Raw genomic sequence first — 143672 nt, 5'->3', positions numbered from 1 at the left:
CTATTTGACGCTGTTGCCAAATTCATATATAGGCTATTTATTGTACTTTGAGAATCAAGTGTTTCTGATTCATTTATCAAACTACATTAAATTATGATCTTTATAGAGTAAATCAACCCAGATAATTTAACATTTAATATACTTGGTGGTATTTGACTAGAACTGTGGGCTATCAACAGGGTTAATAGATTGAGCAAGCATCAAGCTTATGTCTAGCAACTTGCAAACCAAAAATACCACAACTGATTCTAGGCAGGCAAATAAGCTCAAGTTGCCAAATATAAATTCTACTTAAGCTAATAACCTCAGGTTGTATGAGAAATTCAATCTGGTTCCAGATTCTCAAAGATCAAATCACATCTTGAGTGCTCAAATAGCTATGTAATTTCCTGACTAATAGCTTGCATAAATTTCAGGTTGCAGCTCCACACACTCACACTTTTCCCAAAATGGCATAGGAGAGACAGCAGCAATTAACAAATGCAACAGGGTCAGAAAAGCACATCCATCACTAATACCGGCCTAGGGAGCCAACGGTAGCAAAAACATCCTTTTAGTCAGACAGCAAGAAGGAAATCTGTCCTGCTCTGAGATCTGTCTGTCTGTCTGGAAACAGATGGTGAGGCAGTTGGTGGGAATTTCAGCAATGCTCCCACACACGTTTGGGGGTAAAGATTTACAGTTCTTGTCCTCAATCTCATTTGTGGAATGTCATCATGGAGTGAAAATAGAGGAGAGGATGAGGATATCCTGAGAGAACGAGTCTATGAAAGCCGAATGAAGGAAAACAAAGAAATGAGGTGGGTCCCTCAACCAGGGGTACAGTCTTCAGAAGGCTTTCAACTGATGTAAGTGAAAGTAATTCTAGAAGTTTCAAAGCTTTCATCATGTGCACACATAGAGAATGAATAAGAAGTTGCAGGATAATGTTGGGTTCAACCCATAGTCACCGCATCTTTTTGCAGAGCCTAATTCAAATTACACTACCTGCTGTAACATTTCTCATATCAACCTGCTTTATTTGGACTGGAGGTTCCCATGTCTTGCAGCAGGAAACTTAGGTTTTGGTGTACAAGCTACTTTTGGACTGGAATTTTGTCTGCCAAAATTCACTGGCCACTTTCACGATTTCACCAGCTAACAAGATTTTTAGAATAGAAAAACACCTGCAACAGAATTGAATAGCACCTCCAATTTTGCAAGTAACTGCAAAATAGTCTCGTAGAGGGGATACACTTTCCATCTTCATGTAAAGGTTTAGGCTTTAGCATTAGGCTGTAGTCTGGTGTTAATTTCCCACCCTGTCTTATACTATATTAGGATTAAGTCCTAGCTTTTGCTACGAGAGCAGTTACACTTTGGTCTCATAATATCTAGGCTGTTCTCTCTCTCAGGGCTCTCCATCTGTACAGTATGTTCCTTCTGTTTACTTCTGCATGGATTAGCCAGCCTAGTCATTGTTTTGTGATGTTTTTATAGATTTCTCGCTCGTCTGTCACAACTGAAATCTGTGCTTTTTTTATAATCTACACTGCTTTCATGTGCCATAATCCCCTCTTCCAGCCCTAATTAAGCCGGTACTTCACCAGAAAGAGAAAGCGAGAGAAAAATCGAGAGACAGAGAGAAAGGAATTCTATACGAGAAAAACATAGCTTTTAAGTCCTTCACCTCAGGTGGAATGGTTGACTGATGTGATAAAATGAAGTGCTTCTCTCTCCTTCTCTTTGCATCTCTGACTGATATGAAAGGCCCTGACATACTGGTAGAGTCAACAGGGCTTCCGTTTCACCCTGCTCAAAAACTGGATCAAAAGAGATGTGCCACTTCGCATATCAGAAACGACACTGCAAGGGCTGTTTGGCAACTGAAAACAATATGCTTGCTTGTACTCCCAGTGTGCCAGAGCATATAGACTAACTCAGTGGCTCTCAAGTCTTTGAGTGATGCTGCTTCCCTATTTATGAATGAAATAATTTGGAAAAAAACTGAGTTTCTTCCTGTTTGGATTTCATGACCTAGTAAAATGAATAGAGATGTGCTCAGGAGTCTATATTTCCTAAGCTTTAGGACTGAAAATTCTATAGCAGCAACAAATTAAAATGAGTGACAGACAGATCCTCCAATAAGCGAAGAGAGATGTGTTAATTATGCCCCTCAGTGCACCACATCGGTCTATCCCTTGAGATGATCTTTGATCAGCTTTTAGGATATTATTGGTGATTCAAGGAAAAAAAACAATAAACTTATAACCTAATGGTGTGTCTTTGTTTTCCCTTGACCATGATGCGAAAAATAACCAATTTCAAAAGACCAGAATAAAAGCTGCGACTGCATTAACAGACAGGCTGCTCCTCTAGGGTCGTAAACTCTTTCGTCTATACTGTAATTTAGCTAAAAAGAACCCAAACAACCTGCCGTGAACCAACAACACATTGCGTGTGTATTGTCATTTCCTCTCTTTGGGTCAGACTTTATCTAAGTTGTTTTCACACCAGAAATGATCCTCACCATGGTTTGAATGGAAGAGGACTGGCGATTTTTTGGGGAACCTTTTGCAAATTTTTGGTCCACACCTGAGTCCACATGGCATGTTCACGCCTGTCAAAATCATCTGAACTTAGAAAATAGTTTGTAAAATCCACACCAAATGATGAAGGCGTGAAAACCACCTTAGTGTAAGTGTAAAATACTGGTGCAATGATATCGGTCGGGGTTTAATAAAGGTTTATTAAACCATTCTGCCCTGCAGGGTGATCTATTCTCTGTTAAGAGTATTTCTTACTCTGTTAGTTCTCAAGAGACAGCCCACCCCGAGACCTTAAGCATCTGCTAGAGGGACCTCGCATTCCAATGTCCAGCATGCAGGGAGACAGAGAGAAGGGGAAAGAGAGAAAAGGGAGGAGAGAGGTGGAGAGACGGGGGGGGGGGGGATGTGGAGAGAAAGACAGATAAGGTGAGGGAGATGGACAGAAATGATGAGAAAGTCAGAGTCTTGGCTCGCCTTCCACCACAGGAAGGAAGCAAGACGAGAGGAAAAGGCACTGTCAGTGATGGTAGGAGGGAGGAGGGAATTGTGGGAGTTGGAGGGTAAAGAAGAAGTGACAGAAGTGAGACAGAAGGGAAGAAGAGGCAGAGATGCAAGGAAGTAGCGGGGGGGAAAGGGGGGACAGATAGTGAGGCTAGTGTGGGAGGGTGTAAGCCTACGATAGATACCCCATTTCCAGCTCCTGTCAGTGCCGCTATGCACTGCATGCAAACTAGACAGGGAAGGTGCAAGCTGGCGAGCCATGAGATTGAAATGTCCTCTTTTTCCTGACTTTGTGTTTGCCAGTTTTCTCTCTGTGAGTGCTGCCAAAACTCTTGCCTGTCCCAGTTAGGTCTATGCTACATGTTGGAGGCGTTATGGAAGAGTGACCACAGCCCGGTCACAGTGCTACAAAAAGTGCTACAGTTATACAAAATTAAACCTAAAGATTTGGCTTGGAAGCAATAACTAAGGCATGTCACTGAGATATTCTTAATTTGAAACACCCAATAAAAGCTCATAATGTGCTTATGATGGGAGAGGGTTGAAGCCCTTTTCCAAGACAAGTTTTAAACTCCAAACTCCAGCTGCTTAATCTAGGAACACCTAGAGAGATGTTTCAGCTGCTCTACATCCCAAAAGCCCCTTGATAATCTTTCAACTGCCAGTCACCAACCCTGATATTTTTCTTCTCTCTTTTCTTCTCTCCCATCTCCCGCTTATACTTCAGCAGCTACATGTGTTACAGAACATGTGCGCATCCACCTACACACTCTCTTTCAATAGCCTACTTAATATTGTAAATGCGACACAGCCTCCAGACCTGCTCAGCCTTGGCATTCAGAGGCACCGACGAGGGAGGGCTGATGGCATGAGATGTTCAACTGCTAATACGTGAGCGTTTGGGGGTTTTGACGCAGCGGACACAGCAGCCAAAGTAGCCAAAGCAAAGCGGACAAAGCAGTCAAAATGATGTCTGGGTGAGAATGAGTCTCTCTGCTGCTGCGGTGTTTAAAGTTGAGAATTTGACCCACCCTGACTGCCCGATGAATAGAGATGAGATCTCTTTGACGAGTCCATTTAGGACTTGTCGGAGAGGGAAGCAGTGTGTGTGTGTGTGTGTGTGTGTGTGTGTGTGTGTGAGCCCCCCTGGAGGGCTGTAGCCGGTAGCCTCAAGACAGACTCCACAGGTGGAGATGCCAGCAATAACACAGAGGACAGAGCAGCTACAGGGGGGCCACTTACAATGAAAATCCTTCTCAGGGTATAATAGCACCCAACCTAGAGGTCCACATATACACAGGCAAGCATGCACACACACACACACATGCAAACTTTAGTGAGTGTGAGAGCACTTAATGATTAAGTTTAAGGGTACCATGGGAGAAGTACTTCCTGATAAAGGTATTTTTGCCTACTCTATGCCTACGTTCTATGACAAGGGATACAGTGGAGGGTAAACCTACTTAAACTCAATTAACCCAACTTTTATTGGGGAATAGAGTTCACCCACCTTTTGGTTTTAGATCGATTCTTGTTTATAACGGTGGTTGGAATGCCTTAAGATGATCACCGCCTTGAGGTCTTAGTTTTCCACCTTTTTATTTACCACTTCATTGTTAGCGATGACTAATTAGATGTAGCAATGTATCACCATTCAAATCTGACTAGGCTACACAAGCCTTATGTAGCAGCCATTTTGATTAATGAGGTTGATTTTGACTAAGCTTTGGGTGGAACAGATGCTATGATTCGGTGTTTGATCGCCTGCGAATAGCTTGGGGTGCAGTGCTCTCTGTAATAACAGATGCAACCACATACAAAAACATTCACCAGATTAATAACATTTGAATAACCTGGAATCTTGGTTGTAATAGAAACAAGTTAAAGAACTTTCCCTCCTAAAACCAACACAGAATCACAACCTTTGGAAGCTCAATGTGTGAATCCACACCCCACAGAGCCATGATGAACCACTCCAAATGCCCATACAACCCACACTAACGATAACAATGCATGACAGCAAACTGCACAGCAACAACAGTCAGACTTTGCACAACGAGGTGCTGGCTGAAAGAGCCGTTTCCATAGAAATATGATTAGATTTATCTACTAAGATCTCATTTGATTATGGTTATTGCATTGCTCACAAGTGAAAGGTGGGCAGCGAGGCTAAGAAAGGGAGGAAACCAAAAGAGTGGCTGCAGCTCCCCATTCCAATTATACAGCCGTTATGCAGGGACTAAACCAAACAACAATTAGCTACCTTTATCTGATCGTCATTTAGCAAGGTTTCCTGTTTCTGTAAGAGCAACGGGGGGTCGTTGTCTAAATCTTAAACTGGCACATAAGTTGGTCTGTAGCGTTACGTTACGTTGTGCGGTCAACAGCTCTAGTGAACTGTGTAGAGGAGCACAGAAAACAAAAGGTTAATAAGAGATAAATACACAAAAAAGAGCATGTTTAACAATAGAAACTAAGGTGAAACCGCGCATGGAAATATAGTGTAACGTTAGATGCTATGAATGAGCCGGTGCAGGAACCGTAACGTTACTAACTTACTGCTAGCCAAACTTTTCATTCAAGTTTGCTCCTCGAAGCGTTACCTGAAACCTGGAACATTTAGCTAATGCTACCCACCTTATGAAATACACTGCTATTAAATGAACCGTCAAAAACCTGGACTCTTCTTGTCGTCAACCAAAAACTAACGGTGTCAATGTTATCCAGTCTTCTAGCTACATCGCCTGTGTCAGCGTAGAGAGCAGTGGAGGAGAGAAAACAGCGCACTCACCTTTATTAATTCCACCTTCTCGGCGTTTTCAGCAAGAAAAACAACGCACTCACTGGTCAGTCACCGGCACACACACACACACTGTCACGGCTGGGCAAGACAAAACGAGTCGGCTGTACAAATTTCACTGCAAAAACCTTCGGGGCTCTTCACCTATGTGTCTGTTGTTGTCCGTGTACTCCAACGGCCGCCTCTCGGTTTGTTCAATTCAGAAGTTCATCCAAAGTTGCAGCGGTTCGCTCCGCCTCGCGAGGATGAGGTCACCGCTACTCAACTCCTCGCGGAGCTACTCTCGCGATACGGATGAGAGCGGTCGCATTTGCAGATGAACAGATTGCACAGTCTCGCGATATAAACGAGAGTGGAAGTGGTTGGACAGATTGCTGGTGAAAGGATGGGAGAGAGGGAGAGCGTTGCTCTGGCAACAGCCTTGGAGAGGCTTTTCAGCGACGGATCCTCGAGCAACTGGTGTTTGTGTGGCAGGTTTGGGTGTTGATGAACAGCACAAGTGATGAAACCCCGGTAGCTTGCATTGCATCATCTGTTGGCTTGCAGAGTTTTACACCTAGCTGTAGCAACATGCCTGGATTACCAACAGCGCATGTAGCAGGGGTGCTGCTACGAATTCTGGACCCCCTGACAAGACATGACACTGGGCCCCCCACTTCAACCTGGTGTTCACACTGCGATCGACTTGGTTGATGGGTTGCTCTGACTGATTGTGGGCAGTGCAAGAGTCTCTGATTGCATCTATGTAGTGGTCTTGTGTAGCTACAAAGTTCTGATCAGTCAGATTTTCCGCTGCTTTGGTGTTGCTGTTGGTGTTGCGACATGACATCATTTTGATGAGTTAACATTGATAGCTAGCTATTTAAGTTGAATTAATTGAAAATAAACAGAAAAAAACAATAATACTACTTCAGAGCTTACCATCGATCCCAATGACGGATACAACCATTCTTCTAGCATTGTTTTTGAGATGTTTATTCCTTTAGTCTTTCAAATAGAAGTTGTAGAGAAGTGGGAGGCTTTGAATGGCTGTTATCAACTTCTCATCCATTTTGCACTTGTCAGGCAGAGCTATTGTTCATGAAACGAAATCTCATCAGTAGGGAAACAAGAAAGTGTGGAAATCTGATACCCGCCATGGCCAACTTCAGGGTCAAATGGTGTTTCCTGTACTGTGCTTTCATCACTGTTCTCTACTTTGTTAAAGTGGTAATATGCGCAATCCTTGTTTTGTTGTTTTTTTTAATTTAATGACATCTGCAGTTTGAGTTTCTGTAGGTGGCGCTCTTTTCTTTGTCTGTTCAGCCATGGTTGCTGTCGCTGCTCATGCTAACTACACAGCTCTTCTTCTATTTATTCCAAACAAACATAAAACGCATCACTTCCCATATGCCCAACAGCAGGTGGTTAGAACAGCAAATGTACAAGCTTTTATGAACTGGCAATAGGTTGAAACACTATTATATCACTCTGCAATAGAGAGTAGCAAAACACACATTTATTTGTATGAGAATCTCACAGATCATTACTTTTATGCTGTAAGCTCAGTTTTGCAAATTCCACCTGATTGCTTTCTTCACATAAATTAGTTATTTCAGCATTAAAGTTTAATTTGATGAGAGTAAGAACACTGCCCTAATTAAGGCTGCGGGGTAGAGTAGTATGAGGCTCACAAAAATTCATCTCTCACCTGTGAATAGTTACAACCTTCTATGTATTTTGTGTCCCTCTCTGAGTCTGTCTGCTGTCTATCTGCAGAAGGTGACAAAATGAATCACATTTATTATCTACAGTGTTATTCTTTATTGCGTATTGTTGCCCATTTCTCTTAATGTGTGACAACAATCAACAAACCTTCCAGCTAAAATTTGCACCAGGACTTCTCTTTCTCTTCCCTTCTCTCTCTCTCCCTCTCTATCATTATCAACGCCAGTTCCATGGAAAGAAGTCCCCCCATATATTCTCTCCCTTGCCTTTATCTCCACTCTCCTTCTATGCAGCAATTATTCTAAAATGTCACCCAGGATTACATAACAATCTAATAAAGACAAAGGGAAAGCGATTACTCTCATTAAAGCCACTCTATTCCAGCAGCTCTATGGGTCTTACCGCCACCCACCCCATTCTGTCATGTGGCGGATATTTGTGTGGGTGGTTTGTATTGTTCTCCGGTGAAAAAAACTGCCTTCCCTAGGATTAGCTGAAGTAGCCTAATTGGTTTAGCCACCGAATGAAAATCAGTATGGATTAAAGCGCAGAAAAGACACATCTCCAACGAGCGGTGAGAGTGACACCCTCCTGTTTTGTTATGCCAGGAAAACACTGCTTCTCCTGGGCTGCAGAGAATATTGACAACTTGAGGATATTACGTTCATCCTCCTGTGGGATACTAAGCTCATTCCTACACACCCCACAACTATCATGCCTTCGTTATCAACTTAATGGTACATTTTACCCATCTAAAGGTAAATCCATTCGGCTGAAAAGTCCTTATATATAGCAGAGCCGGAGGCAGAGAGGTGCTGCAGCTGCTCATGACACTTACTGATACTGATGTACTCATGATGCTCGGCTGTGTGTGTGTGTGTGTGTGTGTGTGTGTGCGTGGAGGGAGGGGGGGGGGGGGGGGGGGGGGGCGCTGTAATAGTAAATAGTGCACTCACCCTGCACGAAGTAACCACAGAACGAATGTTATCCTGTTTAATGTTAAAGGAGCAATAAGTAAGATTTTTACTATTCCATTGCAGAAAATGGCCACAATATATGTGTGGGGGGTTGATAGGGTTGTTGATCAGTACTAATAACTCAATGATTACTTCACCAGCTTGAGATTTCTTGCTTTCAAAACTCAATTTCCAGCCTGTACTCTTGGCATCGCAAGACATTTCAGCTACGAAGGTTAAAAAGCCTCATTCACAAGCCAAAGATAAGTTCTATTGATTATGTTGCAATTCCTACTAGTCGCCAATAGAGCTCATAGATTATTGAATGCCCCTTTCATTTATAAATGTTGCCTGAGTAATAGGAAGGGGCCCATAAAAACACTTGCACTTTGTGGCCTATACCTACTCCCAGTGGCCTCAGCACATCAAAGGTGATGTCATCATATCCACTTACATCATGATACTGCAGCGGCCCAGTCAGTGTCTATCACATTCTGTCTGAGCCACATGAAGACGTCAAGTAGTGCAGTCAGACATGGGTCGACCACCATAGGATACATGACCACAGTAACCCAGACAGAGAGAGAGAGAGAGAGAGAGAGTGGTGGAATTCCAGGCTCGGTCGCCCGTGGAAGCAGTGGAATGAAAAGAATGGGCCCCATTCACAAAGTTCCACTCAAGCGGCGCTCCTACACTAATAGAGATTGACATGAAGAAAGGCGACAAGTTGTTTTCACATACACTGGGCCTTTGTCCGCCGCGCTAAGGGGCGTAATGCAGACAGTGCGCCCTGAAAATAGACTGAATTTGATGCGCTTGTTTTTCATAAGTGCCGAACACGGTGCCTGGAATGGAGTGTGTGTGCGCAATTAGTGTTTGGTTGTGTGTCGTTATTGTGAGGATTCGCTGGCAGGGCCGTTCGCTAGGCTGAGTGATTGGCAGACGTTTAAGGATAGACGTGGAGAGAAAGGCAATTGTCATGTTGCGACTCCGACATTAATTACGAGTGCTCATACATAGTTTACAGGGAGTTCATTCTATTCACAGCCCTAAATTCAATCCTGTCAAAGACTATGGGAAGCATTGAGCAAAGTGGATGTTTTACAGTTATGTCCCATGCATCATGAATACGGTCATCAAAGGCTGTCAATACACTGCGCATGAAATATGCACACCATTTCCTCTGTAGTCATTCAGCATGGTAGACAGAAAAATGCTGCCACTACTTGCTAAAGAAAATGTGAAATAAAAACAAAACAGTAGAAATTTGCTTAATCCCACCCGCCTACAATACCCAAGTAAGAATAGAAGCAATGAATAGAATTAGCATTTTAAATATGATAAATAAGAAAAAATAATAAGAGCTTCACTTTTGAAACTTGGGCCCAATCAAGAGACAAACACTGAACCAAAACCAAAATTTCCAACCAACCAAAACTTCGGAGCTGCATGTGCTCTATTCAATCATGATGTATTCCTAATCATGTTGCACATTATAGTAACTTTACCAGTGCGTGTGTTTGAGTCAACAGCCTGAGGCGTTCGGCTGGCTCAGGCTCACTTGGCTTGCAGCAGTTAGAGCTAGACAAATAAAGCACTTTTCGCGGAGCAGCCCTCCACAATGGGCTTTATTTGAACACGCCTTAAACTCTTGTCCGCCAATTTGAGCGCCGCTTGCTCAAACAAACACTGAAGAGACAAGGCCGAAAGGAGGGTAAATCATCAATTATTCACCGTGTGTATATTTTAGGGGTGTAGCTCTGCCAGTGCGCCCGGCCGGATTTTCAATCTATTGAATAGAAGTTATAAATCAGAGGAAAATGAAGAGGCAGGCAATTGAAACTTCGTGCCTCCCTTCTTGTACCTTCATAAACCATCCTCTCTCTATTTTGTCTTCTCTTTCAATCTGGTTTTGGGCAAAAAAAATAACAAAAAATCAGCTACACTTGCAGAACAAGTCAAGAATCTTTAACCATAACTGGGTTTTATTTGTTTTCTTGTTGTCTTCTTGTTTCACTGCTAAACTCTTCACTGTTGCTCTCCTTTTTTCAGTCACAAGGGCATAGAGGGAAACCACAGGGAGAGATCTTTTAAATTGTACTATCATCTGCAGTTTATTATTGCAGCAGTGTGTGTGCTCCATCCAAACCCCATTAACAATAACTGGATACCTGGAGCTAACAGGCAGCAACTGATAATTAGACATGGAGAGACTTTATCATCTATTCAGAAGACACTGCACTTCTAGAGATGGGTATACAGTATATAGTGTTCTCTCTCTCTCCCGCTCTTTATGTATCTCTATGTCTCTTTAACATGGGGTTAGGTATATGTGGTAAAGAGGCTCTTATATGAGCAAGCGGGGGAATCCACACTATGATCCTCTCAATCCCTGCATGTCTTTGTAGAGTACAGGAACTTATAGAAGAAGTCTTTCAAGATGTGTTTGGAGAGGCAGAGGAATAGAGAGAATTCAAGCTCCGACTGCCTCCTGCGACGTTCCTGCTTAGCATCGTACGCACGCACACAGGGCAGGCGCACGTTCCTGTGCACGCATACACACACACACACACACATGCGCGCGCACACACACACCTCCCCGCGAAAAGAGCCGGAGCAGTGTGTGACTCACGCTGGTGTGAAAACGCAGCGGAGAGGTGGGAGGATGACATCACAGCACCCTGCAGAAGAACAAGTGCCTCGGAGTTGGACACTGTTCAAACACACACACACACACACACACACACACACAAACACACCCCTCCTCCACCCCTCCATCACACACACCGACCGCCCCCGCCACATGTGCACAGGCTCACCAAAGTCTTCCTCACCAGAAATAACGCTGGTTGTCCTGAGGAGACATCGGAGTTGTTTTTGTTTTTGATTTCAAGCTCGCATGGGGAGGGAAGGGGGGAAGAGGTTGGTCCAATGGTTGGCTGGGATGCTGCCACGCTCTGACGGGATTTGGGGGTTGGAGGTTGGAAGAATAGATATTAGGAGGGAGGGTACGGTCCAACTGAAACGTGTGTGTGTTTACCCCCTCCCGCTTGGGCCGAGCTCCAGGCCCTGGGATGATAGCAGAGGTTAAAAGCAAGTGTGATTAATTGTCAACCTCGGCACCCACACGTACACACACGCACGTACAAAGACGAGAACACATGCACGCACACGCACGTTCACACGCTTAGTGTCTCTTAACGCGATTGGAGGGAGAAGGCTGGATTAACGCTCGATCTCTAAAACGAGTTGCTGATGCAGTGATTCACTCACGAAAAAAAACAAAAAACACATTTGGTGATGCTTCCGAGAAGCGCTGCGTCTTCTCCTGCAGTGATTATAAATAGTCATCCAGGCTTATGAATCCGTCTTCAAGTCCAGCTATCATGGTGGCTGTCTTTTAAAGGATGAAGCCCACACACTCAAAACTCCATACAAACACGTGTTATCTGTTAGGTGATGTCAAAGTGATCAGGTGTGGTTTTGTATGTATATGGAGGTGGGAGGACTCTCCAGAAGGTCCACATTGGAGTCAAGTGTTGTCTATAGTGTTGGCTTTCCGCTGCCCTTCAGGTGCTCACCGTAAGCTCCGGCTTCCAAATTTCAAAGTCATAAATACAACTTGTGCTTTTTGTCAGAATTAATAACTAAATGGACTCCGGGACAGAATGAGCTTTTTGGTGGCTGTTGTTTTAATTAACCAATCAGCCAAAAGTTGCTTTATGTGCATGACAACTAACAGACAAACAAAGAGCGAAAATAGAAACATGCAGCAGCACTAATTATTCACAAGGAATGTCAAACAATAACTCATAATAATAAAGTACATCACTTTTCCCGTCAGTTTGTGGCAGGCTTCCACGCTCGCCACCATTTTTGCCTCGAGGCACGTTTTAACACCACAAGAAAATTCTGACTTCCCCAGTCATATTTATCACTTTGTCGGGTCGATCGTGTGCGCTCAAGTCATAATTACAACATTTCTGACAGCGCTGGAAGGCAGTGTTACTCTTTTCTCTTTCCCACTGCGGCTTCCCCAGCCTGGCACCTCACCATGGTGTGTGTTTATCAGTCTAACCACACATCCCCTTGAAGGCAAAATCCGTAATTGCATGGCACCTCCTGTTGGAACACTGTCGCTCCATTATTGGCTTTTTTTTTTTTTACAAAGTGATTTGCTGGATAGAGTTTTTTTTCCCCCACTCAATTTGTTGTCTGAGCTTTTGATACCAGAACTGGCAACATATGAAAGCTAAACAGTTGAGTGGTGCTATTTAAGTTATTTTCGATCAAGTCAAACTCATCAGAAAATACCACAGAACATGAATGGATAGAACAGTCCTTCCATGCGTGCTTGAATTCAACTTTTTTCAATCTTTTATACTTTTTAAACTATTCTACTTTTTTCCACTTTTTTTTATAATGGGAGTCAATGGACGGAATGTTCAAATCTGCACTTTTTGAACTTTGCCATGGTAATTTGGCTAGTACACCACAAAATGACAATTATGAAATTTTAATGGTTAGTTGCTATGGTGACAATGCAAGTCTGGGCATTAAGGCTGTAAAGTCTGTCACACTTGCTTGAGAACTGTGCAGATGAGTCTGTTGCACGAGTGTTTAGCAAACTGTCAAAACTCAACTGAAAGCTGTCGTTAGCGATGAGGCTAACGTAGCTTTATCAAAGACTGCTTCTTTTGCTAACTCTTCTAGTCAACATTAGCATATTAGCAAACCATGGCAGCAAGGAGACAGAGAAGCTCTGTTGGTTCTTGCTGCAAAACCATGTGCAAAACCTGTCGCCTCAGTGACTTGCTGGAAGTTGGTTTATACAGAAGCTAGCCCAACGGTTCACATAAAAATGGCCGCCGGAACGTTCTTCCATCCTTGAACGTTGATTTGAATGGGAATGACCACGCAAGTTCTGTGGAAAATACCCACAATAACTTGTAGTGTTCTCTATTCCTCTTATACTGATTGCTATCTACTCTATTATTGCTGTGTTGCAAAGACCTAATATCTCCAATTTTGCCTTTATCACTGTTATTGACTGCTGTACATTATACCCCACATGTAACAAATCAAATCACTGAATATTAAAGGAATAGTTCATAAAACGGTTTAGTAGTAGTTTAGTCCATAAAACGGTCCCAGCGGAGCACAACTTCGTAGCAGCCTTCTCCAAAACAACTTAAGGCCCTGACACACCAAACCGACTTCAAAGAACCAGCGGCGACCACGTCGCCTGCGTCTGGTCCAAAAAGTTGCACTTGAACACACCGCAAAGACTACACCCGACGGCCAACTAGCACGTACGTTCTGCGCCTGCGTGAGGGGAAATAACTCTCCATACCTTATGTCTGATAAGAAGTTGCAAATGGCACTGGCGTTGTCAGCCCTTGGTCTTTTGGTTGTGGAAGAAGAAAGGAAGAGGCGGAGGCGAAAAATAAAAAGAGAAACCGCACTAAATGGGTGAAATCATGAATAACGTTACTCCAGCGACAGGCTCAAGGGGCTTTCCCGAACCTGTGTCGAGAGCTGGAGATAAATGAAACCTCCGATTTTAAAAATTTCGCTCGGCTCTTTCCTGTTCAGTTCCACATGTTGAAGGAATTTATCAGCCCAATCATCCAGAGGCAAAACACGAACTACCAATCAGAGTGATCTCTCTCACTGACGGGCTCCGACACCGATTCAACATGCTCAATCGGCCGAAAAGACGCCGACAGGGTCCGACTAGTGCCGACGGTGCGGGACACACCGCAAAAACTAGGGACACCGACGCTTACCGACGGCCCGACATTGCCCGACCGTCGGCCTGGTGTGTCAGGGCCTTTAAGTCAATGGCTACCGATCTTTAGAGTTCTGAAAAGAGCAGAAAATATCCATAAAATTACTCCATACAGCTCTTGCAGCATAATCCAAGTCTCCTGAAGCCAACGTTGGCACAGTGAGTGGAAAAGACTAACACTGACACCATTATTTAGAGAAAAATGGTGAAAAAAAATGATCCGAGTGAGAGGTCTTCCCGCATGGTAAAACAGAGAGAAGAAGCCTGTGAGCCTCCATGACCGGGCGCAACATGATCTCACACAAATACGTGAAATGAACACAAACTCTAAAACGGCGATTAACGTGCTGTGGACACGTATTATGGGAAAATAACGTTTTTCCACCATGAACTGAATTACGTTCCCCCGCAACAAATTTAAATATGTTCCTCCACCATGAATTTAAAAATGTTCCTCCGCCACAAATTTAAATACGTTCCTCCACCACGAATTGAATTACGTCCCAAAGGTTGGTTAATGGTTAAGTTTAGGCAAGTAAAACAACTTTGATTAATTTAGGCAAGTAAAAAAAAACTTTGGGTTAAGGTTATGGTTAGGCAACTGAAACAACTTGGTTAAGGTTAGGGAAATGGTTTGGTCATGGTTAAATAAGAAAAGCATTCGTTAAAAATTAAAATGTGATTTATGGTTGAAATGTCCTTTGAAAACACTGGAAAATGAACCCCGGTCGCCGACATGGAAGGCAAACGTATACACCCATCCACCACCCCCGACCACAACGCCACCTTACTGGCCACCGTGCTACTTCAATGTCACACTACCTCCTGTTTATAGTCGTGTCTCCTTCACGTAACCGTTTCGTGCTGGGAAAGCGTAAATTTAACACTTTATGTTAACATGCCGTGTTCACTTCGAGTTTTTCTGTGAGAAAAGCGGAATTACTGCTTCTGAAGCCGACTGCTGTGTACGATGCGTGTGTTTACAATGGAGGGACAGTCCTGCGCTTTCAGCAGAATTTTTCAGTTTGTGTGACTAGGAGTGTAAACACGGATTTGTAGGAGATTCACGACTGCGACAACTGTTTTTGGCCTTTTTGCTCTAAATAATGGCATCAATATCGGTCTTTTCCACTCACTGTGCGAACGTTGGCTTCAGGAGACTTGGAATATGCTACAAGAGCTGTATGGAGTCATTTTCTGGATATTTTCTGCTCTTTTCGGAACTCTAATGATCGGTACCCATTTACTTCAGTTGTTTTGGAGAAGGCTGCTACGAAGTTGTGCTCTGAAGCTCCGGGACTGTTTTATGGACTAAAAAACGAAAGAGTTTCAACTGACATGGGGGTGAGTAGATAATGACAGAATTTTCATTTTTGGGTGAATTCCTTTAACTACAAAACGTCACTAACACATGGACAGTAATAGATAAGTCAGTCATCTATTCTCAGTTGCTGAAAAGTTGCTTTATCGTGGGAGATGCAAGGTCCCTGCAGCACGTTTTACAAAAAGACTCCCCCTTCCCTCTAACAGCTTGCGTTTTAGATATTGTTAAAGCGGGATAGGCGGAGGTGGTTCTCGAGAACACAGGTAGCTTTAAAAAGCGTAGCACATCCACAGGTGGCGTGAGAAGACCGAGGACAAAATGATTCGATGTAAGATCTGGCTGCACAGGAAACCTTCCTCCTACACTGGTTGCATCTGAATGTGTGATTTGGCATCTATTTTCTCCTCTGATTCTCTGGCTTGCTGTGACCATAAACCTAGAGCTCTATTTGGAAGGGAGGCATAGGCGAGGATGCTGGGAAGTGGAGAGGATGGGATGAGGTGGGGGCCGGGGTGTCTGCTAATGGCCTGGCGGGGTGTTAAAGCAGTTAATTAAAGCTGCCGGGCAGGTATTTCAGGATAGGAGTGGGTGTATAGAGAGGGCCTCTGGCGGCCATAGTGAAGGTCTTGGATAACAGTGACTGTGAACAGCTGGTTGTTTTTCTAAATGTACAACCTGGCCGTCTCTGCAGAATTCACTGGCTGTGGTTAATTTCAGCATTTCTTTTTGACTGGGAACTGATCATTACATCACTGATATACTGATTGATTTTGTGTTTAAATAATGTCAGCTTATTAAGTAGCAAATCATAGTAACGGTTCAGCTAAGCATAGGCTTGTTGTAGCCTCGCTAACAAATCTGATATATCCAATATGTTGAATATTTTGCAGTAGGCTGTGACAGTGCACTACAACATAGTTGGTGTTATTTATTTTTATATATTATTTTTTATATATTATTTATTTTATTTATCTCTTACTTTTATTTATTTTTCATTTATTCCAGTTTTTCAGTTCAATTATATTTAAAGTTCAAAGAAATCCAGTGTTAAAAAGGCAAGTTTTTTTTTAAAGTTCAATAAATGCATGATGCTCCCAAAGTCAATGAGTAATCATGTTAAATAATCGTGATCTAAATATCAATCAAAATAATCGTGATTATGATTTTTGCCATAATGAAGCAGCCGTAGTAGAAGCTAGTGTTGGCAGTGGCTAATTGTCGCATGTTAAAGACCCAATGAAGTGGCATGGAGAGCATGATTTGCTTCCGTGTATTGACGTATTTCTGAATGAAACTGGGGCGGGAAGCGTCAGCAGGAGTGACTTATTTGAATATCGAGGAAGTGGGCGCATCAACGTCAAACACTTTCAGATCAAACATGGACAGTCTGCACTCGGCTGTGGAGGAATGTTCTCTGCTTCTGTCTGGGAAAAGAGTTTTAGGTGAAGCCAAAAACACTCCTTCGTGCTAGCGGAACTGAAAGATCTGAAAAAGGAACTGAAAAAAATAGCAGTGGGTGGGGGGAATAATTCCAATGGTTATCAAAATTTCACTGGATGAAATTTTTGTATCCACCCCCGAGTGCAGGATGAGTCATCAACAGAAATGGGATGTTTACTGGAAAGAGACGGTCTATTAATTTTGATATAGAATTTCTAGAAATCATCTTTTTTTTTTTTTTTTTTTTTTTACATTTTTTAGGTCTGTATTGGTGAATAGGTGTACATAAGCCCAGAAACATCGGCAAAAAGGTAAAAATCTCATGGGTTCTTTAACATTAAAGGATAACGCTGGTGTTTTTAAATGCATTTCTTACTGTCAACAAATCCTCAAATCCTCAAAATCAACAATGCATTTGCTCTACTCCCATTACTTTCCGACTTTCCACGTTCCCTTTTTAGCCGTCAACCCGGAAGTCATTGGCTCCAATTGTAAGCTAAAAACCTTTAAATACAGCTCACAAAGACATAGTTTCAATTTTAAAAATCGCTAACTGTTACCACGAAAAGTCAAACTGTTGTAGTTATTACCAAATCAAATTCAAATGGGAACAAATTCTTCATTACGCCGGGGACTATTTTCGGTGCTACGGAACTACTTTCCTGAGATGGAAAACGTGTTTACGGTCGGCTTATTAAGTTGTTTGAGGAAAAAGTCGGCCGGCCCGGTGCATTGTGATGATGAAATATGCTGCTAGAGCAACGGCATGGCTCTTTGACGTGTTTTTAATCGTTTTTTTAATACAATGGAGTTCTATGGCTATATGGCTTTATTGGGCATCGGCTACAAGGACGAGACTTGTTGGCAAAACAAAATCATTGCTGATTTTGTTATTTTCATAGGATTTGTTGACGGTAAGAAATGCATTAAAAAACACCGGCCTTATCCTTTAACATTGGTTGCTTTTGCTAAATTAGCTTTGCTTATTAGCTAGCTAAGTTTGTTCAAGCTAACTGAGCTGACTCCTCAAGCTACAACTCAGAGTGTTTTGGAGACTAGGGCTAAAGACGACACTTTACTGTGTCACAGTAACCTAAATTGGAAAACAAACCTTATCAGATTATTCACTTTTACTCATAACATTACTGAACTGACCTACATCCACACCAAAACAATCTTTCTCTGATATCTCTCTTTTTCTAACCCGGTTGTTATATGTTTAGCCATTATTTGCGCCCAGCCAGTTCTCCAGTGGTCTTCCATGATGGCGCAAAACGTGATTATTACAGTACGAGATTTGTGAAGCCTGTGTAGTGTGAGGGTCAAGGGAATTCACCTCACTCGTGTATACCTGTGTACATGAATAGATAAGACATTCCTCTGTGTATTTGTGTCCTTGTCTGAGTGTTTGCCTGTCTTTCTCCCTCTCTTCTACTTTCCCACGCATGGATACAGTTATCCCTCCCATTCACACCCATATGCACATGTACACTGACACACATGCACATACACACACCATATGACAGGCTGTCAGAGAGCTGTAAGACCTGGAGTAATGCGGTAGAGGTGTGTGTTGTGGAGAGTGGTGATGATAATGATGGCCTCTGCACACAGCAGCAACAACATACTCTCCATAGACGGTCTCCATACACCATACTCTGTGTGTACACATGCATAGAGTGTGTGTGTATATGTGTGTGTGCACGTGTGTGGGTGATATGTGAGAGTGCAAGTTGACTTGTTGTTCTGTATGTGTTCGTGTGTCACTCAGCCCAGTGATAGATACTGAGCTGTCATATCTGTCAACCAGACATCATGACAACAGCTCCACATGCATATTCATCATATGCTAATGAACAAAAGCTTTGCTGTTGGTTTTGCTTGTAATTTGTACAAAAAATGTTGAAAATCCTATCATTTGATTTATAATGACAGTTTAAGAAATAATGATTTTCCTGTGTAAACGAATTCGTAGGGCCAGTAGAGTACCACTGCCTACGTTCTCCCAGCTTTCCAGTACTTGCAAAGCTTTTTGAACAATATTCTAAGCATATGCCAAGCAATATGTGTTAAATCTATGATGATTTCATTTGTTTCATCATCATCAAACCAGCAGAAATGCATTTATTATAGTACCTCCATCTGGCCGATGGCAGCCATGTTTTTTACTACTTTATTTTTTAAAGTAGTACTGTTGAGGACTTACACCAAGACCCAGTTAACAACATTTCAGATTCCTGGGACAAACGATTAAGGAATTATAGACAATTTTTTGTTCCAGCACCCCTTATCGATCAAAATGTACCAATTGTTTGGAGGCTCCTCACACATGGCTCTAGTTCCAGTTAGTTTAATATGTGTACGTCTTACGGTCTCTGAAGTCCAAACACTTTTAGTGGTAGTAAATAAAATCTTAACAACAGGGGTCCAAGCAGGAAGTGCTGGAACCCTATTGTTATAAGAATTCTTTTTTTTTTTTTTCGCTGAAAGTTTGCCTAAGCATTGTAGCTCCCCCAAAGAGCTGATTTCTTTTGTGCACTTTTACAGGGTCCTGATTTTGTTATTTTGTCACTTTTACAGGGTCCTGATTTTGTTATTTTCATAGGATTTGTTGACGGTAAGAAATGCATTAAAAAACACCAGCGTTATCCTTTAAGATGATCGGCCATTTTTAAGCCTGTCAAATGGATGCTCAAATTTGATTGGCCATGGAGAGACTGACATTTTCATTAAAATTCAAGGAAGAATCAACAGTGTGAATCAACACTGACTTAATGAAAGGTTAACAATGTGTGGAAATTTTCCAATGCTTTTGGCCACAAATTTCTTTTGATAATTTTTCATCAGGGCATTCAGGAGATTCATTTGAAACCACTTTGGTATAAATTGAGAGGCAATTATATGGCAATGTTATATATGATACCATAGCAACATCAACTACATATTGGTATTGGTGTTTGTTGGTGTAAATATCTGTAAATCTGTAAATATCTATAACAATGTATATGATAGGGAAAGAAAACACAGACATACTCCACCAATAACTTCCTCACAGATTTGTATCAGCCTGACACTCAGTGGAGCGGTGGAGTAAAGCATGTTAATGGAGCCAATCTGTCATCTAGTGGTCAGATTGACTATTGACAAAAAATTATCTCCAGTGTGTCTTTCAAGCTTTGATTAAGGGTTTATATTTTTGCAAAAACAGACTATTTGATTGTACACTTAGGTGTAAGTCCAGACACTTCCTCAACTAATCCTGGCAATCTGGAGAGAAAACCAAGGGTCAAAGATTAAGATCACTGATCTGTCAGAAAACAGACAGAATGTTTGATGGATAGATTTCTGTCCATTGGGTTGTTTTGGAATATGAACATAGTGGGCGTTAAAAGTAATACAGTATAAATTCAATTAAAAAGTGACCTGGCAAACAGTGTTTGCCGCCACTTTTCCCAAAACAAACCTAGGAACGCCTCCTCTAATTCTAATTGGGTAAATGGAAAGTGATGAATAGCCTGGTAAGACCATCCTGATCACGTGACCTCACATTCTGTTTCGCTCCATGGATCAGTCTGGACTTCTAGCCGCCCACATCGATTTCCTGAAATTACAATGTACTACTTTAAAAGCGGCGGCCTGTATTTCACATCATCAACTACGACGCAGTCCCTGATTGGCCCGGTTACGTCATCAACTACGACGCAGTCCCTGATTGGCCCGGTTACATTGTAATTTCAGGAAATCAATGTAGGCGGCTAGAAGTCCAGACTGATCCATGGAGCGAAATAGAATGTGAGGTCACGTGATCAGGATGGTCCTGAACCTGGAATTAGTCCCCACCCTACCTGATAAATCATATGGATTAACATTTATGAGGGACAGCAAGTTTTTGCAAGGATTTCATACTCACCAAGGTCGGTCCAAGAGGTGAAAGTGGGTAGAGACTTCACCGGCTTCGCTGATTGACTCAACATGTTGTTGTTGAGTTAAAATAGGTAAATTGAATGTAAAGCTTGTATTTCTCTCAGTTTGTCACAAGGTTTTCTGCTTTGCTGTGGCTGGAATGTGGCAACCTGAACTGACTGACTGTCTTGGATTCTGTGCTCAACTGTGTCAACATAGAGCTGACAGAATGTCCATTAACTGTTCCTTATCAATCCATAAAATAAAAAGTTTCAAAATAAACAATACAATAACATACATATTTCAAAATTAATGTTTGGTGCAATTTGATTAACAACCCAGAGATTTCAGTTGTCATTTCATATTTGTTAGTTTCACCAACTTGTCAAAACCTTTGTTTACAAGGCCTGTCAGTTGCCAAACCGCCACAACATGCAATGGCTGATCATGTAAATGGCCTATTATAACACACTATACTACTATTATTACACTATTATTTGTGGGGGGTTTTGCTGGCACTTGTGTATTTTTATCTTTTTTATTTTATATATGTTGATATTTTTATCGCTGTGCATCATGGGATCATTGCTACCATGGTGTTATCCACTGTCTAATTTAGAAGAAATTTTAGGCGAGGATACAAATTTAAATTTCTCCTTTGGTTTATCTGAGTTTACTCTGGCATAGTAACAGGCACAAGCTTGCTGACACTGGGAGTAAATTCTCTAGGTTCTTATCTATCCATAGAGGTCAAGGTGATGCATATAGATCTGATAGTTGTGGAGCTATTCTTTGATTTATTTTGGGTATGTCTGTCCAGCCCCCCACCCCCCCACCCGTCCCCATCAGAATACCTAGTTCCACCAAGCAGGTTGGATGTCATTTATTTCAAGCTGTCAGTAATGCTGTCTATTCCTTTAGTCTCAAAGATTTGTTATAATGATTATTCTGCTCATCTTGAATATGTGGTAAACTTTATCATTTTGATTGCTAAATAACTTTATCCACAAACACTAAATATCCTCCTATTCTCTTGCATTTTGTAGTAGAGCTGAAATCTCTACTAAAATCTAAAATCACTCTGTTCCATAGAGGATAACAAAAGCAAAAAGCTATTAAAATATTATGATTTAATCTGGTGTTGATTATCAGATCATATTCATATATGTAAAGAAATGCGTGCAAAAATATGTACAGACTCATATACACAGAATGTACAGAAACAGTTTGTACATATCAGAAACTGGTCAAGCTGATCTATAGGTTAGTCCCGAGTGGAGCAATGCAAAAAAAGTAGTCCAGGATAGTTCATCAGTACATAGAGTGCAGCCGTCCTGCTTCAGGTTGGCTGAGACTGGGACAGGTGTGGCAGGAAGCATTGTCCAGTCTGATGGCTGTCAGCATAAAAGACCGTCTAAAGCGCTCCATGTTAGACCTTGAGGGGTAAGACTGCCTGAAGCTGCTCCATAGCTGCGTCAGCTCACCATGGAGGGGGTGATGCAGTCTAAGGATGCGTTCACACCAAGAACGTTTGGAGCGGCTTATTTGAACTCTGGAGCGTTTACCCTTTTAGTTTGGTTGGGTTTGGCAGGTGAGAACATGCAGTACCATTCAAACTTGGGTGGCACCAAATGACCGCACCAAGATTGCAGGTTAAAAGTGCAGGTCTTTGAATCTCCATTTTGTACATCAGTTATTCAGTAATAACAACTTCAAATCATTTGAACAATTAAGAGCAGATTTTAATTTATCAAGAACAGAATTTTTTAGATATCTACAGGTAAGAAGCTTTATATTCAAACACCCAAACTGGAACAGATTGATAGAACCGTCCCTCTTGGAACAGTTATTGAAAATTCAGGATGGAAAACATGGGAATAAGCCAATAACTAACTTATATAGAATCCTAGCTTCAATGACAAAGGACAATACCTATCATGTGAAAGAAAAGTGGGATAGAGAGCTACAACAGGAAATAAGGGAGGAAGTTTGATTAAAGATCTGTGCTCAGGCCCATACAGTCACTAACGCCAATTCGTGGAGAGAATTTCAATGGAAGATAATTAACAGATTTTTCAGAACACCACAAATTGTGGCAAAGATGAATCCAAACCAGTCAAGTAGATGTTGGAGGGGATGTGGAGAGACCATGGCTACCCATTTGCATATATTCTGGCAATGCCCATTGTATTAGATGTTGAATTGGTAAGAGACCCTCTGATAGCAATTCTTGGAATGAAACCGAATGTAATTCACAGTAGGAAAAGGATGTATCTCTTACAAATATTATTAACAGCAGCAAAGAAAGCAATTACAATAAGATGGCTTAAAAAGGACCCCCCCACCTATGATGAGTGGTTAAGAATTCTAAGAAGCATTTATACAATGGAAAAAATTACATATATGCTAAGACTAGAGAGGGAAATTTTTATAGAAAGATGGACACCACTAATGGAGGCAATGGGGGAACATTGGGATTGATAACTGAACGAACATATACTTAGTAAGGAACTGGACTACAGGTGATGCTCTGAGGTAGTCTACTGTGTCAGGAAAAAAACATATTTTTTATTTTTTGATTAATATGGATATTTTCCTATGTATATTGGACTGAATATGTATGTCTATGTAAGGTGAACTTGTATATAACCCATGTTTAGTTTTGTTTTGATATGTTTGTGTTATTTACATTGGTTATTTTCAGTATTGTTGTTATTATTATTTCAACTTGTTTTGATTTATTTTTATACATATTTTTATGTTGAATTGTTCGGATATATAAAACTACAAAAATTGTAACCCCTTGTAAAGGAAACTGTCAACCTACGGTATGTTGAAATATTTTTGATGTAAAAGGGGATGTGAGAAATAACCAAATAAAAAAATAAGTTTAAAAAAAAAAAAAAAAGTGCAGGTCTTAGTCCTCCTCCAGGAGAACTGCGGTGCGGTTTGTCACTTAAGAAGTAACACAAAAGTCTCTGAAGTCTCTTGAAGGTCCTGTTCTGTCAATGCCATGACTTCAGTCTAGAGTACTGCGGACAATTTTGGCATGGGCAAAATACAATCAGACAGTAGATATAGTTAATATATATAAAGGAAGTAAACCATCAAGACTCATCAAGACAAGTGTTGTCTCAGTGAGTCAAAGTGTGTAACCTTCCCTCCCCCTGCAAGTACAAGTACTCACCCAGTCTGTTGATGTAAAATGGGCATCAATTGGGTATGGAAAGTGTGGCATTTGCCATCCCTCAGCTTATGTGAAGGATTTGTAGTTTTCATCACTATAAGAGCAAAAGATCAAGCAAGAACTGCCAGATATTTATCTGGAAGCTATACCTAAAGAAACCAGATCAGGGGAGAATTCAGGACCAATGTTCCCTCTGAGCTGATAGATTTGGTGATCTACATCTAATAACTTATCACACTGACTAAATAATAATGTCTTGTCAGTCATCAGTCAATGCTCCACTTGCTCCCCAGAAACTTAGTTGATGTAAATCACAATGTAAATGAGAGTGTGCTTTTAGTCAGCCTGCCTGGTTTGATAAATGTATTAAAAATCCTACTGTAGATGTACATACAATAAGTGACTCACAGCTTTGGAGAAAATACCTGTTTATGTAGCCTCAACATGCAAAAATACTGTAAACCATCTGTCCAGTAGTTAGTTCCCTACTAGCAGGTCTGGCCTGTGACCACATCACAGCTGTGCTGATAAATACATTATAGGCATCATAAGGCCCAATGTGCTATTGGTACTCACTACACTTTCCTCAACAGCTGTAACCATCCTGTATACTATGCAGCATGAACACACTTGGCTATAGAATATTGGATGTTTAATGTATAAATGTGGAAGGATATGTACAGTACTGTCCATATCTTTTCTGTTGTGTCTTTGCACTGCAGTTGAGGTCCTGTTCTCCTTGTACCATATGACATTAAGTACTTATAAATTCTGTAAGTTGTCAATAAAACAGTGTCACAAAGACACATTCCTGTAGATTTATTGTACTGGGCAAATAGTGATTTTCCTTCTGGTATTTTCCTCTGTCTCATGTGATACTGTTAAGAGTTTCCTGTTTCTATACAAACAAGAAGACTCATTGGCACAGTCATTTATCTGCAAGTATTTACTCATAAACATTTGACATCTCTTTTCCAAGAATAACATGTTGCATTTTACATGTCGCACATAATATATTTCCACAAATACAATTCAAGTAGTCTAAAAGAAAGAAAAAAAAATTGTTCATTAAACAACACAGATACATTGTGTATCTAGAGCATAGTCCAGAATATCATTCAGTACAACATACTGCCATTTCACTTGCACACATAAACATCGTTTTGAGTAGCATTTAGTAATACTAAGTTGCAAAAAAAATGTAGCCAAAGTTAGTCCTATGATGTTCAGTCTGTAATAAGTCTCCAACAGGCAACTCTGGTCAAATGCTATACTTGTATTACGGTCAGTTGATTATTAACTTCATTGAAGTTGCAATAAAAGACAGGAAAGAAGATTGGGATCGCATGCAAATCTCTCACTTGTCCCTTGCTAAGTCTGGGAAAAAAAAAACATATTTAAATGGAATCTCCACAGTACTCTGTAAAAAACAGCGAGAAAGAACAGAATGACCAAGAGACGTTAGTATAGTCACAGAGGGAATATTTTAGACCATCTATATCACTGTGGACACTTTTTTATACAGCCCTCTAACGGTAATACATTAAATTCATGTCCTATGCTCATGAGTCTATCAACCTATGATGCCTTGAAAAAACTTGTATGTACAATGCAATGGGCAGTTATCAGTCAAAGTACCAACTGTAAGTACCATAGGATATTTTCTGCTCTAAACAAAAAGTATTCTGAGTATAAAATGAAAAATAAATATCTTCAGTTCTGCTACAGGGCAGTGGAATAATTTTGCTCTTGGTGTTTCTCTCCAACAACTAAGAATATACTCGAATATGCTAATTATTCAAATGTACATGTGGTCCTGTATGGATGAGTAAGAGATTACAAGCTGCATAAATGCTTGTGTTGCCAAACCTTGCATGAAAAATGTGGAAAATAAAATGGCTGCATATGTTTAGGATCCTGTCATCTCATCAAAGATGGCCATTGCAACTGCAGTCAACTGTAACCAAAAACAAACAAACAAACAAAAACAAAAAAAAAACAGTGTACTGGCATCATTGAACAGCTCTCCGGTATGTCTGCTGTTTTCGCAATGCAGGTAGCACCCTCTTGTGGCACATTTTAAGACCACACCTAATGCATACAATGGTATAGATGAGCATTAATACCTACAAAAAGGTAATTAAAAAGGGTGGATGAAGACCAAATGAAATCAGTCACATTACTGATTTGCAAGGCACCCAGCCTTATGATCAAAATATTAAAGAATATCAGAGACAGCGCTTGGAAAATCAACATTGAAATACAACATTGAGAAAAGTTTGCAAGTCAGTGGTGAACAATTCCAAATCATAGCCTATCCTTTACTTCAAGACTATTGTACAAATTTAAGAAAGCAATATAATGTCTTTCATCTTTATCTATAGCTCTCCTATAACTAAGCTATAGCCTTGTATTCCAGTCTTTTCAGATGTAAGTGAACTGCTGACTGGTAGTGGATAGCGATTGGATTTGTTCACACCAAAGACAATTTGAATTGAGCAGGAGTTAGTGCTTTAGCCATTTAACATTTTGTCCCACAAGGGGAAACCTTGACAGTTTGACCTTCAGCTGGTTTATTTTCTTCACCAGTCACTTGGCACTTTGTTGGAAAAAGTTTCCTCTGTCCTTGAATTGCTCTAAAACAGCTTATTAGCATTTTTGGCATTGCTCATTGAAACTATGGGGAATGGCTAACTGCAAGGTTGCAGCTAGGTGTACCTCTTTATTTTAATTGAAGACAAATGGAGAAACCTTTTTCTCAGAATGTACAAAGTGTCTGGTGAGGAAAAATATTCAACTACAATTCATAATGTTAAGGTATTCCTTTAACACCAGCAGCCCTTGTTTTGGTCGGCCGCCGCACTGTCACAGAGTCCCTCCTCTTCTTCCAGGGCGGCAAGGTTAAGCTCGTCATTGATGGACATCCGGAGAAGATCCAGGTCCTTTTTATTGGCTGCAAGCACCTGCTCAGCCAATCGTGTGAAAGTCTGAGAGGGAAACATGGCAGGCACAGTGGTATGGGAGGAAGACAAGGACAAGGAGAGAGACAAGATGCACACGGTCAGACTATAAAGTCATTTCCTGCCGTTATATCATTATGACTGCATGCATCGCTTTGATCTTGTTACTACACATGGTCATTAGATGTCATAAGATCCCTCTGAGCGATGACTCTCCATTGGTTATGCAGCAGTCCGGTCAGCCCTCACCTCTGTTATATTATGGTTGGTGAAGGCACTTGTCTCAAAGAAGTCCATTCCGTAAGCCTTGGCCAGCTGGAAAACATAACGATGACAACACCAACAATTCGATTAAAGACTTAGAGCTTATTTAAGGCCTGAAAATTTAAGCTTGACCCAACATGGACCCAAAGTTTCTACCAGAACCCAAACAAAACCAAACGGGTAAGGGCTTCTGGTGAACCTGAAGCCAAAGTTTCTAACAGAACCCAAACCAAACCCAAGGGGTAAGAGCTTTTGGTGAACCTGGACCCAAAGGTTCTACCAAAACCCAAATGGAGCCTGAGGGTAAAGATCTTTTGGTGAGCTTGAGCATGACAAACCCCTGCATGGTAATAATGGTATTTTACAACCCAACCCAGACCCAAACTGGATCATCTGACCCAACCCAACCCATCAGGTCTACTCAGGTCCTGTTAAGTTTGCCATTTAATGTCAAGCCAGTGTGAAATAGTGACAACAGACAGCCAGTCACTGACCCACCTTGTTACCCTGCTCTGTGGCCACCTGCCTCTTGTCCACATCATCTGACTTGTTCCCCACTAGGATCTTCTGGACCTTGTCAGGAGCATACTGCAGCAGTTTGTAATGGGAGTATGAGAGAAAGGAGGGTAATTTACAGAGGAGGAAGAAGAATGAAAGCGACAAAGTGATAGAGACGGAGAGAGAGAGAGAGGAGATTTCAAATGTCAAGAGAATGCCGAGGGGAGAGAAAACGGGAGAGGCAGTGTTCAGGAAATGAGACCGAGATTAAAAGTAAGTGGGAAGCATGCCAAGATAGATACAGTATATTCAGACAGACCCATCTAGGAAATTATGCCTATAATGACTAAATTAATAGAAGAGAATCATCTGGGAAATGACTGGGGGAAGCAGGGCAGGCAGAAGAGTGCTTTATGAAGACTCAAGGCCAGTAGAAAAAAAAGCACTGCCAGAGGAAAATGTGTTCTTTTAAATACTTATGGTAAGATTTTTTCTTTTAATAAGATGACATGTATTTTGAAAACGAAGATGGAACAGTCATTCTTTCATAAGCACAGCAAGAGCAATAACCATCAGGTTTGACATAATTTGGTTTATATAATACCACATCAGGCATCTGTTCTTCGTCAACCTTGGGCCTTAGCACAATAAGTCGTTTTGACAGCTGTACCCTTTCTAAATGAAAAAAAAAAAAACACCTCTTGGTGATTTTCCACTGTGCATAATCTATGACATCCAGCTCTTAAAGCCCTGATCACTGAACTCACCTCGTCCACATCACTGGCCCACTTCATGATGTGCTGGAAGGACCGCTCACTGGTAATGTCATAAACCAGGAAGATTCCCTAAGGAGTGAAAAATCAGTCACTGTGTAACCAATAACTGACTTTTTTTTAGCACTATGAACAATCTAGTTTAAAAACTTTCTTCTGTTTCTTTAAACTCTTAAAAGTGCTACATGTAGCATTTTAATATCAGTAAGTCTTCACATTCATTTTGAAACATTATTATAATTACAGTAAACAAACGAGACCATTGCCGAGAAGATTGGCAGAATCTGCCGCCCCCCTACACGGCACTTGTGCCACCGGGTCGGATTTCACAGGAAATCTGAGGGACTTTACGGCCCAAAACGGGAAACAAGCAGAGCTAAAGCTTTCGGAGTTTCTCATAGTGGCAGATGGTGGAAGGAGTGAAAGGTGATGGAAAAATCACTTCCAACATGTTTATCTTCTTCAGTAAAGCCAAAGAGAAAACCAACCCAAATGGAATGACAGCAACGAGGAGGAGGGGGAACAAGTAGCAACTATGTGACTAGAAGCAACGGGGTTTATGGGGAATGTGGTCTTAATTTTGAGAAACACTAGCACTAACAATACTACTGGTGTGAGATAGAGGCTACCAATCGTGTCGGCCATGGTCTCATTTGTTTACGGTTATTATGCCAAGGTATCACAATTCATTTTATAATGACATATTGATTTTAAAAAATGCTACATGTAGCACCTTTAATATGTGTGCTTTGTGTGCTTCCTCAAGCACCTGTATGACTGGTCAAAGTAACCAAAGTGGTGTGAAGCAGCACATTGAGAAAACAAATGGGCAATTCTGGCAGAATAATAGCAAAAGGAACAACTTATTCTTTTCAGTTGTAACTGGAACATTATTACTAAAATTGAATTTGTTGCACTGCTTAATAGTAATAACATTACATTAATGTGTGACAAACCACAGTTTAGCTCAACAACCTGTGCTCGTCTGTAGTACTGCTTAGTGATGGTCTGATATCTTTCCTGGCCTGCAGTATCCCTAGAGAGAACACACACACACACACACACACAGAGTTAATTAATGAGATTACAATATGTCACAGCCATGAGATATGACAGTTATCTTTGGGAATAGATAAAGAACAACCCTCCCCTGTCAGAACTAGTGTTGTGTAATATTTAAAAAGTCAGCGGTGTAATCATAACATTATAGGCTATAGTGTTTCTTATTAATCTGATTCTGATGCAATAAGCCTCCCAACATGGTGTTTTGTGTCGCCATCTTACCATATTTGTATCCGTACTTTGATACCATCTATTACTAGCGTCTTCATTTTGAAATCGACTCCTGTAAGAGAGAAAAGATAGAAGCTTGAGAAATACTATATTACATGCACAGAAGAGCTCCAGTTTTAGTTGATATTTCTCCAAACCTACGAGAACTGTGGTCAAGCTATATGTTTTATGGAATTATTCCCAGCTTTGTGCGCACTTGCCATCCAATTAGTGACAGAAATCAATTAACCCGCCATCGTCTTTACTGACAACCAGAGCTTCACCAGTATCTGCTGCGGCTTTGTAACATCAAAGAGGGCATTAACACCACGAGAGCCACATCATCCCTGTGTTATCAGCCTTTTAGAAGACTGGGCTAATGGGCTTGCTCCAGCGAGCCGAGTCTTCACTGAGTTCAGTTCTCAGTATCGATCACATGGGAGGTGGAATAAGGGAGGAGGGCAGAGCCGTAGCTGAGCGCTGTGTAACACCACGGAGGAATAGACAAGAGAAAAAGAGGATGAGCTGGGATGGGAGAGGGAGATGAAGTGGGGGGAGGGGGGGGGGGGGGAGGCAAGCAGTTGGTCACGCTTCAATGATCTCTGATCTATTTTAGCAGTTTTGAAGACTGGGTGTGATATCGTTCATAGACAGAACCTCGAGGACGGGCCAATTCTATATTTCTATTAAGGTTCGATCTATGCTGGCTTTTGAAGGCCAATACAGGTCGTGATATTTCTGGAGTGAATGTGCTGGTATTCAATATCTTTAAAATTTGATAATATATCTTATATCTTTAAAATTTCATAACAAAAAAATCAAAGTATTGATTGTTTCCCACAGAGTATAACTGTCAGGCTGGAAAAGCCTCTGAAACAGCATTTAGACCACGAGATGCTAAAACTCTCCAATGAAACCCAGGATACTAATATTACTACTAGTACTACAACTAGTACTACTACTACTACTACTACTACTACTAATAATAATAATAAATACATGCATGTTTGTGTGGAATCCAATCAAAATGTCACATCAAGTCAATCAATTCAGTTTAAGGGTGTCCCATAGACAGTAAATTACAATAAATATGCAATCAAACAAACTGCATCATATCCATCATATTGGAGGTGGACAGCAATGACTTTTTTTGATTTTTAATAAAGGGTCTTTCTTGGCCCGATACATCAACAAACCCATATATCAGTCTAACTCTAATTTCTGTCTCTATCAGATCCCTTTTCCTCTGTCAATTTTTCTTTCTCTTTTGCATAATGGTCTCCTCAGAGTAATGCAGTGAAGTGGATAAAAAGCACACACACCGGGCGCTGTACACCACACTAATCCCGGGGAAATCAATAAACAGTTCATCCCAATTAACCCGACCCTCAACATCCAGGAGACACAGCCAGCGAAAGGGTTACCCGAGTCCAATCGATTCCCAGACCTGGAAGAACTGCTGTGAGTGTTTTTTTAGCTGTGTTTCTGCTGGGTCGGTATTCCAACAGATTCCAACGCGAGGAAACAGCTGACAGATGTGCTATAGCTAGGCCGGCTGATTTTAGACTGCGTTTGCGAAGAACAAGTAGGAGTTCGACTAAGACAGCGCCAGGAAGTCAGCGGAAGCGGTGGAGTTCACTGACTCGACAGCGTGAGGCCTCATTTACGCAGTGGAGCGGCCACTGCCTTTGACTAGGGAGCATTCAGACCAACACTAACTGAAAGGTCAGCATAACAATCAGCGGCTTCCCTTGCCTGGGGCTTGGGGAGAGAGAGGAGGATGATGAAAAAGAAACCGTCTTTCTCCTTCACTGTCCAGCAGTGGTAGTGGGCCTGCTTTGTAAAGCTCCAGTGAGAAGTCATCCATGCAAACAGCTGTGATTTAAATGCGAAGTACAGCTACAAGGTAATGGATTTTCCAGCTCCAGAATGGATGTCTATAGATAAAGTACAGGGACAAAATAACGGAAACACCACATGAAAATGAAAGACTAACTTTGAAGTAGTTAAATCACAACTACAAAGACAGCTACACAGGCAAGTCTATTAGGTTGAATGCAAATTAGCAGTATGCAGCTTTTCAACACTTTTATATAGGAGTTTTAAAAGCAACATGAGGAGACTAACAGAGTTCCAAAGAGGCCAAATTGTGAATTGCAGGAGCATTAATCACAAAAACTGCAAAATGAGTCTGACGGTGGTTGTATAATGGCGAAGGAATATGAAGCCATTTTACAGGGCCAGATGCACCCTGTTGTGCAAACACTGTTCCTTCGTAATGTTCCCATATTCCAGGATGATAATGCCCTCTTACTGCTGAACAAATTCAAAAGGGGTTTCATGAACTGAGTAAAACTCCTCCATGGCCCCAGTCAGCAGATGTAAACATCATTGAACCTTTAGGGGAAGCAGATTTCCTCCTCCTTCATCCCTCATAGAACTGGAGGCTTTTCCTTCTTGAAGAAAGGTCCAATATCCCACTACACACAGTTCAGGATGCAATATGACAGCAAAGAGGATGAAGCTGTTCTGCAAGCAAGGAGTACTGCAAACCAAACTTTACACCGTACACTGATTGAAAGCTCAGGCATTTGCAAGTTTCAAGAAGAACAATTCACCTGTTACAGCTTACAAATAAAGATGACAGTTCAAATGGTGAAGGCTAACTGAGAAAAGAAATCGCCCACCAGCTTCCATCCTTCCCTTCACAGGGAGCCGTGACAGCGGAGACATGCACAATGTCCCAGAGAGATAGCAGTTAATTTGACATGGCAGCGTTTCACGATCAACACCGACTGAAAGCCATGTAAAGACTAATGGGTACACACCCAAAACTGACATGACTAATTACTGTGATGACTATGTGTTCGACTGTGCGAGACGGATCGGGGACCGACGCGTGTCAGAGTGTGCTGTAGGTGATGGTGACAGGCTCTAATGGATGGATGGATGGATGGATGCTCCGGCGCTGGCACAAAGTCACAGGGGAATGAGCCTGTCATCCATGACTATCATTACTAACAGAGTACAGCCCACACCGTCAACAGCTGTTGCCTTTAGGGCATATCAGGACAAAGAACAAGCTGTTTCCATTAGAAACTTGTCATCACAGTCTGTGTCCTGAACAATTAACCTATATTAGCCTATGAAATGAAGAAACAACACAATAGTACCTCCCAGTGCTTCTTGCTTTGACATAGCTTACTTAAAATCAGACCGGTGTGATACGGCTTTCATATTTAGGCCAATATTGGTGTGAGAGCTGTAGGAGAACATATTAGTCTGAGTCAAGGCCAGGTCTAAAGTGGGTCAAGACCGAGACCAGAGCAAATCGAGTCTTATTCAAGACCAAAACCAACATAGGCAAAGTTAAGCATGAACAGAGAGATACATGTATCTGCAGGAGCTCTGTACTATCAGCATCCAATTAATCAATGAATAGGAATTGACTAATCAATGCATAGGAGTTTGAGGACCATGACATACACAGGTTTCTGTAGGTGAGATCCCATAAATTGTTTGTAGTGCTGGGGAGAAAATAAAGCAAACATCAATAAAATGGCCCATTTTTCATATTTTTTGATTGACAAGAAAAAGTTGTCAACGTCCAATAGTGGCCGAGACCAAGACAAGTCCAAGACATCAGAAAAGAGCCCACTGTACCTATTGGTGAATACTGAATACCTCAACAGGGTCGGCATCATTGATTTCCTGGATAACTGCTTTATGAAAGGCTCATAGTATCTGTGGCTGTGATCCATGGCAGAGCCCGGGAGGGGGGGAAGGGGGGTGCTGGTACCTCCTTTAGGCTAATGAGCTCCTCAAGCTGCGGCGGGGCCGAGTCCATGACCGGACCGTGGCCGTAACACATTGAGATCAGCACCGCGAGGACAGCTGCTTATTGAGCTATGATCTAGGGCAGGGCCTGCACCATGCTTCATAGGGCACTATGACAGCCAGGAGCTCCTGAGGACTCCAGAGAAAGAGACTGCCTAGGTGAGGGGAAGAAGATTAAACTCAGCAGTGTGACTGAATACCATTACTAAATCATCTCTACAGCTGCTCCCTGCCTGAGAAATGGACACTCTTGGGCCCAGATGAAGGTCTTATTATGAGGAACAGAGTGACCTGCTGAAATATAGCGGGATGTCTGCATGAGCGAAGGTGTATTAGTGCTTCATTGCTTAAAAAAAAGTAAAAATAGAATTCATGCTTCTGTTCCTATGATTTTGGACAAGATAGAGTTTGATTTCCCAAAGGTAGAATCTAGAGAACCAAGGCTCAAATATCTGACACTTTCTAGAACTCTATTGATAATGAATGGGGGAGGCTGACATTGTGGCCTCAAGCCACATCCCTGGTTGATCCACCTACATAGCGTCACAGTGTTCACAATGCCAGTCAGACAATGCCTATTCATTGTCAGAAAAAGTATTGCTGGATCACCTCACAGAGAAAAAAATCTTGGAATCTGAATCCAGTTCCAGCTCTGTGGTGCTCACTCTCTTTTCCTTGTGTGGGAAGTGATTTGTTCCTGCGCATGAACTCAGACTGAACTCTCTTTGTGAGGATCGTGGGAATAACTTATAAAAACCACAGGAAAATGCTTTTGGGCTAAAACACATATCATTTCATGTAGCCAGTAGAGACTAAGGAGGGGTGTGAGCAGCTATTGATCCATTCATAGGTTTGACATTGACCCAACAATCATTTAACAGACAGAGACATGGAGGAGGCCAAGTTCAACATCAACCTAAATGAGCACAACATTTTCTCAATAAGATATTATGGCAAGGTACAAATTGCTATTAAAACTGTTTTGAAGTGATACCAGAAAGATATTTAGGTCCTGATTCCACAAACCATGCAGGTAGCAGCTATGGACGACTAAGGACGTTCTCTCAACTTTTTGTTGTTTTTGTTTGTTTGCTGGGAACCATTAGCATTTGAATTCCTCGGGTTATCCTTATACGTTACAGCAAGAGACAACAGCAGTCCCCGTCTGCTGAATAATACATTCATCGGTGTTTTATCCTCTAATGTTTATGGGAAAACTTGAGGAGTTTTGCTGAAAAAAAACAAAAAAACCTACTGATGCGAGATCCCAGCAGTTTCTGAGATAATTGAGACCCACATTTGAGCTAGTGGACTTTAATGGGACCTGATGAATAATGGAGCCAGCCATGAGGGGGACATGGGAGAGAATGTATATCCCTCTGTCCCGCTGAAGGTTGGGAAATTATTTATTGATTCTCTGCGGGGGAGCAGTGATGTTGGTCACTCTTGATCTTTCTTTCTCTCTGGGCCTTCTTGGGCTTGTTTGGTCTGAGGAGAGCAGGCTGAATTATCGCTGGCTCATGAAAGGACACCCACCACGGCTTATGGACACATGCTGTCGCCCGCCACCATTCAGTCCAATATAAATATCTCGGCTGAGGCTGCCTGCCCCTAAACAAGAGCCCGATTTCTAATGCGTCCAGCTGTGGTCAGGAACATTCAGTCCACCGCAAAGAGAACACAAAAATCCGACGGAACATTCATCCAAGATCACTGTTTTTTTCAAAGAGCACTGAAGGACTTTTCACTGCGACTGGAATATAGATGCAATGTGTTTTCTTGTGGAAGAAGCACACTTACAAATGACTTGCAATGTATATGAGGATGCCTCTACGGGAAGTAAGCCTCCTGTAGGGCGCCATAGGTGTGTGACTTAAAATAGCACTGCTGTCTCTGTAAGCACGTGAGGGTGAATTATTACTGACTGGGAAAAAGAAAAAAAACAAAGCGTTTAACATAAAAAGGTTTGGTGTCACGATAAACAGGAGACTCATAATGTCCTGTTATGGCAGGATGGTCTCAAATTTGAGTTCCCACTGTATAGCTGTTGGGTGTTTGTGGGTGTTCAGTAAACTCTATGGATGGGACGATATATCGAAATTCAATATATTGTAATACAGAAATGTGACAATACGTATCGTGATGCAGAAAAATGAATCGTGATATTAGCTCCATTTTATTCTGCTGTAGTAATCATAAATGAGACGGCTTGTCCATCACAGATTAACAAACTCTCCATCCAAATTAGATTATCTGCACTTTGTAATGACATTTTGAAATTGTTGTTTACATTCTATCAAGCCAATGCCATCGCTAGAAAGATTTGTGGCTCAGAAATAAGCATAATTCTGAACTTTTATTTATTACATCGTATCGTGGTTGTATTCAGTCGTGAAGCCCAAATCGTGTATCGAATCGTATCATGAGATAAGCATATCGTCCCATCCTTAGTAAACATTCATCTAAGACTTTGGTTTCTCCATAATGCTTGTATGCAACAACAATAGAAACAAACCACTGGTCTAAAATAGGTGAACATGCAATGTTATGGTGGATAAAAAATATTAAAATAAGCAATTCACTCCGCAATGCTATTCTCACTCCCATGACTGTTAGACCTTTTCGAGGATCATCTGTCTCCAAACGACAGGCTGACCACCAGAGTTTCCTGATTCACTGTCTTGTCTTCATGCAGTTCGTCATTATCTATTCTGTATCTTATCCATAACAAGACGGATGCTTATACTTATTACAACCAATAGGAACATTTCCTGACTTCCAATTCACCCCGGGGGCCACAGATGCCTGTATTTTGTCTTGGCCCTTAATACGGCCAATTACTGCGAATAATGCTGCATAATAGCTGCTTCCTCAATAATAGGAGCTTCCTGGGCGCAGTGAGGGCTGAAATGTCTCTTTGTTGACTTAAACGAGCAGAGGCACAGCGAAGACATGCCAGCCGCCACAGAGGAGATAAGAGACGCCGCAGCGTGGGGAAAACACTCCTTAACGTCCTTATTTCCCTTGGCCTCGATGTGAAGGCACAGTGAGGAACGCTTTGAATCCTAACTATGGAGACACAGATGTACGGTCCATATTAACTATGAGAGACGAGGCTATAGGGTTTAGCTCTGCTGAGTTAATACCCTCTTCGGGGACGGGGCTAATCTGTGACCAAGGGTGGGGAGCAGGTAGAATTACTTTCAATTAGTTCTGCACTCACTGAAGTCAATGAGTGATGGTGGGGACCACATTTAGGTTCAAGGAAGAAGAGGCTGTGGCATTAATACAGCCGGATCAACATTAACGCCACTTGCTGCCAAATAAAGAATGATACACCTTTAGTTAATTTAGACAGGGTCAGGGGTTCCCAAACTTTTTTTTCTCATCAAGGATCCCAAAATAGATACACATTACAGTACAGATTTTGTCCTTTGTTGTTAGATATGACTTTATATGCAGTTACATAACTGTATACTGTAGGTGGGGTGATAGCCACAGTGGGTACAGTGAACCCACTGATCAGAACAGTCATCCTTATACTCACTGTACTAACTTCCAATAATAATGAATAATGAAATAATGAGATTAAACTATTCTCCCCCTATTTAAATTTCCAGGACCCCGCTGGAAGCCCCTCAAGGACCCCTGGAGGTCCCCGGACCCCAGTTTGGGAACCTCTGTACTAGATAACAGGCCTGATGCAAACTGTAGCCTATGCCTATATATTATCTAAACAATGCCTTGGCTATTGTGCTGTATTGCATTGTGTTACACAGCCAGTCAGTGATCAGTCAGTGTCAAGGACCTGAAGTGATAGCAGTTGTTAAACTCATCTGTATGGTTGCCAAGTGTTGGATCTTTCGCCTCAAGGGTTTCACAACCATTTTACATTCAACTCTCTCTTTATTCCACATGAATACACTGCGCTAATCCAATCAGAAAGTAGCCTGCTTAAATTCCAGATTTCACGGCCCTAATGAAATGTAGTTTGTGGAATTCAGAGTGAAAATTCAGTGAGTATAATGAGCGAGTGATGCGCATATGACATCAATAGGAGCTGAGGAAAACGCTGAAAGACCATTCAGACGGATGGGGAGCGCTAATTAACACCAGTGATCAATAATTAAAAGAAAATATTCCTAGTGGCATTGCAGAGTCGGGCGGTCTTACCGATGGTGGAGATGTGAGACGGGTGAAATTCGTTGTCCGTGAATCTGCATAACAAACATGTTTTCCCAACCCCAGAATCTCCGAGAAGCAGGAGTCGGAAGAGCACATCGTACTGCTTAGCCATAGTGTTGGATTAAAAAAAAAAAGCCCCAGCCAGCTAACTCAGCGATGAATTACCAATCCCTCCCCGCACGCATCCCATGTCTGCTCAGGTGATAACTATAAGGCTTTGTCTATGCTTCTTTTTGGTCACTGGTGCTGTGTCGGTGGATAACAAAGCGGGGATGCTCCAGCTTCCCAGTCAGCCCCTCAGTTTCCAGTGGGTGCGGTGGACCAGTGTCAAGCGAGACAGAATGAGAAATAATACTTCCGGTCGTCGTTTTCAAAATAAAAGTATTTCTGCCAGAGACGGGGTATGTTGCAATGTTTGGGTAATACAAAGCACCAAAGTGAATGTAAATATGTGTCAGGAAGGAATCGGTAGCAAATGAATATACAATTGGGCGTAGGGAGTTTTTGATAGCGTAAACGGCTAGTAGCCTAATGCACATAGGTATTCAAAACTGCACATATGTTATCTAGCCTACATCTATAAATTTAACACATTTGATAAGGTTCATAGCTTTTTTTCACATATTTGTTTTCTTCTTATTCCCGTATTCTTTCTCATTTGTATGAATTCTTCCATAGCCTACATTACATATTGTATAATTTCTCACGTAGCCTATTTAATAGGCCTAATGCATATACAATAGTATATGCCCGTAAAAGCCTATTAGTGGTGGCACAAGTGTCCGTAAAAAGCTGTAGGCTATATGCAAACTCCAATGCTCCCCACCCTCCACCCTCCACCCTCCACCCGCCACACACACGCACAATTTATTTTGAAGGAAACTTCGCCTTACTTCCTTTCATATTCTGCTTTTGTGTCGTGGGCTTGACGCAGCTATGTGGTGTAGCGAGGATGCGCGAGGTAGCATCTGCTTCTCCCGACATCAGTGACAAAACACCAATGGGTGGAGAGAATGAAATAGGAGATAGATTACAGTGAGTGATAAAACAATAATCAATATTGGCCACACACACTCACACCCACACACACTCGTAAACACATACTTAATTGAAAAACGCATGTTAAACAGGGTTTACGGTATACCTAAGTTCATCTGTGTCATCAAATAAACGTTTCAAAGGTCCACTTTTCCCCAGTGTGCAGTGCCTTTTTAACGGTCGATTCTTCTATTGTGTTAAAGGCATTCTTTGATTAAGCCTTGCCTATCACTGGCCAAGGATCACTTAGAACTGTGTGTGTGTGTGTGTGTGTGTGTGTGTGTGTGTGTGTGTGTGTGTGTGAATGCGTGCGTGTGCGTGTGTGTGTATACTGTATAGGAAAGAAGTGTATGTCTGTTCCTTCCAAGTCGCCGTAGCTTGTACGTGCAGTCTCCGCCCACTCTACCATCAGCAGGAAGTGAGCAGAGTCAAGTGAAAGTGAGCGAACTACCAAAATAAACTAATAGCACAATTTCAGTCACAGCATCACAACAACGAACGGGACTTGTCGGCATCATGGAAACTGTACCGGCGCCTCTCCGGTGTTTTAGGGAATGCCACTCTGCAGAACTGTTCGCAGACGACGGGGTGGAAACGGTGACTTCGGCGGAACAGGTGAGCGGAGGCACAGATTAGCCTCGTTAGCTAATGTGGCTAATGCTAATGCTGCTGGGATTGATTGGCAGCTCTCTGACGCGGATGAGGAGCGTCTGGAAATGTGTGAAACAAAGCAACTGTCACAAATGATATGATTTACCAAAGAAAGTGTGAGCCAACCTGTATATTAGTAAGAAGACCAGGGAATAGGCAAAATGTGGTTAGCATTAGCTCGCAGTGCGTTAGCCAGCATAGCAAGGTTGAGCTTTGGCTATGTACCTTAATGAGATTAAGTTTGAATTAGCTAAGTACATAGTTGAGCCTCCTTACGACGAGGTCCATCATCAGTGATAACGTTAAATTAAAGATCCGGTCATAAATACAGTTAAATATAGCCTTCAGGTCTTAAATACTGTCCCAGAGCTCTTCAAATGGTATGTTTTCACACAGTGCTACTCGTTTAGTGAGATATGAAGGGTTTCACTCCAAAACAATATAAGTTATATCCTTTTTGAAAAATGTTGCCACTTGAAACTTCTTCAGTTAATATTTCAAAAACGCAGATGATTGTATCCTCTAAAACAGAGCTGTTTTGCAAGCAAAGGTCTTAAAATGACTAATACTGTAATAGTAAGCCATAACATGCTTTACATTTATGTCAAGTAGCATTTTGTAAGAGTAGGTGTGACTTTTTCAAATGGAAGATATCTCAGTTTGGAACAGAAATCTTCAGATCGACCCAGTGACGCTGAATCGTAGGTTGATACATCGACTCTTTCTTCACTGTTCATGTTCAATTTTGTGGCAAAAATGTTCTTGAATTTACTCTAACCAACGATAAAAAGGTTTTAAAAAGCGTTACATTTAGTTTGCTGAAACCTGCAGACAGTGTTGGCATCAAACCTGTCACATGTCCACGATCTAAGCATAATAAAAAGCAACAGGGTCAGATTCCATAAAGTGTGCACTCTGTCATAAATTAGCCTGACATTCTACTAATAATGACTAGCTGATAAAAGGCTGCTGTTTATAATGTTTCCTGACATTTTTTTTAGCCCACCTCTGTCCTGTCTTTGTCTGATACGCCCTTTCTGTTTACGCTCTTCTCTTTCCTGTCGTTCTTTTCAACTAGAAAAAAGTTGAACACAACATTGAAGAAGTCATCAGTGTTTACAAGCAAATACACAGCCTACCACAGTAAGTACCCAATGTTCAGAATGCTCTAGTTATGTTTTTTAGGCCATAAGTCCCAGAAAGTCCCAGCAAGTGATAAGATAACACAGACAGGTTAACATCGCCTCAAGTCCACTGTGGTCAACTTTGGCTCTGGTTCCCCTATGCTAGGTTTTAAATGATACAATGACAGCTTCCACAGAGCGAGATAATCCATCACAGTAAACATGAAGCCATCATTTGGTTTGGTCAAACCTTCTGTTTTATCTGCATTCATTGTGAGTGTTTCCATATCAGTGAGCGCATTTGGTTACGCTTTGCTCACGCTGTCACCTGACACCCACAGGAAGGAATGGAAGTCTCTGCCAGGAAATAATTCCTCAAAAACATGCTGCCTTACAAACTTTATTGTCTCATCCATGTCTTCTTATTTAGGGCGTATTTGTTAGCTGGAACAGCAGTTCATTTCAATCTAGGTTTGATACTGTAAAGTTGTATTTTAAAAACAAGTAAATGTTAAAAAATCGATTTACACACGGCATGCATTGTAAAATGATTGGGGCAAAGTAAACTAAATATAGACATAAGTAAATGGGCTATAACTCTAAATGACACTGGCATTCTCCTTTTTAAAGTGATGGCAAAGAGATGGCCAGTTCTGTATTCAAAACAAGAAGCATTTACAGCTTCATCAAATGTTGCATTGCTATAAATCCAGCCTAAGGATATAACTAGCACATGACCTGGCGGGCTGCTAGTTTTTAAGTTAAGAGTACAGTATTTCTTTCAGTGAAAAATAGATTTGGAGACTATTTTGCACCGGGGCCTTGGATAAATATGATAAATTTTTCTCCGCTAGAAAGGTGGAACGTCTTTGTCTGTGTAACGGAGAAAGAAAATCAACTTGCTTATCACCGCATACCAAATTTGAGTCCAGAAAATATAATGCATTTGCAAAGCCAAGGCGACAGATTGGTCGGATATTCTGTTATTGTGCTATCTTAATAATGACCGTCTCTTCGTAGTACTCTCACGATGCTACACACATTTCCCACCATTATGGCCCATTTCCATGAACCCCGCTCATTGGCTGCGGCTGTTATTTCATCACAAACACCCGCTGTTTGCCCGTGGAGATGGCTGCGCGGCGATGTATGATGGGCTGTTAAACTGCGCGTGTTGATCGGCCCACACACTTTGCTCCTGCTATCAGTTGTCATCAGTCTTCCGTTAATGGGTTGACTCATCCGTTTCCATGACAACGGCTCGGACCTGAATGTCAGCGGCGTCGCAGTCAAAGGGGAGACGCTTCTTTTCAGTCTATGGAACTGTAAGACACTTAACGTTATCGGTCGTCAGAGGTCACGCTATCAGTAGTGATCGTCTGTTTTCAGATGGTCGGCTCGGTCTCAGGGTCAGAAAACATGTTCAGCACACTGGAGGCAAGGTCAGCCTTCGACTTGTAGATAAAAGGCGAGATGAGAGGGAGGCTGACAAGGTTTCTGCATGACACTGAAGCTGTTTCTGAGGTTAATTGCCCTCATCTCACACACAAGGCCTTGGTTCTTCTCTAGCCTGCTCGCTATAATATGCTGCTGTAGCGTTTTAATACCAATAGAAACACGAAGATGTCAATTCTGCCTATTATATAAAGCATAGGAGAGTATTTTAGCGTGGACACTGTTTTCTTCTTCAGATGTGCTCTTTACTTGACTGAGATTATAGGTTTTGTTTACTTGCACACTAGTCTGTAGTCTGCCCTCACCAAGTTGAATCCCTGCCTCATAAGCACAACAGAGGTGGGTGGACCGACTTGGCTGCTCAGTGCCAGTCCTGTCCTGCCCTCTGGTTGTTAATGCGCTGCAGACCTGCCGCTGTGAAACCTCGGGCAGCGATGCAACCAGCTGATCTGTGACTAACCCTGTGTAGGTAGAGTCTAATTACAGTACTCCTCGTTCTGCCGCGTGAAAAGGGCAGGCACCGAATGGGAATGGGTGGGCGGGGATGGAGGGTGGGAGGGAGTGTCAGCCCTTTGTGACTCACAGACTCACTTGTGTGCGAGGACTTGCAGATGCAGGCGAAAGTAGCGTTTCCATGGTGCATAGCAGAGAGATTACCAGGGACAGCTGATCATTTGAAATATAAAACAGTTTCATTTTGTACTATCTGGACCCTTACAACTTGGTGTTACAGGTTATTTACACTAGCAAGGACAAGCGTCACAGTGTCCCGCACTATCGATCAAGCTACTACAAAAGTGTTCTCCCAAGGGAGTTAATTTAACCTCCTCTATCGCCTCTGTTTCACGCGCCTGTTCAAATTCTTATGTTTCCTTAAGACATTTTCTATTATATTCTAGCTGCTACCTATTTTCACTGATCCCCCTGTCCTGTGTTTTGTCTCCCCAGGCCAACTTTGTTGCGGGAACACCACTACCAGTATCTCAAGAAGGGCTTACGTCATCTATCAGATGCTTATGAGGTACAGTGCTACACTTCCAGTAAACAATAAGCGCTTACTGAAACATCTGTGGTGGGCGGTGGCCATGTGACAACCCTAATGACACACACACAACTCGGTCCTTACCTCCAGACCAGGTTTCTATCTAAATTGAGATTACACACAGTTGCATCAGATCCTTTGTAAAAAACAGTTAGTAGGCTACTTTAAATGGAAACACCACTGAATTTAGTGGGGATATGCTGTATTGCAGTGTTGCAAAGAGTTTGCAATGGAAATTGGAAGCCGCATCATGATGTTATGTAACAAAAACTGCAGAAAAGTCATCACAACACTATTATTTGTATTGTAAAAACCAAAACACCATCATATATCAACCGACCATCCAAAATAAGAGAAATAGTGTGATGTGATAATTTGGCCATATGCCTCAGCTCTATCATTTTGGCCTCTCCTCTGTCTGTCCAGCAGACTGTCTGTTTTCCCCTCTCTGTCTCTCTCTGACTGACCAGTCGCAACCTTCACATTCATTTCTATAATTGGTCATCTGATGCCCATCTGATCATGTGACACACTTGTATGAGCATGCGGTGTGTGTGTCTGTCTGTCTGTCTGTGCATGTAGTGTCTGGATGCCAGCAGACCGTGGCTTTGCTACTGGATTCTTCACAGTCTGGAGTTGCTAGAGGAGCCCATTCCTGCTGCTGTCGCCTCAGAGTGAGTCACACACACACTCACACACACACACACACACTACCGCTAGTCTGCTAATAGAGGGCTACCACAGAACAAGCGTGCTGATGATATGCTGGCCACATAAAGCCTGTGCACTGCCATCCTGCCAGCAACTTGATATAATTACTAGTGCATAGTACATATAATTACTAGCACAGTGCAAATGCTGCTGCACTGCTAAAATGTTGATAGATAATGAATTGCAGCAGCTACACTTATACTGGCTTATTTCCACAACACCTAGAATGCTATTTATTAGTCCAATGCAACTGCAACAAAATGCCACGTAGGACTGTACAATATAATGATATGTCGCAATTTTTTGAATGTTTTGCCATATTTTTGCAGCCCTAATTTCAAACAGTGCTACGTTATTGCCATCAAAATGTTGCTCATTTGATTAAATTATTGTCACTCGAGAGTAATACTCTTCAAGCCCCATAGCAACTAGCCATGCCAGACTGCCAACCCACTGGCAACAGCTTCTGCCTTCTCAGTCATTATTACTGCGAGGCATGCCAACACACCGGCTGGCACTGCCCAGCGCCAGCGTGAGGCCCTTGCATACACACACATATACACACACACACACACACACACACACACACACTCAGGCCCTGTTCAAGCATTTACAAAAATGCAGCCATCAATAGATTGCTTTCTCTGTCCCTTGGAATGTGCACTGTTCTCCGATCAGTATCGGCGTGGGTTGGTCAAATTTAGGTTCCCCTTCCAACTCAACTGGCTAATCGCATCCTCACAGATCTGTGATTTCTCTCTGTGGCAGGGGTTAAGGGTACATTTGCGAAGGCTTCAAACTAGGGCAGCAGACTGGAGTATGGAGGGGAAGGCTGGATAGACAGGAAACTGTGGTTCAGATGGTCTGCGCTCTGTGCCACGTCAGCTAGAGGGAACTAGCCCACTGGTGCTCGCCTCACGGTCTGCTGGGTTCTGCAGGGCTCTGCACCGAAATGCAAAATACAGCTCTGACGCTCTGGTGCATCTGAGGTAGTGTTGTTTGTTTATGTGTGCGTGTGTGTGATGTCTAAAAAAAGCAAGTACATAAGTGTGTCCAAGAAAGAGAGAGCGGTATTCAGAGAAAAAAATGTGTGGATCAGGGAAGGTTTGCTGTGAACGCACGCTCTTTTTCAGCGGCATCTTGCTTCACGCTGCAGTTACACACATTAACGCCTGGGAGCTGCTCAGTGTAACCTCTGGGTGCTGCTGATGGAAACTGAGCTCCACCGGTAGTTGTTGAGGGAGGGGGGAGGGTTGCTTAAGTGATAAGCCACAAGAAGCCGTGGGCGAAATGTTCTTTAGTCCTCTATTCAGTCTATTCACATAATGAAGGACTTGATGTTGTTTTTGCAGTTGTTTGTGTATATCTACGTAGGCAAGATCTTGGCTGCCTTTTTGATGCCATTTAGCGAGCTTAATATCTTGTCTTTGTTCAGGCATTAAATTCTCTTACTCTCTTAACCATAAGCTAATGAGGCTGGCATTAGCTAACTTGCTACTGCAGCATTTGTTGACTGCTCCTATGTCATTATCGCTAGTTTAGTCACATATTACATACAGCTCACCCCTTTTACTTTTACTTCTACCCAATAAGGTGTCTGTCTATCTGTCTAAAGTCCAACTTGGTCTCTCCTCCTCAGTGTGTGTCAGTTCCTGGCACACTGCCAGAGCTCGACAGGGGGTTTCGCCGGGGGACCAGGTCAGCACGCCCACCTAGCACCCACCTACGCCGCCGTCAACGCCCTCTGTATCATCGGCACAGAGGAGGCCTATAACGTCATAGACAGGTACAGTCACGGTCACACTGCCACAATTTTACCCTGCAATTCTATACTAGACCAAATATTATCATACCTAGTGGTATGACAACACCACATCAAAGAATACAGAGATGTCCCTTGTAGAGTTACCGCTTGTACCACTACTTAAAAGGGATGCTAGTGTGGCTGACTGGCACTGGAAAAACTTCAAAAAAAGATGTCGGTGTGCTGAAGAAGGGAGTCATGAGCCAGAGGTGTAGTGCAAAAGAGGTTGTGGTTTTATTAACCAAAAAATGATAAGCAAAAATCAGGAAACATAAAGATGCAGCCCCGGGATGCTGCAAATATCAACTTAAATCATAAACACTTCCACAGCCTCACAGCAAGCTGTTACTCTCTCTCTACCAAGGTCAGAATGACCAGCTTATATACCTTCCTCAGCCCTGCCTTGATTGGACTGAACTATTATCACAGGTAAACACAGGGTAGGCTATACAAGAGGAGGTATCATAAATGTTCTTAAGATGTAAATGAAAAATACGTTTTCAAACATTACATAGGTTGACTATCTAAATAAAGCAATAAACAGTCACCATTCTATGTGGGCAATTTAACTTCCACATTACACTTTAGCCAGGGTAACTCCCTCCCCCATAGTGTAATTTAACTTCCACATTACACTTTAGCCAGGGTAACTCCCTCCCCCATTGACTTGGTATGGCCCAGGCCACACCTGAAATACAGGGATGCAGCCACGCGCTCTCCCTTTTACTCTAACCAGCCCAAGGAACAGATAAGACTCTGCACAGGTAAGGTGACATATTAGATTAGAATGCAGTAATTTTGGGGAAATAGGGTCAGGTGAAAAGGTAGGGGAGAAGCCTCTTCACATCCCTATTGAAGCAGGCTACAGGCAGGCTAACCACTTCTTTTGCTAGTTTGTGTTGTGATTATAGCTTTTAAAATTTAGATAATGGGATGCATCTTTTTATGTGTTAAAGCTGCACTACGCAAGATTTTAATGAAAAAATACACCCATCTTATCACTCTAAATGACAACCTGGGGCAGCAACAGAGAAGAGTGTCCCATCCAACCTAATCGAGACTCCGAAACATTCACCCTATTTGCCCAAATTAATTCCAGATGAACGGCTATATCTTGCTGCCACTTGGTGCCTCCAAAGTGCAAAGTTATCTAATGCAGCTTTAATGCTATCAACACTAGCTATTATCCTGTGTAGACTACAAATGTTCTTATTTACAATACTGTGGGTAGTACGATACTCGAGAATTTTTGGTTTTGAATCATAAGGGTCACAACCAAAATCATTTCAAATGCCAAGATCAACCAATGTACAGGAATTTGTCATAACTTAGTTACAAGATGTACTATATGCAGTAGAATACACACAAAACTATATACAGTATGTTTCAAAAGTAGGTATACAATTTTTAATAATGAAAATAATGAAAACAAAGCAGTATAATTTTAGTCACTTTTAACTTATTTAGTCATTTTAACAAGATAATTCAACATTCAATAGTCCGTCAATAATCGGTGTACCTGGAAACAAGGAAAAATATTTAATAATACAGTGAGTAGTATAAATAATGTATATAAAAAGATATACCTATTTTTGAAACGCCTGCTTTGGTACTGAAGTATCGTGCAGGGGATAGAGCACTGTACTGTAAAGGAGGACTAAAAACAAGGAGCTTTTCCCTTCCCATTGATGTTGTATTGATTTGTTGACACCCAGTATCAGAATGTTCTTATTCACATTTACATTGATGTTCTAGTGTTTGCAATCTTGATCCCTGTTTCTTTTTGTGTAACCCAGGTTTTGGTGACAGCAGGTGTTGACTTTGCATTAGTGCTTTATTACATTTGCACTACTTACACTCTCCTCCTCTTCCCTTCCCTTCCATCCCTTCCCATCCCCCACTCCTTTTCTTCCCATCCTCTCTCCTTCCTCCTCTACCGCCACATCTTCCCTCTCTGCCTCCTTCCTTCCCTCTCAAACCATCTTGGCTTGTTCCTTGTCTCCCTCCCTCCTTCCCTCTCTCCCCTCCCTCTCTGCTTTCTCACCACATATGCTCTCCTTTACTACCCCCAACGTCATCCTCCCACTGTCTCCTCATCCTCCGCTGTCTTCTCGCTCTCCACTTCCCTCTCCTGCTCCTCCTCCTCCTGTCCCCAACCATCCTCCCCTCCCCTCCCTTCCTATGTTGGCCTTCCCCAGGGAGAAGCTGTTAGACTTCCTATGGTCAGTGAAGCAGCCAGATGGGTCTTTTGTGATGCATGTAGGAGGGGAGGTGGATGTCAGGTAAGAGCCCAGGAGAGAACGTTCCCCCCACCCTCTATTCTCTCTTCTCTCTTTTCTCAATGTCATTTCTCTTAATGTGTGACATCAATCAACAAATTTTGCTCAATGATTCTTCTTACTGTATAAATATGGACATTTTCTCTCTCTCTCAGTGACATATGTGGAAATATCCACATATGTCACTCTGGCATAAGATTGCATTCAGGTCATCTGAGTCACTGTGTGTGTTTTTGTGTGTGTGTGTGTGTGTGTGTGTGTGTGTGTGTCTGTGTGTGTGCTGGCTGTTCTCTCTTTGAATGTGGTGAGTTTATTAGGGTACTTTGAGGTATCTTCCTCTGTTCTGTTTCAACAAAGGACATTAAAAGTCAAAGTTTCTCTCTCATTCTCAAAGGAGACTGTTATCTATTCTCAGCCGTTTGATGTTCAGCCGTCACTATGTATTATTTAAACTCCAGGCTTCTGAGATTTTATGGGCAAACATGAACCAGTGTATCTCCGTACACATTGGCTATCTAGGTACTAGAAGTGCAACTGCTGGTAATGCTACCAGTCTGTCTTTATGCCTGGTAAGTTATTAATTCTTAAAGCTTTGCAGTGACAAGAGCAGAGACAGACAAATATGTAAAAACCGACATGTCTAACGGTATGACAGGCTAACAGAAATACAGAGTAGATGTTTCTATTTGGGTCAGTGGCAGTCCAAAAACACATGGCTTGGAAGGGTATTTGTATGTGTGGTATGAATGGATGCTCCGTTTCTCCTGCTCAGCCTCGTCTCTCCGTGTGGATCTACATCAGCCTGTGTTTCTTATTTCATAGGAGTGCATACTGCGCAGCATCTGTAGCATCGCTCACAAACATCCTCACACCCAAACTGTTCGAGGACACACCTAGCTGGATCCTCAGGTACAGCGCCAAAACTGCTCCTTTTCATTGTGTTATTTATGCTAGACCATCTGTTTCCCCTATTTCTCTTTTCTCAGCTCCTGCTCTTCTGAACGAGTGCAGAAGCCAGTAAATAGTTTTTATTATGTGTTCAAATGGCTTTTCCTCTGCCTCCAGGTGTCAGAACTGGGAGGGTGGTCTTGGGGGAGTGCCGGGTCTGGAGGCCCATGGCGGCTACACTTTCTGCGGCACGGCTGCCCTCGTCATCCTGGGCAAGGAGCACACGCTGGATCTCAAAGCCTTGCTGGTGAGCGGCCCCGTTACATGACATTTTCACAGTAAGCATGTCCTAATAGAGGCACATTTCTGGGTTATTCAACAAAATAATTATTCAGATTACATAAAACGCCCCATGCCCAGAATAACCGCTGGGCACTTCTTGGCTTGACTCCTAACAACTGAAGAGATGCTATCAGTATCAGCAGTCAGAACAGAAACCTTGTTCTAAAGCAATATCCCTTTTATAGGCTGCTCCCCACTGTGAGCGGCCAAGCAATAACCCACAGCTATGATATAATCATAATAAAATGTTAGAACCCAAAGCGAGCTTTCATCAAGTAAAAAGACTGGTAATGTCTGGTGAAGACCCATTTTGGGTTGAAATGTTACACAAGTCAAGCTTGGTGGGAGCGAGATTCAGTGTGTGGGACTCCTTCCGTTTTTTAGGTTCCTTGGATGTGTATACAAAAGTATTTTCTGTGTCTCATGACAGTACACCACTGACTAAGAGCTATTCAGGGATGGAGCTTGAAGGGATACCTTGACCATTTTTCATTTTAGTCGGTTATTTTCCCACCAGGCTCTTGGCATGTTTGAGGAGAACGCCTCCATTAATTTTCCTACAATGGCTTGAGACCATTGTGATACTATGTTATTCCCCGTAGGGAAATTCTCTTGTCGTTTGCCCCCTTCCAGGGAGGTCAGAGGTCAGTATCAGCTGCAGAGCAGCAGCCCTAGAGCTGCTAGGTATTCAGTGTCTTTGTTCAAGGACACTTCATCAAGGCGGATGCTTGCTGACACGGAGCTTGAACGTGGGTCATCCGGAAGAAGGACGGCCTCTAAGCACTAGGTCCAGCCTGCAGCATTGTTAGCATCTCTCACTGGAACCAAGCAGCACAGCTGGCATTCGGAGTTAGTTGCACGTCTTGGTTTCATTCAGGAATCCTAATAGTTATGGATGAGGAAAAATTGCCAATTAATACTGAAAATGTCAAGGGATTTTTGGAAGGGTTTGAGGCACTAGCCCAGCAAAAGCATTTAACTGCCCATCATACTGCCACCATTCTTTAGCACCTATTCAAATTCTGTGCGGTAATAAAGGTAATTTTGCATGAGCCTGGTCTGAAATCCTACTGTTAAAACCTTCATGTTAGCAGGCTGGCAAAGTGTCCCTCCCTCTTTATACTGCCTCACAGCTCTGTAGTAATACCCACTCAACACGCGGCCAATGTCACAGGTTAACAGAGCGTGCCCTCTAAGGTATCCCATGTCACCGTACACCCCCAGCGTATGGATTTCTGTCTCAGTGGGTTAACCATAGTGTCAGTGGAGCTGGAGGTGTCACCCGGGGTGAAGTCGGTCTCTGATAGTGCAGCAGGGATGTAAGGCGACACAGGCGGTTCACGTCAGAGGTCCAGAATATCACCAGCGGCAGATCTGCCTGCTCTGTCACCTCTGCACACCACTACACCACCAGTCCACAACAATGTGTCAAAGCAGCTGATTCTCAAAGTCCAGAATAGGGGACTATTGCAGGGATCATTCCCATTCATCTGATCTGTAGCCATCTCTCCAGACAAATGTATCAAATCAATGAAACGTGAAAAGAGTCTATGCCAGTCTGTGATTTTATTATGATTAAGGATCTGTCAAGAGTTTCTTAGCTCATGTACACACTTGCAATTTTTGAGAACCATTTTGGTTCCTTAAAATTATGTGGTATTAAAAATGTTTTGAAAATGTATACTTGATAACTGTAAGCATTGAGGAAAGATTCATATTAATGCCAACTCTCAGATTAAACTGACCTCTTTTTCTCTTCAACATTGCTATAGCTGCATTGTCAGTGACAACAATTAACATTCTAGTGATGGTTTTTGCTTCTTGGGAGCATGTACAGTCAGTAGAAGACTGTGAAAACCACTGAAATGCAACGTTTCCAAAATGAAACCTCTAAAAATGTCAGTGTGTGCACAAAGCCTAAGAATGACAGTATACATAACCTCTGTTTCTATGCCAGACGTTTTTTAGAATGTGAGAAATCTCACCGATGTGGAGGATATTTCACGTTACCTACCAATGCTTTTTAGGTGTAGAGAAGGGGCAGCAACACGGCGCCCAGAGTGCAGTCGGGACAAACTCTTCGTATCATTGGCTCTGAGGCATCCAGTCAAATCACCTGAAAGCTGCGCTACACTCGGCAACAGTATGCATTAAGCATTTAAGAAGTACATTACTGGTCAAAGATCAGTGTTCACATGCCCTTTTAAACTTCCTTATTGCTTTAAGAGGAAACAGCTCTTGCGAGGCCGGTTGCTTGCGCGCAGCACTGTGAAACACCAACAGACGTACAGAGTACGGGCCGGAAAGCCAGAACTCTCAGCACCTGGTGAAGTAATCATTGAGTCATTGGTATTGATCAACAACCCTATAAACCTCCTGCAGATAGATCACGGTCATTTTGTACTATGGGGCAGAAAAATTCTACGTACTGCACCTTTAATCCTTATCATTTTACACTCTGTTGTTGCAGAAAACTAAATATGAAGAAGTCAACGTGGCTAACAAAAAGCAAAAAGACAGAATATACATTTACATTTGACCTAAAATGACATGCTTTGAATTGGAATGTAGAGATTTCTGCATGCAGCTACACTGCAGAAACTGGTTCTTGTCTGTACGAGGGAGTTAATCCCACTCCGGCCCTCTGACTGGAGCTCTATGAGACCCCAGCTCCTTAATGAATCACTCAGCTGCAGTGGAGCCTCCAGCCTTCACTGACCTTCTCCTCCCCGTTAAACTCCTCATCCTCCTTCACTGGAACACTGACTTTCCCCACTGCCTCTCCAGCCTTCCTGGCTGAAATGAATCCACGGGCTCGAGTTAATAAGCCAGACACTGTCCGCCCTCCTATGAGACAGACCGGACCCCAGCTGGTATTAAACCCCAATTCCATAATTACTCAATCCGCGCCGCACAGACTAGAAAGGCACCAATTAGCGGTTTCCATGGCAACAATATTGCAAATTCTTCTCCGTTTTGCGAATATTAATACGCCCCTTCTCTACCTCTGGTCCCGTGTGACCCCCGTGGGATTTCAGCGAAGGAAATTCTGTCAGCGGCGGTCGTGAGGGTTGTGCGTGATCAAAGTCACAGCGATTAGGAGTTGAGCGTAAAGCTTCTTTAAAGGTTCCAAAGGATGCTCAAGTGTTAAAAATCCTAAATGAATTTTCTCACTCGAGTAAGCCTCCATGCCACATACATATTCTTGGGATTGGTTACCACAGAGGAGAGAGAGTGTTTTGATAATTATGCACAATGAAGGAACATCTTCGACAGGCAGCGATGTGTTCGTGTGCTACCATGATTACTGAGTGGGTTGGTGGTGTTAAACCTGTGTTCCCTCCCCTGTCCCCTCAGCGATGGGTGGTCAGCAGACAGATGCGCTTCGAGGGAGGCTTCCAGGGCCGCTGCAACAAACTGGTGGACGGCTGCTACTCCTTCTGGCAGGCCGGGCTCCTGCCGCTGCTGCACAGAGCCTTCTTCAAAGAAGGTACTTACCTGTGATTGTAGCGCTGCCCCCGAGTGTTTTCTTCTTCTTCTTTTGTCCACCGAAAATATTGAGAAGGCTTCAACAAATCATTGCAATTTTAACAAAATACGTGGTCTAATCAGAACACTTCATCAAGCAGATCAGCACTGCTTTGTCCTTTTTTTGAGAGTTTGATCAGTTCAATCAATTGCACTTTTTCCCACAAACAAGCAGAGGAAAAACACCACCATTTGGCCTGGGAGTTTTCCGTAAAGCCGCCACAAAATCAACCACAAAATGTGGTTTTGGTCGCAATTATCCAAGAAAACCTCTTTGTGGGTCCCATTTGTTGTAATGCACCACATTTTCAGAATACTATATACTAATACAGCGGCTGTTTCAGTGGTTAAGCACTTTCCCCTCGCAGCAAGAAGGACCTGGATTCGATCTTCAGTCCTTTCTGTGTGGGGTTTGCATGTTTTAAATCTAAAGAAAAAAGGGAAATGGACTTGGATCTTCAAGGGAGTTAATTTCCTGCACCACTAAAAGAAAGCACAGTGGTGTGTATGTTATTCTTGATTATCTCGTGTTCGCGTCGGTTTCCTCCCGCAATCCAAAGACATGCAAGTCAGGTGGATTGGAGACTCTACATTGGCAATAGGTGTATGCTGGGATAGGTTCCAGCCCTGCAACTCCGACTAGGATCAAGTGAATCTACTGAATAATGTTTTTATACACGTGTCTATGGTTAGTGTTGTGACTGAACTGTGGTTGTGCAGGGGAGTCGGAGCTGAGTCGGCAGAGGTGGATGTTTGAGCAGCAGGCCTTGCAGGAGTACATCCTCCTGTGCTGTCAGAACCCAGCAGGAGGCCTTCTGGATAAGCCTGGCAAGTCAGTACCGCGCCATCTGGCCACACACACCATGACACACAAAGGCTGGCACCAATGCATACGTTCTTCCACACGCTGAATTGTGATTTGTGCGGTTTTACTCATGATTGTATGTCGTTGGACTGTAAGCTTTACGTTTGTGATGAAGCTCCAAAGAGTTTTCATTCAATTAAATACAAAATAAAAGCCCATTCCTCATATAAAGGCTAGTAAACACAACACTGATGGTCCAACTGAACGTTCAATGTTTAGCCCAGTGTGTTTAACAGATTTAGTGTAGGTCCACTACTGAAGCGGTGTTGCCGGAGGTTGTGAAACGTCTTCTTTTTGTCTTCCTGCGCCCAGATCCAGAGATTTTTACCACACTTGTTACTGCCTGAGCGGACTCTCCATAGCACAGCATTTCGGGAACGTGGACCTCCATCACGAGCTGATCCTCGGCAAGGAGGAGAACAGACTGGTGAGGCTCCAGCAGGGCCGGGGAGGGAGGGAGGGCGGGAATGGATGAGTGAGGGCAGAGAAATGGATTAGTAGAAGAAGAGTAAAATTTGAGACCCAGGTGAAGGCTGAAGATGTCTCCAGTGTGATAACTTCTTTTTCTCTTACCTCTTTCATCAACAATTCAATCAACAATTTCCCATCAGGGTCTGATGTTTTGATGGTTAACAGAACACCATGCAAGGCTTCACTGGTGATGTGTACAGAGTATCTGCAGGTCCTTAAAAAGTCTGAATATTTCTACATTAAGTGATCTAAATTTAAGGCCTTAAAAAGTAATAAAATGTCTTTAATAGGGGTTTATTATTAGAGGTTTTAATTTTTTCAACATGTAATGGTTTCTGAAACCTGCAGATACCCTGTACCTCCACACTGTTAGAAATATACAGGTGACATTGTATTGTATTTTGTAGAACTGGTTAAAAAGCAGTATTTTTTTCATACAGTATAGATGTGTTGAGTGTTGTCTAACAGGCCAGTTTCATGCCTCAGAAATCAATGGAGAGTCTCCATGGACGGGGGAGGGGAGAATATAGTGTACTATTAAGATGAATCCATTGTAAGTGAAACTGAAACTATAATTGCACCCACACCAGATTAGATTAGATGGAACTGTGGGGAAGTTGGGTCATTGCAGCAGCAAATGTTAGTATATGACGAAGAAAAAAGTAGATTATAAATAAAAATAGAACAAATAAGCGGAACACAGCCAAATGACAACACTAGAACATATCATGTAAATGTAAATGAATGAAAACAATGACAGAACAAGCAATATTAAGTCAGTACTATGGTACAATGACTGTCTTGATTCTCCTCTCGTTCTCGTGTCTAGGCGCCCACCCATCCGGTTTACAACATTTGCCCAGAGAAGGTAGCTCAAGCCCTGCAACACTTTCACCAGCTGCCTGTCCCCGGGGCCTCCGGACCATCAGGCTCCGCCGCCCCCTCCGACTCTGCCGACCACGAGTCCTAGGCCTCTCCGGAGACGTCACCATGTGAGCCGGCCAGCTCTGGGGACACGGGACTCCAACCAGCAAACGGGCGGTCAGGTCTAGATGTTGGGACAAAGCCCCGGAACCGGTGGGACGGTTCGACCCTCAGCAGACAGGAGGGCCGGGGCTGTAGGGGGGGGGGGGGTTGCCTGAATAAAGGTCGACAGTTGTGTGTAGGATGCTTCGCGTTCGACTGAATTTTTGCTCGCAATGCCTAGTGTTTTGTCAAGGTCATTCTCTGAAGTAAGTCAATGAAACTGTAACAGGCTTCAGTCTAAGCAGAATTAATAATAAACTTTATTTATATAGCACTTTTCAAAACGGTGTTATAAAATGTTTCACGAATTATGCAATAAAAGCTGATTTAAAACAAGGTTGCTTAATAAAGCGGGAAGATGCAATGGGTAAAAAATGACTAATTTTGCCAGCCTAAGCTCCTTTAGACGAAGCGTTCCAAAGGCTAAAACCCAGACGGCACCGACCTGGTCAGCTGTGGTCCTCACACTGAGGAAAAGCCAGCAGGGCCCGGCCTCAGGCCCTCAAGCTGCAGGTACTAGCAGAGGGTTAAAAGGTCTAAGAAGTAGCTGGGAGCCAGACCCCGCCTTGTGACTGGTATTGCAGGTATGGAAATTTTACCAGTCTTCACGCCCTTCGCTAGTACTAGTCAGTAAAATAGCTTTCTCCAGCCTCAATTTGAATGGAGACTGCAGCCAAATAACCCTGGTGAGCTAGTGGCAAAGTCCAGGGATGAGATCAAAATGCGAAAGAGCAGGAAATAATTCAGTAAAAAAAAAATCCCATCCCTGAAACTCATTAAAGATTGAAGAGCAAAGTAGAGTAAGTGGGTCCGCTAGTGACTGTTGCTTACAGATGAGTCCATCAGCCGGCCCAGTTTTTTCTCCCCAGGAAGGGAGAAAAAAAAAAAACACTAGATAATTGCAAGGGGAGAAATGTTACATAATCGGACATGAAAGTACAATATTCTGCCATGGGTCTTTATTCCAGAGGCCTACCAGCATCAATAGAAACCAGAAAAACCTGAAGTTGTGTTTGTCGTCTCAGGACACAACAGAAAACACACAGATCATCACATTTCAAATGGTCGTAAAAAGACGACCTGACCGAATACTCCACCCTGTTTTATGAAGAGTGCTCTTATGCAGCTCAGTGTGGCTGTTAAAGTAATAAGGGAAAAAGGGCGATGAGCTGGCTGTGGTTTGCGTGGTGACGCTGATTTGTTTTCTGTGATCATTAATCTGTGTAATGCAAAACAGGAAATAATGATTTTGGGTGCACAGCTGGTACGTAAGTCACGGAAACGGCTCCATAATGTGAGCGGATCGACCTGTTGAAACCCATCATTAACTACACTACTGCCTCTTTCCAATTGGTTGACATTTTAATGCTCAGGTACAACAGTTGAATAACTACAGGATGCACTTTAAAGGATAAAATAGTTTATTTTATAGTCTCATAGTAAAGGTAGGCCTCAACTTGCAAGACAATTGTTGGCAGTATGTACAACATACCTGTAATTTCCATGGAATGGAATCGGACAAACAAAGACCTAGGACTAATTATATCCTCCTAAATGGAAATAAAATGGAAACAATATACATACACACACATTTCCTAGACACGCAAAATGCCTCGTTTTTTTCCTTGGGGGACTCAGCAACATTGATTTTTACTGTGTAAAGCACAACACATCAACAGGGACTTATTTTGTTTCTCTGTACTGAAAAAAAGAAAAAAAAAAAAAAACGGGAGCTACCTTTTGACATTCAATACCTATTTCATACCCTTAAGGAAAACTACAAGTGACAAATTGGCATTTTTCCCATGACTTGTGAGAATACTACAAAATGCATAACATACTTTAGAGAACTTGAAAACATCCAATCAATGCTTTGTAATATATAAAACTGAGATGCCTAACGTATTCAGCCATCTAAAGTCATTCACTACTTCAAGCTAAAGGACAAAATACGATACAAGTTTAGGAATTTTCTCTTCTTTTTCAAAACATCAATTTCAACAAAGGAGTTGTACGTTACTCTTTTTTTTTTTTTCCTCTTCGGTTAACAAACGTGTCAAAATGGAAAAACATCTGCAATCCAGTGGGCCTGAGGTGGGTATCACTTTAACATTTGCTTCAAAGCGTCGTCACATTCTTTAGTGGAAAAGTCGGCTACAAATGTTGAATTCATTTTTTTCTTTTTAAAAAGGTCAACTTCTCCAGGACAATTCATCTAGGCGTGTGTGTAAATTCTAAACAGGTTCTTATCAAGAATAATCAACAAAATAAACAAAACAAAGAAAAAATATATATAGCAGTGCTTGGAGGAGTACGCCCCCCCCCCCCAAAAAAAAAAAAAAGAACCCAGGGAGAAGGGACTATATCGAGGGTACAAAAAGCATCAAGTCCTTAAGTAGCCAAGCTGCCTCATTTTGGGTTTTGGATTGTTGATGTTGCTGGGGTGGGGTGGGGGGGGAAATACCAATGAGGGAGAATCAAAGAAAAGAACAAGGGGGAGACGGAGAGAGAGAGAGATAGGAAAGGAGGGGGGACATCAAGAGAAAAAAAAAAAAAACACAAAGCTCTACATGGATTTTAGCAGTCGTCTTCCACCCTGCTGACTTCCAACCCCCCCCCCTTCCTCTCTCAGAGACTGGATGGAGAGAGACGATTTTGGTGGGAGAGGGGGGGGGTGAGGGATCAAGAGTCTCCAGTGCGAGCCCACCCAGACCCAGAGATGGGAGGAGAGAGAAGAACAGGGCGGGCGTGGGGAAGGGCACCGGTGGGAGTTGGGAGAGCTTTGAAGGCTGCAGTTTCCCCCTCACCCACCCTTGTGTCCCCCCCCCCCCCCGGACACACCGGGCCCCGCCCTGACCAGGGGGTTAGCTGTGCTCTCTAGCTGGCCTCCACGCGCAGCTTCTTCCTGTTGGGGGGCTCTTCGGCCTCCGACTCGGAGCTGGAGTCGGAGCCTCCGTCGAAGGCGGACACGGCGCTGCCTTTGGGGTTGGTGTACAGGCTGCTGTCGGACGACGAGTAGCTGGCCTGGAGCTGGGTGGAGCCCTTCACCTTCTCCAGGGCGCGGACTGCACGTACACACACACACACACACACACACACACACAGAAGAGAAACATGATGAGATTCAAGGCGAAGCAGCAAAGAGAAAACAGTCTCAAAATTATACAATCAGTGATGAAGTAAGGCTGGGGACACACTACATGCCTTAACGGACTGAAAAGATTGGGCATCACGGCATTTGTAAACGTAACAGTTTTTAATCAGAGATTTATAACACTGCTCAACACTCAGAGAGTTAATGTGAGTGCAGATTCTGGCATATTGCCCTTCTTTAGGCTCCCATTGGATTGTACTGGACACATTACTGTCACTAGGTAAAGACAATTAATTAATCCTATTCATCCTAATCTGTCACATTAGTGATCAGATATTAATGATCAGTATGTTGTCCATTTATCATTTAGTAGCCTAACTTGAACATGGAAGCTCTGAATATGTGCTTTTATTTTACAAAATAACGGTATTCCCGGTGTGGGGCTAATAACACCGGTGTGGACTCCAAGACCGTATGCCACCGGTAACACCGCCCACCGCGACAACCCTAGTGGAGCATTTTTCTTTCCGCACTTCCTGTATCCCATCCCCCACCCATTCTCTTGTGCTCAACTCTAATTAGCTGTTGCCGGTCTCTTTTGCAGATTTGAGTCGCTAAAACATGTTAGAAATAATCGTGATGTTCCCAACTGGATTAGGAGGCAAGAAATTAAAGTTTTGATTTAGTGCCCACTCGGTCCGATCTTGAAAAGTAGTTGTAATGGCTAAATCGTGGCTATAATTGACCTACAATTCATGTAGTGTGACTCCAGCCTGAGGAACAGTCTGAAGGACATGCGAGGTCTTTAGGGGTAGTCAGACATAGAAGTTGAACTGGTTTGGATTGCGGTCCTAAGTTTACCTTGCTGCTCCAGCAGTGCGTTCTGCCTCTTCAGGTCGTCGATGTCCTGCTGGTGCGTGTGGTTTTTCCGCCTCATGTACTGGATGTACTCTGTGGCTTTGTCTAGGATTTGAGCTCGGGACGCCTGTTTGATAGATTGCTGTCAGCGACAAATGAAAAACTAAAGCAATGACGCAAGGTTGCAGTGTCCTTATCACATTTCTAAACACAAAGCCCTTACTCCTGTCACAGCGCTACAAAGAGGCCCACAGGCCGCCACGCCGCAGTCTGTCTGAGGCAAACAACTGCAGGAGGCTACGGGGAATCTAGGACAACGCTGTGTGTTTACACACAACTTGCCTCCTCTTAACCTCTCGGAATCTTTTAACACTTCAGTCTGACATCCGCAAGCTAGGTCGTAACCCTGGCACACAACTGTCAGGGCGGTTGTGTTTGCCTCTGTTACATCAAACAAAAGTCCTGCAGCAGCCCCTTAGTGGACAAAACCTACCAGTTGGCTTCCTCATCTTAAAAAATCAAGCAACAGAAAGCAGGCCTAATTCTATGAGGGCAACAGTCAAGCTGTGCTTCAAATCCTAGGTTTGACTTGACAGTTATTACATTTGCAACTTCCCTAATCAATGCAGCCTTGCAATCTACACTACCCTAGCATCCAGAAGCAATTTGTCCAGGCCTTTCATTGAAATAATATCCAACAGCAGCATTGGTGTGATCTGTATTCATCACCTCTACTCTGCTTCCTCTCACTAGCAAGCAAACAGTGTCTAGGTCCCAAGCTGGAGCTAGACTAGCACTATGGGCTGCTGCTGCTGCTGGGGGTGTGTGTGTGTGTGTGTGTGTGGGGGGGGGGGGGGGGGGGGGGGGATGGGGGTGTCACACAGTAACCCAACACTACATCTGTATACCCCAGTTATCACCAAACATCATCTTACAAGCCCCACCCTCCGCCTTGAACTAAATTCTAGTCTTTTAAGGAAAATACAACAGTGTGCCCAGCTACTGAACACACTCCAAATACTCTCAATGTCAGGGATGTCAAAACAGGAAAAGAGCGACAAAATTTCCTCATAATAACTTCCTGACGCTGGTCCAAGTATTTAGACTGCAGTGCCGTCTTGCTGCTGCCAATCTGTACTCTTCCACCATCTGCCCTCTTCCTAGTCTCTTGAACCATTTCCCTCCGCTGACGCACACACATTAACCAAGTCAATACATCTGCATCTCTGTATACATGTTCAGGAAAAATAGCATTCATCATCATAAGACTTACCACATATAACAGAAATGACTGTATACTATGCATTTACATTCAATTTGATATATTCATTCATTAAACATCCACAATGCAACTAAATGTAGGTACTAACAAATAAGCTAGACATGTTAGCTCTTCAAACTTTTATCAAACACATTGCAAAACAGCACAAAAACATTTTAAGACAACCGATCGACTCCCAACAGCGGCTCTGTGCTGAGACCGTGTGACCGCCTGGAGGGCCGCAGTGGCCCAGGCCAAGCTTTACCAACCTTTTCCCCTTGCAAGGCGGGTACGGAGTCCCGGAGGCTGTGAAAGCTGTCTTTGATGTGGTCCCTACGCTTGCGCTCCAGCGCATTGTGGTGTGCCCGTTTGTCTGCCTGCAATGAGAGAGTCACAAGGCCTTCAGCCTGGCAGCAGGGCAGCGTGGGCAGCGGGAGGACGGCGGGTGTCCGGCCGTCCTCAGGCACCTACACCACCGCCCTGCTGCCAGGTCCCACTGTACCGTTAAGGACCAGACACGTAGAGACGGACTAGGCTTCCATCGACATGGGTTTCCGATGATCGATACCAAAAACCTTTGGATTGAAGCTGACGGAAGCCAATATTGCGCACATATATCCAATTTTGAACATTTTCACACAAGTTTTCAGTCTAGTAACAGCATTTATAATATGGATCAGTAAAGCTCTTGTGAAACCAATGATAACTCACTCCTGCATAAAATAAAACCACCCTGAGGTTTCCCAGCCAGCCACACAACCAAGGTGAGAAAAGAACCACCAGCTACCAGCAAACACTGGTAAATTTTGGCTGTGGCTGGTGAGTGAGATTAAATGAAATGAAACTTTAATGAGAGAAATTGGATCATTGCAGCAGCAGAACTGAAGTCAAAAATCAACAAAGACTAGACTACTACTACTACTACGCAGCGTTTTCCCTACTGGCCACTTTGATAGGAAACAAACATCATTTTAGGAGTAATTCCTTCAATTTTACTGCTGAGATGAGCCCCCAACCTGCCAACTCTGAGCCAGCAGAGCCATGGTCAGTCAAATCAGGTTCCTCAAGGTAAGAGGCCAGCATGCAAGTCCTGTTTTAGTTCAGTATTCACCACCACAAGTTGTGCTGCGCTCTGTGCCCCTCCCCCCCGGTCACTGTGACCGTAGCCGACCCCCAGTGCATTTTGCCTCCTTCACTGCAGTGGCATGCAGGAGTGGCCCATCTAATTCATGTCCAGGTCAAAGTCAAGACACTCAAGTCATTCAGATGGGGTGAGATGGGGTGAGGGGTGGGAGGACAAAGCTGGCAGATCCTGGATGAGGATTACATTGACTGAATTAACCAGCAGACTGACTCACAGACTACAAGGGTCTTTCCTTATGTAATGTAGGTTTAGGCAATGATTATTAGGGCTTTGCTTTTCTTTCTTTTCTGTAGCTTCACTAGGTTTAGGGTTTTATCAGTAGAATTGTTTGGTTTGATAATGACATGCCGGTCTGTTTTCTGCACTGGAACATTTGACTTCTCCAGTATGCCCTGCTGCTGCACTAAATAAAATTCCACATTTTTCATGGCTTTTGCCAAGTCGTGCAACTGGCTACCACAATAACTCATTCCCAGTTTTATACACCCTGAATTAATACACACAGGCTTGGACCAGTCAGGCCACTGCATCCAACTGGCTGCAAATTTCAAATACACATTTGCATTCCAATTAGACTGTAAAGGCATAAGATGGCTGCCATGATCACATGACCAGAGCCAGGCAGGAGATCAGTTTGCTGCTGCATTTCGACCTGTTTTTAGGACAAACCAGCCCAGCCTCCAATCAGATCAGATTCTGGCCAAACTATCGCCCAATCCAGTGTGTCTCTGGGCTGGGACATAAGTCCAGCACCAAATCAGACTCTGTCCAGGTCAACTCAGGATCTAGCTGCATACACATCTAACAAAGCAGGGCCTAATCTAAACATTAGCAGGGAAACGGCATGATGTAGCCAAGCCATAGTCTGCGGCAGATGAGAGACAAGGTAGAAGTCACAAGATCAACATCCTCTGACTCATTTTGTCCCTCACAATAAAAGCCAAACTAGCCACCACAAGACAACATACAGGTTAAAACAAGCTTTGTGAGACGAGAGACGGGAGAGACGAGGTATGAAGATATGTGGTCATTTTATCTCAGTGACTCAGTTACCACGTCCTTTGTTGTAAATACAACAAAAGCATCCGCAAGGACAACACCAGACTGAAGATGACTTGACTGACTAAACTGGTTGATAGTAAGCAACATAGCTTAAAAAGGAAACAAGTCACAAGCCCCACCTCCAGAGGGTAAGCTATATACATTGGGCTTATGAAATCGAGGCTGTAATACGAGCCCTGCATTAGGAGGCCACTGCATATTACCCACCAAGCCCATTTTGTGATTAGGCACTAGGGTAAGTCTCGCTAGCATGGAGACAGCTGCTCCTGCAGCCTATTGCACAACAGCCACAAACCATCCAGGGGAGGCGTTCCCACCAGGGCCATGTGCCTCTTCATAACATTGAGGCGTGACTCCACTCCCTCCACTGACCCCAGCACAAACAAACAGATGACTGGTATCGATGGCATGTGCAATTATGAGTCTGGCAGCCATTTTCATATGCCCCATTCCAATGAATAAAGGATATGTCCTGTGGGGGCAAGTGGTTGGCTTTCTGTATGGGACAGAAACGCCAAAATGAAAATATACCCTAAAACAGAATTCAAACTTTGCTGGTGTCGTCGAGAAATCAAACTTTTAGTGTTCATCATTTTCCTACCTTAATTAAAAGTCTACATTCTTCTCTATGTGCCAAGCAAGTTTCAAGTTTGGTGAGAACCCAAGAAGCCCATTCAAAACGCATTTTGCAATGTTAGAAACACATGGGTACTAGCTGAAAAGTATAAATTGTTTTCTCAATTATTAAAAAGCATACATTTTGTAGATATGAGTTTGCATCAGACAACAGTTACATATTATTACTGACTCCTAATCCCGTAAGGGTGCAGCAACAATGGTGACTGCCTCATAAAATACAGGTCTTTCCACTCATTAAGAGACGTCCGGCAGCCTCTCTAGCTGCTGCCTTGGTTGTGAGAGACACATGGTATCTGGGTCGCTACACACATCAGATCAGACACCTCAAAAAACAGGTGTCCAATTTCCTAAGCGCAACCATTATCAGTCCATAAAACCGATACCTTTTGCTGACTGCATCAGAGCTGAGCGGCTCCCTCCATTCTATTCATACCTGACCGAGACGCATTACATAACTAGTCCAGGTGCCGAGTGGAAGAGCTGGTGGCTGCTGCTTCCTGGCTACCCAATGGTCTCATTGCATTATCTACATGAAAACCTGGTCTATTGTAAGACCGGTGGAGAACGTGAAAAAAAGATCTTACACTGGAGGTGGTCAGGAGCAGCCGACGTAAAAAAAAAAAGGGATATAATGATAGGAATAACAAGAAAACAGGAAGCTCTGAACTGAATGCGACCGTTGTCTACAAAAAACAAAACCCTTAAAAAAATGTATTCTCATTTCCTGCCCTGAGGCAATATTCAGTCCCAACACTAGGCCTAATGCATGACATATGCAGGTCTTGAGCGATCAGCACCCATTCCACTCAGACTGGACTGTCAATACCTTATCCGCTAAACTAAGGCCAACTATCCAGCTTTGGAAACCTATTTATCCATGTTTACTATGTTGCACCCATCATTAGCGCAAGAGAATCTTCTCTCTACATTTGTTTGCGTGTGTGCAGTTGTTTATGCCACATTCCCACTCCCTAGGGACTGGGTAGGCCAAACCGGAAGCAACTGCCTGACTTACAAAGGCATACAGCGCTGTGAGACTCAATGTATGCATCGAGTGAAATACTTATAGCTTTAGTAACTGAATCGAATAAGAACAGTGACTGAATTGAAATCGGGTCTGCTGTTAAGAGCTCAGCTGCAACAAAGCAAAAAGTAACCCAGTGAACAGAGAGTGGCCTGAGGTCTGTTGGAGGGCAGCAGCAGAAAAGGTCTGATTGCCCTGTACAATAAGAGTGTCAGTAATGCATACTGCTACAAATTGATGCTGGCGTTGCCTAAATGGCCCTTTTGCATTTACAGTTTGCAGTTAATTTGGCTATTTGACCGGGGGTGAGACATCATGCTCTGCTGTGCATTAAGTATGTCGTGCAGGGTGTTTTTCTCGCCGGTATGCGATGCGGCTACGTCATTCATTTAGCTTGCCAGCCCTCAGTGGCCTGTCGAGAGAAGATGGCTCTAATCACTGGCTGCAACACAGGAAAACATCCCGCAGCACCCTTCCTGACACGACAGCTTGTCCGAGATGCAGGCGCGGCTGCCGCTCTGTTTACTGTCGCCACCGATTTTCATTACAAAAACATCATCGACGGAATATAAACGCGAGTGGTCTCTCGTTAAGTGAGATGACCCAGATGTCTGATTTGCAAAGCGAAACTGATCACGAGCGGAATCCCCGTGAATCGCCGGGAAAGCTGGTCGGAGCGGCAATCCAGTCGCCACCAAGCAAAGAAAGCTTTGTAGTATTTTTTTAAAAACCAATACAGCTCCTCTAGCACGATAAGGCTTTGGTCTAAATATAGATGTGTCACCAACTCCCTATGGCCGCGTACACATATGATGGGGGATACCCTGCATTGCACTAACGTTAGCTTGATGCACAATCGCTGTAAAATCGCTGCACTATCAGAAATGCATGGATAACCTTAAGTAGTTCAGTGCTACAGAAAATGACTCAACTTGGCATGCATCGCCGTGCAAACATATTAATTTCACCAAGTATTGTCGTAATTCCACAATGCACCAGTAGTTTCATATTCCCTCTCAATATCAACCTCCATAATGCAATCTCACCCAACGATAAAATAACTAAATGAGCAGAATGTGATAAATATATAACTTTTCAACAAGTTAACAATTTTCGACGTTGGGAACAAATCTCCCCCATCATTACGCACCACACAGTGATATCTCGGTGATTCTTCCTGCAAAGAAACAGAACAAAAAGTACAATTGTAGCCACAATTGTTCACCAAATCTTACTATTTCGCTAAAGTCACTTGAATGTAAAATAAGTGTGAGATTTAGCAAAGCGCTTGATCAAGATAGCGTAGCATTGCTTACCAATAAACTAAATTCCCGACAGCCTCAAAAATGACTTATCAGACAGAAAGCAAAGCTAGCCTGCTTACTTGTAGCTAACGCTAGCTGAGCAGCTAATTTTGCTAAATCGCCAGCTACCAAAATAACATCCATAAAAACTAAAAGTGGCCATACTCACGTCACTATCGACTTCGATGTCATCGTTATCACTCATTCTTCGATGAAATAGTCTAGTTTAAAGGAACGGGCGACTGAAAAACAACATGAATCAGTTTAGCACCGAGCAGCACTCCAACAGACAGACTGCTAGCAGCTCCCGTTCTGTTTGGACAGAACCGAGGTGGATTCAACGACTGTCTCCACGTGACTTCACTCCACACGGAGAGCTGCTGCTCCACAACACGCATGCGCGATGTCCCGGGGTTTTATGGGACTTGTAGTTTCATAGACATTGTTTCCATGTAGCTTTTAAACAAACTTTGATTCCTGGCGGATTTTCGATTTAGAAACATTCGAATATCCATTTTTTGAGTGAAACACAATGAAAACACACCACTAAATTACTTAAATGTGATTTACTTACGACGAAATGTTCGTTTGCAAACTACAATATCCAGGAGTCAATAATGTTGCTTGCGACACCGCAACGTCATTTACTTCCAGACGCATTATGGGAACTGTAGTTCAAGTCGTAGTTGTATGTCAGTAGGGCCAGAAATAGAGCCATGGTCGAGACACGTGGATTTGATGAATACATAACACTCAACAAATACACACACACAGGCCCAGTTCAGATACATACGAAAATGCACCAATCAGGAGATTCCTCCCTCCCTTCCTTGAAACGGAGCTTGTTCACGGAGCAGTATTCTTTCTTTCTTTCTTTCTTTCTTTCTTTCTTTCTTTCTTTCTTTCTTTCTTTCCACAATCACATGAAGTCTAAAAGTCACATTACTGGACAAAAAAGCGCAGTAGACACAACCAATTAAATATTTGAGTATTTAATACTTTTATTTATTTATTTTTATTTTTGCATTTTGCATGCAGAACTCAAGAAATCCAGCCTCTATAACACAGGCTATTAACACCATTTTTCCATCTTGCTAGTAAAAAATGTGTTATGTCGGGTGGGGGGTTGGTCTTGGAACAAATTGCAAATAATCTGGGCTTCTTTTTTTTTTCGCAAAATTGTGCTGTAGATAAGGAGCTTACACTGTGGATTATTTGCGCTGCGACAGTGGATCAGCAAATGTGTAAAAACAAGGCCGAGAGCAGCCTCATCCATTCCCCCGGCAGGTCAAGAGGCCACAGCAGCTGCTGGCAACACCGCCGCCCTTCCAGCCATGACCCTCCTCCTCCCCTCTCTCCCTCCATCTACCTCCCCACTTACCCCTCTCCTCCTCCGTCTAGACCCCCCCCCCCCAACTTTCTGTCTCCCTCTCTCTTCCCCGGGTTCACTCTCCCTCCCTCCTGCCCGCCCTCTTCTATATTCTATATGTCCCGCAGCAGCAGAGACAAACAGGGTCACCCAGAAATGAGGCCCGTAACAGTATAGCCTATTTAAGGGATGACAACACAATAAGGCCGGGGCTTCAATAATGCATCCGCTGCTGCAAAGCCACTCCGTCTCGCTTGATGTTTATGTGACAGGCGTAGCGGAAGTGAGATGGGGGAGATGAAAACGCTGAACGCATGGTTAAAGCCGCGATCGTATACCTCTTTTTAAGCTGGAATTAGTATCTTTGGTTTGATTTGAATCGTGCATATTGTTTTTTCAAATTTAGTTTTGCATTCTAAAGCATGGTGTGATATGTTTGTGAGTTACAATTGCATTTAAATGACCTCAAGGAATGAATCATGAGGCGATCCGGACTGAAACCAAGGTTTTCTCATCTGTGTTTTCACCACACCCTTAACGCGACCCCACCAACACCCACCCCCGCATCCACCCACGGGACCTACTGAGTTATGATGCGTTTTACCGCCCTATCAGTCCGTGATATTCAGGCTGCAGAGAGCTCATCAGCAGCAGACATTGATTAGCTCCGGCTGACACTGTCAGGGGCTGGAGGGAGAGACAGGTAGTAAAACCCAGGCATGTCGAGCGCTGGCCTGTAATTATAGAGGGGCTGATCAATCCAGGCAGAGCCTCCCTCCCCATCCCCTCCCCCCTATGTCCTTAAAGAAGAACTGGCCTGTTAAACCTTTAAAAATGCCCTCCTTTTGTCCCCTTTCCAGCATTTTGCAGACTACATCGGAAGGGCCCCAGTATTCAGTCACCATTAGGGATTTTTTAATGGTTCTTGCCATTGCTGCCTACGCATGACTTATGACTGGGAATGGTGGGGGGCGGGGGGTGCACTGTCATCTGTACCATCGGATTAAGGGTAAAGTAGTTTTGCCGTGCCCATAAAGTGCTTTAGATGAACATAGGTTCCAGGCCAGTTCAAGTAATTTTTCAATGAACTGTTCGGAGTGTTAGGTTTGAAAACTGAAGCAGTGTAGCACTGATGTTCCTAATTTCTTTTAAAGGTTTGTAAATTGTGAAACATGACTTGCTTCAAGAAGAGGGTGATATTTGCTGTAGTGAAATAATGCTAAAGACTGGTCTAGCCCAGCAACAACAAGCAACGCCCAGGTTTTATACTCTCAGAGGGGTAGGGACATAATTTGCATATTCAGATGAGAACAATTGAGCAGCTTCTGTATGACTCATCATGGTTACTGGTAAACAAGTCAGAGCACTTCCTCTTAGGGGGATTTCCACAGTGGCAACCGATGCCAGTCACAGGTCCATCTACGACATTCCCTTCTGCTTCCTCCATGCTATCGTCTTCATTGCGTGGAGGTGCAGACTTCACTAGGGACCAATGATATGGATATGGACGACCACTTGTCCCATCTGGATGACAGCCTCTGCTTTCTCTGAGGCCCAGCATCCAGCTTTGAGTGCCACCAGGCAGTCGTCCCATTCTCGTCCCTCTGAACGTTGGACTCCCCTATGGTCCTGGGTCACTATAAGCCCTGATGTGGTCGGGCCCTGTATGTAGCCATACATGCAACTCCTTCTCTTGATGGGACAGGTACGCCTTTTAGCAATCTCCTGCCATCCCTTCCACTTCAAGTGCTTTGTCCGGTGAGGAGTTCCATATTGGTCAATGTCACTATCAACCAGTAAACTGCACCCCCGGCTCCCTGATGATGCAGGTATATACAGGTATATTCAGCAGGTCTCTCCTCACACAGTGACCCCTATTGCCATGAAGTGCTCATCAGATTTCTCTTGCAGATGTTGAGGGCATTCGGAAGGAGAGTGACCAGGAGTGGTCTGGCTGCACCATGGATACTCTGTAGACTGGCATTGCCTCGTGACATGGCCCTTTTTTCTGCACCCAAAGAAGACAATTTCCTGAACGTCCTTGGGTCGGGTTATGGCTACATTAGCGGTGCTCACCATCTTTCATCATATAGCAGTGTGGACGCTGTCTGCCTATCTGACCACCGCCTGGCCCAGTTGGTGAGTGAGACTGAAAATAGAGTAAGGGAGTTTGGTTTGTAAGATGTTCTGAATGAATAATGGCGAGGCCGACACTTGGTTAGGAATGATGATCACACAAAAACACAAGAACCGTTTTCCATTCATAACAGCAACATAATAGAGTTTATTTTTAAGCGTTATTTGATATCCTGCTGTCTCACCTTCATCAAAGCAGTACAGGTAAAACTGAAGAGCTTTCTTGTAGGCTACTGTCTCACTTTCCTCTCTGTGCTGCCTGCAGGCTGCAGAAGAAGAAGAAGTGTGCACTAGATGGCGCTTCTGCACAGCCAGCACCCTCCATCTGTCATCAGGTCGATACTGCATGTCTGCCTAATCACAGAGACACATTAGTGGCAAGACCCCGGCGTGAATATGATATTTCTCATCATTATAGCATTGGGTGATCTCATGTGCTTCACTATTGAAGTTCAAGCTCTACTTCATGGATAATAATAGGGATCCACTTACATACGTGCACATGACATAAAAGATCATCCAATGCACTAACATGAACTAAAATATCCTAATATGTCTTATATCACAAATTGTTCATATTTATCAGAATCTTTGGTGCAATTATACAACATTTATCCTGTGTGGCATGTCGACTCTTGCTTACCAGCTTCCTGTCAATGTTCACAACTCATGCTAGAGCTGATGAGGCCGGTCTAAATTGGGCCCACTGTCTGCAGCTGGATATCTCTCCAGGACAAAGCACAGATAAGAGGGAGGCGAGTGGGCCATAATACCAATATGCACTGATATTTATGATAATAATTACCCAGATTTCAACATGGAGTCATATAAAGAGAGCGGCAACACACAAGGAGTTGACAGTATTTTATCTCAGAGAGACGAGGAGAGGAACCTCTAACCCACAAGGTAATAACACGGTGTATGAAATACGATGTGATCTGGAGCGTAGGAGTGTTATGACAAATTCTGTCAGGGAGTGAGTGTTTGGGTCCCACTTGGGGTTTTTCCTCTATTTTGTGCAAAGTGGCACCTGAGAATATAGGTGTGCAATTCTCACCTTCGGAGTAGCTGAGAAGTGAGTGAATTCTCTCGTCTTTTCGTCCGTAGGGAGAGACAGTGTTTGTGTTGTGATATGGTGTTTTCTTGATACGGTATTTTCTTGTCACGGCAAAAAAAGAGATGAAAAATTCTGCGAAAGTCATCTGTCTGCACAGCGCTCACACGGCAGGAGCGTGTAGGGAGGATGTGGTTGTTGGGAGAAGGAGTTGTAACTTGGCATCAAAGAAAAAAAAGAGAGAGAGGTAGAAAGCAAGCAAAGGCCTTTTTTTCTTCATTTACAGATGAACCAGATTGAGTTAAAGTGACTGAGGATAACTAAAACTGCAGAAATATGGTACATTTAAAAGGAGTATCTTCTATGGATAAAATAGGTTTGTAAATGTGAAGGAATCTATAGATTTATCAGGTCAAATGTTCTCACTCCAGGACTATATAATGTGTACTATGAACCATGCTGTATTATGATCTTGTCTGATGAAAAACAATCGGCCGAGCAGTGAGAAAACCTTCAGTTCCTTCCAGAAAGACATTTCTTCAGTGGATTGAGTGTGTTTTCCTGTAGCTGCTGGACCTTTAGTCGCTGTTGTTCCATAACACAGAGTCAAAGGGCAGCTATGAGGAGGAGGCCAAGTAGAGTTTTTTGTCTGTGAACTGTCAGAAAGTGATGGGACTGAAATGGGGGTGATGTGCCACAATGATGAAGTCTATGGCAGGGAGAGACAGCAGCCCACAAAACGAGTTGACAGAACAGTTGAGTTGAGTTATTATAAAAATACAACCCAAAATACCAAGAATATATAACTGAAACGTGATGTTCAGATGTATCTGCACTCAGCCTGTCACATATCTTGTCAAAACACACTCACTGAACCAAAGGGCAAGCAGTGACTTAGAGAGGATTTGGATTGGTTAAGCAAAAAGGTTTTGGGGTTTGCTGGGTGCTTAATCCATGTCATGATCTCAATCTTGCTTGGAGTTATAAGGTTCTATCTGACTTTTTTTTTCTTTCAAAATTGAGTTATCCACATATTCAGCATATTTGAATGTTACTTGTGTAGTGCTGTTTTTTTTTTAAAAAAAGGACATTTTGGAGTTAAATATTTAAAAAGGTAAAGTTTTGCAGGCTGGGATGTCAAATCTTTGACGCTGCAGTATCTCAGAAATGCCCTCCAACTAGATAGACCCTTATAATTTGACTGTTGACTGATTCTCATATCTCCCTCTCTGTCCTGTGTCTCTTTGACTGTATGGAAGGTTGCAACTCAGTATCTCAAGCGCTGGTCCTGCTTGGAAGGTCCCATGGAATACACAGAGGGCGTGTTCTCTGATCCAGATCTGTCGTACAATGACAGCTTCTTCAACACCACAGCTGCTAACAGCAGCGCTTCTTTCGTGCCTCTTATCTCGCCAGTGCTGGACAAGATCATCAGCATCCTCATGGTCATCATCCTCTTCATCACCATGATATCACTGGGGTGCACCATGGAGGTGTCCAAGATCAAGGTGATTTCGGCTGCGCTCTGTCCATACATTGATGGAACGTATCTATGCTTAAGATATGTGGACATTTTGGAATAAAAGGTGCATTGCTCTAAATCATTTCTCTTCTTTCCAGGCCCACATAGTGAAACCCAAGGGAGTGGCAATAGCATTGCTGGCCCAGTATGGTGTCATGCCTCTCACAGCCTTCGCCTTAGCTAAGGTTAGTATTGCTGGTTAGTATTGCTTAGTATTACTTTATTATACAGGGAGCATGTGAACTCTGGCTCTCTCTGCTGCAATGTAACAAAAATGCCCCATAGCAATGATTTAAACAATATTCATGCTCATGAACACTGAGCTGACACAAAGCCAGAGTAGTTAAATATCAATATCAATATGTAAATATTGTTATATGTATCTAGGGTTTTATATGTGGGAGTTGATGAGTAATTCTATGACATTCTAGTTATAAATGTATGTGAATGCATGTTAGTATGGTGGACATTTGGGTCTTGATCTGATGTTAACACCTTATTATTTTTTGTCCTTGTAATTCAATTTTATCTATTGATCTATGTAGTTATGAAATCTTGTTTAGCATGACCTATTGATTACTCATCTGTTATTTGTTTACCTGCTTTCCTCAATCCCTTTCCCCCCTTTATGCAGTGCTGTATTCTTTATTGCTGTGCATTTTGAAAGGAAAAAATCAGCATCAGCATCAGTATGAATGTAAGCCAGCTGATTATCGATACATGCTGCAGGTGTTCCAGCTGGCTTCGATGGCGGCTGTAGCAGTGCTGATCTGTGGCTGCTGTCCTGGGGGAAACCTGTCCAACCTGCTGGCCCTGGCCCTGCAGGGGGACATGAACCTCAGGTACACACACACACACACACACACACATTTGATTGATTTCATAATCCAAAGATTACCGTTAGTCAAGGCTTAAAACTGCCCATCTACATATCTCAAAGACATAAAATATACTGTATGTGGACAGTAGTAGTAGGTAAATGATGTGTTGGCCCATTTTATGAAAATATAACAGTTTCTGGCTTAAATCTGGCTGTGATAGTACGTAATAAATTACTAGAAATGCATTATCAGCTGTCTCATTTATGGCAAAGTTGAATAACCTCAACCTGTGTGACTTTCTGAAACAGCACAGTAAGCGATGATGCTGTTCCAATTAAAGCACATGCTGTCACCTCATTACCAGAGGCACTCACCCTATTATTAGAGTTGAATGACCTGCTGGTCGTCACCCACCTGATCATAAAGCTGTGGTATTATCATAACAAGGCCATAACAAACCCCTTCCCACATGTTTTTTATTTTTTTTATTTTGTTTTATTTCCCACCGCCAGGCCATTCACCCCATTAGGTTCCTCCTTCACCTCCTTCAGCTTTATGGCGCCAAGTTACTCAGGACATTCCATCTCTATCAGATGCATGTGGATCTTATCTGGCTGACAGTATGGCTTTGCACTAATGACTAAAACACACTAAAACAATGACAAATTCTTTTAAATACTGATACACTTTTGTGTCATTTCACGAAATTCCCAAAAGAGAACGGATAATTCCTTGAAAATTACCCTTCATTATTACAGATACCAGTTTTCTTGTAGGGAGATAGGCATTTACTGACAGTAAATGAGTCAATTTGAGCCATGTTGTTTTTCTTTTGGTTTGAAACTGGCAAATAACAGTTCAAGAAACCCCACATTCACAGACAAACAATCATATTTCTGAGCAATTTTGCAGACACGATCAAGTTCACTGATCCCATTATTAGCATGTCATGGTCACGCAGCATCAGCACTGTTGCTCAACTCTGCTGTTGTGTAACGGGACAGAATGGGGGCCATAAACCTTGTTACAAAGGGCTGGCGAGCTGTAGCCTCATGCCTCGCAGAAAATATTCAATCATGAATCAAAAACCTAATACTGTCAAGACAAAGGACGTTCTAAAAACAACTTTTCCTCAAAGGTAATGGTACACAGCGACAATGTAAAAACCTATAAATCTCTCATACAAATGAAACAGGCTATTGGGGCAGGACATAACAAGGGGCGGGATCATTCAAAAGTGTAAACCAATAGGATGTCTGTTAGAGAGAGAAACATTATTGGGATGGGAGGGGTGAAGGGAATTGTGATGGAATTTTTATGTTGCCTCCTGGTATACAAAGTCACCACTAAAGATGTTTTCAGGTAGTAAAAGGAATGCGATTTTGATATAAAAATACAATACATTTTTAATTTCAGTATGACTAACTCTTTGAAATCATTGGAATCATTGGAATTTTCGGATGAATTTTGGTCCTATAGTACCAGCACAATGGGACTGTTTACCTCCTTAACTAGACTGAAAATGACGAACCAGGGAATTTCTTTCCCCGTCTTCTTCCCCCAGCATCGTGATGACCTCCTGCTCCACAGTGCTGGCGCTGGGCATGATGCCCCTGCTGCTCTTCCTGTACTGCCAGGGCTTCCCCAACCTGCAGGACGCCGTGCCCTACCTGGACATCATCCTGGCCCTGGTCCTGACCCTCATCCCCTGCGGCATCGGCATCCTCGTCAACTACTACCGGCCGCAGTACTCCAAGACCATCACCAAGGTCAGAAGGCTAGACTGGCCTGCTATAGTGAGGTGGACATCTTTACCCCTCCAGTCAATACTTGGGGTTTTTTCCACACTTGGTCCGTTTCAGCCTCTCAAGTGGCCTCAGTCCAATGATTCAGCAATCGTTTGTGCATATATGAACATGCCAAATGAACTCAGACTCCTCTTAAACGAACCAAACTCAGACCACCACAGGAGGTAGTCTCAGTTCGGTTCGTTTGTGGTCCGTTTGTAGTCCATTTTGTGGTCCGATTGATTCATGCAATCTGAACGTTACACAGGTGGGGTCTGAGTTCTGAAGGAGTTGCGGTGTGAACAACAAGTGGTCAGAGATCTCATCGATGCTTGTGGACCAGAAAAGAGAGCTGAGTCCACTTGTAAGTCCACTTACATCGTGAACAGAGTTCATATGCAGCTGGTTCACTTATAAAGGCCTGAGTTTGGTTCCTATATGTGAAAACACCCTTGATCACAGAAAATGACCCAAGTGAATCCACGGTCTGACTTGTCCTGCTGTTCCCAGGTAGGTCTGTCCATAATGATGGTAGCTGTGGTGGTGATCGGCATCTTGGCCAGCGTCGCCGTTAAGAGCTCCATCCTGGTGGTGCTGTCCGGTCCACTCATGGCCATCGCCGCTCTCATGCCCTTCATAGGCTACACCTTCGGATACATCCTCTCCTACGTCTTCAAACTCAACGGATCGTAAGTCACGAGGAGAGCCCCTGATACTGATCCTGACTCTGGCAGTGAACACTATTTATGTCCCGTTAGTCATGTCACGGCACATGAAATAATCATGAGCCTTTGCTTTATGTTTCCGTGAGTTATGGATAAGTCTTTCTCCCTCAGGGAGCGGAGGACTGTTGCCATGGAAACGGGCTGTCAGAACATCCAACTGTGCTCCACCATCCTGAAAGTGGCCTTTCCTCCAGACGTGATGGGCCATCTCTTTCTGTTCCCCATGGTCTACATCACCTTCCAGCTGATGGAGGCGGCGGTGCTCATCGTGCTGTTCAGGTGTTACCAGAGGTTCAGGCGCCAGCAGAGAGGTACGAATGGCGTGTTTTGAAGGTTGAATGGGTTATTTAAAAGGAAATACAGGCCTGTTACGTGTTATCCAAGACTAAGATTGTAGTTTTAATCTTGGACTGTATGTCGTAGATCATGGTCAAACAGTTTTAATGGTCAAACTGTCTGAAATTTGTGCTTATCGAGCAAATATGAAACATTAACTCAAGTAAATTTCAGCTAAAGCTAAAGTTTTAAAAACTAAAAAAATATGTTTTCACACCACAACATTGCAGGGAGTGGACACAATAGTGGAAACACCACATGAAAAAGGACTTTAGCTTTGAAGACATCAAATCACTGTTACAGGAGGCGAGTCACATGAAGTTGACTGCCAATTAACAATGTCACCTTAAAAGAAAGTTTGACAATTATCACTTTTATACATGAGTTTTCAAAGGAACATGAGGCAACTCACTGAGGTCTGAGAGTCAGAGGTATCAGTCACAAAAACTGCAAAACTATTTAACGTGGCAAGGGGAACAGTCTCAAAAATCTTTACAACATACACCAAACTTTCCTCTCTGAAGAATGGTCCCCACTACACCACTACAGTTCAGGACAGCTATTCAAAGAAGGGTTGGTTAGTTATTGTTGGGTGTTAAGATTATTCTGTCCTGTTATTCATAAATCATATGTTAACTGGTCACTTTAGATATTTGAGATGCTGGATCTGAGATGTGAGGCTCTACTCTGCTTTAAAGTCACACTGGAATGAAAAATGACCTTCGCCTTTTTAGCTCATTCAAACTATCTATCGTACCATACACCTATTTGACAATTTATGTAAAAAAATAAAAAAAACGACAAAAAAGATGTTTTCTTGTGTTTTCATTTCAGAATAATCTTTAGTGGGGACATTGTGTACCAGGAGGCGTACATAAAAATTCCAACCAATAAAACCATCCCCATAAAAAACGACCCCACCCCTCCACCCTCCATCAAATAAAACCGCATTTCTCTCCCTGATATCCCATTGGTTTATACTTTTGAATGAGCCCTCCTCGCGTTATGTCCTGACCCAACATCCTGTCTCAACTGGAAATACTTCACACTAACAGTTTCACTGTGACTTTAACTCAGCCAGATTGCATTTTGTATTCTACGCAATGTGCTTGCTCTTCCACCCCCTCTGCTGTCTGACCTACAGGAGAAATGTACCAGCCAGCGGCCACCACTACTGTGGAGGTGGTGAAGGAGCTTTCTGATGCCACTGCATGATGGATGGACCTCATAAAACCTTCCCCACTTCTAACAGTATGAACTCCAAAAGAATCAGCACAAAACAGGGCACTTTATTCACTCTCAGGCTCCTGTACTACTTGAAACACGTGGAAGAGATCTATTGATGCACTGCAGCCATTTTGTGCTGTCATTTAAGATCTTACTGTAGTAATTTAAATTAAGTTTTACTACTTTATTCTATATTCTGAAATGTTGACAGAACTTGTAAAAAGTATTTCTCTCTGTCAACGTGATTTTATTATAAAGCACTGATGTACGCAAAATGTTTTATTTTGTTAAAATTGTTTTATTGGTTATGTCCATTTTTTCTATACCATACAAATGTCCATCATATCTATCACTGAAAACAAAATTATACATTAAGAGTACAAAATGTTTTATTTCCCAAACTCTTGTCTACGTGTTCTTACTCATTTGAACCACAGGAACATTAGTCACAGTACCAACAGTCTTCTTGGAATCACGTTTATACACTGTAATAAAAAAAAGAAGTTTACATTGCTGTACACCATACCCCGAAACTGAGAAAAACATTCAATACAATGCCAAAAAAAACTAAAAAAAAAAAACTGCATTATGTAGGCAACAGCATTTCAAAGTGTTTTAACTAAAGAGCATTACTGGATCCTCGAAAGCATTAACGCCCCCCCTCCCGCAAAAAAATAAAAGTTTTAACAGTCACTGCAAGAAAACTTAGATCCATTAAATCAACATACTTATCTTACTGTACAACTGTTTTAACTTTTAACTAGCGGAACTATGCGCATAATTACACAGAATTCATGATATTGAAGCTGCCGACCGGTCGTGATGGTGGTTCATATCTGAGCTCGAAGCGCAAATGCAGAAACATGTTCAATCATCCGATCATCAATTTCCAAATAGTCCGAGTCCAAATAGTGATCAAAACCAAAGCAAATGCAAGCATTCTAGGTTATAATGTTCGCACAGCGCCTGTGGTAGGTAGGTCAAATTAGGGAAGAGGATTAGGGCCATGTGAAAAATGTATTTGAGTTCTGAGATTGATTTTAATCAGAACTCTGAGATTTAAGTCAGAATTCTGAGAAAAAAAATCAGAATTCTCAGGAAAAGAATTCTCACTTTATTCTCAGAATTCTCACTTTAAACTCTGAATCTCAGAATTCTGAGATTAAAGTCAGAACTCAAATACATTTTTCACGTGGCCCTAATCCTCTTCCGTATCAAATAAATGACAAAAAAAAAAAAAAGTTTGAACACACCATTCAAAAGAGCTGAAAGGGGCGTGGAGAATGTGAGAAATCAGGCCAGCATTAGAACAATCTAAAATTCTTCCATTGACATATCTACCAAAGATAAGCAAAAAAAAAAACACAACAAAAAACACTAACAATCTATATGCAGCCCAGTACGGAATACTGCTTCCCTCTTTGAGGTGTCTTCCAGGTGGAGAGATTAATGAGTATATGGCCCTGTTTTGGTGAATCGAGGCGCGGCCATGACCAACAGCAAAAAGGTCACTAGCTTGATCTGCGCCAGCACGAAATGACCTATGAGTGTGTGTGTGCATGTGCTTTTGCGTGTGTTCACATAACAGAGAATTCTTAACGTCCTCACATCGTTTATTCATCAATCTTGGTGGGTTTTCTTTTTTTAAACTACAGATGTTGGCCAGAAATGGATCGTGATGTAATGAGAATACCATGGATAGGGTGTGTGTGTGTGTGTGTGTGTGTGCGTTCTCGTCGTTTCTTCTTCTGCATTCACGTCATATGGGGAAAAATGGTAGATACGAGCTTTCCTACTTGAAAACACTGTTCACCTCAGCTTGGGAACTCGGGACCTGATTCGTGTGACTTTTTAAAATCTGAATTCAATTTGTTTTTGTTTTTTATTTATTATTTATATGTGAGAGAAATCAGTTTTTGGTGTAAAGGTTCAAAATAATAGATGACTCACAATAAAGTATAATTCAATGAAATTAAGTTTAAATGCCCTATAGTAATTATTAAATATTTGAGTTACTATTCACGTTGCTCATTGCCTTGTATGTAAATCTGAGGATAATTAGTAACAGCAAAAACCAAACCAACATCTGTGGAAAAACTCCGTCTTGGCATTCAGAAGAGTTCGCCTCCGAGTTGTTCCTACTGAGCAAGCGAGTCGTTTTCTCCCATTGATTCCCACGTAACGTGAACACAGCTCTAGCGTTGGCTGTCGGTAGACGGAGAGCGGGAACGGGAGCGGGAGCGCGAACGGGAGCGGGAGGCGGAGGCTCGCTGGGCGGGCGGAGGGGAGGGCGGGGTGGCCGACTTGCTGGTCTTGGAGGAGCGCTTGGCCGGCTCCTTGGCTCGGGGGGCCGGAGGGGAGGCGCAGGCGGCGGGGGAGCCGCTGGGCGAGCGGGAGCGGTTGTGGGCCTTGGCGGGGCTGCGGGAGCGGGAGCGGCGGGGGGAGCGCGACGGGGAGCGACCGCGAGAACGGGAGCGCGAGCGGGACGAGCTTTCGGACCGGGAGCGACTCCTTGACCTGGGAAAGAGAGGGAAGAGAGGAAGAGGAACGTTAGAATAATCTTCAGTTATAGAGCAGTCATCAAAACACAGTTACAACGTGCTTTAGGAGATAAAAACTGAAAGAAATGACAAATCAAAGTTTATCTTATCAATAAGTTGATGGTATATTGTTTTAATGAGTGTTAATGGGTGTCATTTTGGTTGATATGGAATCGAAAAAAACCTTAATCAATACCGTTAACATTTAAAAAACATAAAATGTAGTTACTGCTGCTGATTTAGCAACTATAGATAACTACGGACGCCGTCACTACTTTCATTTTGATGCTGTATTTACACTGGATTTCAATGTCGGTACAGGCCATTGTGTCAACATCCATTCAAAATGTTTGTTGGGCTAGAAAGTTCAATCACCCGTAGTCTTAAATCTAGACTGTGGAACAACTACAACAGTGCTGTCTCAGACTGTGCTTAGGCTCAAAAGGGGTTAAAAGCTCAGATATAGCTAAGTGTTAGTCCAAATCTGCCTTAAGGGGAATCAATACAATTTTTAAAATCAATCCTAAATTACACTGGTAGCAAAGTAAGTGAAGCTAAAATGGGGTTAAAATGCTGTCAGTCTGCCTGCGGCATTTTGGACAAACTGTAATCTGGAGATACTCTGCTGAGTACAGCAGGTGCACAGGGAGTTAGGCGTGACAAAATAAAAGCACTGATCACAGTTCCCACAAAAACAAAGCTTGAATTTTGGAAAGTCTCCAGAGTTGCAGAAAACACGACTGCACAACTGTTTCATGTCAAATGCTGTCAAATGCTCTGATAACTCACCGCTCACTCTTTCCCTCTGTGACTGAACATGAAATATTGTTTTCTGGGGGTTTGGGAGCAACATTAAAGCTGCACTAGTCAGGTTTGCAGGTTGGTTGCCCAAAAATCATGTCCCTAATCCCTAACAACACAAGTAATTATTAGGGATGTAACGTTACATTATATAGATATACAGTACATGAGATATGAGAGATACAGTTTCTTACTAGAAAAGTAAAATGCGAAGAGATTCAGCTCCGCAACATTTACCCCTATACCGGTACTGGCAACTGGAGTTTTTCCATTTTGTCGTACACGGTGCAGTGTGTTGCCAGTGCTACCTGTAACGCAAGGCTCTCATACAATACTTATAAACTATCTTTGTCTTGTTGCTGTTTTCTTCCTTAATTGGAAACACAAAATGCTGCCACACAGCAGACTAGAAACTTGACGGAGCGTTCTCAATTTCAGTTTCGCCTGAGTCTTTCTTGTCTCCTGCTACGTTTGCACAGTAGTGAGTTCAGCTGGGCTCACTGCAAGTGTGCAAACAATGCAAGACAGACCTTTTTGAATGTCTTTTCTTAGATATTAGACTGCAGCTGAAATCTAAAAATTTTTGCATTGCATAATGTCATGCCACAAACTTCCGTTACATCCCTAGAAATTATCCCTAGAAACACTCGTCTCTGTTGCAGCCCCACTTTGTGATTTAGGCTGGCAATGGGTCGGTTTTTACACAAGAACCTTGACTAGTGCAGCTTTAACAAATGATGCATCAACCACAATGGGCTAATTTCTCAAGGATGCGATTGATGGGCTCAGTGGAGTGAGGCGCCAGCCGACAACTCACCTCTTCTTGGCTGCCTCGATGAGCTTGATTTTCCTGCCATTGATTTCCTTTCCAGACAGTTTCTCAAGGGCATTTTTCAGATCGCTGTAAGAGGCAAACTCAACAACCCTGTAGAAACACAGAGAAAACATTATGACTTGGAATCTGAATTATGCTTCTTCACAAAGCAGATGAGTGAGGCGTCTTACCCTTCGTTGAGCTTGGGGCGATGGGCATCTGCGAATGTCACCTCTCCAGCTTGTCTCATGAAATCTTTCAGGTCCTACACATGTGAACAGCAGTCTAGTTAGGGCAGGCTCGGGACACGGGCACAGGCTGAGTCATAAAACATGATTGATTTACCCAAAGAGAGAGACGGTTAGATATACTGAGAGCACTACACAGGCTACTGCAGATAAGGAGGATGATGGGTCCAAGAACCTCAAAGAGCCATGTTCAATCAATCAGTCATTCAACACAGATTGTTTTTTTAAGGGCGGATACAAAATCTTCATCAAGGCAAGCGTGTGCCAATTTGGATAATATTAACAAATTTAGACAAGTACAATGCCAGTTGTCAGGCTGAATCTTTGCAGCTGCGTCAGTCTTGAGATTCTTGGACCCACTGTTGTTTTACAACTACAGAGAGGTGAATACAATCTGCATGAACTGCAGAGGCGCCGCTTGGGCAGCGTATGGCGCTAAGAGCCCCGCTTTCCTAGGAGGGCACAGGGCTCCGCGCCGGGACCGCCCCTGTCTCGGCACCCCGCCTCAGTAAAGAGAGTGAACAGGGTGGAAGAGAGGAAACTACTACCTGAGAGCGAAACCCTTTGGGGTGGGCCGCAGGCTCTCCTAGCCCACCATAACCTCGGGATAACAGCAGATTATATCCATGGGCACCTGGGAGGAACTCACTCTCTCTCTCGCTCGCGATGTGCGGGAACACCGGAGGGGGGGGAGGGAGGGGGGGAGATATCGATCGATCGAAGCCTCTCAAATTAACGAACCATCGATCAATACGACCACCACCACCATCATCATCACCATCGACTCTTTCGCTCTTTCCTCTCCTCTCTCTCTGCCAACTCTCTGTTTGTTTTCTCTCTCTCGCTCTCAGCCACACACCTGGCGCCCCCACGCCTTCGACAGGGGGGCGTTGCGGGCGAGCGAAGGGGCCGCCAGCGCCTCTAGAGTGGGGGAGCGAGCGCTCACATGACCAGCAGGCGTCAACTAGGAGTAGGACACATTGGCTGACACCACAGGCTCAACCCAGACAGAAGGACCCAGAAGGGGTTAACTCCACCATAAGCGAGCTCTTCCATACGACACAACAGTCAGGCTGGCAAATAAAGGGGTGAAGAATTGGTTAAAATTTGAAAACAGGAACAAATTAAATTTTTTGTTGTTGTTACTGCTCTTTCTCTCAATAATTAGCTGCATTAGCTGCAGAGTCATAAGAGCATTGATAGATTTTGAAAGAGCAAATTGGACCTGATCGTAATAGATAAATGATAATTTTTGACACATATTAGCTCTCAATCCAATAACTACCATTTTGATTCCAAATACAGAATTGCTATGGTTTTGAAATACATGGAAATGTGACAGTTCATGTGTAAGTGGATTGAGGCAGACTGCTGGAGGTGATATAACATTAGTGGTGTTGCAGCTTGCAGAGGCTGGCTGTGTGTTACAGGCGTGTGGCAATACTAACCTGCCAGCTGACACGGGAGGACAGGTTCTCCACGATCAGGCGGTTCTCAGTGCGCATCGGAGGAGGGTTTCGACTGAAACGTGGGAAAATGCAAAATGAGACTTCACCATCAACAGAACAGTGACATTGTCAGGTTGTTTAAGAGATCGGGTGGAGGTGCGCAGACCTCAGCACAGAGTCTAAGAGCTCTAATTAGCTGCTTGTCAATGGCAAGGCCAATACGTTGTCAAGGCTTTCTAGGATGCACAAAGCACGGCACTTCTGCTGCGTTCCATCCTAACTTAGAATATTAGCAGCTGTAAGTGCAAATTTACATTTCAATTTTAGATTTTAAACATCTACTACACCAGAGTTTTGATAGATTTAAGGTTATGCAACACTGAAAATTTTACTTAAATGTATTTTGAGGATTATGAACATGCTAAAAGTAATGCTGTGTAGCGTTTACAGTGCATGCTGCCATGTTGACGTGACGTCAGACAACTGTATCCCGGAAACCTCTTTGTTGAGAAATCTTACCCAAGTTTCCTACTTGGAATTCTGAGCTGAATGGTCGTTACATTGCATTTTTCCTACTAGGAAGAAGGAGTTTCCCACTTTCTGACATCTTTAGAATGGCAGCATTACTCACAAGACAATTACTGGATATTGTGCCCTTTATTCCATGTACTCTACAATCTATATCAACAAGAAAAGTGAAGACATTGCCTTGAATGTTGTTTTTTATGCATAACAGGTCATTGTCACTATTGCATGCCAAGCATCTCCTAAATCACACTCCAATCCTCCTTTGGCTTGAAAACATGAGAGAGGTAGAACGGAGCACTGAGGTGTGAGCGCTGCAAAAGCCCAAAGTAAACTCCACTAAAGCCCGGGCTTGTGTCTGGGCAAACAATACGGCTTGCCTTATTACGCCTGTTTTGAGTCTAAGGACATGAAGCTGTTGAGTATGTTTGCATGTAACTGTGTTAACAGAGACTGCAAAAACCAACGGCAAACAAGATAAGTCTCCCTGCTAATAAGGATACACCCTTGCCTTATTATTATTCTGGTTCTCATAATCGGAGGAAGAACTTTTCCGGTTTCATGTAAACACGGTATTGTGTTCAAATGAGCCAACTCAAACATGTAATACTTGAGTATCCTGAAATAGCATGAGGATATTCGTGTGCATGTTAACATCCTAAATATTGACCATTACTGGCAAAACCTATTGTGGTAGAGTCAAATCAGGAGTTTCCAATCCACTATTTGGAAAAAGTAACATCTGAAATAATTGAATTATTGGAACAAATTATGGTTTATGGTACTATTGAAGGATAGCAGGTAACTTAATCCCTTTTGTAATCCTCTGTACTTTGCTTGTCTGAATTAAATGAACTTATTTGACCTCACACAGCAGGTGAACTGTCTTCATTCCGCAATACCGAGAAACGGTGTGAGAACTTTTATACCTCCGACCGTCCTGGGATCCTCGGCCATAGCGATCAGGGAAGCGTCCTCCTCCACCGCCTCTGCCTCGGCCGCCTCGCAGACGTACGCGGGCATGCTCAATGGTCACTCTAATACAGGAAAAAAGGAAAACACAGCTTCATGCTTTTCTGAAAATACATTTGATATTTGTTTATAGTGCTGTGTGTTTGCCTTCTGATGATCACGACTGAAGGTCATTGTTTACCCTCCTTTTCATTTCCCACTATATCACTGGTCCTAATGTACCCACTACAGCACAGGGTTTGCAGAAATAGAAAATATACTAAAGAACCATGGTCCTCAAAGTGATGGCACTCAGAAATCGTCCTACCTTTCATTGCAAAGCTCTTTGCCATCTAGCTCATACACAGCATCTTCAGCATCTCTGGGGTCATCAAACTCCTGTGGCACACAGAACACACACAGCACGGTTCAACACCACAATTCTTCGTGTTTCTGTGTTTTCTGAGAAAACGTCATGCCAAACTCCATTAAAAAATGCCGCAGTTGAATGTTTCCTTGCTTACTGGCAAATGTACATACCGTATAGAATATATTTTACAACGTTTAATGAATCATTAGGGTGTTCTGGTAAATTCGGCATATCGATTATCTACCCAGCAGCACTTTATTTCAATAAAATCTACATTTTTAGAATTGTGCACAATGGTCGTTACCGCCCTGCGTGGTATAACGTTATTTTTAGTGGAAAATTGTGGGAACTGCAGGCAAATCAATAAGAAATGCTCAAATTTTATTCAAACGAGTGCTACTTGGTGTACTGGATACATGCAGAATTGAAGAGAGGCTCCTAGCAATTCGTAAAAGGTCCCAAGTCTAGTTATACCATGTCTGTACCTTTTGCAGTAAGCGAAGCAGCTAAATTGCCATATTTTTGAATGGTGTTTGGTGTAACGTTCTCGCCATACTAGAGAGAACTATCTTATCCATACATATATGACTCACCACAAACCCAAAGCCTCTCTTCAGGTCGATATCTCGGATCCGGCCGTAGCCTTTGAAAAACCTCTCCACATCCTTCTCCCTGGCCGAAGGGTTCAGCCGGCCGATGAAAATACGACAGCCACTCATCTTGCTAATAACCTGAAAACAGACGTTAAGACATTACACATTAATTAATTAACCACTGGAGAATAACGAAGAACAACCCGAAGACGTCGAATTTGTAAACGGCGTTATTAACGTGACCTCCGTTGACCGTCCTGTGTCGTTTTGGTAAATTGTCGGGCCTTGTGCTCAACCAAGTCATATAATTTATACACGACGAATCACTGGTGTATTTGTACTGCGACGAGAAGGACGAGCAGTGTATGCATTTATTTACAACGCCTAACACATTCTTCTCATGCAGTTTCGTCGCTGTAAACATACCTTTCGGCGGTCCTGGAGGTAATTTGTTGCGGACTGTCGACAGTGGCTGTAAAATCCAATGCTGTAGCTAGCTCAAACTAAACAAAATGGAGCCTGTTTTTTGCTCACTTGGTGGGAAGCTTGCACGGGGAAACAAAGTTGTAGTTGTTTTTTCTGACCACTAGGTGTCACGCAGACATAAGGGCAGAAAGCAGTGCCAGTGCTCTTCGTTCAAGTGGATACTAATGATACAGATAATAGGAGGAAGAAGAAGAAGGAGGAGGAGAAAGGGGAGGAAAAGGAGGAGGAGAAGAAGAAGGAGAAACCCGGAAATCACTGCTAGAGTTAAAAAAACCAAAACATAAAAATGAACAGTTAAAGAAATATAAAAGCAAGACAAGAGACATAAAACAAACTATAAAACTTAAGTCAGAAACGATCAAATGAGTTTTAAGAGGTGATTTAAAAGATGCTAAAGATGGCTAACCTGAGGCAGGTCACTCCAAAGTCTAATCAAGCAGAACAGCATCATTCAGGAAGCACTTCTGAATCAATATTCCAATAAACAAACACGACCTTTGGCCGAGGCTGAAGGGACTTCCTGTCTGCAGTGGTAAATGTTTGACTTCACTTGATACAAGAGTTTAAATCACAATCCAGTTTGTTGGCGTTGACATGGAATTGATGGGGAGCAGATGGAGTACGCCCTTAAGAAAAATAACTGTAGTAAACCTGCAATGCATTATAGGAGGATACTAAGCCTATATAAATATCACAGCAAAAAATATGTCTCCATCAGAATATTATAGGGATGTTATAGTGATATTATGAGATAAAAAAAATGCCATAAAGTATGATATGGTTGCTGTAAGCTTACTATTGAGTACCACTGGCACACTACAAGTAGCTATAGCAATATTATGGTCATTATTCATTGAGGTAGTTGCTTCCAACAGATATTGAACAAGGCTGATATATCTCTTTTTGTCTCTGCAGTAGGTGTATTGGCTTCCCATGTACAGAACAAGGTTCAGATCTTCCAGGCTGCATTACATGGGAAGCTCATCCAAAGCAAATTATCATTATATTCTTTGGACTGATAAGTAGATGCATATCGCCAAGGTTAATAGGCTTCTTGGCAAAGCTAAAAAATAAAAAAAAAAAACCCTCTTGGACACAGTCAGACATGAGCTTGAATAAATGACACCTCATCTTCCACACTTCAAAAGAAAGCTTTAATTAGAAAGTTATATACACACTGTAAAATTAAATTAAACTTTATACAAATATTAAATTACTATCTTCACACCCACTGCCATGTACAGAGGAAAAAAAAACCAAAGCTGAAAGCATTGAAAGTCAGAATCAAGATGTGTACTTTTTTTTTTTTCCTGGTATTTTTCAGGGAAGCGACACCGTACAACAGTGCTTCTGGACGCAAAAGTTCATTTCAGATTTTTTTTTTCTTTTAATCCCATAACATTTAGATGCCTTGCAGCAGAAGAGAAGCAAAGGAATAGTGAAATATTATAGGTGCTTATAGGTTGTTTACTATCACAGTAGCCGGAAAAGCCTGGGGGAGGACAGAGAAAGGACGGACATTCTTTTAGTCGTGTCCAAAACAAAAAAAGTCAACTCATTGATAAATACACAAGACAGTTTTATGCATAGAATAGAAAAGAATAGAGTAAGGCCATTGGGAAAACAGAAGATGTTGCAATATTGTAAAGCAACAAATATGGAGGCTTAAGATTATACACCAAAAAAAAAAAAAAAAGGAAATGTACAGGTCTAAGGCAACATTCTCTGTTTGCATTAATGTAGCCGTTAACAATGACAGACAGCCACTAATGAGAAATAAAGAGCAGAACAGAAATGATGACAGGTTGCTCTGTTTTCTCCAAGCAGTTGGGCTTGAAAAGTCATTCTCCGTACCCATCGGAGTCATGCTGTTTCCAGGGTGACCAGCTCAACCATTTCAAGTGGTTATGAAAACGGAGGGCGACTGACAACGAATAACATGATTCTCTCTCGTATTTGCGCTTGGCATTAGAAGGAGGGGGGGGGGGGGGGCGTATATAACATAACTTTCTATCACTGCAACCAGTTGCAGTAGTGTCAGTAATGCGCAGAAGTGGAGTCTTAAGTTCAGTATGAAGGCAGATGTGACCCAGTTCCACTAAGGAGACTTCTGTTTTCCAGCCACTCAGCAGAAACGATAAATATTCTAGTTGGAGAATAAATGAATAATACACACATTGTGTACTGGTCTCATTCCCTATAGCGACGCTGGTTTGTTCATGTGACTTATTCAACGCCGAGGGGGAGATTTGCTAATGGTGCAAGACAGGGGGCCATTGTTGAGCCGGCCTCTGATCTGCACAGAGGCAAATCAGGAGGAGGCTTATTTCGTATCGGGGGGCCTACCATATGAGGACATGTCCTCTCTCTTGCCTAGCTGACACACAGATACAGACACACACACACAGACACACACTCTTGCAAACCCAGATTCAGCATCTCAAAGCAGAGCCACACACCAAACAATAAATAGAGTGGGGGGGGGGGGGGATAAACACAAAACAACCCCAAAGTTCGGTCATGCGCCAAATCGCCAGGTTGAAAGACAACCCCCCTCCCCGGCTTTCAGACAAAATATGTCTCCCTTCCCTTATCAGACAGATACAGGCAAGATGTGTCGCACAGTTTCACAGGCAATTGATGCGCCTTGGAAGCGAAACACCAATCAATCCCAGTCATGCCGACAGAGAGGGAGCACCTTACAGATACCGGGTGCGGTTGGCAACAGAAAAAGCGAGAAGCATCTTTTTTTTATTTTTTTTTGTTAGCTGTGATATAGCGGCATGTAAAAGATTGCGCCCCGCTTTTTTTTGCTCTTGTGAGGTGGTTCTCGATCCCGCTATCCGCACGCTAGACGCCGACGGGATACACGGGTAGCTAGAGAGAGAGAGAGAGAGAGATAGGGTGAGAGAGGAGGATTCATGCTTCATTCAGAGCGGGCCACCGTGCCTGTGACAGTGGTGACTAGAAACAACATGCAGTATTCACAAAGAGGGCTGCGAACCCAGCCGTCTCTCACTAGTTTTCAAGTACAGCGGGGAGACGCTTCTGCACGCCACAGCAGGAGGAGTGAAAATCACAGGTTTTTTTTAATTTTTTTATCCGCAGTAATCCCAGTCAGAGACGTCGTGTCTCGGTTGCTGAAGCCGTTGTGAGCGCTGTCAATAGAGAAGTACACCTGGGAGGAGGCGAGTGTATATAGTAATACATGGCCTACAGTACACAACCTTGACTCAGTATCTATGCTTTGCTCATATACACAGGATCTACAGGATTCATGTTGAGCCGAAACCACTTCGTCAGTTAGATCCGGCGGCCGGGCCGTAGCGGATCTAGGCGCCCGTCGGTGCTCCGTCATCGCTTAGGGTGCAGAGAAAAGGGGTGCGAGTCGAGTTTTTGGTTGGCCGGCTTTGCTGCGCGTGGGTAGCAGTGGCAGAGCAGGCTGCATGGGGAATGGGCGTAGTCGTAGTCTTTTCTGCGCTGGCTGCTGACGGGTTCGGGGGGAAAGGAGGTTGACAGCCACAGTCAGTCCTGGTCAGCAGTAAAGAGAAGGCGGGAGATAGGGGCTCTGCTGCTGAGGCTGCTGGCAGGCTTCATGCTTCCTTCAACAGGGGAATATCTGCAGGGGAACAGAACAGATCAGACATATTAGAAGAGCAGTGGAGGGCTTAGATTCTTGAAGTCTCAATATTACCTGCTAGGTTGTCAAAATCTCCAAAAGGAGAATTTTTAATTCTTTTTCTGACATTATTCTATTTCACGTAGTACGCAATGAGTTATATCCCCCGAAACATTTGAATATGGATGGATTCAGCAAAATGACAGTGAAAGGGACACTCAGTCAATATTTTATGTGAATGCAGGATCTGAAATTACCACTTGCCAAGCGCCAAATGCCAGTAAAATTTGTCTTTGACAGATAAATCAATGAGGATCTCCTGCCACACTGGCCAGTAACTTTTTCAGACGATAACATTTCAATGCCTCGGGTATATTCAGTCTTCGGTCTTAACCTGTTCTCAAGCTTTGCTCCTGCTGACCACCGTACACACTCTGACTGTTAGCCAATCAAAACAAAGCAAAACAATGGCTCTGTATCAAATACACTCTTGATTGGCTGCTTGTTACGCTGCTCTACACAAATCAGGAGCGTCTAAACACCTGCAAACTTTCCTTCCCGTTTCTCCACTGCGTGGACGGTTAGCTGAAACATAACATTATTCTAACGTGCTGATTCAATTCATGATGAGTTACAAACTTGATCCATTGTAGAAGTGAGCGACCAAGTTTTAAATCAAAATTCTGAATCTGCTCTCGTCTCTTTATTGAATGTTTCACACAGTGCCTGATTCTATACAGGTAATAGCACTGAGAACAGGTAGGGGGGATATATTTCTATATATATATTAATTATGTTGGCTAGAAAAATTATTCTCAGCAGGTAAATTCTTTTGTTTTAGCGGCCCTTGGCAGGTGAGCAAAAAGTTAATTTCAGACTCTGTGTGAACGACTTCATGTCTTGGGTGAAAAAGCCTATCTGGGAGTAACCCGACACCCTGCTCCCCGACCGCTGCCTCTTACCGTCGGAGAACTCATCCGTGGAGGTGACAGAGAGCAGACTGTGCTGGTCGCTGCTCTCAGAGTCTCTACGGAGGGGCAGGGGGGCCGCGCACGCACCCCCGGGGTGCTCTCTAGCCCATGACGATGAGGAGGAGGAGGAGGAGGAGGAGGGGGCCTGATGAACCAGCACCGTCTCCGCGTGACGCCGGGAGGAGAAGGATGAGGAGGTGGATGGGAGGCAGAAGTCTAAGTCTCTGTGGTGGTGGGTCCTGCCGGGGCCCTGGCCCCCCGTGGCACCCTGGGGGAGGCCCTCGGAGAGCACGATCGGGACCCGCGACTCCGGTGGAGGAGGGGGAGAAGGAGGAGGAGGGGGAGGACTGGAGGCGCTGCAGGCCCCGCCGCTGCCGTACACGGCCTCCTCGTAGGAGGGCAGCGTCACCTGGACCCCCTCCACCATGATGGAGCTAGGCTGGCCTGAGATTCCCTGCTCCCTCCTGGTGGAGTGGGGAGAGAGAGACAGTCAGAGAGAGAGACAGAGAAAGAGAGAGAGAGACAGAGGGAATGGGGGCAGAACAGAAACCCAGGCTGAGTTTTAAAGGCATGCTGCAGTCATGTGTGTTGCGTGCCACAGCACAGTCTCTCAGCGGAGGTGATTAGAGTCGATTGTGCAATCCCCTTTATAGCAGGCTGCACCGAGCCCTCAGGCCCACTACACAATCAACAAGAGTGCCAATGAGCATTAGATCAAATCGTTCTGGCCTTTTTATCACAGAGCCACAGCAGGGACTGTTACTGACCGGAATGGGTTTAACTACTTCTTCATACTTTTACTTTCATTTCTCAAGTATTTGAGTCATACCAACTTGCAAAACCAGTTGCCAGGTGCAACTCTAATTGCACTAGCCTGTGGAGTATCTTTCCTACATAGCTGCCTTATTTGCATAGAGTAGATGGTTTTAACGGATACATTTGATGTCTGGAAAGGTGTGTAGAAGGATAGAAACATGACCAAAGTCTTCCAAAGAGAGAACATTTAAGATGCATCGAACATTTAAAAGGTAGCATTTTAACATCAATAAATCACTAATACATACATTTTTAATGTGGCATTAGTATAATTACTGTAAACAAAGAAGACCATCACAGAGGAGATCGGCATCCTCTACCGGCGTCTACACTGCATTTTACACTGTGTGCCATCGGGTTGGATTTCATGGTGGATTGTTTTATGGGACAAAGCAACATCTTCTTTATGATAGGAAGCAACAGGATTCATGGGAAATGTGGTCTTAATCTTGAGACACTAGCACTAACAATACCACTGGTGTGAGAGAGACTTCCAATCATCTTGACCATGATCATCTTTGTGTACGGTAATTATACCAAGGTATCAACAATTGCATACATGACACTGATATTTAAAAATGCTACATGTAGCACCTTTACTTGGTTTGAAAAAAGGTCCATTTAACAATGAAATTTAGGGTGGGCATTAAAATTGGGGTTAGGTTAAGATCACAGTAAAGATTTAAGGTAGTAACGTGTGTGTGTGTCTCACCTGCTGTGATGGAAGGACTTGAGTTTGGGCTGTAGCAGTACAAACAGCACCACTAACAGCAGGATGAGGGCCACAGAACTGGCTGTGGACGCCACAATGGAGAGAGCTGGCATGCCCAGCGGAGAGCTTGGCTCCTTGTCTGCGGGACCCAGTGAGAGAGAAGTGGAGAAAGTGAAAGAAAGAAAGAAAAAAGAGAGAGACAAAAAGAGAGGGACAGACAGCAGTCAGGAGGGTTACAAGAGAGCACAGGCAAATACACATCCGTCTCCTTATTCAACTAGTCTAGCAATAATCACGCCTTAACTAGGTGAATGAGGGTTGCCACTGATTGCCAATGTGCAATGTACTTAAGATTTAAAAGAGAACACACAGTGGGCACAGATTCTGTCTAAATTTCCTGCATGCACACATAACTAACTATGCATGCACACAAACAAAAACAAAACACACACACAAACGTAAGCAGAGGTGACACACACCTTGGCTGAGTCGGCAGCTAATCTGCATGGGAGCGTCCCACTCGCCGTTCTGGCAGGTGAGGAACTTGTAGTCTCCCTTCAGAGCGTAGCCCTCGTCGCAGAAGTACTCGATGACCGTCTTCTGGGTGAGGCGGTGGCAGGGGGAGGGGTGACAGCGGTAGCCCCCGTTCTCCGGCTCGGTGGGGGGCAAACACACTGGGGAGAGGCAGAGGCAGCGGAGCTCTTTAACAGTCTGAGCTGTTGCATTATGCACAGAAACTGCGGTTGACAGAAATTTCTCTGTGTGCTCGGTGTTGATTTCTGCGGTGTAAGTGTTCAGATTTCGGGGGAAATTTCTTCATGTTCCCTGCTGGCTCTGAGGGATTGAGTGTACAGATTTTGCCTATGTGTGTGTGAGTGTGCATTCATTGTTCAAAACCACACATCAAAACCGTATAAAAGTGTGTAATCCTCACTGTTGGGACATATGGTGGAGTGTGCTATTGCATTAATGTGAGATTGTATTTTTATCTTTGGTGTCGTCATGCATGCTCAACCTCGTAACTCCATAAAGTCAACTTTTCAGGAATTGAGAAAAAATGGTTCATCATCCCATGAACTTTTGCAATTAGGATAAGGGCTTTATGTGGATTGGAAAGGTGTGTACTCATTCAGTCAGCACAGACATATTCAGCGGGCAAACTTTTAAGATATTTCAGAGACTGCATAGACTTTAAATTCAAATTGAAAACTAAAAAAAACCCAAGCAACAAGGCTTTCAGTATGCAGCAGTGTTGTGTCTTGCTCACCATTGCTGCGGATGCAGCGCGGGGGCTGGTGGGACCATGCTCCGGAGCTGGTGCAGATGATGGTGGTGGATCCGTCTGCGGTGTAGCCGGGCTGACAGCCGTAGGTGAGCAGGGTGCCCGGGGGGAAGGAGCCCCGGTTAGCCTCGGTCTGGTTCACCAGGTCTCCGTGCGTCACGTCGGCCGGCCGCGGACAGCCTGGAGATAAAGAAACAAGAAGAGAGAATAAGAGTTAGCAGGGGTGTTCAGGGGCATAAATTAGGGGGTCTTAAAGTTTGGTTTTCTGAATAGGACCCAAATGAGAAATTCAGCCTCTTCCTCTGGCTCCAGGCTGGTCCCTGGCTCATGTTATTTACTCCTGTTATGTAGGGAACTACCAGCTATAGGCTGGCAGCCAATTTGGGGTCCTGACCCATATTTTAATAATGGAAGGTAATAAGGTAATTATAAGGCATGGGAATATACCGAGTGGAGTTAGAGGCTGCTTCTAGAGGGATCCCATCTTAATTCTCAATTCACACAGGGATTTCCTCAGTGTATTACAGGCCTGGTGAGCCACCTGGGCTAATTTGCTTCACCATGAGGCCTAGATATTTGAAAAATAAATAACGTATCGTAAAATAAAGCATCTAACATTACTAACATTGCTTGGGGTGGCTGGCTACATCGAAGCCAAATAAAGAACCCTGATAATAGTCCTGTTTTCCAATGCCTTTCTGGTATTACATTAATATGGGGCTGGTGGAATATTGTGCTATTCTATCATTAGCTGACATAAACCTGCCACTAGTCGCCTCCGTAGGCAGTTGCCACTGGGCCAAACAACTTTTCGGAAGGAAACTCTGTCAAGTTGACAGGCTGAGCTGCTAATTAAGGCTCTGAGGTATTGTTACTTGAAACTAGGCTGCATTTTACACAGACAACAAGGGAAAAGCACTGTGTCAAGGTGACAAGGTAGGTGGAGACAGTCATGCTGCACAGTACAGAACACCTTGAGTGCCTATAGTGGATTAAAATGTCACAAGTAGCTTCATCTAGATCTCATTTCTCTCGATTATCCCCTGCTCATTAAACTGTCTTCATCCCATGCCAGCATCGGGTCTATCTGTCTGACGGTGAGACGGGATCTTTAGCGGGGCTCATTTACTGTGTTATAATGACAGACTTGAAGCTCTAAGCCAGCCAATAAAGACAGGATGAGGCAGGAGACCTAAAGTTAATTGCGCTTTGATCCACTTTCCCATGCTCCATCTATGACGCTGCAATGTCACGCCAGGCTGTGTGTATGTGCGTGTGTGTGTGTTTGTTTCATCGCAGTATGAGAGAGCAAATTACCTCTCTGAATTTGTGCCAGTAAACTCCCACAGCGCCTAACACTCCCCAAACACAAGAACGTGTGCGCGCGCGCACACACACACACACACGCACACACACACAGACACACACACACACATACACCTTGGAGCTTCAATCTGGCGGGAGCAGAGCAGCCTATATCCAGCAGGTCTGACATAATATTGCACCACCTGTGCAAACAGAGACATGACACAGCAGGAGGCTGACTTTACTTTCAGTATTACTGATCTTAAAGACTCATGTGGAAATCAAGGGTACAAACACACCTACTTTATTGGCACTAATCTGGCTCATCTGTCAAGAGGTAACCATTTGGGCTAGGTTTCAGTGGAAATTTTTCAATACTAAATGTATACTTCAGATACTTTGAATTCTATTTGGCTCTCAAACATGTAAATTATGTTATCTCATCTGCCATAGAAAGTGAAAGGTTTTCAGTGTTTCATTTGTACATCGTCATTTGCTTTCTTGAATTGAGTTACCGGTAATAGTATGTGCAATTGATTTTTCTGAGTAGCAAAGCCCAAAAACAAAACTAGAAACTTGAGACAGCACTGCAAAAGCATTTAACACCCCACTTTGAACATTTACGATACTTCTGATAACCTTTCAATCAATCCTGATGGACATATTTACTTGGTATGGTACCAGTAAGTTGACTATCATCATTGGATCCTCAGTCTGAGTAAATAAATTTATCAGTGGTCTAGTACAGTGTCCTTTTGCTTGTCTGAGATATACAAGCAGACTGGCATGGCAAACAAACACTTTGTGTTGCCTCTATGTGTGTTTATAGAGCGAAAGAGATAGCATTTCCATTGCACCTCCTCTAAAACATCCTCTAATCTCTGGGGGGGAAATGTGGCTCTAAGCTGGCAGCACAAGATTAAATGCAAACACTCAAACGTGCGCTCGCCTACACACACACACACACACACACACACACACATATAAAGACACAAACACAAAGTCAACACCCACTAACAAAGACACTCCCAGGACTAAGTGGTGTGATGGCGTTTGGTCAGGGACAGATGTTTAGTGTGTGTGTCTCTGTGTGCTGGCTCAGTGGAAAAAACACCCGACACAAGGCAAGAGCAAAGGCCTTTAAATCTTTGACACACAAACACATGCACTCTCTCTGTCTCTCTCGCACTTACACACAATCCGCACATTCACATACACACACACAGTTGTTGGTCTGCTCCTCCTGCGAATGACATTTGACACCATGACCCGAGCAGTCGTCCTTTGAGATGCTTCAGGGCGACTAAGGGCCCCCCGAGGAGGAGATGGTGCTAATGGATGTGGTGAGAGTGATGAATTGATGACCCCAGGCTGGGAGGCAGCAGGGGAACGAACAGGCCTGGAGGGGGCAGTTTAGGCCAATAGCCTCTAGTTGGCAGCCACTTTAATGATCTTTTGTGGTGCCCCTGCAAGGCTGTTAATAGAACTATAGATGACTGATGAGTGTTAATGGGATTCATCATCTTTTGCTATTGAGGTGCTTTCTCATTGAGCTGATGGACTGCCGTGGAGATGTATAGCCTACATGTGCAAACACACACACACACACACACACACACACACACACACACACACACACACAGTGAGGTACATGTATGCACTATTTGGAGGAGCGGTGGGGGTATGGTGCTATGTTCTTGTCTTTATGCTTCAGCGTGGACGTTAGTAGCAACTAACAAGGTCCCAAATACATAATGAACAGATACGCACACACACACACACACTTCTCCTTCCATGCTACATCTCTTGAGAACAGCACACCTCAAATTCGTGTCAGCTTAAAGTGGCAACAAAGAAAAAAGAAACAACATTGATAATGCAGTGTCAGAAAAGTGGTAGTAAAACTTAAAGCTGTGCAGAATTTTGACTTAAACCCGCTCTCCTATGGGATTATACTTCTGTGTCGAAAGTAGTCACAGACTAGATAGATGGTAACTCAGATCGAGGCTGTGAGGCAAATATATTCAACATCAACAGTGGAGCTCAGCTAAAAAATCTGCCTTTGCAAATTCTGCAAGTCACTGAAGAGGGAGAGAGAGAGAGGGGAGAGAGATAAAGAGAGTCAGAAATAGAGAGAGGGAAGTGAGATTGTAGAAAGGAGAGGAATCTTCACTGAGCTGTTAAAAAAAATGGGAGGTTTTCCTTTTGGACCCGATTTGTCCTAGTGACACCTATCCAGGAGGGTCGAAACCCTGCTAAAATTGAACTCTAAAATAAGGACACTCTGGGGAAATGGAGGAGGGTTGGCAGCACTGGAAATCCGAAAAGGAAAAAAAAAAAAAGAGAGATTACCGGAACAGAGAAGAAGAGTGGGGCTGGGGAGGTAGCAAAGAGAGTTAGACAGGAACTGAGACGCGGAAAGAGAGGAAAAACACTGAGGGGAAACCGCCGTCGTCAGAGACAGAGAGATACGTCAGCTTCTCGGAGCGCTGTGGCCCTGAGCGATGAGAAGCCGGGGAGAGACGTGCCGTGGCAGGTCGACTAATAGTTCTCCATGTGAGGGAGAGGCTCTGTACAATAACAATGGAAGGAGGAGGCAGCCGCCAGCTACAGTACATACCACACTGGGGGTTGGGCCGGCAGAAACGGAGAGACACTGTTCTAGGCAAGAATGAACGCTGGTTTCGACTCCAGAGATGGTGTAGCGGTTAAGATACGCACGCTTGCCGTCTCCCTCTCAGCCTTCCTACTGTCTCAATAAAGAGAAAATACTAACAGGGGGGGTAGACTGAACACTCTCCTTAAAAAACAAACAGAACACTGATTAAAGTACTAAAGCGATGCCAGAGTGGATTTGCGTCTGTCTGAGCATGCCTATGCTTTATGCGTATAAGGAAGGGAGTGAGTCATGGTTAAACACAAGCTGTTCTCCCACTATTCTGATGTTAAGTGTTTGCTCAAAAGAATGGGTGTTTGATAAATGTCAAAAAACGGCAATGACTAAAATGGAGGCGTAAGTGCCTTTGCGAAAGCTAGTGGAAAGAGTGGGCAACACAGAGAAAAGTGTGGCATTTTAAGACAAAGAAAAGGTCTGGCCAGTCAAGGGAGGGAATGTCTAGTATTTTGCATGTTACGGTGCTTTTGAGATGATTCAAAGCCAGCCTGCAATGCCCACTAAGCATGCAAGACGTACAAATTGTGCTTAACCTTTGGCATGCGGCGTGTTGAATTCAATAAACTGCACGCACAAGGAGGTGAAACTGCTACCGATCTTCTGGCCGCACAATAGTGAGCTGATCAAAGAGCTTAATTGTCAAAAGGTCGGAGTATTCCTTCAAGTGGTGGGAGGATTGGGCTGGGACAGAGCACCCGGGAGGCTGATTCCTAATCCCGACATCCACCGCCTTAAGGCTGCGCCGGAGGAGACTCGGGCCGTGGGGGGCGTTAAAATCCCCTGCCTTGCTGTGAATATCTCCCCTTCCCCATCTGCTACCAGTGGCACTCGCCCGCTAGGAGATGGAGGGATGGAAGGAAAGAGTGGAAGGGGGAGGGTGAGGGGAAGGCAAGGGTCTTAGCCCTCTCTGCCCGGGCAAATTAAAATTCTAATTATCCTCTATTACAAGCTGGGAGCGCTCTAAAGCAGATCACATTATTGTACTGATGACTTCTGCAGCCAGCTGTTTGGTCGCTCTATAGAACAATAGGCCGTGAGAGAGACAGCGCTTTCCTGTGTGTGTGTGTTGGGAAGCCGGGGAATGTGTGTGTATGTGTATGCTGAGGGGGGCTACGCGCTGGGGGCTTGGGTGTGTGTGTGTAGGGGTGGATTAAGTTAAAGACCGAGAGGATGATGATGCTCTCTCTGGCCTGGTAAATATGTTTTTGTTCCTTTGTCGGTCTCTAAGTCCTCTGTTGTTGTTGTTGTCGATGATGTTGTTGTCGTTGCGGGACGTGGGGACGGAGGGTGTTTTTGTTTTTGCCACGTTCCCCTGCCTCTCCCCGCTAATCCGGGGGATTTTTTAGCCAAGCTGTCGTTATTAGAGTGCAGTAGAGTGCCGTAGAGCCCATAGCGTGGTACTGTTGGAACGGATAAGAGGGCTCCCCGCTCACTGCTGCCACCGGTGGATAGTGGTTAGCTGAAATGCTGGAAAGAGATGAAAGATGGAGCAAGAGTGTGTTGGGGCGTGTGTGTGTGTGTTGAATGATTTATTGGATTCACAGATGCTACAACATGAGAATGTTGAAATACTTACCTGGAATTAATTTCACAATACACTAGTGAGAATGAGACATCTGTGAGACATGACTCCCTCAATCCCAGAAATATAAAATGAGAAGATTGGTAAATAGTCCAATGGGAGATATTCCCACTAGCTTCCATTGCAGACCTAGTGAAAGTCATTCACACATCACCTAAAAGGTAATGTAGACTAGAAACTAGAAAGTATAAGGGGAGTCATATCGCAACTGCACAATGTTATGAAGCCAAGAATGATCTCTCACCATTGCTTGCACTCACTCTCTCTTTCTTTCGTTCTTTCACACGTACACAAACATCACAGATGAGCTTTCGGTGAGTGACACTTCGCGCTGTATAAAGTGACACAACTCAATACGCTGGGGCTGGGTGTGTGACACGGAACTGTAACATGGGACGTTTGATGTCTGGGAGAGCGATACTAGCAGTGTCACATTCTACTGTGTGCGAGTGTGAAGTCGTCATGCAGCAACGCTGACACACACACGGTCCAATTCACCTCCGCTCTCATATTCTGTCCACTCATAATAGCTGGGCCCTGACTGAAAGAGAAAGACAGACAGAAGTGAGAAGTGGGTGAGACAGAGACAGAGAAAACCACAAACTTAAAAGACACTTTGATGAAAAAAAGAAGTGGCCAAAACAAAAGGGTAAAATGTAAAAAAAAAAAACAGCTTAAAAACAGGTCGAGAGAGAAAGCGCAATACAGTTGAAAATCATGGCAATCTAAAGCATGAAGCTCATTTTTTCCAAAACACACTGCTGTTCCATTCCAACTCCTGGGCTTCTGGGGGAAGGTGGAGAGACTTGACTGAGGAAAGGAGGAGGAGGAGAAGGAAGAAGAAGAGGGAGGGAGTGGGAGGGAGTGCGAGGGAGGTGCCGGCACGTTTGTACAAAGGCACATGCCTGAGTACACACAGATACAGGCGGACAGTGCACTCGGTATGCAAGTGTAGGTTGCATGTGTCCCGAGGCGCCTTTGTAAACAGCAGGTTCGCGTCGCTCATACTGGCACCCTATCTGTGTGTCTGTGAATGGGGGGTGGTGGGTTATGACTGCAAGCATTAGGAAGAGCATTGAGCCTTCATTTCATCACCCCACACACACACACACACACACACACACACACACACACACACTCCACAAAAGCCCGACCAGTGTGCCTAGCGTACACTGGTGCCAACGGCAATAGTGTCATTTGTACAGTCAACAGGAAGCTGGCCAGTATAACATGAGTCAAACAGCTGTGAGTTTCCAAGAGAGCACTTCCAGAGAACTGCACTGTCCGCCCTGCGCAGGCCTTCCTGCAGCTGCAACACACACACGCACACACACACCCACACAACACACACACCCTGGGTGAAGGAAGTCTCTAAACAGACAGAAACATCCTCCCTCTCACCACCCATTCCTCCCCTGCTCCAGCGAATTTAACAAGAAGCCACGTGTGCTGCTATTACACCCCATTGTTCCCGCTCACTGAGGGAGGGGGCACGCTGACAGATTTAAGCAGCGTGCCTCCGAAGAGGACAAGAGATAACTTTGCATTTGAAGGGTTAAATATGCATGAGAGGCCAAAGGGGGCGAGGGCCACGGGGGATGTTGCCATTGTGTGACCCCTTAACTTCCCACCCCCACCCACCCGAGACACACACAAACACACACACACACGCTGCCCTCTAGAAGCAGATGGGTGGATGTTGGGCGAAGGCGAACAGTGAGCACCCCCTTCTCTCTCTTCTATCTCTCTCTCTTTTCTCTCTTTCTCCCGAGGACAGCTGGGAGGCAGACATTCCTTCTTCTCAGCTTTCAGAGGAAAACAAAGAGAGTGTGTTTGGGACCCCTCCTACACACACGTGCATGTGTTCAGACACACACACACACACACACACACACACACACACACACAAACCCCCAACACTGTCAATGCAACTGTGGACTTATCATATTCCAGCAGTCTGGGCCTGCCAGCCAGCAGAGGTGTGAGTGCTGTGCTTGGGACATTTGTTCCCTCGCTGAAGGTGAAAGTCAGAGAGCTAATCCCAACCCTGCTTACCGGGGCTGTCATGCTGAGGTGTTGATAGTAACGGAGTCATTGGCGAGGGCAGTCAGTTAAATCTGTCTAGAGCTGTAATGGTATGGAAATTTGTAAAAAAACAGTGGTAAGACAGTAGCTTAGGCCTCAGCTGTCTTTTAAATAAACTTGACTCGAGTTGACTTGACATTGTCCTTACTGGCCAACTTATTTTGATTGCCAAACATGGGTTGTTTGGTGAAAAGATTTAGTTAAGCACCCTGGCTACGAGGAAAGCAGCATAAAACAAAGCATTCATATGGCAGAGAGCAGGACGACTGATAATAAAACAATTATTGTGTTTTTCTGGTTCATTTCAGATAACAATAGGATACATGATTGTGGTAACGTACACCTGCCAAAAACAAACAAAGAGGCAAGAAAAAAACACAATGAAACAGTAAAAACAGATAGAAATGGTGTCCCAAACCCTGCGGTATGCCTCCTATGATCGTAAAAGTTCAACAATGCGGCCATTGTTCCAGCCCTAAGTCCGTCTTCACCGCAGTGGAGTGTAACTGGACTTTGACTGAGCAACTGCTTTGGCAAGTCACCAAGAGGGTGAACAAATGGCACCCAGCATCAGTGTGTGTATAACCCCTTCAACACATGCTGCCTCTTCTGTTTAGGCGGCATAAAGATTATTGGCAGTTTCACCTCTGCTTGTCCAGTGTTTTTCACTACAGTGCATTCTAACACACTAGCATACTGTGAATGTTTAGTAGACAAGCAACTGCAGATTACTTTCATCTGAAAATGCACCATAGTCCGCTAAATACTGAAAGTGCTACTGATCTCCTTATCGCACAAGGGTAAGCTCATCAAAGGGCTTATTTGTCGAAAAGTCAGTGCATTCTTATAAGATAAGTCTACTTACAACGTTGTATAGCGAGGAACTGATTCTTAATTGTGTGATTGTCCAAACAGAACAGGACTGGTATCATGCAGATAGTCCTTGCTGATAATGTGTAATAATCTTCGACAGAGTAATAACCCTATCTGTGGATTTTGGCACAAAATCTGAAATCGAACTTGCTGGGATTACTAAATCAATTCTACTGAAAAGAGTAGAAAAGCTAGGGTCACCAGCAGCCTTTATCCGTCTTTGATTGAGACAACAGTATAAAAAAAAACAATGGAGGTGGCAAGAATACAGGAGTTTTATGTGGGAAAAAAAACCTGAATTCACAATAAAACATTAAAAAAAAAAAAAAAAAAAAAGAATATCCCCACTACAAAATTTCTAGCTCCTGAACACCCATCTGCAGGCTGCAACACATCACCATTTTCAGATAAGCTTACACACACGAACACACACACACTCAACCAGACCCCCTGTGTGGCCTGTTCATCAACAGCAGGCCATATGTCATACCTATACACACACAAGCAACCATATGGTACAAACCAGAGATGTCATAGGGTCCACAAGCAAGTCCCAGCGAAAGAAGCTAAATTAAGTCAAACATACACATAGATTCATGTCAAGACGAGTCAACTTTAGTTTTAAGCTTTGAACATTTGCTTTGAGAATGCATGGGTGCATTGCTGAACAATACACTGAATTCAAACTGAATGTTATATGAAAGAATACAGTATTTCTAGCCCAAAGGTTGCAACATGGGCATTTTATCCACTTTTACAATACAATCAATGAGTGAAGTAGAGAGAATGGAAAGTGTCTGGTAGATATACTTCCCTCAAGCCCAAAAATACTAGATAACAGGAGATCAGTTGTAGTGGGAAGTCCAATGAGAGACATTCCCATTATCTACCATCTATCAACATGGGACACATACAAAGTACATTTGATACTGCTTGCTAGCACTCTGACACAGTAAACAGCTTGTGGACACATACACAGATATGCAACTATGTCATCACCCAAAGCCTGTGTGACCAGACTACCATGAGCAATAAACAATACTAAATATAATGAAATAAAACTAAATATAATGATTTCAGTAATCTTGAGTCATCACAAACAAGTCACAAGCAAGTCTCAAGTAAGTCATGTCCCAAGTAAGTCATAGTCTAAGTCATAATGACTTGAGTCCACACCTCCGGTACAAACAGACATGTGCACATACAAACATACATACAGTACACATACATGCTTCTCATACATCCTGACCCAATCATCTAAATGGACTCCAGTGTAGCCTATACAAAGACCTTCGCCATTTGGCTGCTGTATGTTGCAGAGAGCTGTTTACAGATGATGTAATACGGACAGAGGGCATTAGAGTGGAGCGATGCCAACTATCCCATAAACATCTCAACACTCCATCTAATGGAGCGTGCAGGATGAGGGATGGGATCAGGACAATACAAAAAAAAACAGGAAATAATGGGAAGTGGACAGGAAATAATGAATGTTAATTAGGGCATCCCGGTGGCTAAGCTGAGGCTAAGGCATTTACCATGCACTTACAGTGTTATTAGTTCAACTCTGGCTCACAAGCATTGTGGTCAGCAGGTCGGTGTAGTGAGTAGGTAGACTGTCTTTCAACCAGAGGACTCAGGCTTAAAGACGAGATGAAATGAAAAATGCCTTTTTAACCCTTTTAGATCACATCCCTGGTCATACTGTGCACCTATTTAACAATATATGCCAAAAAAAATACCAAAAATCAATTTCATTGTATTCTTATATCAAAATTCAATCATGTTTTCTTCCTGTAAAACAAAATATGCCGTGTGCTTACGTAAGCATGCCCGTAACTAATTTCAACCAATAATATCATGACTAGGGCTGGGTATCGCCACTGATTTCCCAAATTGATTCGATTCCGATTCACAAGGTCCCGATTCGATTCGATTTCCGATTCGATTCGATTCGATTCAATATCGATTTGGTTAGGGATATTTCAGTTACAATATCAATTTTGCTTGGATATGTAAGAGATTCTTAGAGAACTAATGCTGTAAATTGTACAAGGAACCCTCTAACCTGGTGCATTATTAAAAATATTAATGTTTACATTAAGAATTGACCCCAAAGCAGTTACATTAATGTACTTTTTATTTAACATGACCAACACACTACAGCAGTCAACACAATATAGTGCAAGCAGGGGGTTCCCCAAATTTTTGAGTAGCCAGCCAGATGGGAAAAGTAGCCGGCTAAGGGATGTTTGCGATGGCAAGATACATTTTTCCGATGATGCATTTTTACCGAATTAATAAACAAACCTTAAATATGTTTATGAAAGCATGACTTAAAATAACATAAATAAACATTACAGGATCAATACTCAATTGAAAAATAAACTGATAATGTTTGACAATGTTTAATTGTGAATGTTTAATGTACTTTCTTCAGTCAGTGCAGAAGAAATAAGTAGTCTAAAACTAAAATATTATTACAAATAGTAATAAATATAATACCAAAGTGCATATTGTAGTCTTCTCAGAGCAAGACTAGATCTCTCTCCTGAGTACTACTGCACTCACAGAACTGAGATCCAATAATGATGGAAACATAAATCAGTTTAAATAATGATTTTACATGGTCATGGTAATGAAGCCCCTAAAATGATCTCCTCAGCTAAGGCCTTGTATTTAGCGTTATACAGTAGTTTCAGCTGTAACACTTCAGTTGAGTCCGTCGTTACCATGGCAACCGTTCGCTGCTCGTTGCGCAGAGGCTCGGCAGAGATCGCTATTATTTTTTTAACAAAATTAAAAAAACGCTCAACTCCCCATGCAATTTCACACACAGTTCAGTTATTAAGGAGACTGACAACCGCATTCTATAACCAAACTCACTACCTGAAAAATTCAGGTACTGATACTGAATTTGAGAGCGGATTCGGTTAGTCCGAACAGTGTGAACCAGAACGGGACTGGACAGCTGGTTGTTACGTGACGTTAAGGCTCAACACTCGTTATGTTACGTAACATTATCATCCTTAATTTGAAAGAGACGGAGGTAAGTGTTGTGAGACAGTCTCAATTTTTCTATCCAGTCTGTTTCCTCAACATTGCGGTTGTTCCAGTTCTGCGGCCTTCAGCCCAAATGTTGCTGTTAAAAGTATGAAGTTCCTGCGATGGAAAAAGAGAATATGACGCCGCTGTCAGTGGCGGTTTATTAAGATCTTATGGATAAACTGACGCCTCTGGTTACTGGTGTTACTGGTGTCAAATAAACTGAAAATACAGGCGATGGTAGCCGCCATATTGGTCTGAAGTAAACTTGACTATGGTTACAGACATTATTTCCAGCCATCGTGAGATCGGAGGAGTGGAGGAGTGACTCCTGTTACCCGTACAGACAGTCTGAGTCTAGTTATTTTACTTCAGTCTGCTCCAGTATGTAGGCTAACAGACATGCGCAGTCACTCTCATTCAAAAATTCTGTTGTCACTACCAAATTCTGGTAGTGTGAACATTTAGTGACATTCAGTTATAAAAGCAGCCGGCCAGACAGATGTGAGTAGATGGCTAAATAGCCGGCAGCCGGCGCTAGCAAGTTGTACAACTCTACAGACTCTACAGACATATATTGGGCATATATTAAAAGATCGATCTCGGGATTTTATGAATCGATATCGGATCATTCAAATGAAGATCGATTTGAATCGGAAAATCGATTTTTTAAACCCAGCCCTAATCATGACATCCACCCATCAATCAATCTTCAACTTTTAGCGCACAGAGCTAAGAGGCTAAGATTCATTAGTTAGCTAGCTAGCAACAGCATGGTACTTCGGTGTGTCTTCGGGTTTTATGACACACCCACTTTTCAACGTTCAAATCAAATTCCTCCCAACGTTATGTCCCGCCTGTCTTTCCTGTTTCACTCGGAAATACGTCACGATACGGAAGTTAGATACTCTCGAAATGCCGTTTCATCTCGACTTTAAGCCTCCGTGCCAGCAACCATCCACCCTGCTGAAGTGTCCTTGAGCAAGACACTGAATCCCTACCAGCTCCTGTGTAGGGACTCTACACTCTGACCTCTCTGTGGAGGGGGATCAGTGAAGTATCACACATCCCTTCTTTTTCCCCATGTCTGCTGTCTCTCTCCAATATCTACTAAAGCAGAAATGCCATAAAAATAATCCTGGACAGAACAGACACCGATGATGTTGCCGTTTCTGCTGACCTGGAGTCAGTGAGAGAGAAACCGCTGTACTGCTGTTGCCATATCATCCTCCCCTCCTGTGACAACAAGCAACACAAATGAGGCACGACAGCACATGCGTAGCCCAGCCCTTCCCCTCGGCTCAATGCCAGCTAGTCTATCAGGTCAAGCGGTTTACATTATGTCCTGCCTAAGACTTGCCTGTGTTTGAGTGTGTGCTCTGCGGATAACTTCATTTTGAGGGAGTAGACACCGTTATTGACTCAGAGCCTCTGACGAACCTAAACTAAGTCAACAGGATTGTGTGTGATGCATACAGTATGTGTGTAGGATGCACGGTGCCTCGTGTGTAAGCCGAAGAGCTTGTTTGAACAGGATGCTGCTGTTGACTAACGGTGTGATGAAAAATCAGCCCACACCGTTTCAGTGGGTTTGAAAACACAGATCAAAGGAGACGAGAGTGGAGGAGAAAACAAGTACAGATCCTGCACAGGCCCACGGCGCGTGTGTCAAATTCCACTAGCTGTGGCCACCATAGAGATAAAACAGTAGAGGGGACATGTCATAGAGAATTCCTATTCTGGAATGGGACCATATGGCAGCCATCTTACCTGGGTACACTTCTCAGCTGACTGTATTTGGAATCAATGGTGATAGTGCCTTATGCTGCCATTATAATGTGAAGATTTTTTTATTGAAACATCACTACTACTTTTTATTTAGCTCACTGTGTGCAAGACAACTGTGACTGTCTAAAATGGTACCAAACATGAGCCGTTTTTGTAGTTTGTAGATAAAAATAGCTAAACTATGTCAAGTAATTAAGTTTTCAATCATAAAGATTATCTTCTGGAAGTATTTTAATGGTGCATTTACTTTACAGAAACTATGAATCCTATTTTCAAGAAGACTTTATAATTCTCAGATTTCTTTGGTACTCTAGTTGTATTAAGAGTATATATGAAAATCTGCTTATTTTTAATGTAAAACCCCCAAATGATCTTTTGTTGTAGCAATAGACAGATGTTGGCAGCAATTAAATATCACCAACACTGAAACACACCTAACAATACACCCAGATAAAATATACAATAAAAGGCAAATGTAATGCCATTAAGTGGTTAGTGTGACAACTCTAAGCCAATTTAAGCAGGTAATAATGGCCATAGGCCCTCACATTTTTTTTTTTAAACTTTGTTGGCATGCCATCTTAGCCTAGCCTACTAATCAGGACAACAGTGGTTGCTTCCCGTAGCCATTGTAGTCATGGGCGTAGGAAGCAGTTGGCCATTGGGGGGGGGGACAGATTTGACTACTGGGGTCCGGGGGCATGCTCCGCAGGAGGAAAATTTTTCAAAAAACAGCTCTGCAATACTCATTTCTAGTAACTTTTAAAAAGGCTATCTGAAAATAAAGAAAGAATGACTCAGGTGTATGTGTTGGTTACAGCAGGCTTTCAGCCAATCTATCTAGTTTCGCATTAATAATAATGCAATAACAATAATAATAATTTCCATCTTCGAATTACAGTGTTTTATGTAGTTGTATTTTCCTTCCAACTAACTGCACTGATATTATCTGGTTTCTAGTCATTTAGTTTTTGCGGTGCACTGGTCCTTTTTAAGAGCCAAGTGTGTTTTTTCTCCAAGCCCTGCTACAACACTGACTGGCTTTAGCTTAAAAAAATATGTTAATTATAAAGTACATACAAAAAGCCAGCACAGTACCTGTTGCATTACGGTAGGATAATGAGCCATGCAAAGAAACGTTTCAGACAAGATGCAAGCCATCCAATATAGTGAAGAATTAAGTTTAAGTTTAGCTGCAAAACAACTAGGCCTAACCTACCTTGCCATTTTAAAAATCAGCACAGATGAAAATATAGTGCTGTAATAATATCAGAGAAAGATTACATACTTACAAGCATACAGGACACTGAGGCAAATAGACAAAGTATTGTCTTTACATAACTGACGGACAGATGTCTGTGCTTTTTGGAAGCAGTGGCAACAAAGCTATTGACCTTTTGTTGTTGACAGTCATGAAAACTAGCTTTATATAACTTTTTACACATTTATTCCTCCTTGGCGCAATATCATAGGTTTCATTTGCTGCACATGCTCTATTTTCCTTTCTCTCTCTATCGGCACCTGACCAGTAGTGTTGATTGGACATCTTGCCGTTTGATTACCATGAATTATGATTGACACTTTAACGGTCCTGTGCTCGCTGACTGCTCTGCTCCATCAGATCAAGTGAAGAGGCATCACTCTGCTCACAATATAAATGTATTTATTTTTTCTACACAGTTAATATCATTCCATTGTCGGTTTGCCCATTCTGATGCAGGCCTTTGCATCAGAATGTAAGCCACTATATTCTTTACAATCTGCCTTTGCGGGCCAAAACGTCAGTGGAATGATTTTAATATTGCAGAACAGAACACGTTATTACAAGATATTTAATTTAGGGCCAGAGTGAGACCTCTTCACATGATCTATGCAGCTTTGTTTTTGGCTGCAGTTTGGAGCGCTGCCTTGGCTGCTGTCTGCTCCTCACCGATATAAAGCCCTATCAAGTCTATTTCTTGTGGCGCACTTTTTTCATATGGAGATACTTCATTCAACTTCATTCCACATTGCACGAAGTCAAAGGCTTTTCAAAATAAAAGTCCCGCGGTTGATTTTTCAATGCGGAGGCAAAATAACACAATGTCGTGGTTTATTTTTTGAGGGGGACATTTTAAACATCTTTTAATATTGGAGGGGACATGTCCCCTCTGTCCCCCGTGCTTCCTACGCCCATGGTTGTAGTTACAGGTAAACTGGACCCAGGTAAGACAGTGGACGATTATCCCACGCTTAATGACGTAATGTCACCTCTACTGTTTTATCTCTATGGCGGCCACACTGATCCGTTGGAAAACGGACAGAATTGTTGACGGATAGATTTCTGTCCATTGCGCTGTTTTAGAACGTCAACATGGTGGGGAGGCAGAAATACAGCAGCCTAGCTTCGCTCATAACAGTGCTACTTCATATAAGTTGAATTCACTTGAACACATTGTACTCACATTGGGTTGAAAATAGGAAAGAATGTGTAGTTTGTTCTTTCTCGACATTTACACAACACAACCTGTCAGCTCAGCGGCTCAGATTAAACTGTCTGCTTGTCATTTGATTGTGCGTTTGTTTGATGTCGCCCGGCATCCCGGTTGAGTGGAGTTTTCCGTTTTTAAGCATTGTGATTGGCCCGAAGGTCCAAACACCGCCCAGCCGGAAAACTTTGGTCCTAAAACGAACCGAGCCAGTAGTTTAAGCTCCTATAGCAAGTACAACCACCGGTACTGCTCTGTATTTATTTTTTCAGAACCGGAACACGCGTTAAGTCGTCAAATTCACTCCCGGAAAGGCGTATCGGTGCGTTCCGGCCCATTCCTCTGTCAAGAGACTCGGGCCATCTCTTAGTCAGAGACACCCTCTAGAGGACATCTCACGAAGCGACATCTCACTAAGCGTTACCTGACTGACTGACTGACTGACTGACTGCCTGACCTGAATTTGCCGTGTGATGCCCTCGGCTGCGCCGTGGGGAAAAAGAAGTCGAGACGGAAGAAAATGGCAGAAAGGACAGAAAGATTGAAGAAAGAAAGCCAGAAAGTCGGAAAGGACAGAAAGACTGAAGAAAGAAAGCCAGAAAGTCAGATAGAATGTCAGACAGAAAGATGGTCGGAAAGACGGGACAGAAAGAAGGAAAGAGCAAAAGAAAGAATGAAAGAAAGAAATAATGAAAGAGCGAAAGAAATAAAGAACAGAGGCAAGAGTGACAGAAGACAGAAGAGACTGGGGGATATATTTAGCAGCTCATTAGTCAGAGATGTCCTCTACTCAGCAGGCTGGTCCCTCAGATGAGGCCCTTTGGAAATCATTATGACTGCCTGCCACAGACAACCACACGTTTCACTGGAAAACAATTTACAAACTGCCTCTCCTCACCCCGCCCTTTATGCCGCTCCGCAAAAACACTCAGGTTATGGACAGAAGACCTAAAAGTAAGATTACAACTTGGCAAAGCAACAAGATGTGTGTTTACCACTCATAATTGCAAAGGTTCTGACACAAAGTCCGTCGCGTTATCACGAGAATCAACCGGGAAGTTAAATGCAGCTTGGTTATAAATGCAGCTCCATGTATCTCACCCTGGGCTTCCCGTAAATGCCCTTCCATCACATTTGACCGTTGGTGCGCCTGGTGCTACTTGCGCCACTGCTTCCTGCTCTGACATTCATTAACCTAACTATACAGCATCTGTCATCAGCGGAGGGCCCACACACACACACTACTAAGACAGATTACAAGGAGGTGGTCACCACAACACACACAACAAACTGCAACCGAAAAAACACACATCAGGAAAATAATCTGAATAAAGAAACCCCCGCCTCCCTGATAAATAGATGTCAAGCAAAAATATGAAAATGACATCGTTATGATTAGCTTACAGCTGGCTAGATTAGTGGCGGTGGGTGGGGTGGCAGCTCGACGTGGCCAACAATCATCCCTGCCGTTTGGGATCTACTGAAAGTAATGGAACTGTCTGGTCAAAGTGAATGAAATGGTCTCGTGTCGTCTGTCTGCACTGCAGTATCCGTTTCCATGGAGTGCTTCTTTGTCTGGCAAGGCGCTTAAAGTTTCCCTTCAGGGCTTGATTGGGTGGGAGAGCCGTTAAATGGCACGGGGTGAGAGCAGAGAGTGGTGGCTGAAGTGATAAACACACAGGTAATGGAAGAGAAAGACTGATGGTTTGTGCGACCAGACTGCTGCTAATGGTCTCTGGTCTCACCTGGCTAATGGCTGGGAGCTTGGAGGGGAGAGAGAGAGAGAGAGAAAGGGGAGACATTATAGAAAAGGAGCTGTGCTGTGCTTGATGTACGCACACGCACACACACACACACACACACACACACAGACACAGTCAGTTAGCAGTCCTAATTGCAGACTGGTGATCTAGTGGAGCTGCAGCTTGCTGTGGTTTGGCCTGTGGCATCCGACACCCCCCTAAAAGCCCTCTTTGTTCTCACGTTTCAGAAAGGAGCCAGCGGCCAGCATATTGCTTTACTCCTTCTGCCTGCCTGCAAACTGCCTTGCTAACCGGTCTTCAGGGGACTATTTTGAACAGTTAATTGTATGGGAGCCATTGTTTCCCCCCCCTCTCACGCTGTATTGTTTGCAAACCCAGCCTATCAAGCAAACTTTCTGTGAGGGCTGGTAACCAAGAGTGTGCAGGCGGAATCACATCGAGTGTGGCTTTTTTCTACGCCTGCCTCTTTGCTTTGCTACAGAAAGCAACAACTTTCAAAGACTGCAGTTGTTTGAAGATGCCAGAAGTAGGGCATGGTTCGTTTTGACATTTTCCTCTGTGGTCAGAGCAATGACGCTATGCTAGCCACTAGAGCCTAGTCTGTTATTACAGAGAAAAAGGGAGTTGTCGAGCCTTTTTCTTTTGCAATTCAACTTTCGAGAAAACGTCTGCACATCCCCTGGTTAGTCATACACATCAAGACAAGTATTGCCAAAACAAAGGGATGAGTCTGTGCAATAGCCACTGAGCGTTCTTCATTGGACTGAGAAAAATGTATTCAAGTCAAGCCAAGAATGGACAACAATCGATTGCCAAAACAACTAATCTCAGAGGAAATCAGGAAGGCAGTTCTCCGCTCTTTCCCTTTCACTCACTGCTCTTTCTTCTGTACGTAGTGACTTCACTTTTTCTTCTGGGCCTGAAGGAAGCCATTTCCCGTTCTCACACGAGAACATACATAAACGTCACCGCCATACAGAGCACACAGCAGGCCTGTTTGTGGGAGACTTCTGGCCCTCGCTGCCATTTTCCTGTACAGCTTTTCTTCAACTTCAGAGGACTGTGGGATTCAGAGGGCAATGTTTATCTATTTGACTGCACCTACGTGGATCACGGCCCCAAGCCACTTTGCCTTCTGTCATATAATGCTGTTACAGTAGATACATGGCATGTGATCGTATGAATAGGCCCTTTGGCGTCCAAGTTCCCATCCTCACTCTTCTCAGTTCTGACTCACCGTCTAGGCCCACTTCCTCTGGAACAAAATACAGACAATGGCTCCACTGAAGCCACATTAAGAAAAAAGGGAACTCACACCTCCGTCACTGCACGTTTATGCTATTATTGTGAGGAAGTGACTCTTTTTGTTTAGAACTGAGCTTTATGTAGTTTACAAAAGGTGCCTTAGCAGGATGTCATCAGATGGCCTCAGAAAAGCCTGGGAACAAGCGGTATTTGCACTGCGCCCTCAAAATCCTCCAGACTGTTGGCATTTATCTTTTTCATACACAAAACCAATGAGCTGCTTCGCTGCTGTGTTTGTTTACTGGCACCCTACTTGAATGAACAGGATATTTTGTTTAGCTTGTTGCTACTTTTGGAAGAATGTCCTGAAACTATGCAATCATACACAGATTTAAGGGAGCCGTTTACGTTAGCTTAGCAGATTAGCTGTTGGCAGCAGAACGAGAGACAAAAAAAAAATAATAATGGCATGACTTAGTTTTTGATTGGTTACATTCTCAAAATACCTTACTCCATTGTTCCAGTGCAAACAGTGTAGGCCTAATGAGTAGAGAGGACAGCTTTTTCATATATCACAAACTCTGGCTTTCACATGACGTGAAAAAATGCCATTCTGACCTTTCGACTAAGAACACAAGCCACCAATGAGGAAGCTTCAAGCTTTCCCTTCCCGTGTGAAAGGGAGCGAAAGTGGGAGCGAAGAGTACCTCAACCTACGGTGTCTGTCATCCACTAGCTTCATCTTATTCCTTGTCACTCAAAAGCCCTAAATCCCTAAAATAATAATCTCTACAAAAGACCAAAAGTGACACATCAAAAACGAGACGAAATACAAAGAAATGCAGCAGTCGTTTGATTCTGCTATGTGCTGTACGCTGGTCTCTGGTGTTTAGGGCTTTTGTTCTAGTATGCAAATACTGTACATTATTTCTTAGTATCCATTTCTATTCATACCACACACTGGTATTTGTATGGGTCTGGAATAAGCCTGTCAGCAGTGATGACATTTCATATTCATGAAAATTTCCAGCGCAATCTCCATCCCTGGTATACGTCAAGGGATTACCTAAGTGAATTATGTATGGAGGGACATGAGGAGTGGCGTGGGAGAGTGAGAGAGAGAGACAGCAAGTAAGAGAGAGAGAAAATCAAAATGAGGGCTTGGGCTAGTGGACAGAACAATCATTACTACCCCAGGAAGATGATGACTTATGAAAAAAAAGAAGGCTGGAAAATAAGCATCAGTCCCTTATTTTCATGATAATCTGTCATCGGAGATTTCGTTTCATCCTTTTGGTAGAATTTTCATATCATACATATTTTTTCATTCACCCACAGGATCATAATTTATGCCGACATTCATATATTTTCATCTTTTTCATTCATATATTTCTCCATAATGCATTCTAGTATTCCAGTGGTCGGTTGTGTTATATTTAAATACACCGCATTTGCGTTATTCTTATTCATATTCTATTTTCTTGGCTCTATCCTATCCAATTTCCCCTTAGGGACAATTAAAGTTTTATCTCATCTTATGTGATCAGGACCCCAAAAAAGCAAGAAAATGCCAATCTTCCATTCAAAGGGGAGTTGTAAAAAAACCTTATACCTTTTCTCTTTAGCTCTTATTTCTTTCCCTAACACTTCTCCATCACACATGATCTTTTTAAGGACACATGAATATTCGTTGCTGGCGTGTCTCTGACCCTTCCACTTCTTAATATTAGTTGCTTGTAATACTGGCAAATTGAAGAATAGTCCAGTCTCACTGCAACACAGTTTTAAAAAGGGGGTTTGGATGTACTGAAAAGCCGTTTGTGAAATATCTGTCTACCGCAACCTCCCAGAGATGTCATAGCGCTGTCACTACCGCATGTGTAAGGCACCCATCGTGAATGGATGGGCATTAGTTGGTGCAGTAGAATACTGCACACAATTCATATTTTTGGTATATTCTCATATTGTACATATTTTTTCCATGTTTTTTTCATCGTCTCAAGTAGTTCTACTGCTGCCCTTTTACACATACTTGAGTAATACTTGAGTCATTACCTTTTCATAATTTCATTCGAACATGTTCTAGTGTTTAAATTGTCAGTTGTGATATGTTTACACAACCCTTTTTTTTGCCATTTTCCTAATTATATTCTATCTTCCTTGCTGTATTATTTACTGCTGAAACGGCCCCATGGGGATCATTAACATTTCATCTTATCTGACAATTTGCTTGAGAGTTGGATAGAAACACAGCTGCTGATATACAGTATCCGATGCCACCACTGCCTTCCTATCTGTACTGTATGTGTGTGTAGGCAGGACCGGAAACACAGGCAGGGCATACACAATTGGGCGTATATGAGGCGTAACATCCACACATACATACAGTGTGTGAGGTAAACAGAGAGACAGACTGACACACATATCTACACACACATATACACAGAGCACGTGGCCAGGCAGCTGAGGACATTTTCCTAGGCAGTGTGTGTGTGTGTGTGTGTGTGTTGGACAGAGAGAACGTGAGCGTGATACCAGCCCCTCTGGGCTCTACATGAATCATGCGAGTTACATAAGAAGAAGAGAGACGATACACTTGGGATCAGGCAGCGGTGCCCCCACCCGACCAGCCCTCCCTCCATCTCTCTCTCTCTCCACCTCTTTCTATTCCTTCTGTTCCTGTTTTTCACATACACATATTTATTTAAACATTATTTGAGGCTGCATTAAAAAAAAAAAAAAAAAAAAAAAAGAAATCAATTAAAGCTTTAAAAACATCCTTGGGCCTGGAACATCACTACACACAGTCACTCAGTCAGTCACACACACACACACACACACACAGTCCGCCTGCTCTCTGTGGCAAGGACATCTGGCAGCTTTCACAAGCTGGCTGTGTGTGGGGAGAGTGTGCGTGTGGGTAGAGCGTGTGTGTGTGTGTGTGTGTGTGTGTGTGGGGGGGGGGGGTTGTGTGTGTATGTGGGGGAGGGGACTGGAACGTTGGAGGACTGGAGTGAAAGGAAAGCTGGCACAAGCGAAGGGGTTCAGAGAGTACACACCACCAGTGTTGTATTCCTTTTGAAAGAAACAAAGGACACAAGCCCCGGGGCCTGTAGTGCTTGATAAATACCTTTTACCTGTGGTGACTTTAAATCCCAAGTGTGAACCAGATTTCCCCTTGCTGGACTACACTGAATTCAATTTAAAAACCCGATACTTCATATTCCGAGATAACCTGAGATCTGAGGCGGAGAGATAAAACCTGATCTGAGGGTCTGTGTGCAGTAATAACCAAAGCTGGCTAGCCGTGCTAAAAGCTCTCAGAGGACGCTAAATGTCATGGCTGATTAAAACCTTATGACAGCAACGTGACCGCAGACACCATCGTCTCTCTGTTTGACTCGACAGCGCAGGGAAACTGTTGTGACTCATTAGGGCAGTGAATGGACTCACAGGGTGGGTGGGATTGAGCTCTGAGCCGCGCTCGGAAGCAAAGCAACCTGACCGGCCCAAGGGTAAAGGAAGCCAATTTAATCTAACCGACCTGCAAGACGAGGGGAAAATAACCTCAATCAATTCACAAGAGACGGGCAAAGATGGAGGGTTAGTCGATGTGTGTCGTGTGCGTGTGAGAGAGAGAGAGAGAGGAAGAGAGAGAGTGAGTGAGTGAGTGTGTGTGTGTGTCTTACCTGATGCGTGACCATGAGGGAGCAGGGTGAGGAGGAGGAGGAGTGCGGAGGCAGCCAGCCTGTGGGCTAGAGAGGAGGAGGAAGAGGAAGAAGAGGAGGAGAAGGAGGAGGAAGAGGAGGAGGACGGGGCTCTCGTCTGAAATGCTACCATTCCATCGCACATCTTTTCCTCCGACGACCGGCGCGAGTCCTCTACGGCTTAACCTGTCCGGGCCACACAGAGGAGGGGATGGAGAGGGAGGGGGGGGGGGGGGAGAGAGGGAGGACGTGGATTACTATCAACATTCAGCAAGGATTACGTAACCAAAAGCAACAGAGAGACAGAGGAGGGAATAAAGAGAAAGAGATATGAAGGGTGTAGGAGAGAGAGAGACAGAGTGACAGAGAGAAGGCCAGCTCTGCACATCATGACGTAGCAGCTGGATTACTGTTCTAATGAGTGCATGACTGACTCTGACTGTGTGTGTGTGTGTTTCCGCTTCTCATGCTAGGGTTCAGCAGACAGGACCCTGCTATTTCCCACCACCCCTAAATAACCCCACAGACAGACAGTAAACAAGCTCCCCCTTTCCTTTTCTCTTTATCTCTCTCTCTCTCTCTGTCTCTGTATATCTCTCTTTAACAAACACACATAGCAGCAGTGGCGGCAGCAGCTGGAGGATTCCTCTGATCTCCCCTCGATCCCCACTCTGGCTCTGTCACAACATCTGACTAAATAAACCAGCCATTACGCTCTGCTGTGAATGATGTAACGGGCAAACAGATTCCCACTGCTGATGAGGTAGCGGCATTAGACAGAGAGAGAGCGAAAGTGTGTGACAGAGACACAGAATGCAAAACAAAACAGTGATTGCAGTGCAACTTTTTGCAGAAACCCGACAGGCAACGGTGCCCAGGATGTTGTCTTATCATTGCACCTTTAATCACATAGAACATCTTTTGAATATAAATAACATTTCAATAAGTTTTTGACACTTACACCGCTCCCTGTTGTTCGGATACTGAACCTCAAAAATGATCTCGTGGAGATCACATGGAAAAGTTTATATCCCACATAACCTGAGCTGCTGTTTTATCCCTTGCACACCTTGTTACTGACTGTGTATAATGTTGTTGTTACATGAATCTGAAGCTTTTTCTACTGTTGTAACAGGCTCTGCAAAACATCTGAAATATAAATGTAAAGTCAAACGCTAGGTTCCCAGAACAGCTGGATGACAGCAGAAAGCAGTGGAGAGCAGATGATGGGTTACTGTTAGACACCTTGAAAAGCACCAGCAGGATGAAAAACACAGTCCTACGCGAACTGACATTAACACACACACACACACACACACCAACTCCTCTCTCCAGAATAACAACCAAGCTAACTTCCTAAAAGCAATTGTTGGTTGATGGGGGGGGGGGGGGGGGGGACAACGAGACATACACCATCATTACATAAATGAGATCCAGGTGCACGCAGGCCTGGTCGTGTAGCTACAGAGAGATTGGGATGAATTAGTCAGTAGCAGTAGCTGGGCTTGGTGGGAGACTGGCTGGCAGGCAGGCAGGCAGCATATCCTCAGGAGAGGGCAGAGGGCCCATTACAGTTACAAAAGGCTGCTGAGCTAATGGCTACAGTAATGGCATGGCTGCACTTAGAGAGCCGCGAATTTGATTGCAGATCTGCTGCGTAGCTGTTGCCACTGCCAAAGACGACCCAGGACTACTGCAATGAGACAATGAACTACACACAAGAGTGTTGGGTGAGTTGGGTGATAGTGTACATCCTCCTGTCAACCAATCATCATCAAATGTATCGCTACCCAATGTATTCGTGCTGGGGGATGGGGCAGACAAACACACCCACCAAAAGTGTGCGCGATGTAGGCTTGATGACTTTAAATTGGAATGTTACCTTTAATTGTGCAAGAAAGGGGCACTTTTACATTTTAAATTAAGTTCTCCATGTCAAGAAAACAACTGCTGAACAAGTATCAGGTGGCAATACAATCCCAATGGGAAGCAGTAGCACAAGACACTCAAATGGGACATCATGAGGAAGGCTCTCGGAAATGTTAGCTGTGTTTAGGTACTCTCTGTGCTGGCGGCTCTAAATAACTTGTAAATCCACCTGAGCATATTTTTTGTCCCTGCCTGTGCTTCCCCATTTGAGTGTCGAGCTACATTTTAAATGACAAAAGATCAAGGTAATTTAAATCTGCAAGGGAATTTCCACTGGCAATAGATTCAGTCCATCGCCAATCCCTAATGTGTTTATCCAGTCAGCCAACAAACAAACACAAACAAACACACACACACCAGTGCCCCCTACTGCCTGCCACCTTTCCGACCTCCCGAATAGGAGGGCTGGAGAGGCGTACCTGCATGCAGTGCAGGCCAGTGGGAGAGAGTGACGCAAGCCATTTCTGGCAGAACAGCTTGGGCACTGCATTGTGCCAAAGGGCAGATAGTCAAAAACACAAGCAACGGACCTGCGCCAGCCATCTGATCCATAGACGCTTTCTCATTTCTCCACGCTGGCATCATCGGAGCTTTGCTGCATAGGCCTGGGTTACACCATAAGGCCCTACGTTAACTGATGAGTTCTAGTCAGAAGAAGCTCTTAGCAACAACAAGGACAAAAGTCAAAGGCAGAACAAAATGACACATTGTGTTTTGGTCAAAGGCACTCATTGGGATGTAAATAACCACTTGGAATGGCGTTTATAATGCAGGACTGACCTCCGGAGAGAGCTGAGGGCAGAGTATTGACCGGCCAGGACGTTTGCAAAGTGAAAACTTAAGCAGAATTAGCTTAATTGCTTTCACACAAGAGAGTCTGAGAAAGGAGAAAGCCATTAATTGTGTGTTAAGGTATCCTGCAAAATACAGCATTCCAATTAGCTAGAACAAGATAGCTTGGAGCCTTAAGGGAACTTTTGTTTTTTTGCAGTTTTTTACTGCACTGACTTGTGTTGTTGATGCATTTAATTGATTAATAATGTAGAGGGCAATTTGATTGCAAAAGCACAGAAATAATGGGTTTGACTTAATTCAAGGTTGAATGTCAACTTTCTTACTTTCTCTCTGTATTTTTGTCAGACAGCACCAAATTTGCTGGGCCTGGAACATCAAATTGAGGAGTATGGAACCATTTAAAGCCCCAAGTGAATTAATTTTAGTTTCCTGGAACAAATTTTGTATTGTACCGATACAAGCAAAACCTCTTCTTCCTGCCTGGTATTACACTCACAAATTATTGTGAACTATAATGGCCTTGCTGATTTTAATGTCAAACTTATTTCCAGAAAGATGGATTTGAACAGTGGACTGTGTATATAGATAACCAATGTAACATATGGTTTATTCAAATAGCTATCAGTATTGATACAAAGTTATGTTAAACATTTCACATTCAAGCCATTATGATAGTGTGACTACGTTCAATTATTATATCAGTGGCATTGGAATTGGATAGTTGACAGAACATAATCTTATCAAACTGAATGTACCAACAGAAAGGCAATTGAGCAGAATGCAAAAAAGAGCAGAAAGCATAAGTCACTTAGACCGTTTTTCTTGACTGATAAAATAAAAAGCCTTTAATGACAAGAAACACTTACGCCTATGCAAACAGATGTTGCAAGGACGTCAAACATTACCCCGCTTCACACAAGACTACTTCCTTGTTTCATACTAAATATAGCTCTCTGTGGTTGAGACCTTGTACAAACATCTACATCTGAGCTCTAATTCAACTGTACATTAGCTTCAGAAAACGCAACCTGCAATATGGACAGACTCTATGACTCTAAGTCCTACAAAGATTTAACGTCAGCATCCTGTGGCGCAGTGCTTTATTGGCCACCATAATCAATGTAATCAATTATAACCCAATAAGGAAGTAGCATTCTTTGTCGCCAGGGCATAAAGAGGCAAGACCAGTCATCCAACAAAACTGGCTGTGCCAGTTCCAACTATCATAACTTATGTTCTGGTAGAGCAGTAGGATACACAGTGCAAGACCCCAAGCCCAGCTGATTGCAGCGCTCTGTCAGATTGCACGATCAGCAGGACGGTGGAGAACCACATCCTTATGAGAGCAATACTGCCACTGCCAGAACAAAGCTGCTCTGAAGTTGGCCTAAAAAGCTGTGTTAAAATCACACAGGCAGTGTCATCCCAAATCAGAACATAATGAGGCTGTATTATGTTGATTCACACGTTTGTGAATAGCAACACATCTTTAGCACACTGTAACTTTTTAAAACATGTCCATGTCTTTAGTTAGGCCTATTTTGGGCATACTTTGATGTTATTTCAAGAGATCGGATTTTAGACTGTCTTTCATATTTTGGTAAGAGAGAAGCAACAAGATCCAAAGTAACCCAAGACTCTGAAACAGCAATGTTATTTGTCAATTGTGTAGACCGCGTTTCAACTCGATGCACGGGAAAAGTGGAGGTGCCTTTGACTTGTGGGGGAAAAAAAAAATACACACAACTCTCCACTTCAGACACCAGTCAGCCAACCAGCCAGCCAGCAGGCTGCTACTGCAGTTTCTCAGCTGCCCGGGGCTCCTGGAATGCAAAGGGAGCCAAGGAGAGCAGCAGCGCAGGCATGTGTCCGGGAACAGAGAGCACTCAGTGTGCCAAAGAAACAGCCGAGAGGAGATTTCCACCCGATAGGCCCCAGTGCTGCTGCTGGTGAAGCCCGGCTGGGCCTGTGGAGGGAGCCCTCAGACGGGGCTCTGCACGGCAGCACAGAAAGGACCCTTTGTTACCACGTATTATGTAGTGTTAAGCCCCAAAGCGCCTGAGCATCCCTCTGTACTACCGCAAGCAGAGAGAGGGAGAGAGTGACAGACAGACAGAGAGGAGAAAGAAAGAAGAGAGGAAAAAGCAGAGAGAGAGAGAGAGAAAAGCAGAGAGAGGGGGAAAGGACGAGAGAGAGGAAAGCTGAGAAGAAATACAGAAGAGAGAGAGAGAGCAGAAAGCTGCAGGAGAAGAGGAAGAAAGCAGCGAAAGAGAGCAGAGAGATTAGAATAAAAATGAAAGACAGAAACATTGGCATATGTTATGTTGACAGTGGTGAAAGGTAGGGAGATCTGAGAGTGGGATCGAAGCCAGAAACAATATTGTTATCTTTATTCACAAGATGCTTTCTCTCCGAGCTATGTTGTCAAACAGAACAGCGTCTGAATGCTGGACAGGGAATACAAAAAAAATCTCACTGCAGTTACGCACTGTTTTTTAAACTGAGAACCATTTAGGCAGTACATTGTACATCTATGTTAGTTACAGAGTAAAAACAGTGCAAAACAAGTCAATATTTCTGCACAATGGGAGTCAAATGGGTCATTGTTATGGCTTGATTCAAACCTGGAGGTGGTTTTCTTTGACGACTGGGTTAAAGTCTCACCATCACAAACAATAACTCATACTGAGCAGCAAAATAATCTGCCTCAGAAGGTTTGACATGAAGATCAGATACTATTGCACACTCAAATAATACCTACAACTCATAGGTGTGATAGGATGGGACAACATAAAATATCAGGAAATAAAGGGAGCATGGGGCATCAATTCACTAAACCAAAAGTATGGCAAAGTCCCTGCATCAAATACTATTTGCCACCAAAACTTTGAATCCAACTTTTTTACACTAAATTTCTGGGGACCCAGCAATGACTGATGACAATAACAATATGTAATTTGGTCTATATGATAAGTGAGTAGATATAGCCTACCAAATTATGTGCTTAGAGGGATCATTGGTCGAGGATAGGTTTCTGGCAACTTTTGCTTGATCTTTACTCTCATTTATGATGATAAAAACGTCAAGATCACATTTGGATTCCCCTATCCTAAGCCATGGCAAGTGTCATATCTTGCCCTACCCAACTGACAAGAGAAGACCAAAACTTTTTGTTTGATAGAAAAGCATGGGAATTGGAAACGCTCAATAGAATTCAATGGAAGTGTTGGGAAATAGAGTTTCTGTGGGGGAGAGACCCTCAAAAGTCAATAACACATCACTGCAACCGTTTCAAACTTGGTCAGTTGCCTTCATAGCAGCCTCAACGCAAAGTCACACGCTTCGACACGTGCAACTGTACTGCGAGCTATTTAAACAAAGAGTGCGGTGGGCTGCCAAGACTCTACACACACACACACACACACACACACACACATACAGCGTCGGACAAAAACAGAGAGAAAGCAATGCCAACCCCATGCTAACCGAATAACATAAGTACATATAGCTTTGTTAGAGCTTTGCTTCAGTCTCGTATTATACACCATAGCCTGTCTTTGTTTAACATTCGGACACTGCGCGACAACGTTATCACTTTTCTAACAGTAACGTTAGCGGGCCCATTGCAACGTTGTAACCATTATAGCTCATGTGACGACAACGTAACAATACTGTAACAATACGGCAGTGTAGACTCGGCTAGACCAGCTACTCTCACCGGTTTTAAGTTTTAGTGAATCTTTAAGTACAACCTACTGGCAAGAACGGACATGTCCTCTGATAGAAACTTATGGTTTGATGATATTCAATCTCTTAGACCTGTCAGTAACGAAATATGGCATTAACCCTGAGAAACAATATTCACTGCTCAGAGCTAACTAACTCCACGTAGTTAGCTTACAAAGATTGAATTGATAACACATTCGCGTTGACAAATTATTACGTTGCCCTCGACCGACGACATTTTTCCTGTTTTCAATTATGGGATCAACAAATACAGACAGACGGAGAGAGAGAGAGATCTCGTAGTGGCCTATCTATGCTTAGCTTGCGAAAAAAAAGACAAGACTCACCAATGTAAAGGTTACCAGCAGCGAGCCCTCCTCTTTCTGTTTCACATTCGAGGCATGAACTGTCATATAAATTGAGATACCCAAAGCTGTACGTGGCAAAATAACAAAGTGTTTTGGTCGTGTATCTCCGTCAGTAATGTATAGTATCGTTGTTCCTCGTCCTCAGCCTGCCAGCTCTTTATTTTAGGTAAGCGGAAACGCTCACTGTGAGAACTCTACCAGCTGCCTCGCTCTCGCACGGTCTCTATGGTTACCCCGTTAAAGGGGCGGATCCAAATCTGTCAAGTCTACCGGAAGGCGATTTGGCTTCAAAATAAAACCGTAAAATGTGTTGTGGAGGTGAGAGGTGGGACAAAATTATGCATTGGGGTGTAAATCAGAACAAAACTCGTATTATAATGCTAAATAGAATCATTGCAATGAATGTGTAGTGAAAATATAGCTGTTAACCAGATACTAAGATTGTGCTGTATTATGGTGCTGGTATGTCATGATGAAAAATTGTATTACATGTACATATAAGGCTAAAAAGAAATTATGTTTAAATGACTTCCAAGTAGCCTAGTATATGTTTTGTGACCGGGTCTGTCTTTGCGGATTTTGGCAGCTCTGAATGGCATATTGCATAGTCCTATATAGAGGTAATTAGTGGTAAATAAAAAGGTGGGTAAACTATGACCTCCAATCGGTCATCATCATGAGGTAAACAACCACCAAAATATAAACAAAAAAAGTATATATTTTCAGAAATGTGAGTTAATACTATACTATACCCCTTTAAAACACTGTATCTTCATATAACTTACATCAGTTTGATGCAAGTTATTATGATATGTACCATGAATTAATCTAATAAATATTTTTGTCAGGCTAAAGGTGGGTCTTCAAATAAAAAAATGGTTAAATTCAATTTCCACAAAAAAACGTTGAAACCATAAGGTTTTATTTTGAAGGTTGTGACAGGAAGTCCTCTTTTTATTGTGGCTGGCTTGACACTGGTCGGATAGGCTCTTGAACCATTGCTTGTGTCAAGGTAGCAGCAGAAAGGGTTTAGCACTGTCAAAACGCCCACTGACTCACCATACAAATTCAGGGAAGCTCATCTCACCCTTGTTCTAAGTAACAACACATGGGTGAATCTCAAGGATCCTATTGTAAAAATATCTAATAATCAGGGGCGTGCTTAGTGATTGGAGGCCTTAGGCAAAGGCAAGCATTGGACTCCCTGAATTACAACCCTCACCGTTTTCAATCCATCCTTTCTTTAAATTACCTTCAAGTTGGGGCTGAGAAAAGTCTGCATGCATGGGTTCCTTGGCAAGGGTTGTTTGATGACAAGAACAGTGGAGCTGATCTCTCCTGACTGCGAAAAGAATGATACTCATACGGTGTCACTCACCATGTTTTGATGCTGCTCTTCTTCATAATTATTATCAATTATTATATTCAGCAATTTTGTAATTCACTCACTGGCTAACTCAGCTTTTGAACTAGCCAGCTAACACTACTTTTTAGGTGGCTATCTAAAGTACAGTGCTGCCAACTTGGTGACTTTGCCTTTGCCATTTAATAACTTTAATGTCTCCCCTCTGGAGACTCTATTTCTCAAACTTATTTTTTTCAAACTTGCTTTTACAAACTTACTTTTTCAGGCCATGGGGAACGATGTTAATGTGTTGACTCTAAAGCTTTTGGCAGCAAATCAGTACGGCTGATGCCTAGACATGTTTCTTGTTCATTCAGGCTACATTGGCAGGTACGCACGCAACCCTGGGGCAGAAAATGTGTGTGCTTAGTGTCTATGCCTATGAAAAGCTGAAACTACATTTCACTTTGTTCTGTGGTTTGTCATCGTTTTCTCCAACTGCAGTATAAGTGCATCCAATTATGTTCCTGAGCCTTACTACGTTGGTGTTATCATTTTACCTTAATCTTTTGAAAGATACTTTAGTGTTACATTTAGCAAGTGTTACAACTCTTTATGTTAGCATTGCTAACTGACAGGAACTACAATGCAGTAACATTAGCCGCATCAAATACCAACAATACCTTACTGCAAATAGCTATCTCTTGTCTTATCCTTTTGGTGGTGACTGTAACTGTATTTTGCTGAGATACTTACAGAGCTACAGATGTTTAGTTCTACAGCTGTCAAGCTAGCATGCTTGCTGATTTGACACTTGCTGAGCTTGTTGCTTTTTATGCTAATTGCCATTGACGGCAGTCCTATTTGGAAACACAAAATTGGATCAGTATTGCATCCTAATCTAACCCTAACCCACCTGTGATTAGGGAGCTGTAACATAACCAATGACTCTTAAAAAATTGAGGTGTGGTTAGAAGAAAGTATGGGAAGAGGACACACTTTGTGTCTATTCTCATATATCACATTACACCCACAGAAATTACAGCCAAGCTGCCAACCTAACTGGTCGGTTGACTCACCCATAGCTGATCACTTACTTACAGCCGAATTTGGTCTATTTAGTATACTTTGGGGATTTGTAAGGGAGTTTGGGTGGGTGCAAGAGGAGCTCCAATACAGAAATTCTGGGGTATGTCGCCTCCTACAGCAATGTACTCAGAATGATTAGTAAAACACACAGGCCTGAGCTTTCCTCTACCAATGACAAACAAAGGACAGGTGATTCCCTTCACTACTTACTTCCATGTATGATTGTATCTAGAACTTCATGTATGCCTCCTGAGCTGTCTGCTGCCCCAGAGATGATGGCAGTGTTGCCGCCCTCTGACCTGATTCAGAGGAGACGCCCACAGCTGTCCTGGGCACGAAAGACTCCTTCTATGGAGTTCAAATGGTTTCAAAAGGAGGCAATAAAAGAAAATGTCAAAGTAACCCAAGACTCAAATGTCTTCCATTGAGAAAAGACAGTTGAGACAGTTCTTCCGCCTGCATATTGCCAAGAAATCCACAAATGCCCTGTTTGGCAAGAATAACCAGGATGATGACGTCCAGTTTGGGCATTCAGCCTTCAAAATAAAAGTGCAGTCAAGTTGAAATGTGTAAAAATATAGATTTAAACTAATTTCTATTTATTTAATCATCAAACCCAATAAGGGAGAACTTAACAACACACACACAATATTTAGCCCCAAGCGGTTGAAGCAAAATTATGATAGGCCTGAAAAATCATGACCAAGTGATACTAAGGATTCATCCAGTACATTCAAGTATTCAAGTACATGTTATCCCTCCACCTTTGGTATCAATCAGACCGGTGGTGTAGCAGTTATGGCCTTTCAGAGTTAGAAATTTTGCTTTTTAATTAAAGCGCCTCCATCAGGCCAATCAGTGTAACTCCAGAATACAGTGCCACAATGTGTCATCCGTCTAAATTTGGTTAAAAATAGGTTTGAGTTAAAAAATTTGCCCTTTAATTATAGCAAAACACAAAACAGAACAAAACCTTCCCCCTTGAGCATGTTCACAACAGTCATGATATGTGTCTGTTGGTAATGTTTTAGTAAAGCTAACATCATTTTATATCTTGTAACATGTTTAATCTCTCCTAAGGGGCAGTGGCTGATTTTTTTTTTAGCCACACCAAATGCTGATGCAGCCCAGAGCCCTGAAGCACTGATATCATGTTACTGCTGGAGAGGCACTTCATCCCAGCATGCATCTGCATCAGAGCTACACTGAGGTGATACGCTGTGATGATGTCATCAGCGACATTCAGGAATACATGAACTGATACTTACTGACTGACAGATGATCCAGATGTCTTCATCCGGTAACTCATGGGTATATTTTATTATATATTTACAGGCCGCAATTGCAATGAGAGTTGTACAGTCTGGAGCAGAGATATCTCTATAAAAACACATTCCATTCATCACACATAATATCTTTATCTCTAGTGAGGAGAAAGAGGGAGGCGGAAATGATTACTTCAATTTCCTCAGATGAGATCTCCTCTCTTACCTGACCTCAGTGCAGTTGCAAAACATAATGTATCATTGTGAACGAGGGACCTGATGTAAGAGCAGAGAAAAACTTTATGGTAGTCAAGTAGGAGAAAACTGGAAAGTAAAATATGTGTTTAGACAGTGAAACATAAGGTAATCATAATTAATAATCAGGAAGAGAACACTATGCATGATGCTGGATGTCTAATCTATCCCAACACACAGACATCATCTCAATATATCCTTCCTGAAGTCCCATAACGGAGACTACCACCATTCCTCTATGTTAGTCCTATGGCCCAAGACAGTCCAGTGTCCACAAGTGACCACAACAATCCCTTTAATCAGTGATGTCATCCAGATGTATGTAGAGTTGTTCTATAGACAATGAATGGGATATTGATTTTATGGACTGTTCGGTTAAGCTGTGACACCCAAATGAGGTTTATTATAGTAATGTTGACAGACCAGAACGGAATATAAACCTGATTTGTCTTTAAATTTGAGAGTAATTCCATCCATATCATACTTTAATCTGCCCTTTGACCTCTTAGTCACTGTCATTCAAAGTATTGTTCTTGTAAAGGATTGTTCTTATAAAAAGAAGAAAAAACAGCAAGGTGTTTTCAAGCACTCAAGCTTTCTCAAACTATTATTCTCTGTGCCAATGCTGGCACCTAGTGGCTCCTTGGCTTTCATACACACATTTAGCTGTGATGTTTCTCATACACATATTATATGTGTTGTCAAATATAACATGAAATAGTACATAATTAACAGAAGTAGAACTGCCACCTCCTAAAGACAGGGCAGCATACAATTTTAAACAATATTCATCACACTGATTGCAGTCAGATACAGATATATTGTCATCCCAACTCATCATACCTGTCAATGATGAGTTGGGATGACAAATCATCATGAATGCAATCATCATGGAATCTGGCCTGGCAGACAAACATAACATATTACCAGATGCCAAGTTGGAGGGGAAAAAAAAGAAATTGTGCTATACTTACAGCATATCTGACTGTTGTTTTCCTTAGAGGTTTATTTCATTATGTTCCTATTTAAATGTTAGCATTTTAACAGTCAGAGCAGAGAAATATAGCCTAATTCTTAAGTAGCCTTCTCATGTTAAAAGAGAAATGCACAGGCACACACTGACAGTAGCCTAGGCAATTCATGGTATGGCAATACATTTAAATTACATAGCCTATATATTTTATTCATTTCTATAAGTTTTTCAGTTCATTTATATATTACTGATGATTATTTTAGTACATTTTGGAGGCAGAGATTCTTATTTAAGATTATATTCAGTCTTCTTAGTGCAGATGTTTTTATTTTTATCCACTATAATATTTTTTCCATTTACAATTTTAGTCGTAGTGGGGATACTGGTGAGTCTTAGCCTCTGAAACCAATGAGAGAGGATACGTGACAGAGGGGATGATGTTTGTAGCGATAAAACATAGGCAGGCCTAAATTTGTGTCCTCTGGCGCCCTACTTCACCAGCTGCCAGGCACGTGCACAGGTCGGGTCCAAAGCTGGGGGTTTGAGCCCCCGCCTCTTTTCCCTGTCAGTCCTAAAGTGCTATTTTGAATGGAACTTTTAAAATATATATTTAAAATATATATATATGTTTTTTTTTTTTAATCATCTAATACAAAGGGCAGGGCGCTACTCTCACAGAACACAGGCAGCTTGATTAAAAAGAGGGCCACCCCCATTCTTTGAAAAAATGGTTGCACCCAGTCCTCAACTGTCAAGGAAACAAAAATCAAAACAATACTTTTCACTTGCTGACTTTAGAGCGCCAACTGTGACTACGCAGTCCACTTCTGTCTGATGGGAGTTTCCATCCTAATACAGGTATTGTTGATGTGACCTTGTATGTCATTCAATAAAATAGAGAGACAAAGTAATGGGTGCATAGTCAGTTTTTCCAAAAATGAGGTCCTTATAGTGGCTGTAGACTAAATAAGCTAACTAACTTTGTTAGCTTTTTTTTTTTAGCTGATAATCAAATCATGTGCGTTTTTGTGCTGGTGGGAAAGTCCAAGTCAGCTGCTAAACGGCGTTGCATTCATGTCTGGTGCTATTTTGTCGGAAAATCAATCCCGGAAGACATACACAGACGTCCTGCAGCTTAACAAATTAATTTGACGAACTTCAACAAATGTTGGGTTAGTCTTGCTAACTTCAAACTTGCAATAAAGGAGCATGTATGTGTTTTCTTGTTGTTGACTGACACAAAACTTTATTTTTCAACTTGTTAATCAGGTTAAAGGTCTAATGCCTCATAACTCAGAAACTCGGGCAACAAAATTTTCTCAGTGTCTGATTTCCACATTCGTTCATGTGAAATTTCCAAGTAGAAAATTAGTTTTTCTGATAAATCCAATAGCACATGAATGCACAATTAGTATTCACATGATGTCATATTTTCTAGCAATATGGAGCTTTACTATGTACACAGCTCATTGGCTGTGGGTGTCATTTGATTGTAACCACCTGTGAATTTATTACAATCACCTATTGTTTTCCTACCAAGATGGCCGTGTGGTAATGTGACGCACTACTATGAATAGCTTTATCAGAATCAAGCAATATTCACAGGAATAGGTCTGGTCAGTTTTCTGTCTGTATAATAGTAAACATTTATATTACTTTACCTTTTTATCCTCTCAGAAAATACAGTGCCCTGCCCCCAGAGTGCACTACGCCACCAACTGAAGACTCTCAAAGCAGCAGGTACAAAACTGTCACACAAGCACATGTCAACAATGACTATCCATAGTATTGCTAGTACTTATTAATTTTGTTTGTTTCAAGGATTCTTTGACAGATTTAACATCTTAATGCTGTGTGTTTCTGCCTCTGTTATGGAGTTTGAGTCAATAAGTTCAGAAGTGAATACAGTGTCTACATGCAAGGTTATATCATCTTTGAATTGGCCTACATGTGATCAAAGAAATATTCTTTGCATTTTACCTTTGGATATATACTGCAGGCCTATATAGAGGTACATTTTTATGGTGATATGGTCTTCCTCACAATGTGACCTAAAGAATATTGACTTAAGTTTTTTTAGACAGTGTAGTAGTACTACTGCAGTATGACAAAAATAAAAGAACTTTAACTCATAATGGTTTCATTTTCATAGCAGACAAATGCATCTTGATTGCAATGCTGACCTCTAGTGCCAAGATCAGTGTTAGCTTTGATCTGTTTTAAGAGGTGAGTTCCCAAATAATAGCACTATTGTGAGTGAGTGCTCTATAGATATGCCATTATAAGGAAGCATAGTGATCACTCCCTGAATTTCATGGTAAAGAACTGCTTTCTTCAGTTAAGAAGAATGTGGTTTCGGTGGGCAGGGGGTCAAAATGGATCGAAAGGATGCCCTTCTTGTTGACTTGAGACAGAAAAAAAGCTGGTTCATAGTTGAAAAATCAAATGTGTGGGGAGCTCTTAATATCACTGTAAGAAGAGTGTCCTGTTGCTAGAGACACATGTCATGGGGCTGGTTACCCAAGAAGTCCTACAGCAGGAAGGAACAACTTATGTGGACCTCCAATCCAAGTATGTGCACAGGTACAGTCCAAAGGGGACTTGAACCCCTGCCTCTTTGTCCTGTCAGTCCTAAAGTGTCCTTTTGAATGGAATTTTTTTAAATGCATATTAAAAAAAACCCAAAACTTTCATCATCTAGACAAATGGCAAGGCGCTACTCTCACAAAACAGAGGCAGCTTGATTAAAACTGATGGAAAGGATGCTCTTTTTGTTTACTTGAGTACCTGCTCTTCTCAATGTCTGTGTACAAAAACAAAGTACATAGTTAGTACATAGTTTATCGCATATTGCATAGAGTACATACATAGAATCTCATTGTGTGACATGAATTTAATTTGCATGCGAGAAGATGATGATGGGAGTTTTGAAGATATGCCGTTTGTTACATGTTCATAGTGAGTCACACAGCTTTTACTTATATCCGTGAGGTACTGCTCAATAAAGAACAGGCATGATTTGTAGAAAATGTTTTTGTGAACAAGATGAAGTTTGGTAGTGCTGAGGTATACAGAGGTGAAAGTCTGATGTTTGCCTCTTGATTCCCTTGCACAGATGCAACACAACTGAGAGCAAGACTGCAACAAAGCCAAAAGTAAGGGCAAAGGACATTCTGGTCAGCACACTGAGTTACTGATCCCGTCCTGAAGAGTAATGGCTTACTCACGGATCCGCATAAAGCTTCTCCCTAGCTTTCGTTGTTTCTTTGATAAACCGGTTCAGGTAAAAGTAGAGGGACTTGCTCCCCACCAGCCAGTGGAACTGAGGTCCAAACTTGTTGATGACAGAGGGGTTATTTTCAAGGCCTCTGCCCTGTACACAGCAGATAAAAGTGGCCAGGTGGATGTCTGCCGTTCTCCCTCTCTGGGGGGAAGCTACACTGGAGTGGAACCCATGGGTTTGTTTTGGGCCATGGCACCAGAGACTCCACATAGTAAACTGCTGAAGAAGAATGTGCTGAGTCCAACACTGGTGGAGATAGATGCACTGAAGGGGGATACTGGTGAGGTCTTGGCCTCTGAAACCAATGAGAGAGGATACATGACAGAAGGGATGAAGAGAATACCTCTGCAAGAAGACAGAATAAGAGGAGTCCTCTTCCTACCACCAGGTTTGTCTGCTGTGATTCGGTTGATGGAGATGGAGAAAGAAACACAAAAGTGTGAATGATGTTGTCAGCATTCCATCCAACACTGTTGTCAGATCTTGTAATAGTGGTTATTCTGGGATTTCAATTCTTGACAGCTGTTTACAAGTGTTTGATTCTATGTATTGACTCTATCACTTTCTCCAATCTTCCCATCCTGTTTGGCTTCCTTCTTAATACCCCCCCCCTTTATTTCCCTGCTTTCTCTAGGAAAGGGGCCATTCCCAGGGATTCTGGATTTGTACACCTTTGGCGGAGGTCTTTCTGAACCCAGAGCCAGTCTCTTGGCAAATAAAGGTTTTGCTGTTCTGGCTCTGGCCTATTTTGGTTACCAGGATTTACCTAAAACTCCCCCTAAACACTTTGACTTGGAGTACTTTGAAGAGGCTGTAACCTTTCTGAGGAGACAGCCACAGGTCAGTACTGGAGTCAAAGGAAATGAATATTTTTTTATGATCTCTTTATTATTGACTACTTGTGATGTTAGTGATATAGGAATTTAGGTTTATTCTTCTGTAGTTATTGTAGATGCTCTAAGAAAAGTGTCTTATAAATGTGTAACATGTAGAATGACAGAGAATGCATCAGAGATTCAGGCCCATATTTTTATGTGCTATGTCAATGTTGCCATCTACTGGCTACTTGGAATTCACAAACATATTGGAGCGACAGGCTTATGTGTAAGATCAACAGGCTTATGTGTCAGACTGGCCCTAAATGCTATTTGATAGACAACTGGGCGGAACCAAAGGTTTTTCCAAGCTCCTCTGCAAATTACTCATCTTGAGTAGTGCATTCAAGTTAGTTCAACCACCTGCTGTGTGCAGATTGTTTTTATTTAGTTATACAAGCATTTCTCAGAGGCAGAGATTCAGTTGGTAGCAAGAGCGCTAGGCTTCATAATATTAGCTACCTCATCTCTGGCTTTTAACTGGGCTTTAATGATGGGCTGATTGACATATTGTTCATTTGAGCGCTACTTTAAACTGAAAAGTTGTCTGGTTGGGCTGCCCTCAGTACAGTTCTAAGCGAACCAATGCGCTTGCAAACAAAATGAGCTCATTTGTTTTTGTTTGTTAGAGCACACTGAATCTGAAATTAGGTTAAAGTCAGTTGTTATAAACGGGCTAAATCAACCACTGGCTAGTCTTCAAAAATGGTCTTAACCACAGTTGCAACATGCTCACAAAGTCTAAATTCTAAAGAAAAATAATATTCTAAACATGATTAATCACATAGTCCCTCTCTGTTCAGGTCCAAGGCCCTGGGATAGGCATCTTATCGATCTCTCATAGCGGCGGCTTGGCTTTGTCAATATCGTCTTTTCTCTCTGGGATCTCAGCAAGTGTCTGTATTAATGGCTGCAACGCGAATACTGTGATCCCATTGCACTACAAAGACATTGTTATCCCTCCGCTGACGCCAAACTTAAAGAATGTTAAAATCACTGACTCTGGGCTTGTAGATATAAGGGATGCCTTACCAGACACCATCTTGGAAAAGCACCAAGCTTCTGTGATTCCAATAGAGCGTGCCAGCTGCCAGTTCCTCTTTCCTGTTTCTGAAGACGACCACAACTGGAACAGTTCTCTTTTTGCCAAGCGGGCTACCGAAACGTTGAGGAGTCATGGCAAAGAAACCTTTGAGGTGGTTAAATACCCCAAAGCTGGACACTTCTTGGAAGTGCCCTATATGCCTCATTGTCCAACTGGGTTCCACCCAGCTGTGGGGACTGTGGTGGTGTTTGGTGGGGAGCCAAAAGCCCAGTCTGAGGCTCAGCTGGACCTGTGGGTAAGAGTCCAAGAGTTCTTCAGGAAGCACTTGGACAACAAGAGTACCTGATAGAAAGCAGTGCTCAAACACACACTGGACCATAAGGTCTTGGTCCTCATGTATTAAGCATCTCAGAGTAGTAGTACTTAACAGTGTTTAGTCTTCTCTTTAATTCATAATGAATTAAATTGTGAAAGGGGCATGTAATGATACTGAATTAACAATCTTAAATTGAAGTGTTTAATTTGATTAACATCATTTCTGAGATTTGGCTAATGGTATGGAACTGAAACAATTTGATTGAATTGCGACATACTGACTTCTTAAAATAAAATTAAATAAAAAATCAAAAGACCTCCTTTGTCATTTCTATAGATAGTTTTTATGTTTGCTTTTATCTTTGAAATGAACTATTGTAACAAGGCTTTTGTGATACTGTGATTAAAGGACACAGAATGTAGACAATTGGAATCAAAATTATAAGGCAACAGTAAACGTCGTGCCCCACAAATGTTGGAGTTGCCCTCTGGTCCAATCAATAGCATATAACTCAGCTTGATACGTTACTGCAATGCAAGGTAACCTATTATTATTATTATTACTTGTTTTATTTATGTTTTTCAAAGCTTATATTTTTTGTCATTTTTGTCTTTATTAGATAGTTTCAACATAGAGAGAGAGACAGGAACGATTAGGAGAGAGAGGGGGATGACATGCAACGAAGGTCCTGGGCCAGGTTGAAACCCAGGACGTTGTATTTACATGGTATGTGCCTTAGACCACTGATCCATCAGGACGCCCCTGCAATTCTTATTCCTTTTTTTTTTTTTCTTGTATTTTGCCCAATAACTCAGCCCTACATTGGTAACTTTTTTCTTATTTGAGCACAACATGTTATACCTCTTGCTATGCAGTGACAGAGTGGAACGGCACACCTGTGTCCCCCCTAAGGCCTAAAAGTTAAACCCTCATACCTGCAACACCATTTGACATTAACATGGTACTTGGTACATATGTGTATGTCCCCGTGATGAACAACTTTACCAGTTGTTTATCATCTAATTGGTCAGGGCCATGCACAGACTTTTAGGAGGGTAGGTGCTCAACTGCACTACAGTTGCAGGTGCCCCCCCCCCCCCCCTATGAAATAAGCCACATGCAACATCTTGTATGAAGCTAACTATCTAACAATGTTTCAGTTTGTTGCAGTTTTAATGATATCCATCCTCCCATGTATTCATTCATTTAAGCACCTTGAGATTACACTGTATTTTAAAGTGTGTTATACAAATAAAATTCATTATTATTATTATTATTATTATTAGCTATTTAGCTATGTATTCATGTGACAGGGATCATGTAGAGTAGGCCTAGTTCTAGTTTAACGTTTGGCATGTTGACTAATGGCTATACAAATAAATTGCTAAACACAAGTTAATTGAAAACCTTAAATACCTATTTAGTTTAAGGACCAAGTTTAGGTTGACAGTGTTGTGCATGAACGCGCTAAAAGAGCGTGTTCATTGAACGACGCTCACGTACTGTGTTTTACGGCACCCGTCATGGCTAGTGCAACTGGCAATTCAGACGCAGCTACCGGTACTGCTGAAGTACTCTAAATACTCTAAATTGTGTGCTCTGCAGAACTGAAATCATAGCACATCTTTCAGCTAGCGACTGTAATGAAGCCAGTGGTGGAGCCTGTACCAGCTCGCTTGGAAGCATATGAATCTATTTTATGTTTTTGAACTGCTGCATAATTTGGTTCATGCAGGCTAAATAAAATTTCCATTGCATCTACAGTATACCTTTACTGCACCTCTTTTTTTCACTTTCTGCATAATATGACACATTGTTTAAGTGGTAAAACATATACTCACATTGGTTTTTCTTGGCTTTTAAAAGTAATCTCAGTCTGTGATTCTATAGTAGTATACAGTAATTCATTTAGTTTGGGAAGTGGGCAGTGGCAATGATTGGGGGCTGGGGATGGATGGGTAGGAGGAGGTTCTATTGAAAAAGAATAGCTCGGAGCAGCTCATTAAAAAAAAAACGGAAGAAATGAACGTGAACTAGTTCATTTTTTGGGACTGTGAACTTAGTTCAAAATTCAAAATTGTGAACTATGAACGTGAACTAGTTCATTTTAATCTGTGTGAACTGAACTTTGAGCTAGCTCTTGTTGTGTGAACTGTAGGTTGATGATTAACCTGTCGGGCTCCTAATCTCTCCTCTTACAGGGGCTGGGGGGCGCGTGTCGTGTGTGTGTGTGTTTTAGCACCGCTGTACCGTGACCTCACCTCCAAACGCTATGCGCGCTACACGCCCGCATAGCGGGCAACTTTTTTTTTTTTTTTTTTACATAAGCAGTAAAGCCTTAGGGAAGCTAAATCAGTCCACACTTTTAAAAAGCAATTTATTTTCATTGGCATTTTCTTGATTGTATGTTTTTTGATTAACCGGTTCAGGTAAAAGTAGAGGGACTCGCTACAGAATAGGAGTCCTCCTCTTCCTACCACCAGGTTAGTTGTATGCTGTGAATCAGTTGATGGAGATGGAGAAAGAAACACAAAAGTGTGAATGATGTCAGCATCTTACCCAACACTACTGTCAATGCTTATACCATGGGATTTGGGTTTTATTTCAGCTATTTACAAGTTCTTGGTTTGGTTCAATGTATTGAGTCCTCCATCACTTTCTCCACTCTCCTCATCCTCTCTGGCTTCCTCCCTGCTCTCTCCCCATCCTCTCAGCCGTAGGTTTGTACCGGAGATGAAAAACAATGTCAAAGGATTGTTTTTATAAACTGAAATAAATAAATAACGGCACGTTTTGGTCTCAAGCTAAAAGGATCCCCATAAGTTGATACCATTGAAATCAGCTAGTCTCCCTGGCGTCCTCACATAACATCTCATTATATAAAAGAAAGATATAATAAACTGAATTACAATCGAAAGAAAAAATACAGGGAAATACAAACAATTAGGCGGCAACAAGAACTAAATTAAAGCTACTACCAGTAGAATTTGCAGCTTGATGATTTTGACGACCCCTTGAGTCCCTTAGTGGTGTTTTACATACATTTTGGAACGACAACTCACCACCTCCTAGTTAGGCACCATGGGACTGGACAGCATATGCACTTGTCTGTATATTTGTTTCAATACAAACCAGTAGAGCAATTCAAGTGAGTCTTTTTTCTGTTTTGATTGGGCTGAGTCTGTTGAGACTGTAAGTCAATCCTGCACATTTTGCACCAAATCGTACCCAGAAATAGAATAAACCATTTTACACTGTAATGGTCTCATTTTTCTACAGCCATTATACTATGCTATCACAATTAATTTGTGAATGATATATTGAGTTAAATATTCAACAAGTAAGGGCTTTAAAGAACAATGGAAAAAACATGAAAAAATATAAACATACATCTAAGTCACAGTACAAGAAAACTGAAACCTGCTATTATTCTGTACATTATATAAAAGTAAATGTCATGAGATTCCTTTTAAATACTGCTTTGCTTTTTGACTGGCGGATAAATGAATGAATATGAAAATAAATTGCAGTTTTTATTTTTGTCTACTAGAATATGTTTTTAATTTACAATTTGAGTGTAGTTTTATTTAAGCAATAGCCTTTCTTCAGACTAAATATGATTACTTGGAATTGCACTTTTCTAATTATAATGTTCTTCCAGACATGATTTTGAATTTTGCTCAGAGAGGTTCACACTGTATTAGGGCTATTATATTGCATGGCTTGTGACATGGGAATAATTACTGAAGAAATTGATAGGATGGAAACAGAATGAAGGTAAGAGAATCTGCATAGTAAACTACAGAAGAGTGCTTCAGACATGACAGGGGATGATGATGAAATATAGGCCCAATAAAGTTGCATTTTATGGGAATGTGATGTCAGCCCTCTGGCCCTACTTCATCAGCTGCCAGGCTGGTGAAATCAAACCCAGAAGATATACAATAAAAAAACATGTATGTCCTGCAGGTTAACAAGCTAATTTGATGGGCTTCATTCAAACCAATGTTAGGTTAGTGTGAAAGAAATTAAGCTTTAATCATTTATATGCATTAAGTATAGAATTCTTTCTTTAGTGTGTATCTGTTTGCAGAATGATGAATGATGAATGAATGATGAATTTAGTATAATCTGAAAAAAAACCCCCAATAATTCAAGGAGAGGTCTGTGTCTTCTTTCCAAAAGGTTTATTAAACATACACAGAGAGGAGAAAGATACAAGTTGGTGGCAAGTTAGATGAGAATATCTAGTTTTTTTTATAGTGAGAAACACGCATAGGGTGGGGGAAACAAAAAAACAGACATTCTGGAACATTCATATGTCCTAATCGATAAGGACCAGGCACAAAGTGTTGGTAAATGCATGAAAATTAACACAGCAGCACTAAGGAATAGAAAGGAATGAAAGAGATTACATAATGTGGGATGCAGAGTGAAACCAAGTTGAAACTGCTAATTAAAACATAGACATGGAAATTTCTCTAACAGAGAAGAAGAGTTTAAAGGTCCCATATTGCGTAAAACAGGATTTCCCCTGCGTCTTTGATCATAAAGGAGTTGGATGGTCTATCTAAACATCGTGAAAGTATCAAAACGCACGGTCGCCAACTAAATCCACACAATCCATATTAGAAAAGCGAGCCTCTAAACGAGCCGTTTGGACTTCCGTAACTTTGTGGCTTCACAAAGGTTCGCTCATTATCATTTTTGTAAGAAATAATAGACTAACAAAGTGTTTTTTTCAAAGCGGTTGAGCGGTTGTCATTGTTTATTACCGGAGAGTTTTCCCAACCTGTAGCTGCCGGGCCGCCTGTTTCACTCTTGAAACGGTTAGCCAATCAGAACAGAGCGTCGTTAATATTAATGAGCCTTAAAGACACAGCGACAGAAACAGCCTGTTCTTGGTAAGGCTCAGAGAGATGCTGTAAAATGTGTAAAAATGGATTGAGAGTGTTTTTGGTACATGACACCACACACACAGCTTTGAATGGACCTCAAGACAAAATAAAACACTGGAAAGTGTAGAATATGGGACCTGTAAGTTTTTTTATTTTCACAATAACTTTTACTTCCTGAGACACTGCTCAATGAAGAACAGACATTTGTAGAAAATATTTTTTGTGAACAAGATAACGTTTGGTAGTGCTGAGATATACAGAAGTGAATGTCTGATGTTTGCCTCTTGATTCCCTTGGGCAGCTGCAAAACTGTAGCACCAAGACTGGAACGAAGCCAAAGTCAATAAAGCCATCCTGCGCAGTCAGTACACTGAGTTACTGATCTCATCCTGAAGAATAATGGCTTACTCACGGATCCGCATAAAGCTTCTCCCTAGCTTTCGTTGTTTCTTTGATAAACCGGTTCAGGTAAAAGTAGAGGGACTTGCTCCCCACCAGCCAGTGGAACTGAGGTCCAAACTTGTTGATGACAGAGGGGTTATTTTCAAGGCCTCTGCCCTGTACACAGCAGATAAAAGTGGCCAGGTGGATGTCTGCCGTTCTCCCTCTCTGGGGGGAAGCTACACTGGAGTGGAACCCATGGGTTTGTTTTGGGCCATGGCACCAGAGACTCCACATAGTAAACTGCTGAAGAAGAATGTGCTGAGTCCAACACTGGTGGAGATAAGTGCACTGTGTGGGGATACTGGTGAGGTCTTGGCCTCTGAAACCAATGAGAGAGGATACATGACAGAAGGGATGAAGAGAATACCTCTGCAAGAAGACAGAATAAGAGGAGTCCTCTTCCTACCACCAGGTTTGTCTGCTGTGATTCGGTTGATGGAGATGGAGAAAGAAACACAAAAGTGTGAATGATGTCAGCATTCCATCCAACACTGTTGTCAGTTGGCTTCCTCCCTGTTCTCTTCTTACACCCCCCTCTATTTTCCTGCTTTCTCTAGGAAAGGGGCCATTCCCAGGGGTTCTGGATTTGTACACCTTTGGCGGAGGTCTTTCTGAACCCAGAGCCAGTCTCTTGGCAAATAAAGGTTTTGCTGTTCTGGCTCTGGGCTATTATAGGTACCAGGATTTACCTAAAACTCCCCCTAAACACTTTGACTTGGAGTACTTTGAAGAGGCTGTAACCTTTCTGAGGAGACAGCCACAGGTCAGTACTGGAGATTAAAAAAAAAGTCAAAAGGAAATAATTTTTACTTTCTGGGTGCTGTTGTTTTTTTCACCTCTTGGACTCTTTATTATTCACTACTTGTGATGTTAGTGATATGGGAAGTTTAAGTTTATTCTACTGTTGCACTTATTGTAGATTGTAGAGTGTCTTACAAATGTATAACATGTAAAATGACAGAAAATGCATAGGAGATTCAGGCCCAAATTTATATGTGCTATGTCAATGTTGCCATCTACTTGGATTTCACAAACATGGGAGTGTCACGCTATCTGATAGACAACTGGGTTTAACCAAATGTTTATCACAAGCGTATCTCAAAGGACTTTACAGAGATTTAACCTAACTAGATCTAACTGATTAACAATCAGTTGTAAAACAGAGTGATGTAAGACAAACATAAGGAAGCAGAACAAGCACACACACAATAGCAAATTTTAGCAAGACATAGCAAGCCTACCCTACCCAGCACCACCAACAGTACCCGTGTCCACTGCAGAAACACTGCACTGGTGTCTGAAAAGGAGGAAAGACAGACAGTCAGACAGCCACACACACACACACACACACACACACACACACACACACACACACACACACAGAGCTGTGCAAGCATGACACAAACTCAGGTAGACATATTCAGCCACATACGCACTCATACAGACAGAGAATGAGTCAAGACATGCAGCAACCAGGAAATCTGCCATTCCCAATGGCAGATTTCTGTGTTAATACTGTCTAAGCTAAGGTAGGAGAAGAGCTAGACGGTAGACGGTGCTATGGTACTCAAATACATTTTTCACATGTAGCCCTAATCCTCTTCCGTAGATATTTAATTCAACCAATGAGATTATTTCTGCCTCCAGAGCAGCTCGGTGTCCAAGAAATGTTTGTATAACTACAACTCCATTCTGCCCTATGCACAGTGCCTTGCATTGCTAAGTTGCTGAAATTGAATGTTGCTACATCTGTGTTCCACTGTCTCTTTATTTACAAAGAACAATTGTATTAGAGAAAGAAAGAATGTATTAAAAGTCGAAAGATGATGCTAAGCAAATGGCCTCAAAAAATTGACAATAGTCAGCCCATACTAGCATAGTAGTTCCTTAGTCAGACAATGACTTAGCTAATTAGTACAGCTACTTGCTTCTATGCAACATTTCAGTAATTTCAGTAACATTTCAGTAATGCACGGAACTGCACAACTCAGTCATTTAGAGAGGAAGAGCTTTGACAAAACCTTGGTCTTACCCAGTTATCTGTCAGATAGGGGGGGCCAATCTTACACAAACTTGTGACAGTTCTTATTTATGGATGGACTGTATATTTATCACATAGTGAAATGCCCCTTTTAAAGCAAGGAAAGAATATTCTAAACATGATTAATCACATAGTCCCTCTCTGTTCAGGTCCAAGGCCCTGGGATAGGCATCTTATCGATCTCTTATAGTGGCGGCTTGGCTTTGTCAATATCGTCTTTTCTCTCTGGGATCTCAGCAAGTGTCTGTATTAATGGCTGCAACGCGAATACTGTGATTCCATTGCACTACAAAGACATTGTTATCCCTCCGCTGATGCCAAACTTAAAGAATGTTAAAATCACTGACTCTGGGATTCTAGATGTAAGGGATGGCATACCGGACCCCATGTTGGAAATGAACCAAGCTTCTGTGATTCCAATAGAGCGTGCCAGCTGCCAGTTCCTCTTTGCTGTTTCTGAAGACGACCACAACTGGAACAGTTCTCTTTTTGCCAAGCAGGCTACCGAAATGTTGAGGAGTCATGGCAAAGAAACCTTTGAGGTGGTTAAATACCCCAAAGCTGGACACTTCTTGGAAGTGCCCTATATGCCTCATTGTCCAACTGGGTTCCACCCAGCTGTGGGGACTGTGGTGTCGTTTGGTGGGGAGCCAAAAGCCCAGTCTGAGGCTCAGCTGGACCTGTGGGTAAGAGTCCAAGAGTTCTTCAGGAAGCACTTTGACAACAAGAGTACCTGCCAGAAAGCACTGCTCTAACACACAGTGGTTCATAAGGTCTTGGTCCTCATGTATAAAGCATCTCAGAGTAGTAGTACTTAACAGTGTTTGTTTAGTCTTGTCATAATGAATGAAATTATCAAAGGGACATGTAATGATACTGAATTAGCAATGCTACGTTGAAGTGCTTGTTTCATAACTTTCCTAGCTTTCAGCACACCTTAGTGCCAATTCATTATTTCAGAAACTTTTGTGAGCCACTGAGGTTACAAATCTAAGAATCAGTGGAATGTTGTGAGTTTAGAAACATTAATGGGTAATGATCTGGGCTACCTTGAGCACTACATGTAATTGACATTGACACATATTTTGAATGATAGCTGGCTATGGATTTTAACAATTTAGTGAGGATGTAGGTGAAGTATAAAATATTCACTCTGGGGATGTTTCTCTAATGCCTTTGTCATATCAAATTCATTGTTAAAATGTTGGATGTAAAGGAAATTGTAAACCAACAAGGCAACAGTTAGAAGGCAAGACCAAAACATGTCACCCCCAAGTCTTTTTTGTCCACATGGTTGAGTCTGTAGTGCTGGGGTGATACTTAAATAACTAAATAAATACGTAGTAAGTAAAAGTATCTACAACCAACCAAGCAGTTCTGTTTTTTCAATCTGCATGTAAATAATAGTAACTCATTCTTAACCCAGCTGCTTTTTCATAAGCTTCAATTAACTGCTAAAGCCATGTTTTTTTTTTAAAGTGACACTTTCAGGTTGTAGGCTGTTTCAGAAGAGATGATGTTCCCTGTTGTCAGAGAGCAGGCTAACCCATGACTGTGTCATGGGTTTGGAGATTTTGTTCCAAAACCATACATATATCATGATCATTTTCAGCTACAGGGCAGTAAAAATCGTACTTATTGCCCTTTTAAAGCAGTTGCCCTATCTGATGGTGAACTTGGGTGGCTGACATAATCGTTGGTGTAAGGACAATGAAAAATATACAGTGAAAAATATCCCTGTGCAGGAGAAATGTTGTCTCTTAAATTTCAGGCACACAAGGTCTCAATTTTACTTTCTGTATTATGAAGCACAGAAGCCAAGTCATGAGATCAAGTACCCATCCCTTCTGAAACTCTGAGTGAACTGTTTAGAGTTAGAATTGGACCTTAAGGATTTGGTTCTGTGCCTCGGTGAACCACAATTAAGCATGATCATACGGTGATGGTGGCATTCATGATGGCATTATCTACCTCCTAAGCTGTCTGATAGGTGAACTGGGAAATGTCCTATAAGGAGGTGGCTCTTAATGACCTTTTCAAAACCTTTTATGAGAGTTCTCAATGAGGTGGAATAGTATTAAGGGAGGATGGGCTGGCAGTCTTTGCTGCAAGAGTGATGGTTGACATTTTCTGTGGTGGCACACATGCATCATTGGTTGCATAATTGCTGGAAAATTGAGATGTGGTCGTCAGCTTAATGAGTGGGAACAGTGTCTTGACATAAATTCCCATTCCTGAGATCTGAGCATTGTCGCATTTGAATTCCTTACTAGAGGATGACAATTTTAGGCTCTTTGCTGTCAAATGGGGCAAGTTGACATGGCTGCCCTAGTTATATCTAGAGAAGAATGCCCCGAGTTTGTTAGTCCAGTCTTCCCAAATATTCCATGTTGAATAGATATGCATCAAATCATGGCATAGACATTGCCAGGCCCTTAAAATAGGGGCTTCAGCTTCCCTATAAATTTGTTTAGTTTGTCCTGAAAAATATTTTTGTCCCAAAATATCTCAGATTCATAGATAGCAAGCTGAAGTATGATAGATTGATACATACTTTGGAAATGGAAAAATACATCTTTTGAAAGCATAGCCAATCATGATTAGTCTACTGCCATGCTTAGAATGAATTCCTTTGAAATACAGTATGCTGGTGGTTTGTATAATCTAATTGGCTATTCAGCAAGAGTAGCTATTCAGATGCTCAAAAATATGCACAAAAAAACTGGATAACTAAAAAAAAATCCCAAATAGCTAGCTTAAGTGTTTATCACAAGGAAAAAGATTGAACATAGGGGTAGCATGTCTGCCATGTTCACATTGAATACACTTTGACTTTGCAGTGGGTAATTATAACTTGGATGGACATTCATCACTGTATATGTCTGTTTTCATTTTCCTATAGCTGGAGATATAGAAGTATATGTATTTACTTACAGTATATGTAAACAAGCAGTAGAGCTTTAGGAAATCAGTGAGTGAGACAGAAAAAACCTGATAGTATAATGTCAAGATGAGCATTGGACAGCGCCCAGTTTGGTAATCTTGTGAATGGTGAAAATCTTGTAAATGCTGATTGTTCGCTCTTCCGCTCCTACTATTCAAGACTGGTCTAATGCACTTGCCAAAACAGCTAAACTGGAAAGAGTCATATACAGCAACATAGACTTTATGAGTAGATATGACAAAGTCTGGGCTCCTTTCCTATCCTCTATGACTTGACTGGCTATAGCCTTGACCTGCCCATTAAGAATGTTTCATGTGATGTATCATTTTAAAGGTTCTATATAAATAGGCATGAATTCATTATATATTGTATTTCTAAAATAAGTGCCCTGCTAGTCTAACCACACGACCAACCCCTTCAAATAATTTTGGTTATTTTTACGTGTGGGCCTACATGTGTTCTAGTATGCATCAAGGTGCTTATATATAGTGCTAACATGGGCGTATACAGGTCCACACTGATGTATGTCTTGTTAATTTCTTCTGTATAACTTTTTTAGTATGTCATTAATTTCCATTATATGTACTATTCTTCAATCCTTTATGCTTGTTTGTCAGTCCATGTGTAGGGGGGGATGAGGATGAGGATGTGGGTGTATGAGACTGGGAACATGCTTGGGGGTGTGGGAATTGGCAGGCAGGTGTGAGTGCATTTAGTGTCTATATGAATTGTGTTCTTTTTCTGCTCGCCTGTTTCTGTCCAAATAATGTAAAATGTAATGCTCATTGGCTCCAAAGCCCAAAACACCAAAGCCCTAAACATCATCATTGATGGCTTCCCTGTACCCCTCTCCAGCC

The 143672-nt window shown here is 42.7% G+C and overlaps 8 protein-coding genes across 12 annotated transcripts; 4 read left to right on the top strand and 4 right to left on the bottom strand.

Annotated features, from left to right (window-relative positions):
• Window positions 1-26962: 26962 nt before the first annotated feature.
• rab15 (RAB15, member RAS oncogene family) lies at window positions 26963-38038 on the bottom strand. The gene is made up of 7 exons (XM_071906998.2): window positions 37915-38038; window positions 29917-29977; window positions 29608-29668; window positions 28627-28704; window positions 27860-27949; window positions 27347-27412; window positions 26963-27124 (listed from the first exon to the last, which is right to left on the bottom strand). Exons 1-7 carry the CDS (start codon window positions 38036-38038, stop codon window positions 26963-26965), a joined length of 642 nt encoding a protein of 213 aa, XP_071763099.1.
• A 1344-nt stretch (window positions 38039-39382) lies between these two features.
• fntb (farnesyltransferase, CAAX box, subunit beta) lies at window positions 39383-55499 on the top strand. Its single transcript, XM_071906991.2, has 12 exons — window positions 39383-39579; window positions 40694-40758; window positions 43143-43215; window positions 43819-43910; window positions 45587-45733; window positions 47950-48033; window positions 48853-48939; window positions 49096-49225; window positions 52618-52750; window positions 53509-53620; window positions 53966-54080; window positions 54954-55499. The coding sequence occupies exons 1-12, from the start codon at window positions 39481-39483 to the stop codon at window positions 55092-55094; spliced, it is 1278 nt and encodes a 425-aa protein (XP_071763092.1). The 5' UTR covers window positions 39383-39480; the 3' UTR covers window positions 55095-55499.
• Window positions 55500-56553: 1054 nt separating this feature from the next.
• On the bottom strand, window positions 56554-65852 carry max (myc associated factor X). 4 transcript variants are annotated; one of them, XM_071906981.2, is made up of 5 exons: window positions 65706-65852; window positions 65383-65409; window positions 60633-60740; window positions 59106-59229; window positions 56554-58215 (listed from the first exon to the last, which is right to left on the bottom strand). In XM_071906981.2, exons 1-5 carry the CDS (start codon window positions 65739-65741, stop codon window positions 58028-58030), a joined length of 483 nt encoding a protein of 160 aa, XP_071763082.1. In that variant the 5' UTR covers window positions 65742-65852; the 3' UTR covers window positions 56554-58027. The 4 variants fall into 4 exon arrangements, with proteins under 4 accessions (XP_071763082.1, XP_071763081.1, XP_071763083.1 ...); XM_071906980.2 differs by having other exon boundaries at window positions 56863-58215; window positions 59106-59244; XM_071906982.2 differs by lacking the exon at window positions 65383-65409 and having other exon boundaries at window positions 56863-58215; window positions 59106-59244.
• Window positions 65853-71399: 5547 nt separating this feature from the next.
• On the top strand, window positions 71400-76501 carry slc10a1 (solute carrier family 10 member 1). Its single transcript, XM_071906987.2, has 7 exons — window positions 71400-71603; window positions 71716-71802; window positions 72347-72459; window positions 74003-74207; window positions 74736-74914; window positions 75062-75261; window positions 76434-76501. The coding sequence occupies exons 1-7, from the start codon at window positions 71400-71402 to the stop codon at window positions 76499-76501; spliced, it is 1056 nt and encodes a 351-aa protein (XP_071763088.2).
• A 383-nt stretch (window positions 76502-76884) lies between these two features.
• srsf5b (serine and arginine rich splicing factor 5b) lies at window positions 76885-85295 on the bottom strand. The gene is made up of 8 exons (XM_071906988.2): window positions 85230-85295; window positions 84804-84941; window positions 84169-84239; window positions 83819-83926; window positions 82365-82437; window positions 80860-80933; window positions 80672-80779; window positions 76885-79030 (listed from the first exon to the last, which is right to left on the bottom strand). Exons 2-8 carry the CDS (start codon window positions 84927-84929, stop codon window positions 78709-78711), a joined length of 882 nt encoding a protein of 293 aa, XP_071763089.1. The 5' UTR covers window positions 84930-84941; window positions 85230-85295; the 3' UTR covers window positions 76885-78708.
• A 1126-nt stretch (window positions 85296-86421) lies between these two features.
• On the bottom strand, window positions 86422-122212 carry susd6 (sushi domain containing 6). Its single transcript, XM_071906997.2, has 7 exons — window positions 122022-122212; window positions 115207-115410; window positions 92675-92869; window positions 91887-92081; window positions 91408-91546; window positions 89871-90343; window positions 86422-88908 (listed from the first exon to the last, which is right to left on the bottom strand). Exons 2-7 carry the CDS (start codon window positions 115367-115369, stop codon window positions 88883-88885), a joined length of 1191 nt encoding a protein of 396 aa, XP_071763098.2. The 5' UTR covers window positions 115370-115410; window positions 122022-122212; the 3' UTR covers window positions 86422-88882.
• Window positions 122213-127717: 5505 nt separating this feature from the next.
• On the top strand, window positions 127718-133482 carry acot20 (acyl-CoA thioesterase 20). 2 transcript variants are annotated; one of them, XM_078289836.1, is made up of 6 exons: window positions 127718-127827; window positions 128647-128709; window positions 129122-129552; window positions 130085-130640; window positions 130887-131092; window positions 131931-133482. In XM_078289836.1, exons 4-6 carry the CDS (start codon window positions 130184-130186, stop codon window positions 132516-132518), a joined length of 1251 nt encoding a protein of 416 aa, XP_078145962.1. In that variant the 5' UTR covers window positions 127718-127827; window positions 128647-128709; window positions 129122-129552; window positions 130085-130183; the 3' UTR covers window positions 132519-133482. The 2 variants fall into 2 exon arrangements, with proteins under 2 accessions (XP_078145962.1, XP_071763073.1); XM_071906972.2 differs by lacking the exon at window positions 129122-129552.
• A 4271-nt stretch (window positions 133483-137753) lies between these two features.
• On the top strand, window positions 137754-141102 carry LOC139917780 (acyl-coenzyme A thioesterase 1-like). The gene is made up of 3 exons (XM_071906971.2): window positions 137754-138242; window positions 138388-138593; window positions 140021-141102. Exons 1-3 carry the CDS (start codon window positions 137786-137788, stop codon window positions 140624-140626), a joined length of 1269 nt encoding a protein of 422 aa, XP_071763072.2. The 5' UTR covers window positions 137754-137785; the 3' UTR covers window positions 140627-141102.
• The last annotated feature ends 2570 nt before the right edge of the window (window positions 141103-143672 follow it).

The sequence above is a fragment of the Centroberyx gerrardi genome, chromosome 18 (genome assembly GCF_048128805.1).
Source record: "Centroberyx gerrardi isolate f3 chromosome 18, fCenGer3.hap1.cur.20231027, whole genome shotgun sequence".
Classification (NCBI taxonomy): domain Eukaryota; kingdom Metazoa; phylum Chordata; class Actinopteri; order Beryciformes; family Berycidae; genus Centroberyx; species Centroberyx gerrardi.
This window is presented reverse-complemented; position numbering and strand designations above follow the sequence as displayed.

Excerpts from the sequence above, each read along its gene's own strand:
- LOC139917780 (XM_071906971.2), top strand. The coding sequence starts at position 137,786 with ATGGCTTACTCACGGATCCGCATAAAGCTTCTCCCTAGCTTTCGTTGT. Across the intron at positions 138,243-138,387 it reads AGTCCTCTTCCTACCACCAG|GAAAGGGGCCATTCCCAGGG; the intron begins GTTTGTCTGCTG and ends TGCTTTCTCTAG. Across the intron at positions 138,594-140,020 it reads TTCTGAGGAGACAGCCACAG|GTCCAAGGCCCTGGGATAGG; the intron begins GTCAGTACTGGA and ends CTCTCTGTTCAG.
- fntb (XM_071906991.2), top strand. The coding sequence starts at position 39,481 with ATGGAAACTGTACCGGCGCCTCTCCGGTGTTTTAGGGAATGCCACTCT. Across the intron at positions 39,580-40,693 it reads CGGTGACTTCGGCGGAACAG|AAAAAAGTTGAACACAACAT; the intron begins GTGAGCGGAGGC and ends CTTTTCAACTAG. Across the intron at positions 43,911-45,586 it reads CCTGCTGCTGTCGCCTCAGA|TGTGTGTCAGTTCCTGGCAC; the intron begins GTGAGTCACACA and ends TCTCCTCCTCAG.
- susd6 (XM_071906997.2), bottom strand. The coding sequence starts at position 115,369 with ATGTGCGATGGAATGGTAGCATTTCAGACGAGAGCCCCGTCCTCCTCC. Across the intron at positions 92,870-115,206 it reads CCCTCATGGTCACGCATCAG|GCTGTCCGCGGCCGGCCGAC; the intron begins GTAAGACACACA and ends CTTTATCTCCAG. Across the intron at positions 90,344-91,407 it reads AAGTCCTTCCATCACAGCAG|GAGGGAGCAGGGAATCTCAG; the intron begins GTGAGACACACA and ends CCACTCCACCAG.
- slc10a1 (XM_071906987.2), top strand. The coding sequence starts at position 71,400 with ATGGAATACACAGAGGGCGTGTTCTCTGATCCAGATCTGTCGTACAAT. Across the intron at positions 74,208-74,735 it reads ACTCCAAGACCATCACCAAG|GTAGGTCTGTCCATAATGAT; the intron begins GTCAGAAGGCTA and ends TGCTGTTCCCAG. Across the intron at positions 75,262-76,433 it reads GTTCAGGCGCCAGCAGAGAG|AAATGTACCAGCCAGCGGCC; the intron begins GTACGAATGGCG and ends GACCTACAGGAG.
- rab15 (XM_071906998.2), bottom strand. The coding sequence starts at position 38,038 with ATGGCTAAGCAGTACGATGTGCTCTTCCGACTCCTGCTTCTCGGAGAT. Across the intron at positions 29,669-29,916 it reads AAAGTACGGATACAAATATG|GGATACTGCAGGCCAGGAAA; the intron begins GTAAGATGGCGA and ends TGTTCTCTCTAG. Across the intron at positions 27,950-28,626 it reads GGGCCAGTGATGTGGACGAG|TATGCTCCTGACAAGGTCCA; the intron begins GTGAGTTCAGTG and ends AAACTGCTGCAG.
- max (XM_071906980.2), bottom strand. The coding sequence starts at position 65,741 with ATGAGTGATAACGATGACATCGAAGTCGATAGTGAC. Across the intron at positions 59,245-60,632 it reads CCGCCTTGCAAGGGGAAAAG|CAATCTATCAAACAGGCGTC; the intron begins GTTGGTAAAGCT and ends TGTCGCTGACAG. Across the intron at positions 58,216-59,105 it reads CGCACTGCTGGAGCAGCAAG|TCCGCGCCCTGGAGAAGGTG; the intron begins GTAAACTTAGGA and ends GTGTACGTGCAG.
- srsf5b (XM_071906988.2), bottom strand. The coding sequence starts at position 84,929 with ATGAGTGGCTGTCGTATTTTCATCGGCCGGCTGAACCCTTCGGCCAGG. Across the intron at positions 82,438-83,818 it reads GGATCCCAGGACGGTCGGAG|TCGAAACCCTCCTCCGATGC; the intron begins GTATAAAAGTTC and ends CCCACGTTTCAG. Across the intron at positions 80,780-80,859 it reads CGCCCCAAGCTCAACGAAGG|GGTTGTTGAGTTTGCCTCTT; the intron begins GTAAGACGCCTC and ends GTGTTTCTACAG.
- acot20 (XM_071906972.2), top strand. The coding sequence starts at position 130,184 with ATGGCTTACTCACGGATCCGCATAAAGCTTCTCCCTAGCTTTCGTTGT. Across the intron at positions 130,641-130,886 it reads AGTCCTCTTCCTACCACCAG|GAAAGGGGCCATTCCCAGGG; the intron begins GTTTGTCTGCTG and ends TGCTTTCTCTAG. Across the intron at positions 131,093-131,930 it reads TTCTGAGGAGACAGCCACAG|GTCCAAGGCCCTGGGATAGG; the intron begins GTCAGTACTGGA and ends CTCTCTGTTCAG.